This window comes from Oreochromis aureus, linkage group 3 (genome assembly GCF_013358895.1).
Source record: "Oreochromis aureus strain Israel breed Guangdong linkage group 3, ZZ_aureus, whole genome shotgun sequence".
NCBI lineage: Eukaryota > Metazoa > Chordata > Actinopteri > Cichliformes > Cichlidae > Oreochromis > Oreochromis aureus.
The window spans coordinates 15692331-15835953 of record NC_052944.1 but is presented as its reverse complement, the minus strand read 5'-3'; the positions used below and the strand labels follow the sequence as shown (position 1 = coordinate 15835953).

Here is a 143623-nt window from a genome sequence, read left to right as displayed (position 1 = left end):
AGACAGGAAAAGATCAGTAAAAAAACAACTTCCCCAAACCAAAGCACAAATAAAACAATAAGTAAAACAGGCTGATCTAAAGTATGATTAAAGTTCAGCCTGATTAATATAAATGTCACTGACAGTTGCTAATATATTGGAAAACCAAAATACTTACTGATGTCTTTCTGTCCAACAGCAGGAGTGCTGGTCCCGAGCCTCAAAGACAGTAAGAAGCAAGCAGAGGGAGAAAAAACAGAACATTTTTCAGAAACTGATTTGATCCTTAATGGCTGTGCAATCATTGTAACATAGAGTTTGCTTATGTTGTTAAATAAAGGCTAGATTTGACATTAATAGATGCCACAGATGTTCTAAAGCTGCCACAAAGCATGAAAAAAAAAAGACGTCTCCGAAAACGTCGAGACATTTTTGCAAATATGTGATGTCTTGATAAATCGAGCAGATATTTGAAATTTACACAGCTACATTCTCGCCTGAAAATATCTTAAAAGTTTATTTTGTGACCCAGAAAAAGTAATAAGTTTTTCAGCGGCGCTCCTCCGCCATTGCCGCGCTTACAAGTATGCACAGGCTCCGACAACCGTGGCCGACAAATGCGATCCTCCTTTTCCCCAGATTACCCTTTCTGGGTCACAAAATAACCTTTTAAGATATTTTCAGGCGACAATGTAGCTGTGTAATGCTCAAATATCTACTTAATTTATCAAAATATCACATATTTGCAAAAGTGCTTCCACGTTTTCGGAGAGCTCTGTTATCCACCCCCCACATCCCACACCTACCCCACCCCTAACGGCTGCACCTCCCGAAGAATTTTGTCTGGGCTCTTATCTCACTTATTTATTTCAAACAATCAACAGAAAATTTCACCACATAGTTTTATGTAAGGTTTTTAAGGCTGTGGTGTTAATTTTTAAGTAACATGAGCCCAGCGGCAGCAGCAACGCTAGGCTAACGCTAACTAGCTAGCAAGATTTTAAACCTGGTGCTAAACTAAGAGAAGCCACAAATCAGTTTGAATAAGAGTAAACATTTACTCACCAAGTCAGTGTATCAGGTAAAGATCCACAGCAATGACAACAATAATATCTTGAGCTGACGCTTCTCCAGGTTTGCTCAACATATTCCATAAAAAATGCACCGTGAACATGCGGACTGATCCGAGAGGGAGGAGGACGGTAGTCACGTGGCATTTTCAAACCACATCTTTCATCCTTCCGCACTGAGAAGCAAAACTTCCAGCTTACTTAGTTTTTCTAAGTTAAGACAACTGAAATAAATGGAGTTTATCAGCGTTTTTGCATAAAAAGTACTGGTAACTTATTTAAATTGAGTTCTAATAACAAATTGATAAAAATTGAGTTCAGCCTGTTTAATATTTTTAATTAAACACAATATTACATTTTACAGTGCACACCGAGGCAGGTTGGCTCCAATATTAATAATTTTATTTATAGTTAAAATAGATAAAATATTAGAAAACAAAATGTAGCGTCGTTGTTGACAGTGTCCTAAAGTTAAAATAAAACAATCATGGAACTTTGATTTACCAGCAGCCTGGGACCCAAAAGAAAAATCACACAAGAAAATCACTACAGCCCACCCAGTGCTGTACAAAGGAAAGTGAAAACGACCCACCACCTGAGGTCCTAGGGCCACTGGCACGTCCTCTGTTCACTGAAATAAAACAGAGCAATACGTTAAAAGAGTTAAAGGACACTGAGCGTCAGGCTCGCTACATATCATAAAAACTAAAACTTCAATCTTTAATAAAAGAAATCACCCATACACACCAAACTGGAAGGCTTGCACCCAGTAGCGGTTTTAGATACGGGCGACACGGGCGGTTGCCCGGGGCGGCATCGTGATGGGGGGCGACATCACGGGCATCGGCAAAAAAAAAAAAAAATGCTCGTACATGCTGCCCCGACGGCAGCCAGCGCATATTGGGAATGTCACAGGCACCGATCGGTTTTCTATCGCCCATTTGCTGGGAGTAAGGGCGCCCTCCGTTTGTGAGGTGCGCCTGCTGCTTGCGGCACAGGGAGGAGAGGGCGGGGCGGCGGGGGATTCTCTGGCTGGCCAGAGCAGCGTCTAATAACCAACTCGCAAAATAAAACAAAATAAAAACAAAACAACAAACACGAAAACACCGGACATTATGATACAGACTTATAATTTACACCGATGTTTTTTCGAAATTCTATACACGAAAACTGAGCGCGAGAGCCCTCGGTGCGCCTGCTCGCTGCTGAAGTCAAAGTAAACTTTATTGTCATCTCCGCTACATACAGTCCAGTATATAGAGAGACGAGACGACGAGGCTCCAGTTACAGCAGTGCAAATAAACGAACAATAAATATAGTAGAGTAAGAAAATAAATATACACTTTAGGACTCGGGGTAAAGGGATCAATAACAATTTAAAATTTATAATTTACAGTTTGATGATTTAAAGTCTCACACATAACCCGTCGAAAGGGAGGAGGGAGACCTGCTGCTTCAAATAGAGCACATTTCATTCATAATGTTGTAAATCCAAGCCCATTATGTATTCATGATTTGAATCCTGGGTTGTGTGAAATCCCAGAAATGCACCCTAGACAAAGTTAATCTGTGAACTAAGGTGTAGGTCTATTAGGTTATGTTGTGGTGATCCTCTGGTTGAGGGATGGGTGTTCATACTGGAGTGCAAAATTAAAACCAATGGAAGATGGACAAGAAAAGTTCAAAGCCATCAGGTGCTCAGTTTAGAAAAAAAGAAAAGAAGAAGAAAGAAACGAACAAATGATACAGGTAAACAGATGTGTCATTGGATAATGGCAGGTCATCCTGAAACAATCAGAATCAGAATACTTTATTAATCCCTAAGGAAATAACGTGGGTTACAGTTGCTCCAAGAAGAAATGGTAAAAATAGTAACAGTAACAGACTAAACTCCAAACAATACATTATGTTACAGATTTTAATATTAATTAGTCATTGTCAATTGTTGATTTGTCCTGTTCTCATTGTATGACGAATTATGATGGCTGTTTGGTATCCGTTTGCATACTATGCATACTCTCTCTCTCTCTTCATATGTGTGTGTGGACAACAGTTTTATGTTAATGTACAATCCTTAACATGTTTTGTGTGTGTGTGTGTGTGTGTGTGGGGGGGGGCGCCAGAGGGAGTGTTCGCCCAGGGCGCCAAACAGGCTAGGACCGCCACTGCTTGCACCCCACAAATCAAACTACAACTCGTGCTGGTGGCAATTGTCCAGGCCTCTATCACAAGCCAGTCTGGCTCCCCACAGGCTGAGATCGGCAACTGAGGCGGTTTAAAGTTCCCAGCACAACACTCGGGCAGAGGATCGCTCCAGCCCGATCACCGAGGCGTGGGTACAAGCAACAATCCAGAATAAAATATAATAAAACCAGGCGAACCAGGAAAGGTTAGCCCACTTAATAAAAACAATTCCACAAAAAAAAAAACGACTACATACACACCCATCTCGCCCCTGCGGGCGGTTTATCGTTCAAGCTCGGGTCCTCTACCAGAGGCCTGGGAGCTTGAGGGTCCTGCGCAGTATCTTAGCTGTTCCCAGGACTGCGCTCTTCTGGACAGAGATCTCCGATGTTGTCCCGGGATCTGCTATATATATATATATATATATATATATATATATATATATATATATATATATATATATATATATATATATATATATATATATATATATATATATATATATATATATATATATACATATATATATATATATTCAGATGATTCAGTTTGTTTGTTTGTCTTTCAATTCAATGCAAAGGAGAAAGTTTGTTAAATGTTTAAATTGTACAGATACAATATTTTTGCTGCTGTAAAATCAGCATTTTGTCATATTTGAAATGTAAATCTGATATAGCTGTTCTTAATGTATTTTCTTTAAAACCCAGTGTATGTGTGTGTGTGTGTGTGTGTAACAGTTCAAACAGGGAGTGGCCAGGATGTGAGGTGTCTTTTAACAATTCATCGCAGCAAACAAATACAGTATGTTACTGTTAAAAATGCAGCTTTAAGAATAGACTGAAGCCGGCACACCTCTGCTGTCTGTGTTTCTCTGTTGTTTTGATCTGAGTAAATCAGTGGTGTGACACCTTTATGTTTCAGATTGATGTCTTACTTTCCAAACAGCTGGTCTCACATGTGGTAACAAGTTTCAAGTTTTTATTTTGCCATTTGCACACAGGACCAACAGTCACAGAGATCAATACTCCTGTGAGACCTGCTTTAAGCACAGGGCATCTGGAATGTTATGAATCTATTTTAGTGATTGATAATTAGTGATTGTCCATAGCCTCAGTCCTCTCCCATTTAAATGTGATGCTCCAACACAAAGCTGCACAGAGCCCCAGTGTGAGCCTGTACATGTGAACATTCATTAAGACTCTGATCACAACAACCAGGGTTGTTGACAAAAATGCAACCTCGACTGAGATTTCCTTAAACTGTACAAAAAGTCAGGTGAACTTGATTTACTTACTCTTCTTCAGAAAGTGCACAAAGTTAGAGTCAGAGTCTGTACACTGTCTCACACCGAGCTGATACGAGTATAGCTACGACAGATTTAAGGAGGCAAAAGGCTACGAGCAAGGCTGCCGACATGCACTCACACAGATATTCTGTACAGTGATCAATCGCTTTATACAGCTTCTGTAAGGAAAAGCAACTCATCTAGTCTGAAGAGATTCATTACAGCTTTCCAGGAAGTTTACAACAACAGTTCCACTTTTATGCAGCTGCTTGGAAAACCTCTTTAAAGCAAAGCAAAGAAACATGAAACAGCCAACGTCGTCTTCCGAGGCAAACGGAGGAAGCAGTACCATGTTCGTCCAGCTGGAGATGTCCGAAAGTCTCCCTGTTCCCCAAAGTTGAAGCAGGAACAGTAAGAGTTTGTGTCTCTGCTGCTGAGAGGATCAGTTCAGATGAAAGGTGCTCCAAAACATTTAAGGCACCACTGGACGCTGGGAGTAGGCGGGCGATCGATGCAGTGCAGAGACTTGAGCTGCTCCGCACTCAGCTGGTTGTATGCGTTGTGGTACTCTCTGTCGAAGGCCTCTGCATGATGACGACACAGATATGAGTTAGGAACGTTTCACGTCATCGCTTTTCATCACCTTCAAACTCTTACAGTACACTATAGGTCACAGCTGATATCACTAGTTAATCTCACTCACCTAAGTCGATGTTCTCCTGTCCCAAAGCCACCAGTGACAGAAACAGTATTTCTCTATAGACGCTCCTGGGAGACATTCACACACACCAGGAATCAGACACTTTTCTAATGCACTGCAGTAAAAATCACAACTAAGAGCTTAAAGAAAGACTAAATATGAAACAGTGAGTATGGATGGAGGAGCAGAACTGACCTCTGTCGTTTGACCCCTTCTGGACGCCATTTGATCTCTCGGATCAGCAGGTTGATCGGCCCGTAGACGTCGTTGGTCTGGATGTTGCGAACAATGGTGTTGAGGAGAGTGCGGATCTCCTGGTGGTCTGTTGGCCCCAGAGTTCCCCTCTTCTCCACTGGGAGCACAAACACCAAAGCATCAGAGAGTCTGCTGAAATATTCTTTTAGCAAAGAGCCTCCACTCTGATCTGTTCTGCTCAGCAGTGACATTTTAACAAAAAAACACCTCAACCTCCTAATACATGCACCGAAGGTATCAATTTCAAAATCCCTTGTTGTCTCGTTCCCAAGTTGTTGAATTGACAAGCTTTTCAGAAAATTTCACTTCAAGGTCACTGAGGTTCAAACTTGAGATGTTTAGTAGATACACGTATATTCCTACGTCCTTTCATTCTTTACTTTACATTCACAAAACCATATCTGACTGGTTTTGGGGGGGTTTGAAATCAGTACATACCTTCTTTCTTAGTGTGAACTAAAATATGTTTGCTTGAGGTTTAAAGGCTGAACACTTGCGCCCCCCAGTGGTGATTATGCAGTATAGCTCACAATTCAATTTGCAAATACAGGTTCTACACTTGACACTGTACTGATGGTCTATTACAGTCACAGCATTTCATCTTTTATGTGTGGGTCAGTTTCGTGTAAAAATTCCTCACAGCTTCATTTAGACAATTTTGTGTTTTCAACTATGATAAGATAAAGTGTTAACCTCACTGGACAAAACGCAAATGTTTTATATTATGTATGAAGCAGGTGAATAAACAAGAAATCATATTTAGACCCACTGAAGTGCAGAAAGTGCATTTTAGGCACAATACTGTGCCTAAAATGTGGCATAATTTTGCTGAGAGATCTTTTACTTTGTGGTAATCTTAGATGAGTAGTTTTATGGACAAAAACCACCAGGTCATTCAGTGTTTCCTTAGTGCTAATGTATAACAGATGTTGGTGTACTATAACTGAAGTAATGTTGTTAAGTCCTTAAAGTCATATTCTTTTATTGTCATGACTCTATTTGAAGCTTTTTTTTATTTTTGTATGATACCTGATTTATATGGAATATGGCTGAAGTAAACTAAAGTCTAAAATCAGTCATTTGTTTAATAGTAATTTAACATTATATAATTCACATATAAAACTATGAATTGTAATTTTAAATGGTTTAAAAGCATGTAGAATAGCATATGTAGGCAAGTATATTTCTCCTTTTTTTATCAAGAAGCAAAGACAAAAAGGAAAAAAAAAAAGAAACAGGGCAGGGTTCAGTGGTTGAATCATCCGTCCCCACCAATGCCAAAACCAAATCTACGCCCTTGGGGTACAGGACCTTGAAATGCATCGTACAAACAAAGGTAAGTTTACCAGTCTCACAAATCGTTGTCATAAATACACATTCGTTAACCGTTTATTAATATAACCTTTGAGCTCAACGGTAATTAATTAGTAGTGGAAATAATTTCTGGTACGCATTACAGAAATGTAACATACAATAATATTGTATGTTGTAATCGCACTGGACAATTAGTGATACAAAACAACTGTTTTATCCTGTGAATAAAAGTATATGTTTTTGAATGACGTCACATTTTCAATCTCTATCCGGGTGGGCCGGTCTCTAGTCAAAATGCCCGGGCCGATTTTTTGTCCCAGTCCAGCCCTGACAGTGATGTACACTTTCTTGTTGGTAGGGGAGACCGGGGATAGTTGTAACGTGGGTCAGTTGTAACACTTCCAATTTCTCCAATCAGGGCTAAGTTTCAAATGATGTGACTCATCCTGTGCATGCCCAATTCAGTTCTTCTATCGCATGTGAAAAATCAGCACATTTTGTCAAACACAGACAATTTAACACGAAAAAAAGTAATTTGTATGCCAAAAAGTACGTTTTTCTACTTCATTTCAATTTCTAATAGCATTATCTGCTTTGCAGTTAAACTCATCAAACTTAAATTATGTTATTTGTATGTCTATGGGGATATATTCTGTGTAGGTCTTTAGTGCTAATGTTTTAGCTGTTGGCTGTAATGTTAGCTAGTTCATGGCTATAGGAGTCTGGGTCAGTTGTAACAGCAACAGTCTGGGTTAGTTGTAACAATAATGCAGATGTTACAACTTACCACACTATTACTTTAACTTATATTAAACAAGTTGGGGCAGAGAGACATCAGCAGAGAGAGGTTCACTGGTCGCCTTTGTATATGCGGTTAATGCCATTGGCAACACAACCACTGTTTGTGTTCCCACACATACATTATGCAGACCACTGTGTCAGAGATGGACCAGTAGGAAGTATTGGTAGTGGAAATAAATCAGGATGGGTGCAAGAAACAGATTTCCTCATCTTTCTGAAGCACTTTGCAAACCACACCAAGGTAAGCCATGATAGAAAGTAATGGAATTGCGATGCTGGTGCACAACTACATTTTTTCAGCTTCATTGTTATGTTCAAAAGTTGGTGCGAGAGTTGTAGGTTATAATGCCCACTGAGCCAATGAGGCCAAACTCAAGGAAGACCAACCAAAATTAATGAAATATTCAGTTGCAGAAAATTCCATCATTTGTCTTTTTTGGGGGGTTGGAATATGTTCAAAACCTAGATTTCTGCATTCTGTCACACACACATAGCTACATAAAGTGCATTCATGTGTTGAATAAAAAAGATTACATGTAAATGTTTTGTCAGTACCCTTATTTCATTGTGTTACATTTCACCCCAGGATATGTTACAACTAACCCAGACTATGGGGTTAATTGTAACATTTCACTCTTTGTGTTTGAGACCATACCATGCAATGGGTAATTGTGCTGCAGAGAAAATAGCTGCACTATTTAATAGCCGAGACATGTAAATACTTTGCATTACATTTTGAATCCACTACCTTAAAAGAGCTCCAATTTACAGACAGAAATGTCAAAAATGTTACAACTATCCCCGGTCTCCCCTATATATGTATCAGTCTAATAAACTTAAACCTACACCATCCTCCCTATTCTGGTATTCTAAACAGTACCCAAAAGTAGACTGCTTGGTCGAGTTAACCTCCTGAACTATCTACAACACATGGTGAAAACCTGAAATTAAGACAGAGAAGACTAGAGGTGAGACATGATCATTACTGATTACTGATGACAGATTTAGATATATTTTCATAAACGATTCATTTGCCACATCAATAAACAGCATGACAGGGCAAAATATTTTTTCTAACATGGCAACCTTTAAAAAGTGAAAGGAGATAGAAAGACAGGTGAGAAAGAATAAAACTTAATTGACTTTTTGATGGCATTTTACACACAGTACTGGTACAGAATCTAGAAAATGTGGGAAATACTGGCATCATATACAGTACTTAGCTATTACTATGTGCAATAATGGATTTCTATACATTTTACATCAGATGAAAACATTTGTTGTAAGATTCAGATAATTATTTGTTAAAAGCGAGACATTTTAAATGAGAATAAGAAAGAAAAGTATTTCTTTGTGCCCCTGCATCTCTACCAACTTGCATTACAGTTTCTGGGCTCTCGAGCCTCTTCTGTTCCACATTTTCTCTAATGCGGGAGATATTATCTCCAAGAAAAGAAAGTTGACCATCACACAGTGGAACAAATTCTCTTCTTAAATAAAAACCAAACGGATAACCTTAAATGCATCATGTTTTTACTTTACAAGTTCATAAGAATTCTCCCTTTTCAGTTCACAATCATTTCTACCTCCTGGTCAAAAATATGTATAAGAAAATTGGCCCAATGTCATATTATTTACACACAGAGCTGTCTTTCTGTCCAGTGATTAATTGCATAAGTTCATGGAGGCAGGACCTCACAGCAGAAGCGTACTCCATAATGTGTTGTACATTATTATATGTATATTATATGTATTTTTCATGTATTGTATTTACCAACATCAAGAAGTCAAAAGCAAAGAAAGACCACACCATGGCACATAAGCAAAGTTTATTGACCAAATTTATCTATTAAACAAATAGATGTAACAATTTTTTCACCTCCCAACAAGCAAAGCAACGGCGGCCCAATATCAGACAGAATTGTGAAGTCCACTCTGTATAGTGGGCGGTCGTAATGAAGCAGTTCTTTTTGTAGATTCAAGCTGCTCTTCAGGTGTCACCAGAGGACTGTGTTGAAAGTCCCGCAGAGGCTGCGCAAACACAGGTCACTGATAGTCTTGGTCACTCAGGCCTGTGAATCCAGTTCCTGAAGAACTCCATCACCATCCTCTGCAGGAATATCGCAGCAAGCTTCTCTCTGTCACCATAAAGTATCACAGCCAGTCCGTCAGTCTGTAGGTAGATGAGATGGAAACGAAACCAGGAACACACACACAGGACATAGAGCAGAGTGGCATCTTCACCGTGTCCGTCCATTGCAGCTTCAAGTCTGTTAGAGGGAAGAGCAAATCATAAGTCACAGTCAGCGATAGCTGCAGACATGTCAAAGAAAACACTGTAGTACCTTTGAAACAAGTAAACCTGAAGGAAACTTGGAGCAGCTAACAGGCAAAAATCAACCAAAATTAGGAACAATGTTAAACCAGTACATTTAATCCTTAAGTTCATTCCCTTTATTAAAGATCCTTCTATTTCAAGGGTTCACTGCTACTTGAAACTGGCTGCATTATAAATCTCCATCAGAATGTAAAAGAAGAATGAACAGACCACAGACTACCCTCACTCTGAGTACTCATCTTCATATTTTTGTCTTGTTGGCTTGCCTCTCACTGGTTCTTACATATTTTTCACTCAGACAAACTGGCTGGTTAGCCAGGGACTGACATGTGAGCATCAACTACACGCACCTACACAAAAAACAGGTTTTTTTGAATTAAGCAAGTTGCTTTGGACTCATCGGATGTCATTGACTCGCAGACACCAGTCCCTGCATGTTTAAAATATAAATAAATAAATAAATAAATAAATAAATAAATAAATAAAATACTAATAAATAAAAATTAGCACCTGCCCCTTTTGCGCTATTTTCCACTGCCGTAATTAGACACACTGGGTTTGTCCCAGTAGAGGAGCTTTTTCTAGATCCTGGCAGCTCCCAGAGATGGTACAAAGTTTTATTACAAAAACAGGTGAACTGAGATGAATTTTTTATGTTATTTTTTAAGTTTAAATTTTAGTGTTAAATTTAGAAAAATCTGTTAACAGTCATTATGAACATGATTTGAAAACCAATACATTGTGAGGTCTGCATGCTGTGAGTCAACTGCCTTCAAGTGTTTGTATTTTAAATACAAAGTCTGTACATCTTACCTTTATTAACAATGCTGACGATAATTATCCGTTTCTTATTTCTTCTATTTCAGCCTTTATAATCGTCACTGAGGTTTGTCTCAGCCGGTGGAAGAAGTGAAGTGTGCCGCACTTCTGCAGCAGGTGTAGTCACTCAGATGGTGCTAAGTTTTTGACGGAGAGCAGTCTTTATATACCAAGGTAAGCACCGCCCTCCTGCCATTATCTCGCTTAAACGTTCTGAACACTTGACAGATGGCCCAACAGGGGAAATGTCAAAAACCTCAGAAAGAATAAAAAATGCTTTGAACAAAAATAAGAAACCTCCAGTGCCCTGCGTACTCCTACGTCGCTGTTTCACTTGCAACTGCGGTCCGCGGTCACTTGCAGAAGCAAACAACGGCCTAATATTTAAGATGAACTTTAGTACTTTGAGGTTTGTTTCAATCGTCTTGGCAGTGGATGACAGGAAGATTAAGTCTATTTCCATGAAAACTCAAATGAAGAGAAATGAACTACAGCTGTGTTACAAAGGCACATTTTGAAATGTGGCAATAAATATAAACTCTTCTTAACACAAAGATGAAAAAAGGACAAATTTCTTTTTTAATCAGTTCACAAACTCATTTATTGCAGCGCACTTATGTGTAGACATTCATTTCCTTTCCACAGGACGGTAAGAGAACATTTCACCTGCTATCTTTAAAAAACTTTTCTGTACATCCTCCACCAAGAGGAGATTTACTAAGTCAACACCGGCTGGAGTCCCCTAACACGGATTCAAAGGGAAAACGGGGGCAGCTAGTTATAAAAACTCTAAGTTAGCACAGCAGCTGCAATCCAAATGTCAACAATACAAAAATAAATAATTGAGATTTTTTTTCTGGATGAAAAATGGTATAAATTGTTAATATTCTGATGTGGGTTAAGAGCAGGTTCTAATCTATGCAGTGCAAATGGAATATTTTACAACACATTTTCTCATCTGTACAAGTACAGCGCCACACTCACACTCAAGTCAACACACAGGTCCATCTTTACCCAACAACTCATCGCAGCACTTTGCTGTTTTCCCGCCTGTTTCACTGTTTTTAGTGGAATGTCAAATATCACAGGCCTTCTGTCCTGACACAGTTTCAGCACTCATCAAGAGCCCTCTGCACTTTTATGTAAACCATAAAACAGATCCTGTCTGAACCGTCGTGGTTCACTCTGTGCTAGAGTAGAGAATGAGAGTCACAGCTCTGAGTTATGATCAGAATAAGACATGTTAGCTGAGCAAATACAGTATGTTACTGTTAAAAATGCAGCTTTAAAAAAGACTGAAGCCAGCACATCTCTGCTGTCTGTGTTCCTCTGATGTTTTAATCTGTGGGAATCAGTGGTGTGACACACCTTTATGATTCAGACTGACCTCTTACTTTCAAAACAGCTGGTCTTACATGTGGTAACAAGTTTCAAGTTTCAAGTTTTTATTTTGCCATTTGCACACAGGACCAACAGTCACAGATATCAATACTCCTGTGAGACCTGCTTTGAGTACAGGGCATCTGGAATGTTATGAATTGACATGCACTCCCCTCACAGTACATTCAATTATTCCAACAATATATATTAGATTATAGTTATATGAATTTCTTTGGTTTAGTCTAATTACATCCAGGAGGTTTTCCAACAGCTCTAAACTCACGCATGAAATCCATTTTTATGTGCTCATTCTTAGAAGATTAAATACCTTGTTTACACAACAACTTGCACTTGAGATGTTTTGTTACTTCAGGTATTTTTCTAGTATTACTGACCACTGTTGTCAATTATTACTAACCTCATGACATCCACCAGGCATTCACTGTGAAAGAAATAGGTGTAAGGTTGACCGTACCTCTTTTTATGTGTTTTTATGTATGGAATTTTCATGTGTTTGACACTCAGATATACAGTAAACACATCCAAAACATAACCAAACCTTAAATGCATACCTGAAGATCTGGCTGATGTTAAGAAGTTGAAACTTTATTTATTTATTGACACCTGCATCCAGTTTAGAATGTGTAGTTAACTGTGCCTGTATTAGGGCTGTGAGAGAGACTGGTCCTTAGTCTCTACTTTTCTATTCTCTGTGAACACTCAAAGAACTTTGCTCAACTTCATTCACCCACTAATACAAGCACTTTTTTCTATGCGTAAGTGCTTTCTGTTTAAAGATTCACACACATTCATAATCTAATGGTTGCATTAGAGGTCAATCTGGGGTTAGTATCTTGCCCAAGGATTTTTAGAGCAGCCAGGGATTGAACCACCAACCTTCCGGTTGGTAGATGACCTTCTATAGCTGCTGAGCTCCAGGAAGTAGAGATAGAAGAGGCTAAAGTACTTGGAGAAAACTCAGTAAGCACAAGAGGTAGAAAAGTCCCACAAAGCTTTGAATATAAAACCTTCCTGTCAGTCACAATGGGGTGGCTGTAGCTCATTTGGTAGAGCAGGTCAGCTAATATTTACAAGGCTGGCGTTTCAATCCCTGTCTGCTCCAGTCTGCATGACAAATATCCTTGGCAGTTGCTCTCCAAGCCATCCATTGGAGTGTGAAAGCATGTTAATGCTAGAAAGCACTGAAAAGGGGCATAGAAATAACATAATAGCACGTTTAGTGGTCAGATATAGTAGAAAAACTCATATCTGAGCCACCTTGCCGCTGAGATACATAACATTTAACTGGAGACATTAAATAAGAAGGCTGTAGTCACAACCAGAGTGTGCTTAAAAGAAAAATTGACTTTTACTATTCAATCTTGAACACATGTAATGAACTAAATTATAAAAAAACTTAGATCTGTTACATGGAGTACCAGCAGTGTTAGAAAATGTATGAACGTGATGGCATGATGAACGTGTTCTGAATGCAAAACAAAACCAAAAGCACAAACAAATGCACAATTTGACATATGGGCAACGTCTTCCACCATGACGTCACTGGAAAAAATGAACTCATTCAACAGAAATATGTAATAACCTGCAATATAACAATTCTGAATGATTTTGACATACTTCAATAAAAGGACAGGATTTTTAGAATTTGGACACAGATACAAGTAGTACTATTTGAAAAATCTGTTTTAATCTGAAAGGACCTATTTAAACAAAAAAAACAAATAAAACTTTGTTACTTGCTCAACTGCCATCCTTCTGATTGACTTTAGCTCACTGAAAAGAGAATTGTTATCTTTAAGTGTCAGATATTACGATAGTTGGTGCATTAAGGCATCAGTCACAAAGGTCACCTTGTGCCCATCTACAGGATGTCAGCAGATGACTGACAAAGCTGCGGCTTATTTTATGTTTTTTGTTGGTCACGCCATCCTGAGTTAACTTTTGTGACTGCTTTGCGGAAGTTTACAATGATCACCAGTTCCATAACTGGAAAGTGGTTGTGTTAATGCAAAAACAGGAAGGTCTACATTTGTTTCTAATAAGTATTGTGGGTGTGCTGTCAGTACAAGTTGACCAGACAGTGAAGCCTGTATTTTGTACGGAGCTCCACTGGTAAAAGCGTCTTTTTTGTGTCTTTTTTGCTTCTGTGTGCTAGACGGACATATCCAGTCATATTCTTGTTTTAAATCAAGCTTATGCTTTTGGTTACACTTTACTGTCTTACTATCACTAACTCACATCACTGCTCACCACAGCAGCAAGGTGACAAACAGCCAAAAGCACGTATTTCTTAAAAGGCTGCACATTTCAAGCTAATACACCACCACACCAGCTGAAGTTTCCATGCTAACACGCATTTGAATCTACTAAGCCTTGTGGACATTATTCTCATAGCTATCATTGACCAGGTTAGACTTCTGCTGGTTTTCGTGAACATGTCATCAAATTGAATGGCAAGCGCATTCATACCAGTGTTCATTCCATGAAGCTAATAACTTCTATAATTAACATAGGCATCACTGCACAAGTAGCTGTTCTAAATTATGAAGGAAAATGCAGACTCGCAGGCTGTCTGGTGCAAAAGACAAATTGCAACCCGATCAAGCATATATAATATAGTAAGATTATGAGATCAGTATTTTGATTCATTTTTTCATATTTTAGTGATTGATAATTAGTGATTGTCCAAAGCCTCAGTCCTCTCCCATTTAAATGTGTTGCTCCAACACAAAGCTACACAGAGCTCCAGTGTGAGTCTGTACATGTGAACATTCATTAAGACTCTGATCACAACAACCAGGGTTGTTGACAAAAATGCAACCTCGACTGAGATTTCCTTAAACCAGGGGTCTGCAACCTTTAACACCCAAAGAGCCATTTGGACCCAGTTTCCACACAAAAGAAAACACTGGGAGCCGCAAATACTTTTTGACATCTAAAATGAAGATAACACTGTATATATTGTTTTTTACCTTTGTGTGAACAACTAAAGTGTGTTGCTTATAAAATCCATGAAGTGCTACAGAGAAAATTACATTTTATTTATGTAATTAACACATTTTGAACTCTTAAAGAAATATAAAAAAGCAAAGACACCCAGCTGAACTAAAATGATCCATGTAGCAAACAAAAACTGTTGTCAGCCCCACCCTTATATCGCCTTTGGGCTTTTGGAGCCTTGACCTGACTTTTAAAAAATAATTGGAAAAAAAAGCTCTATGCTGCTGAAAAATGAAAAATAGATATTTGCAAAATTCTGCCTAAATATGTATTTTACCTGGTTAATGCGTACGGCGGGGCGTGGTTTGCAGCGCCGCTGCATGGGAGGCGGACGCACCTGAGCGGCACCCGCAATCACGCATCGCCGCCTTAACGTCTGCGCTATCTATGCTGTTGTGTTGGTATGTGTCGGGCTGTGAGCTGAAAAGCTACAGCCGGCTGTATGCGTACAGCAACCGTGTGTGAAAAGTGGTCAATAAAGAGATGCTGAAAAGCATGTTCATGCAAACATCGTTGGGTCTGCCGTGATATGTTTACAATGAGACTTCTGCTCCCGAACCTCTGGGCACAGAGTCCGCAAATTGGGGCTGTACGAAGTCACTTTCATCTTTACGCAGGACTGTAAGCTGTCATCTGTGAGGCGTGAGCGGTGTTTGTTTTTAACATAGTTCACGGTGGAGAACAGCTGCTGACATAATGTGGATCCGAAGATCCGTAATTGGCCTATCTGGGGTTGAAAGTCTCGATAAATGCTTCGTTTCTGCGGGTACACCGGCTTCCGCGAGTGTGACGCTTATTTTGAGGGATGAAAAAAATAATAGAATAGAATTTTATTTTTATATTTGTTTAGGGCCTATCACAATAATCTTCCAATTCAGAAGTACAAGTTAAAAAAAAAAAGAACTAACATAAATAAAATACACTTCAGCTAAATACTTCTAATTTATTTTCTCAAACCACGCGGAGCCGCACTATAAGGACTAAAGAGCCGCATGCGGCTCCGGAGCCGCAGGTTGCCGACCCCTGCCTTAAACTGTACAAAAAGTCAGGTGAACTTGATTTACTTACTCTTCTTCAGAAAGTGCACAAAGTTAGAGTCAGAGTTAGGGGTGCAACGGATCAAAAATCTCACGGTTCGGATCGGATCACGGTTTTAAAGTCACGGATCGGATCAATTTTCGGATCAGCAAAAATAGAAAAAAAAAAGACAAAAATTCTACTCGCCGTTTACTTATTTAAGTATTTTTTGCCTATTAAAAAACATTCAACTGAAGACTGATTCGCACTTATATAAAAACAAATTAAGGTGCAATATGGACATTATGGACCATGCTGGGCAGCCTCTGCATCATCTGCACATGGCCATAAACAACCAGAGGAGTCTGTTCAGTGACAGGTTGCTTCTCCCAAAGTCAAGGACCAGCAGACTTAAAAGTCCTTTGTCCCACATGCCATCAAACTGTTTAACTCCTCGCTGGAGGAAACGGGGACAGAGGAGGGGGAACAAGTAAGCTGTAGTGCCTTTTCACTGTGCAATAGTTTTGTTAATATCCAACGGTGCAATAGACTCACAATACTTGAAATGTGCCGTTCCTTGTATCCTTATTCCTATTTATTCTATTTATCCCTTTTGTATACACTGTATTTATAAATGTGTAAACATTGTATATTTCTGCTCACATTCTGCAACTTCTGTGGGTGCTGTGCTACTGGAAACTGAATTTCCCGGAGGAACCCACCCGGGAAATAAATAAAGTTTCATCTAATCTAATGTAATCTATAGGGCAGTGCAGGGCTTTGTATCTACCTCTCCGCTGTGATATAACGGGCGGTCACGGTCACGTGGCTTTCCGTTGCCCTGGAGCTCCACCCATTTGTAGTTGGAGCAACAGAAGATGCCTGGGACAGTTCAGCCATAACTTTAAACTTCTCCTGCTCATACATGCTTGGAACGATCTTGTCACTGAAGTGGACGCGCAACGGGATATCATAGCGTGGCTCAAGCACGTTCATCACAGTTTAAACCTTGTTTTGCACAACAGACGACGGCCTCCCGTCTGCAGCTAAACACCCCATTAGCTTTTAGCTTTAGCCCGGTCGGACTGGGCAGCAAAGGGCTGCTTAAATGCCGCAAACTCCTCTGCTCCGCTACTTGGACCGCTAGCGCTACCGCTTGACAGACTGACGACGCACACCATACACATACTTTTTTTTCTTTTTCGAATCTTCGGATCACGTGCGTACCGAACCGTGGAGTGGGATCGGTTCGGATTTCGGATAAACCGTGATCCGTTGCACCCCTAGTCAGAGTCTGTACACTGTCTCACACCGAGCTGATACGAGTATAGCTACGACAGATTTAAGGAGGCAAAAGGCTACGAGCAAGGCTGCTGACATGCACACACACAGATATTCTGTACAGTGATCAATCGCTTTATACAGCTTTATACAGCAACTCAACTAGTCTGAAGAGATTCATTACAGCTTTCCAGGAAGTTTACAACAACAGTTCCACTTTTAGGCAGCTGCTTGGAAAACCTCTTTAAAGCAAATCAAAGAAACATGAAGCAGCCAACGTCATCTTCCAAGGCAAACGGAGGAAGCAGTACCATGTTCGTCCAGCTGGAGATGTCCGAAAGTCTCCCTGTTCCCCAAAGTTGAAGCAGGAACAGTAAGAGTTTGTATCTCTGCTGCTGAGAGGATCAGTTCAGATGAAAGGTGCTCCAAAACATTTAAGGCACCACTGGACGCTGGGAGTAGGCGGGCGATCGATGCAGTGCAGAGACTTGAGCTGCTCCGCACTCAGCTGGTTGTATGCGTTGTGGTACTCTCTGTCGAAGGCCTCTGCATGATGACGACACAGATATGAGTTAGGAACGTTTCACGTCATCGCTTTTCATCACCTTCAAACTCTTACAGTACACTATAGGTCACAGCTGATATCACTAGTTAATCTCACTCACCTACATCGATGTTCTCCCGTCCCAAAGCCACCAGTGACAGAAACAGTATTTCTCTATAGACGCTCCTGGGAGACATTCACACACACCAGGCATCAGACACTTTTCTAATGCACTGCAGCAAAAATCATAACTAAGAGCTTAAAGAAAGACTAAATATGAAACAGTGAGTAGAGAAGGAGGAGCAGAACTGACCTCTGTCGTTTGACCCCTTCTGGACGCCGTTTGATCTCTCGGATCAGCAGGTTGATCGGCCTGTAGACGTCGTTGGTCTGGATGTTGCGAACAATGGTGTTGAGGAGAGTGCGGATCTCCTGGTGGTCTGTGGGCCCCAGAGTTCCCCTCTTCTCCACTGGGAGCACAAACACCAAAGCATCAGAGAGTCTGCTGAAATATTCTTTTAGCAAAGAGCCTCCACTCTGATCTGTTCTGCTCAGCAGTGACACTTTAACTAAATACCCCTCAATCTCCTAATACATGCACCGACGGTATCAGTTTCAAAATCCCACATTGTCTCGTTCCCAAGTTATTAGATTGACAAGAGTTTCAGAAAATTTGACCTTTGACCTCAAGGTCAATGTCACTGAGGTTCAGTGTTTTTTAGTAGATACATGTATGGTCTTAAGTCCTTTCGTTATTTACTTTACATTAAAAAAAAACATCTCTGACTTTATTTTGGGGTGGGGGGTACTTTTTAAATCAATACTTCATTCGCAATGTGCACTAAAATGTGTTTGTTTGATGTTTAAAGGCCCAATTCTGGCGCCCCACAGTGGTGATTATGCAGTATACCGCATCCTAATAATCTGAAAGTTCACAATTCAATCTGCAAATACAGGTTCTACACTTGACACTGTACTGATGGACAATGATTAATGTCTGTCTTCACACTCACAAAAGGTCCTCCAGAGCAGGTAAAGTGGTTCTCCGGGTTCTTGGCGCAGGTTGATGTTGTCCCACAGGAGCTGTACGTACACCTGTTTACTGTCCTGTGGCAGTGACGTCAGAGGCAGCTGCAAGAATAAACCATGACATTATAGCACAGCTTACATGGTGCTCGGTAATTAACAAGACATCCTCTGTAAAGGAATGAGTTTGCTGTGTTGGGTCTAGATGACTGAATACGTGGTGTGCACATTTTAATTCAATTCAATTCAATTTTATTTATATAGCACCAAATCACAATGGCAGTCGCCTCAAGGCACTTTATATTGTACAGTAGATACAGAGAAAAACCCAACAATCATATGACCCCCTATGAGCAAGCACTTTGGCGACAGTGGGAAGGAAAAACTCCCTTTTAACAGGAAGAAGACCAGGGGTCGGCAACCCTAGGCACGAAGGGTTAACTGATTAAGAAGTTAAGACCTGCAGTCTATCTGGGTCAGATATAAACCAAGTTTAAATGTAGTTTATTTTCGTTGTGCTGACTTTTTACAGTCAGTTACAATAACTTGTACTGCGTACTAGCTAGCATGATGGAGTTTCTATACAGCTGGGTGGGTGCTTTGATGTTACTGATAGTGAACTTTATTTTATTCATAAGGTTAGAAAAATACGGATAAAAATAAGAAAAATAAATAAATAAATAAATAAGAAAAAATAAGAAAAATACTTTTCCCACTGCATCGAATAGGCTAACCGTTAAAGGAAACTTGGAAAAGCAAAAACGGCACAAGTTCGTCAAAAGTAGGAACGAACTAAAGTCGCTTACCTTTATTAATGTTCCTTTTGTTATTTCTTCTATTTCAAACTTTAAAAGCGAAAAGTGCAAAAGTGCAAAGTTCCCACAATAGTCAGACCCTTCTCTAGGAGATACTCTGAAAGAGTGGCGATATTGCGACCTGTGTCTGAATCCACTGCTCCTTCCCAACTCACTGATGCATGATCAAATTGGAAAGGGGGAGGAAGCTTTTCAAGGCATAGTGGCTTCATTGTAAAGCTTCTACCAACTGGTGTTGGTGAGTCCAGGACATCAGTCTAGGACTCTCATCAGTCTAGGACTCTCTCTCCCACACTGAGAGTAACATTCCTAGAATGTTAGTGGCTTCTAGACTGATGCAGAAGCCACACTGTGAGAGACTGATGAGTCATTTTGTTGGCAAGACTCATCTTGTCCATCTTCCATTGGTTTTAATTTTGCACTCCAGTATGAACACCCATCCCTCAACCAGAGGATCACCACAACATAACCTAATAGACCTACACCTTAGTTCACAGATTAACTTTGTCTAGGGTGCATTTCTGGGATTTCACACAACCCAGGATTCAAATCATGAATACATAATGGGCTTGGATTTACAACATTATGAATGAAATGTGCTCTATTTGGAAGCAGCAGGTCTCCCTCCCCTTTCGACGGGTTGTGTGTGAGACTTTAAATCATCAAACTGTAAATTATAAATTTTAAATTGTTATTGATCCCTTTACCCCGAGTCCTAAAGTGTATATTTATTTTCTTACTCTACTATATTTATTGTTCGTTTATTTGCACTGCTGTAACTGGAGCCTCTCTCTTTCGTCTCTCTATATCAGGGGTGTCAAACTCAAATACACAGTGGGCCAAAATTAGAAATTGGAACAAAGTCGCGGGCTAACATTAATATTTATTGAAAAAAATCTTCAAGATATAACAAGGAACCTTTTCTTATAGACTCAAATAAGTTTTGCTGAAAAACTGAATATGGAATAAGCAAAGCTTAATACTGAACGATATATAACTTATATAAAAATATATATAACTTAATATTGCACACATGCAAAATTGAAATTCCAATTGAATAACATATCACTGGAATTCATTTCTTAAATAAAAATTGTATTTGCAGCCTTCTGAATTAAATTTTAGCAGTAAACTTTTTCCCAAGGCTAATAATAAATGTAAAAATAAAATAACAATAATAAACCACTTAACTAATAAAAATATCATTAAACGTGAAACCATTCAAGCCCATGTCTGGGAGTAGCAAGACAAATTGCACAAAGAAAATGTTAATTATAGCTCAGTTTGCTACACACTGATCTACTCTGATGTGTCCAAGCCAGATACCTGGCATCTCTTCTTGGATGCTAGTTCCTCAATGTCTGGGCTCAGGTTCTGAGCTGAGGAAATCCTCAGGATAGAGTGAAGGTGTTCATCGATCAGATGTCTCCTGTGAGATGTTTTAGCCATCTTCATCGAGGAGAATAGTTGCTCACATAGGTAAGTGCTGCCGAACATGGAGAGCATCTGAGCAGCGTGGGTGCGGAGCCCAGGCATTGTGTCAGGGATGAAATGTGGAAATTGTGAAGCGCCCACAGCATCATACTTTGACTTCAGCGTGTCACTACACTGGAGTTCAATCAGCTCCATTTGGAGGTTTGTTGGTGCTTTTGCCACGTCAACTGCAAAAGGATTACTGAGCAGTTCAAATCGACATTTCTGGGCATCAAAGTCGGCAAACCGCCGGGTAAACTCAGTACTGAGTACACAGAGTTTTTCAGCAAACTGTGCACATGGGAACACAGCAGTAGAGATTTGCATGTTCATCGTTTGGCAGCAGGGAAAATGGCCCAGGTTTCCTTGTAGCATCTGATTCTGCCACAGGCACAATTTCGTTTTAAAAGCCCTCACTGCAGCGTACATATCTGTGATGATACGCCCCCGTCCCTGAAGCTGCAGGTTCAGCGCATTGAGATGGCTCGTGATATCACACATAAAGGCCAGCTCACACAGAAACTCCTGCTCCCTGAGCTCAGCTGTGTCTTGCCCTTTGCTTTCCAGAAACTGAAATATTTCCTCACGTAACTCGAAACATCTGTTCAGTACTTTTCCTCGGCTTAACCACGTCTCCGTATTCCGAACTACACTCCTCAAGAAAAGATTTGAATTGGCGGTGATTCAGACCTTTGGCTCTTATAAAGTTAACTACTCGTGTTACTGCGGTCATAACATGTTCCATCCTTAGGGCTTTGCCACAAAGTGATTCTTGATGTATGATGCAGTGGTAAACAGTCAGCTCACCTGCACAGTTCTCCGCTCGCATCTTCTCCCGTACCCTGCCCACCAGTCCGCTCCTTTGACCACACATCGCTGGTGCACCATCTGTCGTTAACCCCACAAGTTTTTTCCCATGGCAACATTTCAGTTAGACATTTGGAAACCTCTCCAAATATTTCCTTCCCTGTGGTTGTGCCATGCATTGATTTTAATCCTAAAAGTTCTTCCGTAACACAGAGAGTTGAGTCCACACCACGGATGAAGACTGAAAGCTGGGCAGTATCAGAGGCGTCGCTGCTCTCATCCACAGCGAGGGAGAATGCAACGAAACTGTTTCCCTTCTCCATCAGCTGGTTATATAGATTGTTGGCAAGTTCACGTGTGCGATCAGCTACTGTGTTTCTGCTCAGGCTAACATTTGAAAATGCTTGCTTTTTCTCTGGGCACACAACGTCGCAAACTTTCATCATACACCTTTTCACAAACTCACCCTCACTGAAGGGCCGGGCTGATTTTGCGATCTCTGCTGCCACAACAAAACCAGCCTTTACAGCTGTCAGGAGTTTTCCTGTAATGCAACTCAGATTGGAATAAGTGACACTCAGACAGGTTTTACAAATTAACGTGCACGGGAGAGAACTGGACAGGCGCCGTTCCTTCGCTTGACCTCAGTTGCTCTCGTCCGCCCTCCCGTAACACTGCTCTTTTATTGTGGTTACATGAATATGCATAGTTTCATTAACATATGACGTATACCTTGTGTGTGTGTGTGTGTGGAGTGAGATATGATCCCGTGAAGACTCCCCAAAGCTGGTGCCAGGAGTCTAGCGGTCCATCTAAACAAAAGGCTCTTAGACTCAAACAGATATACGTGTGTTTGCTATACCATATATCAGCAAGAGAAGATACGGCCTCTCCTAGGAGACGTGTGATCTATGCCAGAACACTCTGAGGAGGAATGAACGCACTCCCCTCTTCATGCTACACAGAGTTGTTACAGACCTCCTAGGATAAGACATTCTTTCAATCTACAAATGATTATATACTTCTAAGCATATATGAGTAAACATTTCTAAGCATAAATGGCAATAAACAATAAGACAAGGTGTGACCTCTCCCATGCTCCCAGGATGTGGGTGTGAAAGTCAGAGAGCTCTGGAAAGCACACAAAGCTTGCACAACGTAACTTCTCTAGTAAAAAGAGCAAACACATTTAGAAAACCTTAAACATAATGTACTTCTAAACATAAACATAATAAAATCTTTCAACAACAGCAGCCTCACTTTGTGATATGGCTTTTTTGAACATAGTCTGTTGAGAAACAATACTTCTTTTCATCTCTTCTGCTTTCCGGCGCCTTTGAGTCATGTCCAGGTCCTTGTACTTCTCTTGGTGTTTCGTTTTATAGTGTCGTCTAATGTTGTACTCCTTGGTTATAGCCACATGAGCTCCACATACAAGACAAACAGGTCTGTCTTTTACATAGGTAAACAGATATTCTGTCTCCCACCTGTCCAGAAAGCTCCTGTTTTCGTTCTTTCTTTTCGCCATTTTGGGAGAGGTAGCGCAGCAGTATTCGCATGGTTGCTATGACTACGGTCAACAGAGGAGAGGGGTTAGTGACTGACGCACCAAAATACCAACAGAGCATTCTAGGATTTGTAGTATTAGCAGTACATGCGCTGTATAAGACCGGCGGGCCAGCTCTAATAGTAATTTGGTATGGCCTCGCGGGCCAAATGTAATTAGGCTGCGGGCCAAATTTGGCCCGCGGGCCAGAGTTTGACACCTATGCTCTATATACTGGACTGTATGTAGCGGAGATGACAATAAAGTTTACTTTGACTTCAGCAGCGCGCAGGCGCACCGAGGGCTCTCGCGCTCAGTTTTCGTGTATAGAATTTCGAAAAAACATCGGTGCAAATTATAAGTCTGTATCATAATGTCCGGTGTTTTCGTGTTTGTTGTTTTGTTTTTATTTTGTTTTATTTTGCGAGTTGGTTATTAGATGCTGCTCCAGCCAGCCAGAGAATCCCCGCCGCCCGCCCTCTCCTCTCTGCGCCAAGAGCAGCAGGCGCACCTCGCAAACGGAGGGCGCCCTTACTCCCAGCAAATGGGCGATAGAAAACCGATCGGTGCCTATGCCATTCCCAATAGAGATTGACAGACCACGTGACTTTCGCGCATTGCATGCCGGGAGGTGGTGGAAAAACATTCAAAGTACCGCATTAAATGCAAGCATTTGCAGCACCGCAAAAAACGTTTATTCTCCGGTTCCAGTACCTTCTTGCTTTTCTTTCCTCACCAAAAAAAGAACGTACAAAACGAAGGAGAACAATGCCGGTCCGTACAGAGACAGACTTGACGAAAAAGGCAAAGAAAAGGTACAAGGAAAATATTAAAGGAGTGAAAGGGTCAGACCCTTATCAGCACACAGAGTGGACAAAAGACGTCAGCGTGCTGCCCAACTTTCACCACGCTCAGATTTATAATTATACGGTTCTTGGAGTGAGTGCATACACTCATGACGTTTTTAGTAACTTCAGGTCACTGCAACAAGCCCAGCTACAGTTTACCGACGGATGGGTACAGGACCTTGAAATGCACCGTGTAGAACACAAGACCATCGTACGAACAAAGGTAAGTTTACCAGTCTCACAAATCGTCTTCATAAACGTGGCAATTATTATATATAATATATTATATTATATGCCCAATCTGGATCGCATTCCAGCATTTCGTAGGCTGGTTTGCCAACAAAATACAGCAAACATTACACACAGCAGCATAGCGCGATGATTTCTGTTCAGCGCCAATTAAGACGTATTAACTACCACAAAACACTTACCTTTGTGGAAATGCTTGGAGCAGACTAACATGTGAGGTGGAGTGTTTTCGAGCGTTATATTAGGTCTTCTGATAGCGGCAATCCAGGCCATCCGTCGCCTCTTCGTGACTTCGGAGACATGGCTTGGACAATTTCTCTTCACGCCGAATCCGATAAAAACCAATCGCATTTCCGTCGACTTCACGCGCCGGCTGTTGTTCGCCCGGCTTGTGCAGTTAATAATACAACAGCTTCTTGCCATTTTTTTGTTTCTTTTTATCGCTGTGTAACTGATTTCTATTGAAAGCCTGTGCCCGCTAGTACCTCTTGCCACTACTTACCAGAATCCTTTGCGGTTTTACCCCTGAATGACATCACATTTTCAATCTCTATATGCGCTGGCTGCCGTCGGGGCAGCATGAGTACGAGCATTTTTTTTTTTTATTTTTTTTTTTGCCGATGCCCGTGATGCCGCCCCCCATCACGATGCCGCCCCGGGCAACCGCCCGTGTCGCCCGTATCTAAAACCGCTACTGCCCAGCACTGTGGCTGCAGAAGGACAGAGAGCCCAGGGATCCAACCGACGACCCTCCGGTTACAGATGCGCTTCCCAACCCCCTGAGCCACGGTCAGAAGAACAGAACAAAACTGCAAAATGCACAGTAAAATACTTTTATATTAGGATTTTTTCCTACAGTGCAGCCATACCCGCGACCAGTGTTGGTCAAGTTACTTGAAAAAAGTAATCAGTTACTAATTACTGATTACTTCCCCGAAAAAGTAATCCCGTTACTTTACTGATTACTTATTTTCAAAAGTAATTAATTACTTAGTTACTTTTTAAAAAGACGTTTACAACCTGAATAGGTGATAAAGCGATAGATCTTTCAGCCCAATTCTACTTTTTCTGCATAATCCATCATACAAAGTGTAATCAAATGGAAACGTCTCTTTTTAAAACTTTAAACTTTAAATCTTTTAACTTTATGCATCAAGCAAAAACTTAATTATATGCAACATTCTCTGACTGGAAGAAATTTGTTTAACAATTAAACCTATTTTCTGCACATTCCAGCATATAAAATAAAATATTTTTTTGTATTTACACTCACTCTTTCAAATAGATGAAAGTAAAACACAGCAGAAAATAAATAAAATCAAAGACTAGCGGTCCTGTTGCTCTATTTTCACCTGTATAGCAGGACTGGGTTAGGCGGAGGTTTACCCTGGTGCAGGTGTGGCGCGGCGGTCAGTGGAAGAATCCGCGAGTTTCTCTGTGAGTTTCACATTACGTCGTAGCGCACTCGCTGCTTGCTTGGAAGTTTAGGGGGTTTTTTCGCTGTAAAAAGAAGTTTTCTTCCCACGCACAACGGACACTAATGTTTTTGTCACTTTTTATGGAATCAAACTCAAAGTAAGGTCAGTACTTCCACGCTTTGAACGCTGCATGCTCATAGGCTGTGTCCGAATTCAGGGGAAGGATGCTCATAAGGACACTACCTACCTACGTCACAAGGTAGTGTCCTTAGACGGACAGGTAGTCAGGAAGTGAGCGGCTGTGGACAGCCCCTTTTTCTCTCCATAGAAACTTTATTGAACAAACAATGAGTATCCAACATAACAGATGGGCTGTGGACAGCCTCCTAGCCTTCAACTCTGCCCTTACTTGCGTGTTTTTCGGACGCTAGCGCCACAGCGAAAAAATCTTTAAAATGGACCCAGAAATGTCGCTCTGTTGTTTGGACAATTTTATTTCTGGAGGAGCTAGAAAAACCTTATCGTCGCCGCCCGCACGTTTTGTACCTTAGGCTCATCAGAGACAATCATATCCAGGTAAAATAATTTCCTTTAATCTACACGCATTTAGGAATTACTTAGCTAATTACACGGATAATTGAAATATCGCCGGCGTTGTGCCAAAAAAGTGTTCGCCTGCCAAAACTGATTTCCAATGTTTCCGAGTGTAATATGTGTAATATCTTTATGTATGTTGGTAAATAGACTTCGGTGAACATGGTTTACTAAGGGGTTTTATATATACAATAATTACCTGTTGTTCAAGTATCTTTATAACTTTATAATGTAGGTACAACTGATATATTTGTTGCGCTGTCTGCTGTCCTCTTGGCCAGATCACTCTTAAAAAATAAATTTCTAATGTCAATAACATTATTTTTTAACTGGATAAATAAAGGATATATAAAAGTCACTGCCAAAACTGATTGCAGCTTCTACCTTGTTACTGGAATGTTGCTGGTGGCAGGTGACTTGATATCACTTATGAGGGACACATTTGACATGTTTCACGTATTATAGACCAACAAGTTATTCATAGCAGGTTAAATACGAGCAATCAGTTTAGGGCAAAAACCGGAAATCAGGTTTTGGCAGACGATCATTTTTTGCCACAACATCGGTCATTCTCACACATGTACTGTATCATATAAAATATATAAACTAAATATCTTTGAAACGTATAGAATCTAATCTTTTGTTTGTTTGTTTTTTACATAGCACTTTATCAAACTGTTGTCTGCTACAGAGTTACAAGTATTATACTAATAATATAGCATCCACCATCTCCTGCTTGCATATCTCTGTAAACATCTTAGTGGTGTGGCAGCCATGAGTGAGCCAGCCCTGCAAACCCTGTGGATGGACGATGCAGTGGACAGTGGGAGGAAGCATCCTAAAGCTCTCTTTGCAGACCACCCTGTGTGATTCTCCACTCGCCCACCAGAAAAGACAAACCGCAGGTCTCAGTTGCAGCAGCTCCTCCACGTCTGATCTTGCTCGGGCAGATTCAGCAACACTGCCAGAGACTTCCTGTAATCTATTACAGTTGTTCAAGAAACGGTCCAGGAACAGGTCACTCAGGTTAATCCTGTGTGAACAACTGAAAATATTGTTTTCCATCTTTACATACTGTGTATTTGAAATATTCTTGTTTAATTGTTATTGTTATTTACTTTATTGCTATCAAATAAATATCCAAGTAATATTGTTCAAAGTTAGCATTATGTTCATACGTGTTACAAATGCCTGTAAATCAAATTGAGTTCAGTGACAATTACTGTTTGTTTGAATCAATTTATTAATAACATAAAACCTTTAAACTAATGCAACACATATAACAATGTAACAAATTTATTCAAATAAATAAATTTCTCAATACATAACTCATTTGGGAACTAATCTTTCTAGAAGTGAAAACAGTCTGTCCGTCCTCTCCCTGCTCTCCTCTCCTCAGCCTCTCTTTGCTGCCTCATGTCCTCTGTGATGAGGTCTAGCAGCTCATCATCCCTGTCTCTTTTCCTCTTTCTCCCTGTCATAGGTGGCTGAGCCGCCTCGTCATCGCTGTCGTTTTGGTCACCCACTGCTGTGCTTGGCCCTGGAGTGTCCTCAGAGAGAGAGGAAATTAGGACAGGAGGCTTAATGGAAGGCATCTGTCCTATCACCTCATCCATGAGGGCAAACCAGGGCCAAGTAGCAGCAGTGGGCTTCCCACTGACCCCCTCTCCTGAGCCTGGATACTTGCAATTCTAAAGGCAGAGGAAATCAAAAATGACAGCAGGCAAATAAAAACACCACAACAACTCTTAGTAATTGCACATTTATTAACTTGTGTTCTTGAGAATTATCTTCTTGATAACACACATGCGTACTTTGTATTCTTTAAAGTTATCTCATGTCTTCTGGCCTGCAAGGGGGTGACTTTCCCCTGCAGGCTCATCTTCTCCAGAATTGTCCTGATCACACACAACAAATAAGAGAAGAAAGGACACCATGGCAACTATGTTAATCCCTAAACCCAAAAGTGTTCACAGCAGAACACCAGAGGAACACCGTCTGGACATCACAGGTTCTGTACAGCAGCGGTCCGTGAGTCGTTTGGTACCGGGCCACGAGAGTTACGGCTCCGGTGTGAAATTTATGGTTTTCAGGGTTTTTATCGTTAACTCGGTTTCCCTGGGTCTTTTTCTTTGTTGTAGTGGTGTGTCTTATTTTGAAAGAAATATTTACACGTTACCATAGCGACCAGAGAGCATTAAGCGGCAGAGAGGCGGATGTTACTGTCGATATTGGCGCATTTTCAGGAGGACGCTGCTAATAAAGTTACACAATTACACAGTACATTCACGTTTATTATTATATTTACAAAATACCACAGTTTTTGTCTTGGTCGGATCATTTTATGTGGTTGTATTTATCCGCGATACCTTAAAGGCCGCTCCGTGTCTGACATAAACCGGTCTGTGGCGCAAAAAAGGTTGGGGACCGCTGCTGTACAGCATGAGGGTTAATAGGACCGTACCCATATGAATATGATGTGTAAATTGATTTATTCTTGTACCTCCACGCCGTAGCGGCCCAATTCTCCACCCCAGTGAAGAGGTGATCGTTTTCTCCTCGTTTTAATAAATTAAGCCGTTTGGTCTTTGTTCCCCACAACATATCACCAATTCGAAAAAATCAAAATTAGCTGTATGTAAGCGGCAATACATGAAAAATCGCGGGACCCCCGATACAAGCTGGTTTACGGTTATTTTAAAGAAAAGAAACATGTCTATGCAGATGCCCAAAGCTTAACAAAACGACCGCTATGACAATTTAACTTTTGTACAAGCAGATTTTCATATACAGTGGCTTGCAAAAGTATTCGGCCCCCTTGAACTTTTCCACATTTTGTCACATTACAGCCACAAACATGAATCAATTTTATTGGAATTCCACATGAAAGACCAATACAAAGTGGTGTACACGTGAGAAGTGGAACGGAAATCATACATGATTCCAAACATTTTTACAAATAAATAACTGAAAAGTGGGTGTGCGTAATTATTCAGCCCCTGAGTCAATACTTTGTAGAACCACCTTTTGCTGCAATTACAGCTGCCAGTCTTTTAGGGTATGTCTCTACCAGCTTTGCACATCTACAGACTGAAATCCTTGCCCATTCTTCTTTGCAAAACAGCTCCACAATTGCCCTGTGACAGCCTCAGAGGTTGTCTAAGAGAATGTTGGGAGCAACAACACCATGAAGTCCAAAGAACACACCAGACAGGTCAGGGATAAAGTTATTGAGAAATTTAAAGCAGGCTTAGGCTACAAAAGATTTCCCAAGCCTTGAACATCCCACGGAGCACTGTTCAAGCCATCATTCAGAAATGGAAGGAGTATGGCACAACTGTAAACCTACCAAGACAAGGCCGTCCACCTAAACTCACAGGCCGAACAAGGAGAGCGCTGATCAGAAATGCAGCCAAGAGGCCCATGGTGACTCTGGACGAGCTGCAGAGATCTACAGCTCAGGTGGGGAATCTGTCCATAGGACAACTATTAGTCGTGCACTGCACAAAGTTGGCCTTTATGGAAGAGTGGCAAGAAGAAAGCCATTGTTAACAGAAAACCATGAGAAGTCCCGCTTGCAGTTTGCCACAAGCCATGTGGGGGACACAGCAAACATGTGGAAGAAGGTGCTCTGGTCAGATGAGACCAAAATGGAACTTTTGGCCAAAATGCAAAACGCTATGTGTGGCGGAAAACTACCACTGCACATCACTCTGAACACACCATCCCCACTGTCAAATATGGTGGTGGCAGCATCATGCTCTGGGGGTGCTTCTCTTCAGCAGGGACAGGGAAGCTGGTCAGACTTGATGGGAAGATGGATGGAGCCAAATACAGGGCAATCTTGGAAGAAAACCTCTTGGAGTCTGCAAAAGACTTGAGACTGGGGCGGAGGTTCACCTTCCAGCAGGACAACGACCCTAAACATAAAGCCAGGGCAACAATGGAATGGTTTAAAACAAAACATATCCATGTGTTAGAATGGCCCAGTCAAAGTCCAGATCTAAATCCAATCGAGAATCTGTGGCAAGATCTGAAAACTGCTGTTCACAACCGCTGTCCATCTAATCTGACTGAGCTGGAGCTGTTTTGCAAAGAAGAATGGGCAAGAATTTCAGTCGCTAGATGTGCAAAGCTGGTAGAGACAGACCCTAAAAGACTGGCAGCTGTAATTGCAGCAAAAGGTGGTTCTACAAAGTATTGACTCAGGGGGCTGAATAATTACGCACACCCCACTTTTCAGTTATTTATTTGTAAAAAATGTTTGGAATCATGTATGATTTTTGCTCCACTTCTCACATGTACACCACTTTGTATTGGTCTTTCATGTGGAATTCCAATAAAATTGATTCATGTTTGTGGCTGTAATGTGACAAAATGTGGAAAAGTTCAAGGGGGCCGAATACTTTTGCAAGCCACTGTACTTACATTTGAAAGTGTTTTCCTCTCCTGCTTCGACCACCATCGTTATCAGAAACAAATCTCCTCTATGACCCGCAATGAATCCTGGGATATAGTAGGACATGAAGGATACATCGGACCATCCTTAGAATTCAGGGCAAAGTAGGACGCATTTGTCACCACATTTTGAGTGCTCTTTGAATTCGGACAGCCTTCGCCGGTCGCCGTGGCGTCATTGCCTCAAATATGGCATTGGCGCATCCTTCCCCTGAATTCGGACACGACTAACCCTCAAATTCATGGAAAAGTAGGACACATTTGTCGCCACATTTTGAGTGCTCTTTGAATTCGGACAGTCCTCGTCGCGTCGCTGTGACGTCATTGCCTCCAAATATGGCATTTTAAGCATCCTTCCCCTGAATTCGGACACAGCCATACTCTCTCCCGCACTTGATATATTATGAGCTGCACACAGCTGTTGTCACTAACGTGGCACTCGCTTACGTCACTGTCATGAGACATTCTCGCAAAAAATCACAAGAGCACCTGGCTGCAGCCACTAGCTGTGTCCCAAAACGTCGGCTGCATCCTTCAGAGGACCCGGCCTTCGCGGTCTACATGGGCCGGGTCCTTCAAAGACCGAGAAGGCCGGAAGTGCGAGGCTGTGAAATGGGACAGTCTAGCCTTCAGATTTGCATCACCGCTGTGTCGGTGGAGTTTAATAAACTCGGCCGTCTGCTCCTTGCTATCTAAAATATAACAGGACACTGGCGTAAATTCTCGACCGTCTCACACTTCTGTTTAATCAGTTTTCTGTTTAACGTTTATTCAGCTGTGTGAAAATCCCGGAGGAACCCACCCGATGGATTAATAAAGTTTTATTTAATCTAATAATCTAATAATTTTGATCTCAGCCAAACCGATTTACTCGGAACAAATAAAACACCGAAAAGGCAAACAATTACATTTTTAAGTTATCCGAGTGACTTATATATCATGTTTAACCTGAGTAGCGAAAGAGCGGGGTCTGAAAACGATGAAGCCGGGAGTCCGCTGCTCTCGCCGGCTGGAGTGACCATTGGCTTGCTATCGAGCGGGTGGGTAACAGACGTCTCCGAAAACGTCGGCACACTTTTGCAAATATACGATGTCTTGATAAACCAAGCAGATATTTGTAATTTGCACAGCTACTTTCTCGCCTGAAAATATGTTAAAAGTTTATTTTGTGACCCAGAAAGATTAATAAGACTAATTTTAAAACTTAGTAGCGGCCGCCATTGTTGGCAGCTGAAATTTGGCTGGGCAGCTATGAATTCTGGGATATGGTGGGCCACGAAGGACACCCGACCCATCCTTCAAATTCGGGAAAATGAAGGACGCATTTGTCGGCCGCATTTGAAGGAGTCGACGAATTGGGACAGCCTTCGTCGCCGGGCTGTGACGTAATCGGCCTTCAAATGCGGCCTCCGGAGGATGCAGCCGACGTTTTGGGACACAGCTACTGTGGAGCTCCACAGTAACCGGATACACGTGACCTCCACACTAACCGGAAACACGTGACCTCCACAGCAACCGGAAACACGTAACTTCAGTTAAATCGACTTTAACAGCGAAAACTAAATTGTGTTCTTGTTACTATTGATGCTGCTGAGAAATAAAAATGGTTTTAAGTGGGGGGTTTTTAACACTCTGGGTTTGTTCAAAAAAATTCAACATCCCCTAAATTGTTCGTGGCCAAAAGTGTACAGTGGTCCCTCGCTATAACGCGGCGCACCTTCCGCGACACTCGCTGTTTCGCTGATTTTTTTTTTTTTTTTTACAGCACATCGTGTTGTGCGTTCTGTTTGCTGTAGACCATTGTCAATCAATCTAGTCCAGTGTGTCCTGTACAGGAGCGGTCCCTAATAGGTCCACGGACCGGTACCGGTCCGTGAGTCCTTTGGTACCATTCCGCGAGAGTTGAGGCTCCGGTGTGAAATGTATGGTTGTAGTTGTGTGTCTTATTTTGAAAGAACTATTTACGCGTTACCGTAGCGACCAGAGAGCATTAAGAAGCAGAGAGGAGGATGTCACTGTGTTGTTGGCGCACAGCTCAAGTCACCTTTATTATTATATTTACAAAATACCACAGTTTCTTTTTTATTCTTTTGCTGTATTTATCCGCGACACCTTAAAGGTCGTTCCCTGAAAATATTGTCTCACATTAAAGTGGTCCGTGGTGCAAAAAAGGTTGGGGACTGCTGCTGTACAGTACAGAATGCGTTTAGCTTGTCGAATTTACATAAATCTTCGATCGCTAGCAGTGTAACTCTGAAGTGCTGTACTGTATGTTTGTAAGTTTTCTCCCAAACAAACACAACAATGCCGACGAAACGTTTTGCACCCTCAAATGCATCTTTTGGTTTCATTCCATAATACTGGACTATGTTTCTACGAAGGTTTGAACTCTAAGAGTGTTTGAACAAAAGAGAAAAGTGTGACAATGTTCATGCCTGTCTGAGAAAAGTGTATAAAGCATGTAGTGAGGGGGTTTTACAGTCTTAACATCTATAATAATTGTAAAAAAATAAAGTTGGCTACTTCATGAATTTCACCTACCGCGGGTTATTTTTAGAACCTAACTCCTGCGATAAACGAGGGACCGCTGTATTATTAATAGTAGAGTCTGGGACATCTAATTGATTAACATCAACATTGATTATGCACTGTTATTTTTGTTCAAGGAGAGCAAAAAATATAAAACTCTCTCAGCTTGTTTGTTGCCAAAAATGGCCACTTTTTGTGTATGTTCACAAAATGCTATAAAATGTATATTTCTTAAAACATTTATCTACTTTTACCGACGTGACTCTTTAAAATAGCACCAGTCCTTTTCATCAAAATCAAAATTGTATCTAAATTTTTTACTCTTTATAGCCAGTTAGGTTATATATTACCATAAACTTTTCAGATAAAACGGTGGTAAAGTCCTAATGTTTTCATGAAACTTCCTTTTTTTCCCCATCTGAGCATCGGGGAAAAGGCTGTCTTGCAATTGGTGAGGTCACTAGTGTGTGCCCCATTTCTTCCAGGATCACTCTCTTTATAGGTTTTAGTGGACTCCTAGTACTGTGAAGTGGTTTCATGGTACAAAGGCTTGTATTCCAAGATCTGGGAGATTGTAGAAATGAGCAGTGATGCCCTTCCTACCATCTTTCCAGAAAAATAAGTGATCTGGAAGCTGTTAGGCTTACTTACAGCAACAGCACTTTCTGCACCTGCATAAACTCCCGGACACATTTACTAACAGTGTTTGTTGCTGTATGTGCTGCAGCTTTGAATTTTTTATTAATATATATTTTGTTAATATTTTGGCTATGGTGTCTTTTTATGAAATGTACAAGAGTAAAAGTGTTTTTAGCATGTGCTTCAAAGCTAAGTTTGACTGGGAAACTCAAATCTCAATAGCCAGTATCAACAAAAATTCACTGCAGCCTGTGTAATATTTGATGAGTCATTATTTATTTCAGTCTATCTTGCAAATACATATTTGCGTTGCAATGTCATGCACAAACACACACAAGTATTAGATCCTTAAGATCAAACCTATGTCATTCTTTTGGTCCACTGCAGTGTAGTAGTCAAAAAAAGAAAAAGAAAAAAGAGAGGTCAAGCCACAAATGGCCAGGATAGAGCCCAGAGGGGTAATGCGTAAAATGTATAAAAATATTATTGATTACAGGGTAATATATTAATGTTAATATCAACAAACAATGCTGTTGCATTTACACTTAATTTTTTTACTATAACATGGAAACAAGTGAATATTTAATAATAAGTTTAACTGGAATTCTGTACACTGAAAAACAAACAACAACACATAAAAAACACAAACAAACAGCCAGTGCCTTCATCTGTCCATTAAATGTCAAACATCGCATTGACCCGTAGTCCCTGCTCATCAGCACAAGCTTTTAAAAAGAGCTCCATGTCCTCTGCAAACTGAAAAACAAAGAGGAAGAAGTCCTCTACACAAAAAACACTGCAGATGACAAGCCAGGCAAACATCTATTTGAATGCCTCCTCATCATGTGAGCCTTGAAGTTTTTTTTAAGAAGACTAAGACCACAGTGAGGGCGTTTCATTTTCAAGGACTTTCCACAAGCCACAGTTTCATTTAGCACAGAGGGTAGAACACATGAATGTTCTACTGAAGATTCAGAAAATGGTTTAGATACTGGAGACAAGACATCGAGAGGGAGATGGGGCTCCTCGGAGAGTTCAGTGGGGAGCAGTCCTGAATGCTGACATGAGAAAAATTGCCTTGCCATATCCCAACGCTGTATGACTGTCATGTTACAGATAGGGCAGTGAAAGTGCACTGGTATATCATTTTGTCTGTAAGAGAGAGAAAAAAAGAAAACAAACAACAACATATAATTTAAATGTAGTTGTATAGAATGCAATCAGTTTATCTAACAATCGGATTGTACATATTAACAAAAATATCCAAGCCATCCTCAATAATGAAAGCAAAATGGTATGGATCACAAGAGCTGTCAGGAAATGTGGTGAACAGGAAAAAAAAAATATTTAATGAAAACACGCTTTTTTCTCTCGCTGATGAATGCACTGAACTGTACAATGTGAAAAGCAACTTTTAAGTCAACAAAGAGACTGCAGAAGTGCTGAAAAGAAGAGCATATTTATAACTTTAACTATGAGGTATATTTAATATCAACATACCTTTGAAAGGCAAAGCATTTTTAATGTGTCCATTTATATGCTCCTCAATCTTTGCCTTGACAGTAGGGCTGAAAGTGGGGCACAGAGGGCAGTGAAAGAGTCTTCTGCAACATGTTGTGCATTCCTGCAATTCTGGATTGGAGGCAGAATTCCAATTTGATATGAGCATCTAAAACAGAGAGAAAAACAGATAAACACCATATACACATTTAAGTTCAGGTTTTAGCAGAAATAACACATTACAGTTAGCATGTAAGAGATTTGGTGAGAAAATTCTTTACAAAAGCATAATTTACAAAACACTTTTATTTGTGGCATACGTATCTATTGACATATAACAGACAATTTAACAAAGGCTAATTAAAGTCTGGGCGATAAAAAAGCAGAACAGAATGGAATAGAGAATATTAGTATTTATGATGACCTTGTTACAATGTTTTTGCAGGTGGAATGAAAGACATGAATAAAGTGCAAAGGCAGTAAATGGAACAATGTGCATTGATGTTAGTGAAAAGTAGTTCAATAACAAGCAAAAAATAAATACGTTTGAAACTGACCACTAAATGCTAATCAGAGGTGTCAAAAGTACACATACTCCTTACTAAAGTTTAGATACTTCGGAGGTATGACCGTTGTTGTAACGCTAACGAAGTGCCAAAGTAATCAGTGTAAGCAAACTAGATGATTCCTAAAATTATATAATTATTAACGGCAAAAAAAAAAAATTATACATGAAAGACTCTGTCCCAACCTTTAGGATCCACTTGCAAGATTTCCACAGTCGATGATCCACGCAGGAACGTATTTCTGCCTACTGTGGAGGTCACGTGTTTCCGGCTACTGTGGAGGTCACGTGTTTCCGGTTACTGTGGAGCTCCACAGTGGCTGCAGCCAGACCCTTCTCAAAAATCACGGTTTTAGTAACGCAGTAACGCAGCGTTCCTACGTGAAAGTAACGGTAATCTAATTACCGTTTTTGCAATAGTAATCCCTTACATTACTCGTTACTTGAAAAAAGTAATCAGATTACAGTAACGCGTTACAAGTAACACGTTACTGCCCATCTCTGCCCGCGACCTTGTGCACTCTTAGAAAGGATGTGTTAAAAAATGACACAAAAAATGTGTTGTTACACTATTAACACATTTTGTGTGAAGTTTAACATAACATGTGCAAGAAAATGTGTAAACATTGAAAAAATGTGTAAAAAGCTTAACACGCTTGATGTGTTGCGCACTTTAACACATTTTGTGTGTTATTTTTGTAATCTAACAACAGGACCTAAAATTAGCAGCTCAGTAATTTGATGTTAGCCCTGTGTTTAGTGAAATAAATTGTAGATTAACAATGTATTATAATTATATTAACTGAATAAATAAAATGTTTAGTTATTGTTTGTTTTCCATAATCCTTTCCTCATTACTTAAACAAATAAAACATTTTATAATGTAATGTGGACCAAGGTGTGTATGGTGTACTAAAATTCTGAAAGAGGATTAATTTTTTATTTCTCAATATGTATGGCATACCAATTAATGGCCATGGCTATACTATAACCATAAGTATCCACACAGAACAGAACAGGCTTAATTTTGACTGTAACATGTGAACTAGGGCAATACAATTGAAGTAAAAGTAGAAAACTAAATGAGTAAGAATTGTAAGGAAGAGGACTCCCTTACTACATTTATTTGTATTATATTATCTGTATAGCACTTTAGAGCACACCTTTCACTTTATTAAAAGCACCTTATCAAGCACTTTATTTAGCATTGCACTTTAAGCATGGATTTGCACAGTAAAACATTTGCACACAAGAAGTTTAAATATTTATTGATTATTTATTGGGAATTTTAAAATCAGTTGGTAGCCTTGATTCAGATCCTGCACAGCTGCTCCTCATCAAGGAATGTGGTGGTTGTCTGTCAGGAGAGAAGAATGGTGATTGAGATTGTGATTAAGGTTTACCAGTAAGGAAAACTAATGCAAATGTGTGTGTGAAATCTAGGAATAGAAGTGGTGCAAATAAGTGTTTGTAAGATAATGATTACTCACCTTTCTTGCCTGTGTCCTCTTCAGGGTGTTTGGGCAAATGTTTCCCCGGGGGTCCAGACACCATTTAAAGGTTCCGGGAGAGACCATTGGTAAAGAGAGTGTGGTGAATCTTTTTGTGCTTGGGTTTCTGGGTTTTTATAATATTGGGTTTGGTGTAGAATTAAAGTGTGAAATATTTATTAATATGAAAATGTGAAATGTATTTATGTATTTATTTATTCTAATTGATATATTGTATACTGTGGTGGAAGGTTGGGATTTAAGAATTTACCTAAGAGTGGAATAATGGTTTGGTCTGTGACAGCTGAACATATTTAAGGCTGCCGGTTGTCATTAGAGAGGATATATTGTGCTGTGAAGAAGCTCGAAGTGAATTGTTGTAAGGAGAGCTGTATGGGAAATAAATACTTTTGTTCCACTGCACTTGCCTTCGTCCCTCTCACTGTGTTTCCAGCCGCTAAGGGCTGCCCTGTTACAAGAATACACATGCTGAAAATTGAAACAAATTCTGCCCAGCAACATGACATACCAGCGGCGGGAAGGGGGCGCTATCTTTTCGCGCCACTGAGACAAAGGAGACAAAGATGGAGGTTACGTTGCCTAGTATGTTGTCAGACCTTACAGTAAGTGTAATTTACCAGTATCATCTTAATGTACTGAAAATATGTCGGGTTTCTGGAAGAATGTGAAACTTTGAATTTATATAAAATATAGGCGTTATATAGGAGTTTTAAGCGCTGTTAATTACTGCTTAACCATACCTAGCTAATCTTAATGTAACAGTCTTGCTAACATATCCTACTCTTAATTTTAGTATTAGTTCTTGGCTTTAGTGCCATACTTCATTAGAGTTAATGTGTTTTTGGTAGTATTTTTATGTATTACTTGATTCATGTATTTATCTATTTACTTTATTTATGTATTAGAGTATTCAGAAATTGTTCTTAGGACCAGTGTGGTAGTTGGCTAGTGGCTCCGACAGACATTATGTTGTCTATGAGCAACGCCAGAGTCAGCACCTAACCTTAGCAGTGTTGTGTAAAATGACAATATTGTTGTTAGCTCTGAATATAGAAAATGTAGTTATCACCGCGACCATTCGTTTACTAGCACAGAATAGGAATAAAGACTAAGTAACTTTAGTTTGATGTCACCCCTCTGTCTTCTGTTATCACACTTAATAGACTACATTTAGTAGTTTTGTGATAAATATTTGTTATAATTACTTATCACTGGTTAACATGAAATATACCTCATATTGACAGAGATAATTATCTTTTTAAGCAGTTAAAGCAGTTTTTACATCTAGTATGATTAACTAAAGTATATGTGCATTCTTTTTTAAGGCTTATTGCTGGAAACATGCTCTGATATAGTTTCTTTTTTATGCAAACCTTCTGAGGAAGTAATAGTCAGTGTTATTTAAGAAAAACAACAGCAACTTGACCATGCATATTATCTTACTTATTTAGCCATGTGTTTCTTTTTTTCAGCACACATATGGCAACTTAGAATCTGTCAAAGTCCTTGTAACCACCTTTATAGATGAGAAAGAGATTTGTAGAAAAAATTCTTCATGTCAGCAGTGCCAAAGACATCATAGGTCAAAGCCAAGCTCAGAACATGGGCTGTGTGCTTGATAGGTTGCTAAAGTATAACACTGATTTCATGGAATATATTGATGTTGACAGTGAGGTAGACGTTAAGGACTTTGATAGATTCCATATCTTCCTGTCAGCCACAGGGCCACCGATGGAAACCTCTCTTGGGGAGATTAGACAAAATCAGGTACACTTTGCAATTCTCCAGTTTCCTAAGTCATAAAATGTGTTTTAACAGTTATTAACTAATAGTCAGGTTCAGATTTATTCACCAAGTAGCAACTAGAAGATAAAAGCTGTAAATGATAGATGATAAAAACTGTAGCAAAAAGCATCATCACCACTTTTCCATCCCTGAGTGTCCGAGTGGCAGGACAGGGGGAAGGATTTGTAAGTAAACTTAGCATTTTAATAATGTAAATTCCACTACATACTGTAAATTGCACTTGTTCCCACTTACTGTGTATCTTTTAACCTTTATCTCATTATTTATTAGAGCTTTTTTTTCTCAGTTAAAATTGCTCAGCTGTTACCCATATACCTGTGTCCTTTCTTCCTCAGGAGCATTATTATGATCCAGTCTCTCATTGTGGATTCCTAAACTGCGCAACCGTAGACAGAATCTCGACCAGGGGCAGAGACGTTATAAGAAGCGAAAAGCGACAGATGACTGTGGTAAGGACAAGAAGCTCAGGTGAGAGGATGGGAATACCAGCAGAACAGATGAGTGGGTCACCCTGATCAAAAGATTGCGGCCCTCAGCTGAGAACGTTCCAACTATCATGTCAGGCATGGAGGAAACATACACCAGTCGCAGAGCCTGGATTAGCAAGGACTCCCATACTGCTGCTGAAATATTCAGAGAGTACTCACGGTTTTTGGACATGCCAAGTCTGGTAAGTTGCTTGGTTCCCTGGTAATGGTTTATGTACTTCTTCTCCACTCAGTTGTGTTTTGCATACAAAGTATGCAACAGGAGTCGATAAATTTGGAGGTATGTTTAAGAGCTCCTAGTGAAGATTTTGAAAGTTTTATAATTTCAGAGTTGGATCATTATTCACTGGGCTTTTATTACAGTGAGTATCACTTTTCACATGATCCAAAATCTTAGTCATACCACCAAATGACTATCTAATAGTAGGGACATCAAATGACAATGATGAAAGTGCTGCTCGTGGAAGTGAAAAACCTACAAAAAAATCACCTAAATCTGTATGAAACTGCTTTCAGCAGCAGTATTTTCAGCAAAAAAGCTCTACAGGACAAACTGCAGACAGACAAAATAAGAAATTGTCTGCTAGAAGGTTGAACATCAGCTAAAAAGTCCTAATTTTTTCTCAGGGTCTGATGGGACCCAAATCATAGCTAAAATTAAGGAATAATGGACTTGTATTCAAATACCATTCCAAGTAAATTGTTCTGTTTCACTGTGCAGGTAAGCTTGATGTGGAAGTGGGTAACCAAAATGTGATACTATAAGGTTTGATTTTAGCCATACAGCTACCAAATGTGCAAAATGTACTTTTGATTTCATGTATGTAATGCTTTATTTTAAACTTAAACACTTTTTTTCTCTCCATAAGCTGGACTTGGAGTTTGGCAAGCTCACAGGAGGAAAGATGGATCTCTTTTTACGAAAATGGGAAGCCGGTATCATTCGGAAACTCAAATCAGTAGCTGCCCTGGAAACAAGAATGTCCTCTCTGTTGAAGGATTTTGAAGAGAAGACTGAAGGTATCCCCCCCCCCTTTTTATATTAGAAAGTAAGAAAAAAAGGATGATCAAATTAATAGTTCTGTTTACTGTCTTTAGATGAAAAGTAAGTGGATGTTAAAAGCTGAATAGAAAAACTATACAAAAAAAGGTTATATTTTTAAATGTTGTTGTTTTATTTTTCAAAAAATTGTTAGATGTCACTCTTTGGTAAATGGGTTGAAGTATGTCTATGTTTACTGATGGTGGAGAATGAGGTCTATGGAGATGGTTGTAAAGACAATTTAAATTATGTGGCCTTGGGCAAGAGAAAGTAATTTTTGTTGTACATCTCATAATTTATTAAATAACACATTTCTGTATTTTGAATAATTTTACATCTTGCTTTTCTTTGTTAGATGAGGCTTGTTACACTGCCCTTGTGGTGTTAACACACCTGCTCCCACTAGTTGGTGCCAGTCGTTGCAGCCTTAAATCAGCTATAGCGTACTTGGTTGATTTTGCACTGGTATGTATTCAGTAAAGTTCACACAGTATTTACCTGAGGAACGCATTTGTCTACACCTCACTGAATACTGAATCTTTATCTTCCCCATCTCCAAGCCTGGAACATGTATTGCATCGCTTTGCAGTGATCCTGAAGCATCACCCACAACACACCAACCCCAGCTGATATGCATCGGGGATCTAAAGAGTGCAACCAGGCAGTACGTCATTGTTGCTAAGAATGACAAAGTAACCATTCCTCTGAATGATGGCCTGACGTGTGCTGTGGATAAGCTTTTCAAACTGTACTGGGTATGTAACTTGTGCTATCCAGCACCACTTGGCTCCGTCTTCACCTTCTTTGAGTTTGTCTATGACCTGCCGCTGTCCACCCAAAGGAAAACCAAAGTACTGGAGCTGATTGCACATATTAAAGCAAGCAAGTAAAATGTTCACCTGTCCAAAATGTAGAGAGTCTCTGTTCACAGAGGTGAGAAACATCATTTGGCATTTTCGTTAAATACACTGCTTATTAGGACTCTGACCATTTTTATGCCTATGCAGTGGAAAGGTCAGACAATATAAACTGATTACATTGGCTGAAATTTTTCATTTTCAGCCTTTATATATGGTGACAAGCTTTGATGCTAATAAGCTGTATTTAAACCCAAGGTACAAAATTGTATAACCTGGATGCTATATTCGCCAAAATGTATGTTTTTCTGTTTGCATGCAACTGCACATTTGTTGAATGTTGACAATTTGTTGAAGATGACAACTGTTACCTTTAAAAAATTTTAATTCATGTATTGTCTGGACATGATTATATCAGAACATATATATATATATATATATCTAAACATTGCAATTCACACCACATTATGCCAGTCACTGAACATTTTAAACAACCCAAAAAGACACCAAACTTGTCAACATTTGTTTTGTCTCTGAAAATCCCAAAAGCAATTAAAAAGAAGATGCTGGTTACAACCATTAAACTTTTTTTGAGCTAAATTCCCCCAGTCCTTTTATCTATCTATAGTAGTATAGATTAAAGGTTACATCACTCACAACAGAACAGCAGACAAAAATAGACAACTTCCATTTTTCAAAAAAAAGAAAGGACAAAAAAAAAAAGGAAAACAAAAAAGGTCACAGTTTGAACAAAAGAGATAAAAAGGCCAAAATCAACTTTTGTGCTGGGGTCTTGTTTGCCTAAGCAAACATCTTCAATTTCATTTGCTGCATCTTTGTACTGAGCCTTTGTCCATCCAGATTCATTAAAATCTGACAAAACTCGAAAGTGTACTTGAGGTCATTTGGATAGCTCAGATCAAGTGCATAAATCAGTCCAAAGAGGATGATGAATGCCATGATGACACTACCGAGGTTGTTCATAACTGTAGTGCCTTCAATGACAACTCCAACATCCTCTGGCTCCTGAACGCCTTCTCTTCTGATGGTGTAAATACCCATGACAGTTGCTGCAGTGGATCTCAACCGTTCATCCTCAGTGGAGGAGGTCTGAAAAACAGGATGTTTCAGGTTTAAGGGCTCTGTCACTTGGAAGGGGACATATTATGCAAAACTCAGCTTTGTATCCTTTTGTGCTGAAACATGGGTCTCTACTGCCTCTATAAACACTCCAAACATGAATAAAACCCATCAATCTGTTTTCTATCAATAGTTTGGGTTTAGGTATTATGTACCTCCCCTTGGGAGAGGCTTGAAATAGAGCAGCAGCTCCTCAAGTGTCTATAGGTGTGTGTGTGTGTGTGTGTGTGTGTGTGTGTGTGTGTGTGTGTGTGTGTGTGTGTGTGTGTGTGTGGGCTGGGTCAATTTCCCTTATTTCATGACAATAGTTGGGTTGCGGTCACGTGGTTCTGATGACGTGCGGAGGCAGCGCGATTTTTGAGTGGAGGGCGGAAGTAAACATGGAGGACACTGTGGAGAGTCAGGAGAGCAGCTATTGTGCAACTTTAGACCCCGTTTCTCGGGAGAGATATAAACAGATAGTTAAAAAATATATCGGACGTGATCCGTATTCTTTGAAAATGTCCGAATACACCACAGAAGTAAAGGATTTGCCTACTATCGAGGCTGTGGATATCACCAACTACTTGGTCCTCCAGACTTCTTACTACACTAGGCAGCAAATGAAAGCTTTCAAGAGTCTGGGCGTACAATTTTTTTTTGTCAGCGGGTGGGTCCACAACCTTGGAACAAAACGTCTCCGTGATGGATACAGTTTGGTGTTTGCAAGGGTGAGTGTTTGTTCTTATATTGCTTTATCTTAAACACGCTAACAGTTAGCGGTAGCGGCTTTAACGTCAACAAACATGCCACATCCTTAGGACTTCGTTAGAGTGACAGTTGTTTGTTTCAAGGTAAACCATTCCCAGAGGTCTAACGAGACACCTCTGAAGACTTGGGTAATTGCAAAGGAGGATGGAGAAGTGATTGCAGCTCATTGCAATTGTATGGCAGGGTTAGTAGCCTAATTAAGTAGGATGTTATTGCAATGAGAACACACACATACACACACACACACACACACACACACACACATATAGGGCACTGCTAGCATTTTGCAGGTGTACTTCAGTAGTAGTGGGGAGAGAGTGTTTTCTTTTAGCTAAGAATTCATCAGCTAAGAATTTGTGTGATTGCCTTAGATCCCTCATGACACTCAGATGCATTTTTCAGATAGAGGGTAGAACTATTCAGTCATGTCATCACCTAGATAATGATTTCTCTATAGGCTGTTGAGAAAGAGTTAATGAATAAACATGTTACTTCAAATAAAGTGCCATTGCACATTAGTATTAGTAAGCTATGCATCATCAAAATGTACTGTAAATATTGCATTTCATGTTAAAAAGATTATGTGCTCTATTTCCAGACTATCAGAATCATGCTCGCACGTTGGAGCTGTTCTTTTTGCAGTTGAAGCTGGGGTGAAAATGAGAGCGACATGCACATCAGAGCAGTGCAAGTGGCTGATGCCATCTCATGTTAAAAGGTAAGCCAAAAAGCAAAATGAAGGATAAAGAATGTTATATTGGGACTTCATGTGACAGTAGGATAAAATATCTTCCCCTATACTGCTACCTTGTCGTGGTGGGGAAGCTTGAGTGCCTCAATGACCCTGTAGGCTATACCGGCGGGGGCTTCAAGCTCCTGGTAGATCTAATCAAGCCGGGCAGGTTGCAGGTGAGGGGTCAGACAAAAGGCAGTACTTTAATAAATGAAGAGTTCTATTCCAAAACGCTATAACAGCATTTAAAAGCCATTTCCTTTTTCATGACTAACATAACCATGACTGCAGAACCGTATACTGTATATCACACCCTTCTCATGCATGCCTCAACACCCTAGCACTTGTTTTCTGCACACACACACCTGACTGCAGCACTTTATATATTCACATTTCTCATGCATTCCTCAATACTCACAACTCCTCACACCACATTTTCATCAACATGGAACTGCTTACTTTCCACTCCTTTTATACCCAGCACATGGCACCTCCATCCCCACCCAACATACACACACACACTTCACTGCCAACCAACCACTATACCCAGCCTAAAACACACATACTCACTCCACTGCCATCACTGTTCAATTTCGAATATTTTTGGAAACGAATATATAGCGTTTTGGAAAAGAGCTTTTTAAATTTTAATGATCTTCTTTGGCTTAATTTTTCCAGATTCCTGCTTGCCCAGTAACTCTGATTGACTTCTCTTCAGCAAAGTCAAAAAAACGAAAGCTTGAGTGTTCCATTGATGGCTGCACAAGTACACAAAAGGTTGGGAAATCACTTCCATGCCCAAGAGTGCAGAGAGATTCAGAGACATACTGTAGGTTTTTTGAGAGTTTAAGTAAAAACTGTCCAAGGAGTGCAGCACTGATGTCTAGGGAACCTTACCACAAAGAATTTGTCCCCCAGTCTAGCATGCTTCCTAAAACTGTGCCTGAGTACAGAACACCAGAGACACTGCAGCTCCCCCCCAAAGACCTTGAAGAGCTATGCCTGGACTTCCAGCTTGAAGAGCTCACCCTGTCCCAAGTCCAGGCTGTAGAGAGGGCGACTCGAAGTCAGAGTGCAAGCAGTATTTGGTTTAGGCAAAGAGCTGGACGCGTAACTGCCTCTAAGCTGAAACAAGTTCTTAAGACCAACCCCCAGCAACCATCAAAGAGCTTGATCAAGGCCATATGCTATCCAGAGGCATATAGGTTCACCACAGCTGCTACAAGGTATTTAGGGTTTGATGTAGGGTAAGGCAGAGTTAAGATTTGGGGTATGAAACTGTCCATAACTGTAACTAAAAAAGTGTTATGAAGATGGAGGTTAGTTATAGGCTTATACGGCTAGGGTTATACAGGGTAAGAACTAAGTATAGTTTAGGGTAATGGCATATTGTATAATACATCACTTTACTGTTTTACACATCCAATACTAAGTAATAATTTCCTTTTCATGTTTGGCATGTGTACTGTTTATAGTTAAGGATGCAAACATGAAGCACAAGCCAGAGGAGCATATGAGAAGCTTATGAGCCAGGAGCATGCAGGCTTCTCATGTATGGACAGCGGTCTCTGGCTGAACCCCAAGTGGCCATACATGGGGTCCTCCCTGATGGGATAGTCACTTGTGACTGTCATGGAACTGGCATCTGCGAGATTAAGGTATTGACTCTGTTGTAGTCAAGGCCATAGGTGTGACATCTTTCCATAAGAATCAGTGAACTGAGTAAAAATGCAGGAAATACCTTTTCTAATTTCTAATCTATTGTTCAATTAAGATAAGATGAGGCTTTATTGTCTGTCTCAAATAGACATTTGTTTTGGGCAATGAGAGATTATGATAACACAGACCACACCCATCATCTTTGCTTCTTCACTGTTTCATCAGATAAATCTTGATTGTTGTTCTCATCACTGTGATTTTAGTGCCCACACTCTCAGAAAGATGCGGTCAACCTGCGCATGCGTGCTGGGGAGAAGGGCTTCTGCCTCATCAGTGACGGGATAATGTCACACTGGACCCAACTCATGACTACTATTACCAAATTCAGGCACAGCTTCACATTGCAAATGCAGAGTACTGTGACTTTGTTGTGTGGAACCGCAATGACATATTTGTTGAAAGGATTTTGCCTGACCTTGAGTTTTGGGATGATGCGATTCCTAAAGTTGAGTGTTTTTTAGAAACAGTATACTCCCAGAAATACTGGGACAGCAAGTTACAAACATACATGTGTAATGTGATAAAAGGACGACAACATAATGACATTTTGAATATTGTTATGACCTGATGGTAGTCATTATGAGTTCTGGCTATTGTATTTGCTCTGACGTAGCATTAGAGCACAAATTGTCATTTAATTTTATTGTACATTTAATTGTGTCATTTAAGTGTTGTGTAACACTACACAATGATTAAATGCTATTGAGGCAGCATAATAATACATTGGTGGTTTATTTACAAGATTAGACTTTTAAACAAATAAACAAAATAGATTGCAATCCATCTCACAGTATAATACTGTACAAACTGCCAGCACAATATGACAGTTGGAGAAAAATATTTCATTTGAAAACATTTACAGACTAATCAGGAGTCAGGACTTAGGTACTACTATTACTCTACCCTGTTCTACTTATCACCAGAGCCAAGCAGCAGATACTGGACACTACTCTTCCTCTCCACCCCTTCTGTGAGCCGTGACAGTGACAAGACATTTAATTTTTTTTAACTGATTGATTACCACCCACCCCCCTTACTCCAGTGGGACAACAGACTCGGAGAGATTTGATAAGGCACAACAAATTACCCCAATCTTGTCGATCAATGCATGTGTCTCACCTGGCTTTGTGGACATGTTCTCTATTGGCATAGCCCTGCTCTGCAGAATGTGATATTTCCTCCTGACTAAACCTATGACTCGCTCAACATGGATACGCAAATTGGCTATTTTCCTTGTCTCTGCCACTTCATAGGCTGACAGCTGTTTTCTCCCTTTAGTGAATGCCGGTGTCTGTAGTGAAGCACAGTAAAACCCCACATTATCGCCAATATTGAACCCACGATCTGCAAGGACAATATCTCCAGGTAACAAGTTCTTTAGGAGGCCACTCTCTATTGTGATCTGCTTATCGCTAACTCTTGAAGCGAGATCGATCAACTGTAGACCAGACAACAAACGACGGAGGCACCAGACGAATGCAATCAAACGATGAGTTTATTAACACAGGAGAGGCAACATCTGCATATGTCGTTCTCTGACAAAAATTCATCAAAAACTGGTTTTATACCAAAGAACATTAACGCCCACACATACACGTCAATACAAGTCAAAAATACATAGTTGACAGACATGAGCGCATCTTATACATTTTAATAACTATAAACAGTCATATAACTTCTCTTTTCTATAACACCTGCCTTTTAAGGTAATAAACTTCAAGCTTCGGGATCGTTAAAAGCTAATAATTGACCCTCGTCACCAATCACTAAGTAAACTGAATTGGCGCAGGTCTCAAAAAGAGAGCAGAAGACACTTGGGCCTTCGCTCAGGCCTGCCACTAAATTAATAAGTGTATTGTAAGCATGCATGCAATTAACCTGCTATGGTCTGATCTTCCCCCAACATGTATCACCTGGACACTCTCACCAGTGAAGCTTAAAACCCTCTTGGATGGAACATCAACTCTCAACAAGCACAGTTATGCATTGTGTATAAAATAAACTCAACCTGTGAATAAAAAGGTCACTGTAATGACAAACATATTCAATGCATTATGAACCCCATAAGAAATATTACTGATAAAATAATACTGTAGAACATGTTATTAATGCATTTATCATAAGGCAGATTATATGGTTACAGTAAAAGAATCTCTGAATCCTAACATTCCCTCTTTTGACATTCCAACAAGGAATGTCACCACACTTCGTGTTGTATCACTCCCTGCCCCACTCTATGGGTTCTAAGTTCATCTGGTAGATGCCCTCAACCCAGCCAGGGTTAGCAACCCTCGCCATTACTTTTACCAACAATCCTCTGACACAAGGAATGATACAACACCCCACAATGACCAGTATTCCCAAAAATACACCCAAGGAGCATATCACTGACATTGCCACACCTTTCCATCGTCCGAACACGGATGTCATCCAGGATTCCAGCGGGTTTCGATACCTGAGTGCTCATGCATAGTTTTAGACAAAGTTTTCAGGCCCTCCAGAGCTCGGGTTACTGAGCCATCTGGGGCAGTATTATTGGGAATAAAGGTGCAGCACATGTCTCCGAACATGGCACAGACACCTCCCTTCTCTGCCAGCAACATGTCAAGGGCCATTCGATTCTGCACGCCCATCAGCGAACTTGGACCCAATTGTTCTGCGAACCCCACCATGGCGTCTCTGGTTAGGTTCGAGAGTCTCAGCAGATTGTAATGAACATAGTTAATGCGATCAACATTCTTATTAGGCGTTATCCAAATTAATATACTCTCAAATCCTGCCGCTACCTGATTTACCAGCTTATACTCATTAGGAACTCCCTGGGCACTCCTATGGAGTCTATCCAGGTCGGCGAGTCCAAACGAGGATCATAAGGATGTGTACCCTGGGTCCCTCTTTTAGCCAAAATATGTCTCTTACGTCTTGCAGCTAAAGTACGTGTGTTGTGTTGTGGAATAGCCTTTACCTGATTCCCAATAAGCATAAGCGGAGCTCCCAATCGCACCATTGCACATGTCCCTCACGCTTCCCAAAGGAACACGAGCCAACAGAGTGCTCTCCCACAGTAATAATAGAGCCCACTTCTTGCCCATGTTCCAATTATCGTGTTTGGGTCGCTTACATTATTGGTGGTTCGTCCCTGGAGGGTGACAGCACACCAAGTTGGGTCGATCTCTCCCACTTTGTACTTTTCATTATCTGTAGAGAACTTAAAACATGTATAGTTATCTTGTTTTGGCATAAATGGTCCCACTGTCGTCTGCTTTGAAACGGGAGGAAAAGCCTGGACAACAAAGTACAGTTGCCAGTGGTCACGGCACTTCTGGTTAACTGTAACATACACTCATAGCCCCACTTATCTTCTAAATGCAATGGGGCGGGCTCTGTAAACAAACGTGGCCGAGCTGCCGCACAGGCAACACAGTCAGATACATGTTGTTCTCTAGCATTTTGAGCCACCCAATCAAGCCAGAGGTTACTGTCCTTGAAACCGTGGGCCCGCTCAATCAAATCCTGCGGCTTCAATCTAGTGTAATCTGATGTCACAAGTAATTTCTCTTTTAGTTCCTGTTCCTTTTGGGCGACTGCCCTGAGGTTATTGTTTGGTCAGCTAAAGTGATAATTGGTTCAACTAAGTTGACCCTAATTACCCCTGATGGATCTGTCCCTATGACATCCACCCCAATTACCAAATAGAACATACCTCCCGGGATCCCAGATTTTGGGAGCGTATCCCACGGTCCTAGGGAAAGAGTGACAGGGTTCTGGGAAACAGAATAATCCCTTTGAATGGCTATCCCTTTCAATCCCTGCGGCACATCTGGCTGCCATCCTACTCCTGTCCAACCTACCACGTCTTGCCAAGCACACCACTGATCTGTTATATAGGTGTAAACGTGTTTCCCCACGAGGGCCCCCAACAGCCTTACGGAAGCATATCATGGGATGATTGCAAACCCATATATCATATGCTCTCCAGCTACTACTAGCTCCTGTACACTTAATAACGTCACACAAATCAAACGTGAACGAGCTGGTAGACCCTTTAACATAATTCAACTCTATGCCATTATTCATGCTGAGACACTCATCACCTTTACCTGACACCTCGCTTTTGTCTTTTTTACCGATCCCGTTTTAGGAACTGCAGTCTCAGGAAGTGCTGTGCTGGACTGGCCTCCGTGTTCAGACGAGTGGTTCGGAGTGCCCTGCAAAATATAAACAATAAACAACACAGCCATAGTTAATATCACAGTATACAATAGACATGTGGTTGTAAGAAACATTTTAATCAGTTTTTTCTCATTACGTGTCTCTGACTCGTGTGTCTGCATCATGTTAGGTAAACTTTGTGTTCTGGACTGAAACTCCCCTGCTTTTGGAGTTCTCAACTGGTCACTGCTTCTTTCTTCTGACGTGGCGACCTTCTCAGCTGCTGCTCTTCTTTCTTCGGCCTCCCAGGTAGACTACTGGTTGGCCCGTTGCACAGGTGAGAGGATTTATTTTGCCTCTGCTCGTTATCGTTGACACCTGTGTTTGGTGTAGAGGAGTTTTCCTCTAGCAAGCTCTCGTGTGCTGGGGCACACTGCGACCAATGGTACCAGGTATCGCCTTTCCCTTTCAATTGAACTGCTGTAGTTGTCCTGGCAACGACCTCATAAGGACCCGTCCAGCGTGGCTCCTTCCACTTGCGTTTGATAACCTTCAGCCAAACCGCCTTCGCCTCTGGGGTCACCTGGTCCGCCACATGCAGTCCAGAAGTAACCTGTTTGGTGAAACTGGAGACAAGACACTTCAATTCATCCCAATATTCTGCATGAGACCTGTTACCTCTCGTGGTGTGTTCCGCTGGAACCTCTGTCCAAGGTGCTGGAAATGGCCTTCCCGTCTGCAACTCATGCGGGGTGAATCCTGTTGACTTATTAACAGAACATCTTATAGTCATTAGAGCAATTGGTAAAGCTGAAACCCAGTTTAACCCGTCACTGCAGATTTTTAGATAACTTATTTTTCAAATTCAAGTTCATTCTTTCTACCTTCCCTTGAGACTGAGGATGGTAGACAGTCCCAAACCTGTGTTTTACTCCCAACATCTTCTCTACTTCCTCCAGGTCTCGATTTTTAAAGTGGGTTCCATTATCTGATCTAATGCGCCTTGGAAACCCATGCCTGGGGATATAATGATTGATTAAGCACTTAATCACGCTTTTGGCGTCCTCCTTTCGGGTGGGCCACGCTTCTGGCCACCCTGTCAAAGCATCTACACACACTAACAGATATCTGACTCCCCTGGGCCCACATCAATCATATCAGTGTAATCAATCACAATTTCTTCTCCTGGCCTTTCTGGCAGGAGAAACTTACCTGGTTCTGGTTTTACCACTGGTTTTGGATTGTGAGCTCCACAAATTAAACATGTTTGGGCTTTTTCCTTTATCATAGCTGTTAGTCCTGGGTGCCACCAGTGACACAAATTTCTCTCCATCTGTGCCACTCCCACATGGCCAAGCCCATGTGCCTCAGTTATCTTCTGTCTGGCCAGTTTGTCAGTTAGGACTGGTCGTCCATCAACTCCTCTCCAAAGACCACCCTCTTTTCGGGCTCCTTTGCTCTGCCACACCTCTTTCTCCTCCAGAGAAGCCTCCTCTTGGGCCTGTCTGGCCTCCTCCAACATATTGATGCCTGCCTCCTCTTCAGCAATTACCTGCACCATTTGCTGTCGTCCTTTATAGCCTGCTGCTTCCTTTGCGGCTTCATCCGCTTTCTGATTCCTCTTGCAACCATGGTATTTGCCTGAGAGTGTCCTTTACATTTGATAATGCTCACCTCACTTGGGTCGTGCAGGGCCCTCTCCAGTTCCTCCATTTCCTTCCTGTGGCAAATAGGAGCATTTGTTGCTGTTCGAAGCCTGCTCTCTTCCACTGCTGGAGTTCCACGTGGGCTGCTCCAAAAGCATAGGCTGAATCAGTATAAATATTCACTCTTTTATCTTTGGCCAGTCTCAAGGCCCTACTCAGTGCAATGACTTCTGCTCTCTGAGCAGACTGTTGTCCCTCAATTCTCCCTACTTCTTTTACCTCAAATTCAGTTCCTTGTTTGCAGACTATAGCATAGCCTGCTTTCAGTCCCTCTTCATCCCGATGGCAGCAGCCATCTGTGAACCAATCCTCAGCTCCAGGAATAGGTTCTGCTTTTAAGTCTTCCCTGACTTTCCTTCCAGTTCTGCTTTCTTAGTACAATCATGAGGTTCCCCTGCTCCCATTAAATCTGCCATATTAATTCCTTCATGTGTAAATGTCAGATTTGGAGCATCTAGAACTTTACTCAACCTCTGTTGTGCTAATGAGGTCATGGTGAACGCCTGCGAGTTCACATATGCCACCACACTATGTGTAGTCAGAACTTTTAGTGGGTGTTGTCTCACCACATGTGCTGTTTTCTGTATTATTTTGGCAACCCCTGCTGCATGCTGTGTGCATGTAGGATGCCTTGCTTCTGTTGGGCTCAATCTTATGCTGACATACATAAGTACCTGTCTTCCTCCCTCTTTTTCTGAAACAACACACCATTTATTATTCCAAGTGTTTCAGAAATATCCAAGTAAATGGCTCATCATAGTTAGGTGTGGCCAAATCTGAGGCCCTTGACAAGTCTTGTTTCAAAAGAAATGAACGCGGCTTCAGTGTCGAGCGTCCATGGCAATTCAGCCTTAAGGTTTCGGACGCCCACCTGTTTAATCAGATCCCGTAAGGGAGCCGTCCTTCCTGCATAGTTTGGAATAAACTGTCTGCTGTAGCCCGTCAGGCCAAGAAAAGAAAGAAGTTCTTTTACCGTTCTTGGTTTTGGGTGTGTCAAAATTTGGTCTCTGTGTGCATTCATTAGTCCCAATGATTTATGGGCTATTACACGCCCAGAAATGTGACTTCTGGTCGAACCAACTGTAGTTTCTCTTTACTTACTTTGAAGCCGCATTCAGACAGTCTTTTAAGCACTGTGAGTGATGCTGCCGTACAAGCCGCTGCTGAAGTAGCTGCGATAAGTAGGTCATCTACATACTGTATTAATGTGCACCCTTCAGGCAACTGACAGGGTGACAGGGCTTCTTTAAGCACCTGATTGAAAATGCCTGGGGACAGGGCAAAGCCTTGTGGCAAGCGTGTGTATCTAAACTGACGACCTCTGTATGTGAAAGAAAAATGTCTCTGAGTGAATGATGTAATGGGAGACAAAAGAACGCGTTGCTAGATCAATGCATGTAAACCACTTTTGGTCGCAGGTTATTTCAGTTAGGGCTGTGTATGGATTAGGTACAGGCACCGTATCGGTACGTAGTATGGCATTAATAAGTCTTAAATCATGTGCCATACGGTACTTCCCTGTCCCATGTTTCTCCACCGGCAAAATTGGTGTGTTCCAAAGGGATTGCGAGGGCTCAAGCACTCCTGCTTTCAACAACCCTTCAATCGTCTCAGCGATCCCTTCTTCTGCTTCAGGCTTGTGTCTATATTGTGGTCGTGAAATTGGCGTGTCCGATTTCAGCTGGAACAAAACCGGCGCACAATGGGCTAAGCCAACATCAGTGGGTCCTTTAGACCACAGAGTGTCAGGCAATTTTGAAAGTTCTACCACTGCATCTGGATGATCTGTTCTCTCACTACCATGTATTCTTGATACTTGCTGATGCTCTAATATCACTGCGTCACTGGACACACATGTGATACGATATATTTTACATTTTGGTGCATAACAAACGTCTGGAATTTGGGTGGGTTGCCACCAAGCGTTATCCAGCGCTCGCCTCACCATCGTCCCCAACTCTTTGGCCTGGTGTCCCTCATGGACTGCCAATGTAATGTGTGGGGCCGAATCTGATCCCATGTTATACCAAGACAACTGTTCATCTGTTAATTTAACAACCGCTGCTACACCTTCTGGCCCCACATAAATACTTTGTGTTTGGACGTTCCAGGTCTGACCCTCAAGTTCAGACTGGAAGGCTTCTCGGTAAACATCATCATCATCCCTATCATAAAAGAGAGTGACATGGAATGGATCTCTAGGCGAGGAGTACACCGCAAGACTCATGATCCAGGGTCTCCACTGTTGATATTGTTCCAAAATGCCTTCTTCTACCAAGCGCCCCCAGTAAATGTCAGCAGGGGGTGGTTCACAGTTCTGCAGCAAGTATTGATTCTTTGAATTGATTTCCAGGCACGGTAGCGACATTCCACCGGGCAGAGAGACCGTCAGTCCATCCGCGGAACACATAATGGTGGCTCCCAGTTTGATGAGTAAATCTCGGCCCATCAAGTTCACAGGCACTTGTGGAGATACCACATATCGGTGCCTCAAAGTCTGTTTGCCCAGCTTGGTCAGAGCTGGGTCTGTGAGTGGCAGAGTCATTGGTATCCCAGAGAAACCCATAACACTGACAGTGTGGTTAGAGATGGTTGCACTATTCGGTGTCGTCCTCAAAGTTGAGTACGTTGCCCCAGTGTCCACCAGGAAGGGCAATTCTGCACCTTCCACTGTCATTGACAGCATAGGATCTGCCATTCCCCTGCTGCCCGCATTCTCCACCAAAATGAAGCGAGATCGATCAACTGTAGACCAGACAACAAACGACGGAGGCACCAGACGAATGCAATCAAACGATGAGTTTATTAACACAGGAGAGGCAACATCTGCATATGTCGTTCTGACAAAAATTCATCAAAAACTGGTTTTATACCAAAGAACATTAACGCCCACACATACACGTCAATACAAGTCAAAAATACATAGTTGACAGACATGAGCGCATCTTATACATTTTAATAACTATAAACAGTCATATAACTTCTCTTTCTATAACACCTGCCTTTTAAGGTAATAAACTTCAAGCTTCGGGATCGTTAAAGCTAATAATTGACCCTCGTCACCAATCACTAAGTAAACTGAATTGGCGCAGGTCTCAAAAGAGAGCAGAAGACACTTGGGCCTTCGCTCAGGCCTGCCACTAAATTAATAAGTGTATTGTAAGCATGCATGCAATTAACCTGCTATGTTCTCATCTTCCCCCAACATGTATCACCTGGACACTCTCACCAGTGAAGCTTAAAACCCTCTTGGATGGAACATCAACTCTCAACAAGCACAGTTATGCATTGTGTATAAAATAAACTCAACCTGTGAATAAAAAGGTCACTGTAATGACAAACATATTCAATGCATTATGAACCCCATAAGAAATATTACTGATAAAATAATACTGTAGAACATGTTATTAATGCATTTATCATAAGGCAGATTATATGGTTACAGTAAAAGAATCTCTGAATCCTAACACTCTCCCTCCCCAGGCAGAAGATATGTAAGTGACGTAGCCTTGGGGGGCAACACCAATCAAAAATTTTACAGTGTGATGGTGCTTGTAGTTGGACCAAGTTTGAGCTTGTGCAAGAAGATTAGATGGTCTCTCAATAAAGACTTCAAAGCAATCAACAATCACAGCCACTTTACATCCAAATGCCTGTCTGAAACTCAGTGGCATCGTAGCTTGAAGAACATGTCGCTCTGGCCACTCAATTAGGAACTCTAACCTTTTATGAAGTATGTCAATTACTTTATGCCAAACTCTAGAAGCAGTGGACAGAGAAATATTGAACCTGAAAGCTAAATCTTTCAGGGGCAGATTTAGTCTCAGCCTCAGCAAAACTAGTATGAATTGTTCAAATTTGGACAACAAAGACATAGGTCCCGAGGTGATATAGGGCTCGCACAGTTCAAAATCTGAATTAAAACTAAGAAGTTGGGGAGCCCTGTGTAGAACTTTGTCTTGTCTTCATTTTTTCAAAAGCCTCCTGGCTGAACTGTGTGTCCAGAGCCTTGCTCGAAGATCAACCAGCTCTGCTGTGTTCTGTCTCAAAACATCCTCCATCTTCTCGATGTCATCCATCGTCAGCTCTGTCTGGCATCCAGCAGCCGCACAGCCTGCAATATAACAGTGGGGAGCATAATCAGCATAATAGAGGCAACCTCAATTTTTACTCATTTTCACTGTAGGAGTTTTTTAGTGGGCTATTAGAATCTGGTGTAATGTGTTTAATTCACTATGTTAATTTAATGTAATTATTTTTTTTAATCAACAAAAAAACATGTTGCGTCTAAACAAAAAATATATTTATACGTTTCTCACCACAGAAACCTTACATTACGGATATCTTTACTTATCTGTGAAAGGAGACTGTCTGGAATCTGGCAATATAAGAACCATAGCAGTGTACAAAAACCTGTGGTGTGTGCCTGACGGTAATAAGTGCCACTTTTTCTTTTTTTCTGAATAAAATGGTATGGATTTACTCTGTGATTAAAAAATCACAAACATGTAATATGTAACTTGGACCATAATCATTACAGATAATGGCATCTTTTTCTCTTTGACATGATTCTTGTTTGTTTTACATCTCAGCACAATATCTTACCTGGATAAGTGAATGTCTCATTCACACTGAAGTCTTCTGGTTGTGGATTCTCAGCTGGAAGCTGCAGTTCGGGTTCTCCACTGTCACTAGGCTCAAATCCGGGCTCTCAGCCGTCTGTTGCATATCCAAAATCGCCTCTGCACATCGATGCTGTTCTGCCTTAAGCTTCATTCTTTTCTCTCGCTTTGAGAACTGATTCCGATCTGGGTTTTCGTCAGAGTCGCGAGATTGACCGTCGGAGCCCAGTCCTCCGACTCTTCGTCATCCAAAGCACTTGGGCAGCCTATAGTCCCAATCAAGTCAATATTAGACTACTAACTTAAAAGCACTAAGTAAACGAGAATTTAACGACAACCTAATGCTAATAAGTTCGTTTGCAAACATAACATTACCTCTGACGAAGTGGTCGCTGCAGACACGGGCATTGGCAGACTCTGCTCCTCCCGACTGTAAACGTAAATTTAAAATCCATTTTTCCTCGTTTTTCGGTTAGAATTTTCCATTTTTCTCCTCTTCGTTGGGCTATTTTTGGTACCCTAAAATACCGTTTATCGGTTTCTCTGGTCGACCTACTGGAGCATCCGTAAACACAACAGGACATAGGCATTTTGCGTACTGTCTGTCTGTGATTTTGCGCTTATCTTTTTCACTTCCGACCGCCAGTCAAATTTCGCGCTTTACGTCGAAGTCACGTCTATGTCAAATGAAACCTAGCTATTGGGAACCTTTTGAAACAGCTTGTTTTAGGCCAGGGGTGGGCAATCTCAGTCCACGAGGGCCGGTGTCCCTGCAGGTTTTAGATGTGTCCTCGAACCAACACAGGTGATTTAAATGGCTAAATTAGCTCCTCAACATGTCCTGAAGTTCTCCAGAGGCCTGGTAACGAACTAATCATGTGATTCAAATGTGTTGACCCAAGGTGAGATCTAAAACCTGCAGGGACACTGGCCCTCGTGGACTGAGATTGCCCACCCCTGTTTTAGGCACATTATTCCGGAAACCAGAAGATTGCTGTAACGCCAGTGACACTAGGTAGTATCTCGATGCAATCTGCTGGGTTCTTTATATAGAAGACTTTTTACTAATTGGCATAATTACCTGAACTTCATTGGAGTGTTTACTTTATTAAGTGCCTTGAGATGACTGTTGTTGTGATGTACCGCTATATAAATAAACTGAATTTAAACACTGACAGAAAATGGATGAATGTTTTCTTCACATTTACCGTGTTTATAGAGGCAGTAGACATGGCAGCACCAAAAAAATTAACAATTGAATTTTTGCTGAATCTGTCCCCTTAAAAGGTGCTCTCCAGTACAAGTTTCAACAATGACTATTAAGAATAATACATATTTCACAATTATATTGTCTTATTTGAATATATGAGCATTTTGCGTGCAATGAACCTAACTCAAATTGAAGCTAGAAAATAAAGTGTGATAAGCGTACCAGATACTCCTTGAACAGTAGATCTGGATCTTCACTAAAGTAGATCACCAGGCTTTTAAGAGTATGCTCCCTCTTTATGTCGATGTCATCACACTAATGCAAGGGTGAAAAAAAAAGGGTGAAAAAAATGTAATTGATTGATTGCATTTAATTGATGGGTTTATCATTAGTACTGACCAAACTACTGATCGCCATGATATCCTTGATCTTTTGGCCCTTTGCTCCTTTGCTCCCCTCAAAAATTTTCATCAGCTTGTCTGTTAAATTGTCCAGCTGAGCCAAGAACTTTGCCTGCAGGGGTTTTGTAGTGATCCGCAGGAACTCTGCATTCACCTGGAAATAAAACATACATAAACTTCTAGTTTACTATATTTAAATACAGACTGCTGAATCAACACACTGAAAGTTGCTTAACATTTGAACCATCAGTGAAGTTTGTCAAGACCTAAACTGATTGTAGCTGAGTTTTAAGTTTGACATGTGTCCTTTTCCATGACAACAGCATTCAAAGTTAATTTAGCTTTTTCTTACAATACTGTTATAGGGGTTTCCCAACAGCACTACTCAGCATGACTCAGATGGTTGTGGTTTGGTTAGACAGCCTTTTCCAACAGCACGATTCGCTATTTTCCCCAAAATTTTTAGTACCTGCTTCATTGTGGTTCATGTTGAACATCACCCCCATTATTGTGCTGTAGTGTTCCTGAATTATACTTCACACTGTTTACTGTTTACCTAGTGTTATTTCTGTCTCCAATACAGATGACTGCAACTAATGTCACTTAACTAGTGTTTTGTTTTTTCTTCACAGATTTGTCAGGGAAAACAAACTATACTGATGTGAGCTGTGTTAACCCACACTGTACTGAGCTGTTTTGGCTGAGTAGTGCTGCTGGAAAAAGGGCTTCAAGTCACCACCCTTACCACTAGGACCACTACGTTTTTCACTAAAGTTTAGTTTAAATTTATTATAATTTGGCTAAAATACAGACAAAAGGTTTTTTTGCTCAAATCTTCTGTCCATCTACAGAAAAATATTCAGTAATATAGTTAAAAGCGCTGACAAAACAAACAATACTTAAATTTGTTGATACACAAGCATTTTACTTACTTCACTTTCCTTGAAAAGGGCAGGCCATCTGTTCATGAAATCTCTGATCATCGGCCTCTGTTCCACAATCTCTAGTCGTCTATGGGAGAAGGTTCTTTCCATTTTTGCTTTTATCAATGCTTCATTGTCTCGCTTTTTGATTTCTGAGAGTAGAGCCACTCTTTCAGTTTCCAAGCTTTCAGTGCTTTCACCTTTTGGGGGTAAAGGGACATAATAGACCTCGGCCTTTCTTGGTTTTTTGATGTTGGCAGTGTGAGATTATTCTGTTATCATATGTTACCTTATATATGTAATCAAAGTAGTTGAATTATGATACTGCTGTAGATCATATTATACCCCTTAATATAGAGTGTGTGATCAGTATGTAGTTTTAGTTTGCATTACACTTCTGACTTAAAAGAGTGTGAAAATCATTAGATCTATTGGATTGACCTGTGTTATTCGACACTGTTGAATGTGTTACACTGTTTCTTGACATTTCATACTGCTGAATCATGAAGAGAATGTTGTGTGCAGAAGACCTTGTTCTGATAGCAGAAGAGACGACCACATTCCATACCCCCACCTTTACAGAGAGCAGAAAGACAGGGAGCCGAGGTCATAACTTAGGCGCCGTAAGAGAGAAAACATGTGAATGTTTAGGCTTTTACGACTAGGTGGGGGCTACTAGAGGCTATAAAAGGCTGAGTAACCCGTCACCATTTTGAGACTTGCTGTGACCCTCTGCAGGCAGGTCTCCCCATCATGATGGTTCTTATGCTCTTAAGTGTTGAATTATATGGAAATAAAATATTGTTGATTGAGCATTTATACACCGAGTATTGTCCTTCCTTCAGCCCAAAGATTAAAAGAACTGGGAGATTTTAACAGCAGCAGTTTTTCCTTGGCCTTCCCGTTTGTGCTTTAAGGAATTCACACGGATTTCAGGATCACCAAGCCGCCCAAGCTTTGTTCGATAGTTTTGCATTTTGTACTTCAGAGATTGCTTCCATCCCCAAAATCCTGTCTTAGATCCTAGCTGCCCTAAACAAGGATGGGTCCTTGTCAGTGCTGCTGCCACCTCTTCACATTGATAGTCTTTAGGATATTTTGTGTATTTCAGCATTTCTTGAGCTAATCCATCAAGGATGACTCCCTTCAGTTTTATGCCAGGCTTGAAGAGTGTGCCATTTGCTTCATATTCTGCATTTTTCTGCTGGAGTTCCAATTCCACGTCATATGTGAATTTAGGGACCACAAACACATTGGGCCAGGAAAACTGTCTTGTCGGTTGAACATCTGGTGATGAATGAGGGGTTGATGTGTATAGGGTATCATCACTGCAGGATGAAACTAAAGAAGGCCCAGGGCTGGAAGTTCCTTGGCAAGTGTAAACACTGCTGTTTGTGGACATCTCAACTGGGTACAAAGTGATGAATTGTTCCTCAAGTGTGGGTTTAGGATTGTATATCACTTTCAGTGTGCCTTTATCTTTTACATCAGACATTGAAGTTAAGTTCATAAATGCATTAAAGTCTTCATCCATGTACTGCAAACGGAAGTCTTCTTTCAAATCGAAGAATGTCTTTACCAACATATGGAGTTCTGATAATGTTGCTGGAATTCCAGAGTCCAGATGCATTTTCCTGGAGTCTGACACATCCCCAAAGATGATTCTGAGAACAGGGCTTGCCATTATGGGACAACCTTTACTCTGGAACAGAAAAAGCACAGCCAAATGATGGCATATTTATTCAACATAAATACAGCTCTAGAGGGATTTTTATTCCAGTTAGGTTTATCAACATCATGCCCAGAAACCACATACATTGCTAAAACCTTTGTATGATTCTTCTGGTATGCTAACCCAGCAGTGTTATTTTTATTAACTTTTCAGTGTCACCTAAGAAAGTGTGCTGCTGGGTCTCCCAGAGCTGAAAGGAGCTTCCAGGACGACAATGGAGAGTCTGGCTGTTCCATGCCGGACACAACTATAAGCAAAACCTTCAAAGAGTTTGCTTTCCAGAGCTTATTGTCAGGCATCCTCCAGCAGAGGGGTTGTTCTTTTTAAGAATCTTTACAATCTAAATTTAAGAAATCTTAAAAGCTATGTTATTGAAGAAAACTTACCCTTCACAATGATGAATCTCTTTAACATCACTAAGCGTAGTCCCTCCACAACGTAGTCCGCAAGGGGATATGGGTCCTCCAAGTCACCAAGCTCAATTATGGCCAGCTCTCTAGTGGATGGGGTAGACAGCTCAAATCCACCATAATGCTCCCTGTACCAAGAACATAGTTCCCTAACTATGAAACACAGTTTCTTCTCAACTATGCACAGCTGAATGATCTCATTAAATTTTGGCAGCCCATTTACAGTTCCGTGAACAATAAGCATGCCTTGACTGTAATGCATACCATTGCAGGATACCTTCTTCAACAGAGCAACTTCAGAAATAGATGGGTATCTTTCCATCAAAGCAGACACTACTCTGTCATTAAGAACCTCAACGGGCATAACAGAGGCATTTCTAACTTCCAAGGATGACTTCTTGTAATTAGAGGAATGTGTCTGATGGGCAATCATGAACTGATGTTTAACAGCTAATGAGAAAGGTATGTTTTTGAAGCAGTTTGTATGTCGTGCAACCTGCTTGAAAAACTATGCTTTGCCTCGAATCGCATGGTCCATAGAGAAATGAGAGGTCCAAAGCATTTAATCATTTGTGGATAGTGCTCCAAATAATGATGCTTTGGCAACAGATTTACATGTGGAAAGAGATCAAGATAGAGCTGCCTATGATCATAGATCTTGGCCTCAAGATAAGCTATGGTTTCATCTGTGTGGACATGGGCAACAACCAACTCAACTATATCTTTATGATGTAGAATTACCTGCCATGCTGGCTCATCAACTGGCAAAAGTGGCCCTATGATTAAAGGAAGCAATCTCAGCAAGGACCAATTTTCATGAGCATTGCCCCCTATTGTGTTTTTTGAAGAATAAGTATGTGGTATGCAGTGTTGGGTAAGTTACTTTAAATTAGTAACTTAGTTACATTACTAGTTACTTCTCTAAAAAAGTAACTCAGTTACTTCAAGTTACTCGTTACTTTCAAAGTAACTAGTTACTAGGGAAAGTAACTTTGGTTTTACTCAGAATTCTCTTGTTAATGTGTTGCTTCTGTAACTGGATACCCAGCCAGATTGCCAGTCTTCTAGCTTGCTTACTTGTGACAACTGCACTGTGCCACCTACCAATAGAAAGGAAAAAATAATGTGCACATTTCCACGAGAGAAATCCCACGCCTGGACCGTCGTTGACCGCCGCCATGATTCTAGCCTGCTTTTTACATCCAACACAAAAACTGCAGTCGTGGTGCTTTTGATTGTACTCAGAACTCAGAAATTCTGCCTTCTGAATAGGAAGATGTAGGTAACACCAGACTGCAGATGAACTGCATACAGAGCTGGACTGGGACAAAAAAATCGTCCCGGGCATTTTGACTAGAGACCGGCCCACCATTATAGGAAAAATCATAAAGCCTTTGAATGAAAATAAACACTGTTGTGACAGTGATGTATACTGTTCTGATGGTATATATGTATCGATCTATCAATTGTTTGTTGTAAGACTCAGATAATTATTTTTTTTAAAAAGCTAGACATTTTAAATGAGAATAAGAAAGAAAAGTATTTCCTTGTCCCCCCCTTTCCCTGTTAATGCCATACCTGCCCCCCTGGCAACACTTTGCTAGACCCGCCCCTGCACAGTTACCAGCTGTCAGCTACGTAGAAAAGGATCCTGGTGTTATTTGTCTCTCAGAAACAGTTCATAACTTCCCTTCAACTCATTCATGTCACCTAAAAGGTAAACCTGTTTCTCCATCACCTGTTCAGCTCTGATGATTCAGTAAGGACATCTCCTGGTTTCATCTGCATGTTTCCCTCTCACCAGATAACCAAACCGACATCATGACCAGCAGCTTTACAGCTGTGGCTCCAGCAAACATCAGCTGATACTAGAAATTAATATTAAATAAATTCTAACAACAGCTGATCAAGCTTAAACATGCTGCTGTTGTTTAACGCGACATTCGCTGGTTTCCTCTTTCTGGCGCAAAGTGGGCGATAAATAAACAAGAGAGAAAAGCCGATCAGCTGATCATTGATCAGTTTCGTGATTGAAGTAGAAACAGGAGAGAATGAGAGAAGAAGAGGCAGCTGTGCAGCTTCAGCTTTGTGTCTTTTTCATTGTAGCTGAAGTCCGGGACAAACTGTGTTCCTTTTCACCTCAGTACGAAACGCGTAATATTTTCTCTGAATACCAGACGATTCTGTTTTTTACGGGACGGTTGGCAACTCTAATAATTAACCGTATGAACACAATAAAGTTCAACATCAGTAACATAGCACCCACCCAGCTGTATAGAAACTCCGTCATGCTAGCTAGCACGCAGTACGAAAGAGTCAGCATACCGAAAATAAACTGCACCTAAACTTGGTTTATATCTGACTCAGACTGCAGGTCATAACTTCTTACCTGAAGTTCAGTTCACCTGACACGCGGACCGGGCGGCCGCTTGGGTCTCTCCTCTTGCCTCCCTTTTCCTTCATCCACCTGCTGGCCTCCACCACTTGCTAATGTTATTGAATCTGTGGAAGCTCCGCGATATCCACCACACGAAGTAATGAGTAACGAGCCTATCTAAATCCCAGTAACGAGTAACGCGTTCCTGGTTTTGGCATAATAACTAGTTACCGTGCTCGTTACCACAATAATAACGTAGTTACTGTAACGCGTTACTTAATAACGCGTTAGTCCCAACACTGGTGGTATGGCATGAGGTCGATTTGTTTTGTCACCAAATTTGTATGGAAATTTCTGGATCAAGGTGTTAAGTTTGTCAAGTGTGAAGTATTTTTTGGCGATTAATAAGCTAATACAACGTGCCAGTTCCGTGGGAACAATACCTTCAAAGATATCGTGGACAATATCTGGGGGATATCCAGTGTTGACATGAAAATGTGAGAGATTCTCTGTCAACACACACTGTTTTTTTACACCACAAACAGCAGTTGCCTTTTCTTGAGCACAGCGGACATGAATTTCATGGACCTCTCTGGTTCGAAGTTGGAAAATCCCTGACATTACATCCTGATTCTGAAATTCTGATTTGTCTCCAGTACAAAACCTACAAATGGATCCACCAGCAAAACTCTCAACAAACCCACCAATACCATGAGCTGAAAGATTGTCCGCTATTACACACTGGACAGAGCCTTTTAGAAATTTACCAAGCTGAGACACAAAGACACCATGCTTTTCTAAAATGGTCAAGTCTTGAATGAGAGGCTCCAATACTTTCACGAAACCAAAAGCTTTTGTGTCATCTGACTTGCAAAGTACAGCTAAATAAATTGAAGTTAGTGCTGAATGGGAACCTGGTGGTAAATTACCCAAAACCCAATAAACACCACAGAGTTTATGCTTTTTACGAGATGTCCCAAGCGGGTTACATATCTCAAAATCATCAATATAAAGATTTACAGCAATTCTTAACTCTTCACCACAGAAAAAACTGTTTTGCTTGTAGTACTCACCATCTCTAACTGTTCTGTATTCTTTAGAAGTCAATTGCGTGTTTTGACCCTTCTGGGCTACAAGAAGTTCAAGAACATCTTTCTGAGAAAGCAACTGCTGCAGAGATCGTAATAAAGGAATGTACTGATAGGTCCGATTCCTTTGAGCATCTAGTATGTACTCTATTGGCTCTATAATACCAAAATGTGAACAGTAATACTGTTTTCTTTTATATGCAGTAGCAAGAGGGCTGTCACTTGCAATGGCTACGCAAACAGGACTAGATCTGCAAACAATAGAGGAAATCTCATCAATTAAAGACTCTTCAATTTGTAGCTGATTATTTTGAAATACACCAGAAATAACGGTTTTTGTGGCATGTAAAGATGCCGTACTCAATAAGTAATCGAGTTCAGACAGCAGTTCATCAACAACTGTTGTTGGGACATGAATGACATTTTCTAACTTCAGTAAAAGGCAAGCAATTCTTTCTTCAAAGTAATCTTAAGTAACTAATTCTACCGGTTCATGACAATCTACTTTTTCTTGAAGAGTATCTGTTGTCCCAGCTTTAAACAAATCATCTTCAGAACTCCCTGACTGAATCAACTGATTACGTATACAAATATTATCTCTAAAATCATGAAGGGAGTATTTGTTGTGTTTTCTGTATTTGTGTGTCTGAAATGTACTGTATATATTAGTTTCAAATTCACAATTTTAAACAAACATTGGACAGTTTGGTGACGCCTGAGATGTGTATTTATGTGTTGGAAAAATTTCTCTCTGAAATATATTCTCTGCGTGAGCAAATAGGACACTGAAAAATAGATTGTTCTGATTTGTTTTGTGTTGTTTGTTCTGAATGATTTTTATACGTGTGATTTAACAATTTAGTCCATGTAGTAAAGCTACATGGGCAATCTGAGTACGGACAGGGAAAGCGACTAACACCTCTTATATGCCCATGAGCCTGTCTAAAATGTTTCAACAACAAATACCTGCTAGATAATTCTAAACTGCAGCTTTTACATGTCCACATCCAAGTACCTGAAAGAAAAAAAGACAATATCAGTGAAAAATAAGTTTATACAATTCCAAAACTGTTTTACACAAGGGAAATGTGTTACTTACCAACACTTAAAAGTTGCCAGATAACTTGGTGACTTAGTGATGTAAAAATGATGATCACGCTTCAAAATAGATCACGCTGTAAAATAAATCATAAAACATTTTAATTGATACAACAATAATTTCATGATTATTTTTTTTACTTGTCCCTTACAGTGTTCCCATAATAACATTATGAATATTTCCCTAATATAGGCAACAATAAAAGCTCTGGACACAGATAGAAGTGGCAGAGGTTCAATACAGTCAGACAGAACAGTTATTAGTAGGCATGTTTAGATTTTCTAGTTAAAAGAGAACATGAGAAGAATGTCAACAAGTGACGATTTGTGAAAGGTTTCACTAATGATAATGTGTAAATGGGAAACATATGTATTTGAAAACAAATATATCCGCCTATGTTACTTTTTTCATAAAAGGTTACGTTTGGAATGCAACAATTTCAACAAAAAGGTGGGTAAAAAAGGCAGTAATTATCCATGAAGAGGTATTAGTTAGATTTATTTTGAAGCGGTTTGGGCCGGTTTCACCTTATGAGAGCGCATGCCGTGACATATACGCGTTCACGAGGCCGTGTTTTTCTTCAATTAGCTATAAGTTAAGTTAGGGGCTGGAAACGTTTCTGACCCAAAACGCTCCTCTCTGCATTTGTTAGGCAGCATGTCATCGTAGTTCTACACAGAGTCGTTCAATAATACCGGTGTTCTGGGAATTTCTCCTACCCCGCAAACCGTCCTACCCGTTGTTCCTGAGCATGTGCGCGCATGCGCACAACACATAAAGTGAAGCAAAGCGCATCCGGCTGTGATTTAATGCTACTCCGTTGTCATATTTGCAGGAAAATAGGTAAGTAGTAAGTATTAGTACTTTTTATTGACGTTGATACTTGAGTTTTTTTAAGCCTTTGTGATTGTTTGTCAATATTAAAGTAAAGTCGCTATCTGCTTTCTGCACAAAACTGTCGAATTTGCAGCTTCGTGAAGTCTGCTGTCAAGTTACTGGACACGTGGTATTTGCACAACACTTCTGAATCCGCAGCTTCGGTGTTTTTAAGGCTGTTTCGTAATGTCGTTATTTAATAAGTTACATTATTTGCATTGTTAACTGCACATATTGAAGCTCAGAAGAAAATGTTTACTTACATTCGTAGATATGGAGAAGAAGTGGGAAGAGATTTACGCGTTTATTTCTGCGGGCTCCTACCCTTCAGGATATGACAAGGCTCAGAGGCAAAACCTCAGAAGATATGCCTCAAAATTCCAACAAAAGGGTCAGTAATTTATTGTTAATACTAGCAACTCATATATGTGGTTAAATTAATTTATAAATATATATTGTTCTACTGCAGATGGAGAACTCTTTGTTGGAACCAGAAAAGTAGTAAAAACCATGGATGATGCCAGGAAGATATTTCATGAGTTTCATTCATCTCCAATTGGAGGACACACTGGCACACACAAAACGCTAAATGCAGTGTGTTCCAGATTTTACTGGTTTGGTATGACAGTTGACATTAAAACATGGGTATGTATTAACTGTTTGCATTGTTGTTAAATGCCGCTTAAAATAAGAAATTTTTTTGATATCAGTTAAAAGAGAAACTGTACACTTGCAAAATATAAATAAATATGATTAATTAGTGATATTACAGTAATAACCTGTAGGCCTGGCAGAGATTTGAAGACACACACAAAGTTTTGCTGCTAAATTGTTTGTTCGTTAGAGAATATATCATTAATGATGTTTTTTTGTTTTTTTTTTATAAATGAGAATGTTGAACATTTACGTGAACTCCATAAATATTTTTACCTTAAAGATTCTGGAATGTGACCAGTGTCAAAAAGTTGGGAAACCACTGACTGCTGTGCAACCGTTGCAGTGTATTCAGGTAAATATTATGCCCCTTTTACCCATCAAACTATGCTTCTAGCTCATATTCATGAAGGCAGGAGTGTTTGCCAACTAATTTTAACCATCGATGTTAATGTGTACATTATACAAATTGTTATTCAAATTATTAATTTGTCCTTGATAGGTGTCTGAAGTGTGGGAACTTATTGGTATAGATCTTACTGGACCTCTTCCTAAAACGTCAAGCGGCTTCCAGTATATACTGACTGCAACTGACTACTTTTCAAAATGGGTTGAAGCTTTCCCATTAAAAACGAAATCTGCATCTGAGGTAGCCCAGCACTTGTGCTCCATTATATATAGACATGGCTGCCCCAAAAGGATTTTGTCAGACCAAGGCAGAGAGTTTGTGAATGAAGTAAGTGTTAAATAATTTTCAGTTACATTTTTAACTTTACTTCACTGGGGTCAAAGATTTTTCTTGTGTGCTTGTATAAGAAGTATAAGAACCTTGTCCTTATCTGTTGAAGCTCAACTCTGATCTTTGCAAGTTATTGCAAATTGAAAGAAGTGTCACAGCAGCATACCATCCACAGACCAATGGTCTAGATGAAAAGACCAATGACAATATAAAAGGTATGCCTAATTTTTATCTATCAGTTTTAATAACATTACTTATGTTATTCAAACTTAATTGTTACTTAATAATTTATTAATTTCTTTACTTCTAATTAAACTTTCATTACTGTCTTTACATATTTCGATGCCTGCATTTAGAGCCAGGGCTTGCAAAATTTCAAAATCCCTGCTAGCCCTTCGGGCAGGCACTCTTCAGTTTTTGGTAGCCCAAAATAAATTTAAGTAGCCCGAATAAAAAAGAGAGCAATTTTTTAATGTTTTGTTTCCTTTACAATATTATACATTAAAGTATAATATTGTAACGGAAACAAAAATTAATCAGAAAATTGTTAAAATACAAATCACAACAACTGTATAAAAATTACAATCATCAACTCAAATATTTGGTTCTAATTGAACAGAAATTTCTATGAACTTGTAAGAACTGTGTAGAACATGAATCAGTCTGTGTCAGATCCTGAATCTGAAATTTCCACTGAAGTCAAGGGTAAGGGTTAAGTGGAACCAAGATCGAGGCCATTTGCTTTTTGAAGTTTGCAAAGACTGCTAAATTTTGACAATGGTAGTTCACTCTTTGCAACATAGTACGCTTTTGAAAGATTTTTCAGGACTTCTTCTTGTGCTTGGTTTACTTTTAGTATGTTTTTTGCAATTGGTGTTTGTTCTGGGAAAGATATTGCAGACTGAGCAATAATGCATTTCTTGCATTTGTCATGGGTTCTGATGGGGTCTTTCTTAAAATTACTGGTCCCAGTTACAAAGGCGCTTGTCGACTCAAATGAAATGAAACTCACAACACACCCGGCAGAACATCATGTTATTTAGCTCGTCGTATTCCAGCCACAGAAATTCTTTTGTCCATGAAACCATAAAGCTGCATTTTCTTTTTGCCTCATAGCCTGATTTGTCATAACTTTTCCGTTTTGTGGTAGGCTTTTCTTTGGCTGTCACTTCTTCACCCTGACCTGTCTTATTTGGCTCAGCAGAACTAAAATATATATCCTGCTGCTTTTGCACACGCACTCACATAACGGTCAGCGATTTTCTGCGCAATCAGCCTCTCACATGTTTAAGCTTGCTGTGGGAGATTTCACTTGTCACGTTTGAATAGTAAGCTAATGAGTGATAAGACGATGTCAGAGGAATTGGTGCGCAATTAATCTGTGACTCACCAATACTGCCGCTCTCTATACACAGTTCGCGCGATCGCAAAGTGAAAGCAAAAAACAAGCACAAATTCAAACGCGATTTCAATATGTCACATATTGACAGTGGCTCACCGATGCCAATGACATAATTACCCAGCTACATTTTCGAAAGAATGCAAAAGCATTGACATATATTTTTCCTTCCTATGATAGCCCGACGGGCAGGGCTGAGATAGATTTTGGTAGCCCGACTGGAAACTTCGCTAGCCCCGGGACGTCGGGCTAGCGATTTTGCGAGCCCTGAGGACGTTTTGTCAGAACACCGGCCTGCATAGCCATCTTTTTGAGAACCAGTATAAGGAGCGGGGAAACCTCCGAGGGCAATCCGATATGGGCTCACTGTCCTGGGGAATAACTTTCCGCGATGGCCCGCCAAACTTCACTGGTTCTTCAGTGCTCTCCCCTACAAACTGTCATCCGCCTCTCCTTCCAACGCTTCCCCCTGACACAGCATTTTCTGATAATCTAGGCGGTATCAAGTAATAAATAATGAAGGCTACGTCCACACGTACCCGGGTATTTTTGAAAACAGAGATTTTTAAAAACGCCTGCCAGGGTGGATATTTTCGAAAACTCAGTTTTTGCATTTACAGTTAAGCCCATAATTATTCATACCCCTGGCAAATTTTGACTTAAAGTTACTTTTATTCAACTAGCAAGTTATTTTTTGACTGGAAATGACACAGGCGTCTCACAAAAGATAATAAGATGATGTACAAGATGCATCATTGTGGAAAAAAATATTTCTCAGCTTTTATTTACATTTGAGCAAAAAGTATCATGTCCAGAATTATTCATACCCTTCACAAACTGTCACAGTCTCTGGGAAAATCCAAAGTTCCATACCATTCCAAATAGTCAAAGCTGTTCTAAAGCATCCTAATTACCCTGATTAATTGGAAATAGCTGCTTTAATCAACTCAACAGTTGAAAAACACCAGCTCTCTGCAGGTGGTCTGTGGACATTCATGGCTAAGACAAAGGAACTCAGTGAGGACCTGCAGCTGCGCATTGTGGCTGCTCGTAAGTGAGGAATGGGCTACAAGGCCATATCCAAATGTTTTCAAGTTCCAGTGGCTACAGTGCAAAGTATTATTAAAAAATACAAGATGTTCCGCACTGTGGAAAATCTCAGAGGACGTTGTCGGAAGCCAAAAGTGACACCTGTGCTGGCCAGGAGAATAGTGAGAGAGGTGAAAAAGAATCCAAAAATCACCACCAAGGCCATTCTGGTGAATCTGGGCTCTGCTGGTGGCAATGTCTCAAGGCAGACAGTCCAACGGACACTGTTGGGTTCCATGGATGCAGACCAAGGAAAACGCCACTTCTCCAGGCACTTCTAAGGCATGCAAAAGCTCATTTGGCCTTTGCAAATGCACATCTGGACAAAGAAGAAGATTTCTGGTCTTCAGTGTTATGGTCAGATGAAACAAAAATTGAATTATTTGGTCACAATGATGTTGCCTTCATTTGGCATAAAAATGGAGAAGCCTTCAACCCAAAGAACACCATCCCCTCTGTCAAACATGGTGGTGGGAACTAGGGATGCACCGATACCGATACTGGTATCGGGTATCGGGCCGATACTGTAAAATGCGCGCGTACTCGTACTCGTAAAAGTTAACCGATACCATGAACCGATACTAATGTAGCCCGGATGGGAATTTGGGAGTAGATACTCATAATTCCCATGGACTTGAACGCCACGGTAACATAAGGTGTTCACAGTTATGTGATGTAACTGTACCCTGAATTTAATTTGCCCTGTAATATGTCACAAGGTAAATACAGGTAATTAATTAGAGCAATCAAACTGTTATGTTAATCATAAAGTATTATTGTATGGTATGTAACTCTGAAGGAGTTAAAATATTGTTCAGAGTTCTAATTTTCTGGAGGCCCGTGAAGGTAGCATATAACGGGACTTGTGTATCTGTTGCAATGGAGGAGGAGAAGAGAACGGCATGGAGAGATGCACGAGGTTAGCTGAGCCAAAGTGAGAGACTCGGCTAGTTTTACTGAGGTTAACTAGCACAAAAGAGTGTGTGACTAGAAAGCTAACCGTGTGGGAGCTTCGCAACAGAGTGTGGGTGAAGTGACTTTTTGTTTCAACGGTAGCACCACCGTGGAAATCTGTGTTTCCAGCTAAGACCGTCGAGGCTAAAGGCTAGCCTGGACTGCTTGGCTGCGCCACGGCGGCAGCCGCTATGGACTGTCGGAGAGCTGGACAGTGACGGGCTAACGCGCTGTAGCAGAGACAGCATCGGGTCCGCAGGGAGTGGATTTAGTGTGGGACTGGTGAACGGCGACCTACCGAGCAACGGAACTGTAAGTCAGACTTTTGTGCTCTTACTGGGGAGAAGAGGATTTTTCTCCATCGTCCGGCGTGAGCAGCAAACAGGCCTGCAACAAGTGTGAATGTGAGTGTGTGTGGGGCCCATGTGTGAATATTGTATGTTTAGTGGAGTTATATAACGTGTTTTGGAGTGTATATTAGTGAGTCACTTACCAAAAGGTGATAACATAAGTTGGGTTGTTTAATATAATTTGAAAGGGAATTATTTCATTTATACAGTGTATTTCATTTGGTTAAGGAATTGGAATATCATTTGAGTTTAAAAAAGGGATGTGTTGTACAGTATTTGTCTCTGCCCTTACGTTCAGTAAACGTTTCGTTTGTGTTAAAGAGTTGTCTGGGGTCGTTTCTTTACTACTGGTTAAGTTTAACTTGTGTGTGGTAGAAGTATCGGATTTTGTACTCGGTATCGGCAAGTACTCAGATCTAAGTATCGGTATCGGATCGGTTTGAAAAAATAGGTATCGTTGCATCCCTAGTGGGAACCTAATGCTTTGGGGGTGTTTTTTAGCCAATGGACCAGGGAACCTAATCATAGTAAACAGCACCATGAAAAAAGAGCAATACATGAAGATTCTCAACAACAACATCAGGCAGTCTGCAGAAAAACTTGGCCTTGGGAACCAGTGGACATTTTAGCATGACAATGACCCAAAACATACAGCAAAAGTGGTGAAGAAATGGTTAGCAGACACCAACATTAATGTTTTGCAGTGGCCTAGCCAGAGTCCTGACTTGAATCCAATTGAGAATCTGTGGAGGGAGCTAAAGATCAGGGTGATGGCAAGAAGACCCTCCAACCTGAAAGATTTGGAGCTCATTGCTAAAGATGAATGGGCAAAAATGCCTGTGGAGACATGCAAAAAGCTGGTCTGCAATTATAGGAAGCGTTTGATTGCTGTAATAGCCAATAAAGGCTTTTTTCTATTGATTATTGAGAAGGGTATGAATAATTCTGGACATGATACTTTTTGCTAAAATATAAATAAAACCTGAGAAATATTTTTTTCCACAATGATGCCTCTTGTACATCGTCTTATTATCTTTGGGGAGACACCTGTGTCATTTCTGCTCAAAAACGAACTTACTTGTTGAACAAAAGTAACTTTAAGTCAAAATTCGGCAGGGGTATGAATAATTATGGGCTTAACTGTACGTATGGACGAGGAAAACGGAGAAAACGCAGCGTCAAAGGTGTGCGCGTTTATTGATATCACACTGTGCGCCACGTTATTGTTTCGGTTAAATGAATTTCTACAATGGGGCACAAAATACTGTTACTCTGTGTACTCTATGCAGTGTTTAAAAGCTTACATATACACATACAGTTACTGTCCCTCCACACATACGACTCGGTTCTGCTGCTATTCGCCATCTTTGTTTACTATTTCTCGCCGAGTCTTCTAGACTTCTGATTGGCCAACATTTCTACACGGTTAGGAATATATCGCCACCTGTTGCTTTGGGATTATTTTTTAAAACGAAAACGGAAAATCTCCGTTTTCAAAAATACCCATGTACGTGTGGACGTAGCCGTAATCTTATATAATAATAAATAGGTTTGAACGTCACAGGAGTGCGCATTGTGCTGACTGCAGTTACTCTTCCGGCCACATGGTTCGCTTTTGGTAGCACCCTCAGTAAACTATGCAGTGCTTTTAAAGACACCTCAAAACAATACTTTCTACTAGAAAATGGCATTACATAATAATAAACACAGAATACCACATTACTAGATTATAAAAAGAAAACAGTAAGAAAGAAGTTAGCTATAGGACATCATCTTTCATAGAGCACATGGCTGCTGGCTAGCTGCTAATAAGCTAGCACACCCTCCTAAATAAAGTTGGCAGCTACACAATTTCTCCTCTAAAACAAGGCACTTTTGAAAAGACCTGTCTATATTGTCAAAAAATTAGTATTCAAGCAGAGAAGAGAATGGTAGCACCACCAAAAGTTCAAAAAACAACTGTTACAAGCTTCTATGATACATAGCATTGCCATACATTCAGCTCATAAACAAGTACACAATTGGATATATGAAAAAAATAATATGTTACCTTACCTGAAAGTGTAGTTTTATCCAAAAAGTACAGAGAGGCCAAGAGCAGCTGCAATCATTTAGGTGATCCTGACAGAGCGCAAAATTTTCGAAGAGGGCGGACCGTTGTGTAACTCAATAACTTTGTGTTCTTGTAACAAAGACTGCTTTGAGAGAAAATAATTTAGGTTCACCACACGAATAATAATTGCAGTAACGCTGGAGTGCTACATTTGCGTTGAGTGAGATTTAAAAAATGTTTAAGCTTAAAGAGGGGCTTGAATTTTTTTCTTTGAGTTTACAAATGCCCAAGTGCAAAAATGTACTCCCTCTACTGCCAGTGCCCCAACAAACTCATTTATTTTGTGTTCAGAATCAGCCTCTGCTGGTTTAGAATAAATTTTAGGTTTACACAAAGAAAATCACATTAATTTGGTATTTTTTAATTACATTTATGAACAACTAACAAAATTTGTATGTGTTCTTTGAAAGAAGGACCTGAATCTGTTTTTTGAGTGTGACATGAAGAATGTTCTTTCTGATGTTTTTTTTTTTTTTAACAATAACAATTAAAGTGATTTAGATCTCTAGCTTTTAATATATTTACATGGGCTCAAAAACACAATTAAAGGGGCATTTTTAATTTTATTCTGCTCCCCAACTTACCGATAGCTGAGTGAAGTCGATGTCCGAAGCACTGCAGCCGGGTCCAGTTGTTCAGGGATGTGGCCTTCACTCAGTAGCGGTTTTTGATACGGGCGACACGGGCGGTTGCCCGGGGCGGCATCGTGGTGGGGGGCGGCATCACGGGCATCGGCAAAAAAAAAAATAAAAAAAAATGCTGGTACTCATGCTGCCCCGACGTCAGCCAGCGCATATTGGGAATGGCATAGGCACCGATCGGTTTTCTATCGCCCATTTGCTGGGAGTATAGGGCGCCCTCCGTTTGCGAGGTGCGCCTGCTGCTTGCGGCGCATGGAGGAGAGGGCGGGGCGGCGGGGGATTCTCTGGCTGGCTGGAGCAGCATCTAATAACCAACTCGCAAAATAAAACAAAAATAAAAACAAACCAACAAACACGTAAACACCAGACATTATAATACAGACTTAGAATTTACACCGATGTTTTTTCGAAATTCTATACACGAAAAGTGAGCGTGAGAGCCCTCGGTGCGCCTGCTGCTGAAGTCAAAGTAAACTTTATTGTCATCTCCACTACATACAGTCCAGTATATAGAGAGACGAGACGACGAGGCTCCAGTTACAGCAGTGCAAGTAAACAAACAATAAATATCAGAAGAGAAAGAAAATAAATATACACTTTAGTACTTGGGGTAAAGGGATCAATAAAAATTTAAAATTTACAGTTTGATGATTTAAAGTCTCACACACAACCCGTCAAAAGGGGAGGGGGACGGCTGCTTCCAAATAGAGCGCATTTCATTCATAACGTTATAAATCCAAGCCCATCATGTATTCATGGTTTGAATCCTGGGTTGTGTGAAATCTCAGAAATAAACCTTAGACAAAGTGAATCTGTGAACTAAGGTGTAGGTCTAGGTTATGTTGTGGTGATCCTTGGGTTGAGGGATGGCTGTTCATACTGGAGTGCAAAATTAAAACCAATGGAAGATGGACAAGAAACGTTCAAAGCCATCAGGTCCTCAGTTTAGAAAAAAGAAAAGAAGAGGAGAAACGAGCAAAGGATACAGGTAAGCAGATGTGTCATTGGATAATGGCAGGTCATCCTGAAACAATCAGAATCAGAATACTTTATTAATCCCTAAGAAAATTATGTGGGTTACAGTTGCTCCAAGAAGAAATGGTAAAAATAGCAACAGTAACAGTAACTCCAAACAATACATTATATTACAGATTTTAATATTAATTAGTTATTGTCAGTTGTTGATTTGTCCTGTTCTCATTGTATGATGAATTATGATGGCTGTTTGGTAGCCGTTTGCATACTATGCATACTCTCTCTCTTCATATGTGTGTGTGTACAACAGTTTTATGTTAATGTACAAACCTTAATATGTTTTCTCTCTCCCCTCTTACATGATCCGTCACAAACTGACGGATGGCGGAGTGACTACAGAGAGAAACATCCATGCTCTGTGTCCCAATTCATAGGCCGCATTTGAAGGCCGACTACGATTAATGTTGGCGAGCTGCATGAGGGACTCTGAGAGGCAGAAGTGCTGCACACAATTCTCACAATTTCAACACGTTTTGGTTTTCAAAACATGTTCATAACGATTGTGTTAACAGATTTGTCCAAATTTAAAACTAAAATTTAAACTTAAGCTCTGTGTCCCAATTCATAGGCCGCATTTGAAGGCCGACTACGGTTAATGTTGGCGACTGCATGAGGCACTCTGAAAGAGCCAAACGATAGAAGAGCGGCACACTTCACTTCTTACACCGGCTGAGACAAACGTCGGTGACGGTTATAAAGGCTGAAACGGAAGAAATAGGAAAAGGATCATTATCTTCAACATTGTTAATAAAGGTAAGATGTACAGACTTTGTATTTAAAATACAAACACTTGAAGGCAGTTGACTCACAGCATATAGATCTCACAATTTTAACACGTTTTGGTTTTCAAAACATGATCATAACGATTGTGTTAACAGATTTGTCCAAATTTAAAACTAATATTTAAACTTTAAAAAGGTTAAAAATTTAGCCAAGGCCGCCTTTTCTCGAAGTAAAACTTTGTACAGTCTCCGGGAGCTGCCAGGATGATCTTCCTGTGTTAGAAGAAGGCCCCGTACTGAGACACACCCAGTGTGTGTGAGTACTACGGCAGTGGAAAATACCGCAAAGGGGTCAGGGGCTAATACTGATTGATCGATTTTTTTAATGGATTGGGAAAGCTATAAAAGCTGCATTTTAGTTATAAACTTTATATAAAGTTTGAAACTAAAATCTTACTAGTTCCTCGTGCTAGATGTAGTCACCGAGGATAATAGTCTGGGATAATTGGCTGCTTATCAACTTTCACTGAATCCTACAGTTTCTGATTATTTTATCTGTTTACAGGCGTAATCAACGACTTTCTCGGGGTGAGTGAGGGTTGGATTTATAAGATAACGGACTGATGCGATTATTCTCCTTTTTATTATTTCGGCACCGACGTGGAGGATTGAAGAGGAAGTGTGGCTGTCTTGGTATTTTAAACGGACTTTCTTTGACTTTTAGTGTCGTTACCATTTGTGCGCACTCTGTCTACTCGCAGCTGGATTGTTACAATTTTACTTTTATATTGTTATATTTTGAGTCTCGTTGCCCCTGACCAGCGCGGTTTTTTCCTTGTTTTTGTTAAATATAATTTATTTACAATAAACTTTAGAAAGTTATCCACTACCTTGACTGCCCACTGTTCTGTCCTGTTTAGCAGGGTTACTCTTAAACGGACCCACCAAATTAACATATAAAAAAGATGGAATAAATATTTGAAGCAAATTAAAGTTCCCCGGCCTGTTTAAAATATCAAAGGCTTTTTGTCCTGTTTCAACGATCCTCAAGAGCCCCCTCCCATTTAAATGTGTTCTGATCGCAATAACCAGGGTGTCACCTGACAAAAAGGCAGCCTCGACTGAGATTTCCCAAAACTGTACAAAAAGTCGAGTGAAATTGATTTACTTACTCTTCTTCAGAAAGTGTACAAAGGTAGAGTCGGAGTCTGTCTCACACCGAGCTGAGGAAGCGGTCGAGTGATGCAGTGCAAAGGCCTCCCTGTAGAAACCCTCTGCATGTCAGCAACACAGAGATGCCATTTAATTTCACTCACCTTCGTCAATGCTCTCTTCTCCCAAAGTAACGGTATTTCTCTACAGACGCTCCTGAGAGAAATTCACAGCCTCAGACATCTTTCTAATTCACTGCAGCAAAAATCATAAATATCACCAACAATTGACAGAGAGAAAGGCCAGCAAGTACCACTATCAGCAAGCAAGTATATCCTCTCTGTTTTTCACTTTTGAACGAGGGAAGTCCTCAGACCTGTGACTTGTGCAGTGTTGGTAACGGAATACATGTACCGGCGTTACGTATTTAGAATACAAAATATTAGTAACTGTATTCCGTTACAGTTACCGTTTTAAAAGGTGGTATCCAGAATACAGTTACTTTGTTGAAAGAAATGGATCACACGGCGGTCGACAATATTTTTCCCCATTTCATGTCCCGTTTCAGCCAGGGTTGGAATGTGCCCGTTACGTCCAGATGAACAGAATCAACGTTTGCGGCCAGATTCCTGTCTGGGCCGTGAGTGTGCAGGGAACCCCGGGCACTCTGCGACAATTCTGTTAAAGTGATTTAACCCCAGTTATACTGCATAATATGACTTTAAACACGACGCTCAGATTTGTAATAAAATATTGCATATTCGATAAATGTTTGTTTTTAATGTTTGTTGTTCATTGTTTATTTTAAGGTATCAAAGGTTCAATAAGCATGCAAAATGTTTAAAACTGGTAACATCAAAGAGAAATGATTAAGTATTAGGACATGACATCTATATTTCATGGATCGTTATCGGGATTTGGAATTTTTCGGGGTCCAGATCTTGTCTGTTTAAGGGGAGATCTCAAAATTGTATCCATCAAAGATCCGGTGCGGATTGTTCTGGATACTGTGCATCATCATCAATACGCATCTGTGATGAACAATAAGATATCTCTCAGGCGGTAGGCCAAATTCCGCGCTAATTTCTGCTCGTCTTCTCACTCACAAAAAGAAAGAGGAGTAAAAGAAGGAAAATAACTTATCGTTGACTGCAAATACACTTGTGACGTTTACATTAAACGAAAAAGAACAAAAGGAAATTCCTGGTCTTACAGTTTTGATAAGATTTAGCTGAAGTACTGCTATCTTTTGCAAATTCATTCCTGTCACCTTTAGCGCTCACTGTTATTGACAGCTATTGATAGCTATTAGTGAAAAAATGCGTGAGAGCATCTCTTAACTCACAACACATCAAACGTTAAAGCATATGGGCTACAGCAGCAGAAGCCCACAGCTGGTGCTACTGCTGTCACATAATAACAGGAAACCGAGGCTACAATTCCCACAGGCTCACTATAATTGGACAATAGAAGGTTAAACAAAATGTGTGTGGTCTGATGAGTCTCAATTTCTGCTGCAACATGTTGTGTTGTTCTGGCTACTGGTGGTGTGATGCTGTGGGGATAATTTCTTGGCACACTTTTTAGTGCTGAGTATTGTTTAAGCACCAAAGCCTACCTCAGTATTGTTGCTGACCATGTCCTTTATGACCACACTCTATGTGTGTACCACAGGCCTTCAAGCTGGCAGTAGTTAAACCATTACTTAAAAAAACATCTCTTGACCCAGCAGTCTTAGCTAATTATAGGACAATCCCCACCCTTCTTTTATTTCCTGTCCTATGACAGGATAGACTCCAGGCACCCGCAGACTCCAGACTCTAAGATTAGATAGATACATCTTTTGGGAGAAACAGAATTTTCTGGCAGTGGATGACAAACTGAATAAGTTAACCCAGATAAATTGACATGAGTATAACTCCCCCACCCCCCCACAAGATCACATCTACTTCCATAAAAACAGAAATGAGGTTCAGCTATGTTACAAAAGCAGATTTTTAAATCTGGCAATAAATACAAATTCTTCTCAACACAAAGATGAAAAAAGGACAAATTTCATTGTCAATCAGTTCACAAACTCATTTATTGCAGCGCACTTATGTGTAGACATTCATTTCCTTTCCACAGGACGGTAAGAGAACATTTCACCTGCTATCTTTAAAAAACTTTTCTGTACATCCTCCACCAAGAGGAGATTTACTAAGTCAACACCGGCTGGAGTCCCCTAACACGGATTCAAAGGGAAAATGGGGGCAGCTAGTTATAAAAACTCTAAGTTAGCACAGCAGCTGCAATCCAAATGTCAACAATACAAAAATAAATAATTGAGATTTTTTTTCTGGATGAAAAATGGTGTAAATTGTTAATATTCTGATGTGGGTTAAGAGCAGGTTCTAATCTATGCAGTGCAAATGGAATATTTTACAACACATTTTCTCATCTGTACAAGTACAGCGCCACACTCAAGTCAACACACAGGTCCATCTTTACCCAACAATTCATCGCAGCACTTTGCTGTTTTCCCGCCTGTTTCACTGTTTTTAGTGGAATGTCAAATATCACAGGCCTTCTGTCCTGACACAGTTTCAGCACTCATCAAGAGCCCTCTGCACTTTTATGTAAACCATAAAAGAGATCCTGTCTGAACCGTCGTGGTTCACTCTGTGCTAGAGTAGAGAATGAGAGTTACAGCTCTGAGTTATGATCAGAATAAGACATGTTAGCTGAACAAATACAGTATGTTACTGTTAAAAATGCAGCTTTAAAAAAGACTGAAGCCAGCACATCTCTGCTGTCTGTGTTCCTCTGATGTTTTTAATCAGTGGTGTGGCACCTTTATGCTTCAGATTGATGTCTCTGTTTTTCATGATCTCTACTTTCCAAACAGCTGCTGTCACATGTGTTATCACAGAGATCAATACTCCTGTGAGACCTGCTTTGAGCACAGGGCATCTGGAATGTTATGAATCTATTTTAGTGATTGATAATTAGCGATTGTCCATAGCCTCAGTCCTCTCCCATTTAAATGTGATGCTCCAACACAAAGCTACACAGAGCCCCAGTGTGAGCCTGTACATGTGAACATTCATTAAGACTCTGATCACAACAACCAGGGCTGTTGACAAAAATGCAACCTCGACTGAGATTTCCTTAAACTGTACAAAAAGTCAGGTGAACTTGATTTACTTACTCTTCTTCAGAAAGTGCACAAAGTTAGAGTCAGAGTCTGTACACTGTTTCACACCGAGCTGATACGAGTATAGCTACGACAGATTTAAGCCAAGGAGGCAAAAGGCTACAAGCAAGGCTGCCGACATGCACACACACAGATATTCTGTACAGTGATCAATCGCTTTATACAGCTTCTGTAAGGAAAAGCAACTCAACTAGTCTGAAGAGATTCATTACAGCTTTCCAGGAAGTTTACAACAACAGTTCCACTTTTAGGCAGCTGCTTGGAAAACCTCTTTAAAGCAAAGCAAAGAAACATGAAACGGCCAACGTCATCTTCCAAGGCAAACGGAGGAAGCAGTACCATGTTCGTCCAGCTGGAGATGTCCGAAAGTCTCCCTGTTCCCCAAAGTTGAAGCAGGAACAGTAAGAGTTTGTGTCTCTGCTGCTGAGAGGATCAGTTCAGATGAAAGGTGCTCCAAAACATTTAAGGCACCACTGGACGCTGGGAGTAGGCGGGCGATCGATGCAGTGCAGAGACTTGAGCTGCTCCGCACTCAGCTGGTTGTATGCGTTGTGGTACTCTCTGTCGAAGGCCTCTGCGTGATGACGACACAGATATGAGTTAGGAACGTTTCACGTCATCGCTTTTCATCACCTTCAAACTCTTACAGTTCACTATAGGTCACAGCTGATGTCACTAGTTAATCTCACTCACCTACGTCGATGTTCTCCCGTCCCAAAGCCACCAGTGACAGAAACAGTATTTCTCTATACGCTCCTGGGAGACATTCACACACACCAGGCATCAGACACTTTTCTAATGCACTGCAGCAAAAATCACAACTAAGAGCTTAAAGAAAGACTAAATATGAAACAGTGAGTATAGATGGAGGAGCAGAACTGACCTCTGTCGTTTGACCCCTTCTGGACGCCGTTTGATCTCTCGGATCAGCAGGTTGATCGGCCCGTAGACGTCGTTGGTCTGGATGTTGCGAACAATGGTGTTGAGGAGAGTGCGGATCTCCTGGTGGTCTGTTGGCCCCAGAGTTCCCCTCTTCTCCACTGGGAGCACAAACACCAAAGCATCAGAGAGTCTGCTGAAATATTCTTTTAGCAAAGACCCTCCACTCTGATCTGTTCTGCTCAGCAGTGACAGTTTAACAAAAATACCCCTCAATCTCCTAATACATGCACCAATGGTATCAATTTCAAAATCGCACATTGTCTCATTCCCAAGTTATTGCATTGACAAGATTTTCAGAAAATTTGACGTCAAGGTCACTGAGGTTAAACTTGAGATGTTTAGTAAATAGTTAGTAGAGGTTTAAAGGCTGAACTCTTGCACCCCCCAGTGGTGATTATGCAGTATAGCTCACCCCAATACTCTAATAGCTCACAATTCAATTTGCAAATACAGGTTCTACACTTGACACTGTACTGATGGACAATGATTAATGTCTGTCTTCACACTTACAAAAGGTCCTCCAGAGCAGGTAAAGTGGTTCTCCAGGTTCTTGGTGCAGGTTGATGTTGTCCCACAGGAGCTGTACGTACACCTGCTTACTGTCCTGTGGCAGTGACGTCAGAGGCAGCTGCAAGAATAAACCATGACATAATAGCACAGCTTACATGGTGCTCGCTAATTAACAGGACATCCTCTGTAAAGGAATGAGTTTGCTGTGTTGGGTCTAGATGACTGAAGCCTTCTTATATGTGGTGTGCACATCACTGCTGGCTTCAGTCTATCACAGTCACAGCATTTCATCTTTTATGTGTGGGTCAGTTTCATATAAACATTCCTCACAGCTTCATTTAGACATAGTCCTCTACTGTATGCCCACATGATGGATGATGTCACAGTTTTCTTACAACAACAAAGAATATGAAGATGAGAGCGATCCCGGAGATTTTTCTTTGTCTTTACAAACAGTAAATAAGCAGCACACCACAGAGTAAGAAAACTTTTACCAGCTATTGTGAAATAGCTGAAATATTCCATTCCCCAATGTTCTGAAACTAATCTACACTCTGGTCTAAAAGGTCCTAGTTCCTGGTACAGGTTCCTGTGGACAGTAATGCATACCTTGAGGTTGGAAAGCATAGAAGAAGAAGAGAAAACTGCATTTAACCAGACATTATGTCTAACCTGCACTCCGTTGTTGCAGTGTTCAGAAGTGAGGATGAGACCGGGCAGGTGAGAGGGCAGGTCCAGGCGGCGGAAATACCACACCAGGTTCCAGAAAATGATTGGGTGCTGGCTGAGGAACTTGTGGGTGTAGATCACCTGGACAGATAAACCACAAAGTGTAACTTAAAGGATCTTGAATCTGCTGGCTGACACTTGCTATATACATCAAAACATGAGAGAATCTCTTTATATTTATACCTGATCTCCCTCATTCTCCAGCAACGTTTCCAGCTCCTTGCGCAGTACCAAGGGGCTGAGGTACGGCACAGACACTGGTTTGGGATTTGGCCGTTTTGTCCCCATGCCGTCCTGTAAACACACAGAATTCCACTCATTGACTCCATGTGGGTAAAAGCACTACTGTCAGTGATAGCTTGGAACAGAAAGGAGGCACTGACTTGCACTTCCTGCAAACTGCAGGGAAGGCTGGTGGTGGAGACGCCATGCCCAGGTCTCTGAGAGTAGTCCAGGCTTTGCAGAGGTCCTCCAACACTGTTGCTACGTGTCAAAGATGTCCCGGTGCCTTTCTGCTGCTTACATGCTGCCTGGTGTTCCAGGAGACCCAGGGGGTCCGACTGTACCGGCTCTGGAATCACACTGGAAACAATAATTCAGTTATTTATATCCCACCAAAACATCTGCCTCAAATCACTTTATATTGTAAGGTAAAGACCTTACAATAATACGATGATACACAACAACAATTATTATTTTTGTTATTAAAGTTTATTCCAATAACTTATTGTTCTCAGTCACTAAAAGGCACCAAGAGCATATTTAGAAAGTCTATGCTGCCATCTAGTGGTAGAAACTACCACTAGATGGCATTTACAGGCTGTGGATAGTGATTATAAAAACACTAGTAAGGTGGTGGTGAAGATTTAAACAAACGTGCAAACGCATCTCCTCGTGCATGCAACCTGAGGTGCATTCAGGGTATTCAGATGAAATTATACCTCTTCTGTGCTCCTGGAGTATTTTCAGCGGTTTCCCTCGGTTCATCTTCAGCGAAAGTGATAAGGTCTGGTGTCTTAATGTCAGCCGCGCTGCTAGCTGTGGGGTGAGTGCTGGTGCTGTGGATGCTGTCCCCTGAGGCACTGGGATTTACATAAAACCTTAAAGAGAAAATAAAAGAACAGGGATATTTAAAATTGAGTTGCCACAAAGAATATGTTCATGTGTTACAACACGGAAAAAAAATCTTATCTGACAGTTTCCTACCCGGTCATTGTGCGCAGGTCATGAAACTCGATGTGCAATAAGGGAAGAAAGACCGTCTGACAGAAAGGACAGTTGGTATTGAGGTTGGAATCATCAGCCGTCCAGCCCGCCATGATCTCCTCGTCGTACACCAGCGCTTCACACGAGCGGCACTGGGAGCAACTGGACATCAGCACCTGTAAGTGGGATAACACGTCAAACCCTGCAGTATTTTAAACATCAGCAGTGAGAGCGCAGCACAAACAGAGACTCTGTTCATGCATGTCCTACCTCCAGTGCACAGTTCTGGAAAATACTTGAGGAGGAGGCGTGATGCGAGGAGCTTTGCTCAGAGTCAGGACCTCTGCTCGGGCGCCCTGGAATCAGATCTGCAGGCCGACATGAAAACAATATTGAAAGCTGGCATCACTGGCCTAAGAAGTACTTCACTGCCCCTCCCTTGCTTCTTCATTTACATCAGAGAGTCAGTGCTTACGTGTCTGTGTGGTCCCTCGGCCCGTGTCACTGCTGCCGCTGCTGCTGCCGCCCAGGCTGGTGCAGCTCTGGGTCAGACCATTAGCCACCAAACCTGGGATGCCTTTTCTCTCAGGACTGTCATCCAAGTCATGTGCAGCCAGCATATTTTCATCCAGACGAGCTGGGAAGCCGCCGCCACCAGCCTGAGCTTCATCCTGTAGAGAAAAGTTACCTTAAATCTTCCCTTTTATGCAGAACAGGCTGACACACCTGATCCATCAGATCAGATGTTAAACTGCCTGAAACGTCTGAAATGACCCTTTAATGACCCTCACCTCATCGTCTGAGTCGGCATAAGCGGATGCCACTGCCCCCCACACTTTGCTGGCCACGTTTGCCGCCTGCTTCATGCCTGACTTGAGCACATCGATTTTAGGTCCTGTTAAGAACGTGTCCATCTTGATACCTGAAATGGTGTTAAAGACCGAGCCCAGCGACCCCCCCTGAGAGGACTTGACCAGTGCGGTCAGTGAGGACGATCGCTGGCCCGGGCTCGCTGTAGAGCTCGCGGGCGTCTTTGTCTTTACTGCAAAAGTCTTCGAGCGGGTTACAGTGCTGGGGCTGCGTTTGGGGGTGTTGCTCGGTGAGCCAGTTGGGGTTTTCACAGGAGGCACCGGGAGGCTGGACCTGCGCTCCAGAGTCTGTTTGGGCTGAGGTGCATCCGTGGAGTCTACCTGTGGCTGCTGGAGCTCCATGCTGGAGGATTTGGTACCCAGCGGGGTTTTCAAGCTCATGTACAGCTCGATCTCCTCAGCCAGGTTACGGGACACCACAGCAGGCACGGAGCGTGGCGGTTCCTGACTGTTGACAGAGGCCGACTCTTCGCTCTCTGACACCAGACGTGACAGTGGGTCAGCTCCCACTTCCACGTCGGCCCTCTCCAAAATGGGTCCTCGGACTCCAGAATCATCCTCATTAGTTTCAGTGTTTTTTCTTACTTGTTTCTCCCTATTTACTTCGGTAGCCTTCACCTCTTTGTCGTCTGTCTTTCTTTCTTCAGCGGTTTCTGGGTCCTCTTCTTCTGGAAGCTTTTTAAGCCTCAACCCCTGATTTTCCTCAGGCTCTTCCTCCAAGTCTTTAAAAAGTGGTTTGGGCACAATAAAAGGGGGTGGGCTTTGACCTCCTGAGAGGACTCCAGCTAGGATACGAGCATCAGCGCCCATTCGGCTGGCCATGTGGTCCATGCCTGCCTCAGAGAGCATTCCAGCACGAGTTTCAGCGCTGAAGCTGCAGCTGCGTTCAGAGAAGGATTTCTGCCGCTGATGCTGAGACTGGTGAGCTACGGCCGGAGACGGCAGCGAGGGATCGTCATCGGTAAGTGACACATTATCGTTCTTGCTGTGTCTCCTGAACAGCTTCCCTTTACCTGCACACAGATACAGTTATTGTAGTGCAACAATTACATTAATTGAAACAGGAACAAATAATCTTTACAAATTCAAAGGTGATGCCAATTTCACAGAATTTTCACCAAAACCTTTTAAAGAATTTGAGCTCAATCTACTTTCTTACCCGTTTCTCCATCAAAGCTTCCCGTGGACAGCCTAACAATACTGTGGACATGCGGCGACCCATCGACAGGACTGTGGGGCTCTCCCACTGCTACTGCACTGTCCACTGAGCCAGCTATGTCCCCTCCTGGTTAAAAAGAAACAAAAATAAAAGTAGTGGTTTGTAGTGCATACAACACAATACTGGAGGTGAATGCCTGAGGCTGGGCCTTTCTTACCATTATGCTGTGCTTTGGTATCGTTTCTCTCATCAGCCGGCGGAAGAGCAGCGTGCGACGGTTCAGCCAACTCCTGGTGCAGCTCATCCTTAGAGCCATATCCTTGATCACACTGTCTCTCTGGAGAGCACAGAATTAACAAACACAAACACAGCTGTAATCACAAACGTACGCTTTAAAAAAAGCTTTTGTTTTTGTTCCTCAGAGACTCAGCTGACCCTTGGGTTACAGAGAACTGATACTTTGGGGAATCAGTACCTGCGCTGCAGTGGTTGTCTGCTACGTCTTCCATGTCGTGGCTGGGGGCAAATACACTGTTCTCCTCACCGTTGACCTCGCTCGAGCTGTCTGCACTTCCATGACTCAAACAGTCGGCATCAGTGACTGCTGAGGCAGCTACTGGAGCAGCTAAAGAAGGACGCAGGAAGAAACATGAGTAGACTGTATGTGGTATAGAAGTAGCCTTCTGATATTTTCTAGTTAACATCAAGTTATGTCATCGTTTTTGTTTTTTTTTTAAATTCCAATTTATATGTAATCATGAAGCTATGATAAGAAGTGTCCTATAACTTCTAAGTAGAGTCAACCTCTTATCTGATAAAGTTTCAGGTTTTAACTAGTGCTGTCAGCGTTAATCTCGTTAAAATGACATTAACGCCATAACCGCATTAACGCCGATCGCCCTGTGCGTGGGGCTGGAGGGCGCTGACGCGTTAACGAGCTAACCGCGCTAACGCCATGCAGCCCCACACATGGGACGATCCGCATTAACTCGCTAACCGAGATTTGCCGCGGTAATGCGGTTATGGCGTTAACGTCATTTTAACAAGATTAACGCTGACAGCACTAGTTTAAGTAACCCTGCTAACAGATAAACAAACAAACCAATCATATAATCTGCTTAGCACAGGTAAAAAAGCAAGAAAAGGGAACAAGAGGAACACAGCCCTGTACATTTGATTCACACCTGTGGTAGTCAGTGTTGATCCCTTCTCAGAAGATGTGCGGTTTAAACCGTATTTAAACTGCGTGACTCCACGAAGGACGTTGCGCAACTTGGTCCACATGATCAGGCCGCTCTGGTTCCGGCTGGGCCACGGGCTCTCTAAGACAGCCTGCGCAGAACAGATGAAGGATGAGATGGGATTGCTTAATAAATCCCATAAACCAGCATATCAGCAAGACCACACACACACACACACACACACACACACACACACACACACACACTTCAGATCTTAACGTGATAAGCCATATATGTAAACCTTATTGTAGTATCCATATGTGATGGCGTTGGGATGGACACCAGCTTTCTTCATCTCAACCAGGACTCGCACAGCCATCACAGGCAGACCCCACACGCCGCAGAGCTGCATCATCACTCTGTAACACACCTGACAGCAGACAAACACATGATCATTACTTTATATGTTTTACATTGTCTATGAAATTCCAGAAATCTAAAGAGAAGTGATAATCTAAATATATTCCTACAGAATGTGAACGTACCTCATCCAGTATCTCCACCTCAGTGGTCCTCATCTTTAACAGGATGTTGTACGCCTGCTGCATTGCCCGGGTCTTTGACTTGGCCATGCGTACAGCTGCTGGCAGGCAGATGAACCACAGACTGTAGCAGTGACTGAACAGACAGCGAGCCCACAGAGGCGGGTTGGAGTAGAAACGCTTTGCCATCTTGTAAGCGAGCTTGACCTCCTATAGGAGCAGTATGGGCACACGTCAGATGAACACGTTGATAAAGACAAAGGGTGAAGAGCATGGTCAAAGCAGGTATCGTTACTACTGATGCTGAGGATGATAGTGTGAGTACGTACTTGCTTTGTCCTCTTTGCTAGTAGTGCAGGGCTGCTGGACAGACTGGCCCCTGCTGCTCTGGTGCTGAGTGCTGGACGTAACTCTCTTGGACGGTCAAATAGATTTAACTGCAGTTTGGGGAACCCTTTATACCTGCAGAATGTAAAGCAAGCAACACTTTTAAACCAGAGTGTAGCATCAAGTCAGTTTAACTTGTTGGATATTGATCAATGAGGCAATGCATAGACACTATAGAGGTTGCACAGGTAGTTTGACACATTAATACCATTACCACTGGCAGAAAGAGACAGGCAGTTAACACTAGGAAAGCTGGATAGGGCCACAGAAGGTCCTTAACCCATCAGCAGCAGCGGTATCTGCACCTTGGAGCCCGATTGCGTTTGCCATAAAATACCAGAATTAGCAGGTCCACCAGTGGGACCCTGCGCTTTTCACAAATGAGAGCAGATTCACCCTGAGCACACGTGATAGATGTAAAAGGGTCTGAAGAAGCTGTGGGGAACATTTTGCTGCCTGTAACATCATTCAGCATGACCAGTTTGGTGGTGGGTCAGCGATGATCTGGGGAGGTATATCAGTGGAGGGACACACAGACCTCTGCAGGCTAGGCAACAACATCCTGAGTGTCATTAGGTATTGAGATGAAATCCTTGGATCCATTGTATGAACCTGCACTGGTGCAGGTGGTCCTGGGTTCCTCCTGGTGCACAGCCTCATGTGGGGAGAGTATGCAGGCAGCTCCTGGAGGATGAAGAAATGACTGGCCCCCATACTCGCCTGACCTAAATCCACCTCTGGGACATTATGTTTCAGTCCATCCAACACCACCAGGTTGCACCTCAGACTGTCCAGGAGCTCATCAATGCACCATCCGTTTTCTTATTATGAGCATTCCCCTGACATTCTCAGGCACACATGTAAGCACAAATAGACTCTCCTGCTGCATCATTTTATCACTGTGATTTTTGGGGGTGTCTTGGAATTCAGCCCTTTGTAGACTGATCACATGCCCATATCGGTGTTGACATTCAGCATGATTTTTTCTCTATTGAGCTCTGATGTGTTTTTAAAGTGTTACTATAATTTTGTGGAGTGTAAGCTTAAAGCACTACAAGTCTTACGTGTACTGAGGAGCAGGATCCGGTCCATCATCTACTGGAGGCTCAGGAGGCATTACAAAGACTGTGTGCTCACTCTTTTGAGACTCATCCAGCTCCAGCAGTCTTGTGTCCTCACATGACTCTCCTTCAACCTGCAGAGGGGATCACATCCAGAGATTTAGAAAACAGCACAGACTGTAGACCATTTCCTGTCTGATGCCAGTAAATAAACATCTAGGTTACAAGGACACTCAACTCTATAAAGCTTTTGTAATTAAGCAGTAAAGCATGCTTGTTTAATTGTGATTAAGTTAGAGGAAAAGCAGGAAAAATCCATGCCTCTTGACTGAATGCATTCATCAGATGGGGGGGAAATTAAAATATATGAAGAGGAGAAAAAAAAAAAAAGGTGCAAGGAAATCTGATTACATTATTAGCAATTACCTTGGTGCCCTTGTCGGTGATTTTATCAGAGGGAAAAAGCTGCATGTAGAGGGAAGAGAGCGAAGGGAACAGAATGAATCAAAGGAAATTATGGCTTCCTTAGCCTCCCAGCGTACAAATGTTATTTTGCCAATAAACCACTGTAACACAAAGGCCTGTTCCTGGAAGGAACGCTCCAACGGAAGAGAAAAACAAAACAACAAAGACCAGCATGCGTTTTTTACACGCCCGGAGGCGGCATGATGCCGGGATGGTAATCACCTTTTCGACGCAATCGTCAAAAAAGGCCAGGCCTGTGTCCTTGTCGCTGACGAAGGTGCACTCCTCGATGAAGCGGATGAATATCTGGGTCTTGGTGAGCTGGGAGTAGAACTTCTGGTGGGCACGGTCTCTGCTTTTGAGGAACCCTGCAGGGAGGGAAGGAGAGAGTGCAGCGTCAGCTTCACGGTCATCTCAGTTTACTGAATTTATGAATTCAGTGTCACTCGTTAATTTCGTAACTTAGCAATAAACAAAATTAGAGTCTTTACTGCATCTTAAAAGGACAAACATAAGAAGTTTTGTCCTTTTGGCCTCATTATATTAATTATTCCTGAGTCACCCTCATCAAATCAATGTGCAGCTATTTATAAAAGTGTTAAAATATGCGGCATGAAGAAGATTATCTTTCACATCATCTAAAATTGATCTATGAGAGGGGAATTAAATGGAGCCGGGAGCCTATTTCCCAGCAACAAACACTCTTATGGCTGATGAGAAAGGTGATTAATTTCTAAAAACACCTTTAATGGTCTATTTTAAACCATTAATGTACATGGAAGGGAGGGCAGGGAATTGGACTAGAGGGCATATAAATGTGCCCAGCCTCTCAGCCACTCGGTCAACCTGACTCCTTGAAACAGAGATGCCAATAAAAGTATGCATGAGTTGAGCCCATCTGAATTAAAGCTGTAAATTATGCAAAGGTTACAGATCCAGGAAGCTATCAACAAATCCATAGTGTTTGGTGAATCACGTGTTTACCTTGTAGGTCATAGAGGGAGTCTGCAGCCGTGGTTTTTTCAGAGGGCGCCTGGGTGATGGGTTTGAGGTAGGAGCGGTAGCCCTTCAGGATGGAGGCCATGAAACGAAGGAAGGCCTCTTGGATTTCCATCTCCAGCGCCGTCCTTTTCTTGTGCCAGGTGAAGTCCGCGTCCATGGGAGTCATGTCGACAGCCGAGCCATCCGGCATCACTGGGCGTAGTGAAACTAAAACAAGCCAATGTGGTCAGTTTAAATAATTTATATAAGCTCAGCTCTCTCCTTTTATAAAGTGTCATTAAATGTACTCTTAATTAATAATAGGTTTATTAATTAGGTCTCCCCACATTTACTTTTCTGTAATAATGCTTGATGATGGAGATAATATAATGATGCAGAGAGAAAATTAGGAGAGTCACATAACAGTGAGGTTACTAACGCTGTTAGCATTAGCTTTCTGACCAAACCGCCTCAGGTGCTGTCAAAAAGTTCATGCAGGTCTAAGTAAGTACAGCGTATGAATGATTAGAATCAAATGCATTAACTGTTGCTGTTTTATAATGGAGACTGAGCATGCTCAGTGTGGATTTTGACAAAAGTGTTTACAGTTAAGCTAGCTAGCTTGTACTTTTTATTGCATCAAAAATTTGACGTAGTAAAATAATTCTAAGATTTTATCAACCAAGCAACCAGAAAAGAAAATATGAAAGCATATTTGTTTTTGAAAAGGAAATAGCATATAGTTCAGATGCTTTTTTGCCATTATGTAAAATTTTGTAACGTATTGTTAGCTTTTTTTTTTTTAAAGGTATACAGTTTTATTTTCAGCTTTGGACTACCATAATTACTAAAAGAATACCATGATGCATATTGTAATTTAAGCTTACAGTGTTCAGGTAAAGATTAAGAGCCCTGTCCACGTTAATTGTGGTAACTTTGTGTAACAGGTAAGTGATCCAGGTTTTGCTATACAAATGAGATGCTGTTTGTACCAGTGGCCAGCTGGTGGTGCAAGTTGCTTAGTGAGTTAATGAGACTCTTGCAGGGCTTCTTTGGGAGGTTCTTCCAGTTGCTGTGTTTCTTCTCATCTGACCTGTAACATACAAAACCACAAAGTTAGTTGACTGGAGAAAAACAAAAGACAGCTGCACAAAAATCTGGGCTCACAAATCTGCTGCTGAAACAGTTGTTCAACATTATGGGACCTGTTAATGTAGAAGACAAAGTGTGTTTTTCTCTAGCAAAGCACAACATACAGGTAGATAGTGTTCGTGTCCAGATCCACACAAACAACATCTGGTGGGGGGTCATAAAGGTCAAAGTAGCGGGAGTCCACGCCCACTATAAATGGACACGGCGCGTTGAGGACGCCTGCGAGAGAGAGCGGGCACAGGGGGATGTAGGGACACTGCCACTGGAAGGGGAAAATCATCTGGAAGGAGACAAAAGCCAGAATCAGGATTATTACTCCCAAACAGATGTTTTTAAAGGGGTTCCCATGTGTAAAAAACCAAAAACAACAGCAGCATATTTCTTTCCTTATTCACAAGCCCGTTTTTTCATATTGCTCCACCCCTCAAGAACATCTATAAGTTGAACACTGAACGTAAATAAGACAAATTTAGGGGGTTACACTTGCATAACTGATCTACTGTAACAGCTGAAACCTATTTGGGTTGATTTTGAGAATTGTGAAATCCTTACTTTTCTGGAACTGGAGAATAAGCAACTAAATTCAGTGAAAAAAAACTCAAAGTTCAAAAAGCCTGAGTAGTGTCAGAGTTATTTGGATACTACGCTGCCTGCAGGCACGGGACATGTGAGACACAAAGTAATGATCAGCTATAAAAGCAATTTAAAGTTGTCAGAAGTTTAAAAAGGAAGTCATTAACTTGCGGTTCTAGTCATTCATGACTGGCAAGTTTAGCTAAAAGAAAGATACACATGCTTTAACATTCTCTGGACTTCATGGTACTGTGTTGCAACATTATTAGGCAATAAATGGATAAATGGAAACCACCTTTACCAATACTCAATAGGACTACATTATTGAGAGTTGAATATGTTTACAGTATTGGTTACAGTGTAGGCTTCACTCGGGCCCCATCACTGATTTTGTGTCTACATGAATAAAAAAAGACGTGCAGTGCTGCTCACATCACTGCTCAGAAACTTGTTCCTCTTCTTGCTGCTGCTTTTCTGGATTAAACTGCTCTACCTGACTCATCTTAATGCTCTTTCATTACAGTCATAAAACATAAGTGAAAGGAAATGAAACTAATACTTACAGTTCCTCCATGTCAACCATTTGAGCAGTCTTTGACTAATTACTGATACTGTTACATACACTGCATATCATTTACTAAATGTAGTTTATGTAACTGTGCTGTCTCTCTCTCTCCATCTCCTTGTACATGTATGGCTTGTCTGGGCATCGAGTTCCTAAATAACAAGCTGTGTATTCTGTAAACTCTTAATTAGTGTTTTTAAGCAGACGGTTTTCTTCTCTGCAGTTCTGATGAATGTTGACTCGACAATAGTGACTACTACTTATGTCACTTTAAAGGAAAGTGTTGGGTTATCCAAACACAGAGGAGTTAAACTGTGCATCTACAGCGTGTTATTCATTTAATCCTTTTGCAAATATATTTTTGTTGCTGTGTTCCTTAATGAGATGTTATTGTGCAACGCTTTATAGTGCTAGCCATATGTTTCTTATCTAAAAAGTTCAGATAAGTCAAGGAAATGCAAGTGTCAATGTTTTGCATGTGCAGATTGCAAAAGTTAAACAACTGCACAACTGAGACACCACAGCCTGCAGTCATAATGTTGTTTTCTTGACTTTTAATGTGTATGTTTTTCATTTTAATCACATGGTTAATATTAGACCTGATTTTCAAAGCAGCCTAAGCACTTACAGGACACATTCTGTATTTATGAGCAGAAACAGTGACTGTGTGGTCGCTTTGCATGTCAGCACTAGGTCAAGCTGATGATTCATTTCTTTCCATACTGACAGCAAAGGCAATGAAACATTGCAGGCAAATATGAGCTAAATGGACTCAAAAACACAGCAAATGCACTGAGGGGAGCTGCTGCAGAGGAGAACACACAAATTCAAGTTTCCAGCTTTGCCTAAAAACAGGCAGCTCTTCATTGGAGCCTGATATAGGATTTTTAAGACCGATACCGATACTTGGCGATTTAAAAATCCAACATTTTGATGTATCGGCAGATATTCGTTTCTTTCAGACACAATGAACATAAACAGATTTCACTGACATTTTTTTGTAGATGTTTATTTACTCATTTTCGCTCTGCCTGACTATGCTCGGATCAGCTGGTTCTTTAGTTTTGTGACGTTTTTAAAAAACCTGCTGCGAACAGGGACGTTGCAGAGTGCCCCCTGGTGGACAAACTAGGCAATGTCAACACTCATAACAGTTGAAGGGTGTTTCTCTCGTCTCTTCCTTGCTTCTGTTTTCTCTCCCTCATTTTTCAGCCATTATAATTGTTGATACTGAGAAATGAGCAAATAGCTAATATTGGCCATAAATGTGTCAGGCTCCACTTTTTGTGTTCAATGTGCTTTTTAAATAAAATACTGTAATCAGACTAAGGAGGAAAAGCTTTGCTAAAACCCAATCCTGCAAATAAATTATATCTATTTGAGTATATTTGAATACATTTGAGTATGACAATATGAGAGTGCATGTTGGAGCCTACTCACAGCCACCACAGCCTCGGCCACTCCGGTGAGTACGGCGGGTCGGAGCGAGTGCAGCAGGATCTTGCTCTCCAGCAGGACAAAGTGCAGCAGTGTGGCGCAGTTCTCCGAGCCCAGATTCATCAGCAGAGTGCCATAGTCTGCCCCGCTGGCACGGAGGGAGAGAAGAGAGGAGAGGAATGAAGTGATGAGTTCAGACAGGGAACGGAAAGCACAGCGGAAAGAAAAGGAGAGGGAAAAATAAAGGGAAAAGAATTGGGAAACAGAAGGGTTCATTGCTGGGTCTGTAACCAAATGCATGCTGAATTAATCAAATGGGAAACAAGGAAAAGGCAGAAATACAGGCACAGAATCAAAATAACACCGTCAACATAAAATGTATTGTTTATCTCGCGCCGTCTGCTTTACTGCTTCAGTTTGCTAAAGCGCTCCGTTTTCAGATGCTTTTTTTTTCATAATCTAACAAACTGATCATTTTAAAAGCCTTCATAACCACAACTTAAAACTGACTGCCTTTTGTGCAGTAATTCTGTCTCCTTTAAATCTCTATTGTAGAGACTGCAGCAAACATTACTTTGAATATCAATAGCAGCCGGTGCTAGCTTTAACAAAAGCCCGTCAATCACCATTTTTATGAGGTTTCAAGGTTGCATAAGGCAGCGTCCAGAACTACAAAAAGGAAAATAAAGTAGCTGAATTACTCATATCAGTCGGAAAATGGCAGAAGTAGCAGCAGAAAAAGGTTTTAAAAAAGATGATGATGCAGGAATTAAATGAACATGTTTTTTTTTTTGTAGAGAAATGATTTTGTTATGCATTTATTGAGCAGGCCAAGGTACCTGAGCGGTAAGGGTGTGCACACGGGCTGGGAGAGGATCAAAGTGTCGTTTACCGAGAGCTGCAGAGGACATTAAATAACATCAGTGACAGAAAAATACAAAAATATCACAACAAACGTTCCCCGAGTACTGCACATGCGGAAACTCAGATTTATTTTGACCGACAGCAAGAGAGAAAAACTCTGACCTGGACCAAGATTCTGGGTCTTTGAGGGGAAGGAAATGAGACATTGTGCATGAAGTGCGAGATGTGCCTGTTGAAGGAAATAATAAACTCATGTTAGATGTTTCCTTTTAAAAGGTTGGCATTAAAGTGGCCAGTGAATGATTTTGAAAGTTTCCACAGCGGCCAAGTAGTTTCCTACTTTTCAATAGGCAGTGGGTGCGGGCCTGAGACGGAGAACTTGTAGATGAACATCAGGAACTTGCGGAAGGACTCAAAGAAGGGCCAGCGGGAGAGCAGACAGATGCATTTATTGGTGTTCACAGGCCGGTTGGGGATCATCTTCTTCTCCACCGTGGTGAGAAGGCCCAGCTGGATCTTCTGCTTCTCGCTCAACAGATCTGCTGGATATGGCTCGTAAAACTGGATGGCTGATCCGTACACCTGGCAACAAGAGGTGGACGTTAAAGAAACATTTTGGCTAGGCAGAGAGTTTTAAACACTTAAATTTAAATCTTCCTTTGGTAGCTATGTCTTACCTTTTCACCAGAGGAGATGGTTAAGACAAATGTAGAAAAGACAGGCAGAGGGTCACGAGTGTTCGGTGCCCAGCACTCGATGTTGGCACCCATGGGCAAACAGAACAGAGGTACAGACTCTGACAGAGGGAAAGACTCATAGTCCTCTTCTGGGTAACGAAAGATTAGACCTGGAGCACACAATAACACACAAACAAATAAATAAAAATCACATGATGAAACAATGTGGTTGTTCAGAGCAAGACACATGGTAACATTTAAGCTTATTGAATAGTTCGAATAGGTCCTAAACTTCCAGGCAGGCCTTTAATCCCAGCCTCCCTGCAAGGATTAAACTACTACCTTTAAGAAAAGGGAGATCAGTATTTTGAAACTCTGATGCTCTTACAGTCAGCAGCCTGTATAATTCATTTTGAGGAAATAAGATGCTCAACTTGATGTCTGTCGCTATGAAAAAACACACATTCTTCTGAGCATGCATGAACACACACACATGCACAGCAGAAGCACAAAAGGGTGTGGCAGGAAGTGCAGTTGTCCGAGATGAATAAATAGCCACTTCACAGGAAAAAGGTCGGCCAGAAGATAAAGCCAGCATGCATGTTTCCACAGGGCGTGTATGTTTGTGTGTGTGTGTGCACATGTGAACGCTGATGACGTTACGCAACGCAGCGCTCAGAAGGCCAAACTGCTGCGGAAGCTTTCAGTCAGTGAAAATGTCACACAAAGATCAGCGATACACGCTGAAGGTGACCTAAACACGTAAGCAGGGGCCATTGTGAGGACACACAATGCGCCAACACGTCTCGCTGCTGCAGTTTTGTTATCAGTGTTTAACATAGATGCACATTTTGGAAAGACTCATGACTGCAAAACATCTTCCCCTTTTCCTCCTGCCTGGACACCGTTTGTCCAGTATATCTACTGTCCCTGCTGTCCCTTCTCTGCACAGGTCCAAACCATCTCAGCCTCGCTCTCCAAGTTTGTCTCCAGACTGCTCAACCTGAACTGTCCCTCCGATACACTCATTTATAATCTTGTCCATCCAGCTCAATGAAAGTCTTAGCGTCTTCAGCTTTGCCACCTCCAGCTCGGCCTCCTATCCTTGTGTCAGTGCCGCTGTCCTTAAACTATACACGAAAGCAGGTCTCACTACTGTCCTGTAAACAATGCCTTTCACTCTTGTTGCAATCCTTCTGTCACACTTCACCTCTGACACTCATCACCACCCATCTCCACCCTGCCTGCACTCTCACACACCTCACCTGTGCACTGTTTGTTGCTTTGGATGGCTGACCCAGGTATTTAAACTAGTCCACGTGTAACCAACGGTTACATGTGCCTCTCTCATTCACACACACTCTGTCTTGCTTCTACTGTTTAAAACACTATTATCTAACTGGTCAGTAAAACAACAATCAAAGTGAATTACTGATATATTGTATTTACTATTACTGTCAACCTTTTAAGTTTTGCATAATATTACAGTACGCATTATGATAACATTACATTTAATTTCGTTGACTTCAAACACTTGTCTGTTTTAAATAAGACAAAACATTGTTTCAGTTATATATATATTAACTACCTGCTCTTGCAAACAGCTTTAACACCACATGGGCAAATCATTCAAAAAAAAAAAATTAGATAGTGAGGTGAAATCAGATGAATCAAACACTGACGGAAACAAAAACGTGACAGCAGTAACCACTGTTCAGCAGCTGCAGGAAACAGATACCAGCTGAAGATTTTGAAACTGATCACTTTTACTCACCAGCTTTGTAACCGATGGAATTTGACGCAGATACCGACTTCTTGTAACACAGGAACACGCTGGAGCCCCACTGAAAGATCGATCACACTCTTATTACGTGTTTGAACTTTCACCGATGATACCGAAAGAGAGATAAAAAAACTAAATTCAGACGCACCATGCCGCAGTTGAGGTTCTTGTCCACTTTGCAGAAGGTGTGCGGCGGCGTCTCGCCTTTGCTGGTGACGATGACGCAAATGTCCGTCACGGCCAGCGAATTCTGCGGCTGGACGGGTGGTGCTCGGCGGAAGGTGATGAAGATGCGCTGCGAGGTTGCAGAGCTGTTGTTGACATTCGCGCAGCGTCCGTATGGTGTTGCCTGGATGACCTCACACCCCTGGATGAGACGCTCCTTACCTTCATAGAGCACCCTGTAAGACAAACAGTAAGTAAAAATGTTACTTTGGGAAAAAAATTGGTGAAGACTAGAAGAATTTTAATACCTCTGAATATTTATATATTTAATTTTATTTTTAATTTTATTTTTTTTACATTTTTTTTCATCAAATCCAATATTGCCAAAATCAAACTGCAACTTTAATCTGTTAAAGTTCACTTTACACATATTGTAGCCACGTTTGGTCTTCATGCATATTCACTTTTTGTCCTCACTGAGGACCAATACATAGTTTTACATTCACAGTTAGAGGCTCACCACCAACTTCATCTCATAAGTAGCAGAGCACCACCACACTGGTATGTGAGGTACAGACATGGAACTTGATGAAAAGAATCAGGGAACTGTTCCCAATCATTGTGATAAATAAACAGAACTCACACTGCCATAGAAGGATAAAAAGATCATAAATAAGTGAATGTAGTGACACTATGGGTGCTAATACAGCTTTGCCCCCCTGCAAAACCAAAGGAAAAAAAATAGCATATCTCTTTGGTTGGTTATATTTTTCCAAGCAGTAAATTTTCTGAGTAATGAGCTTAACAGTCTGAAGTGAAGGTTTCCAAGGAATCCTCCAAAGTAATTATTGACAGGATAAATTCCCGGCTGTCTTACGTCTATGCCTACCAGAGATGGGCAGTAACGCGTTACTTGTAACGCGTTACTGTAATCTGATTACTTTTTTCAAGTAACGAGTAATGTAAGGGATTACTATTGCAAAAACGGTAATTAGATTACCGTTACTTTCACGTAGGAACGCTGCGTTACTGCGTTACTAAAACCGTGATTTTTGCGAGAATGTCTCATGACAGTGACGTGGCGAGTGCGACGTTCGTGACAACAGCTGTGTGCAGATCATAATATATCGAGTGTGGGACAGAGTGTAGCATGCAGCGTTTAAAGCGTGGAAGTACTGACCTTATTTTGAGTTTGATTCCATAAAAGTGACAAAAACATTAGTGTCCGTTGTGCGTGGGAAGAAAACTTCTTTTACAGCGAAAAAACCCCTAAACTTCCAAGCAAGCACCGAGTGTACTACGACGTAATGTGAAATTCACAGAGAAACTCATGGATTCTTCCACTGACCGCTGCAGCACACCTGCACCAGGGTAAACCTCCGCCTACCCTAGTCCTGCTTTACAGGTGAAAATAGAGCAACAGGACCGCTAGTCTTTGATTTTATTTATTTTCTGCTGTGTTTTACTTGCATCTATTTGAAAGAGTGAGTGTAAACACAAAAAAATATTTTATTTTATGTGCTGGAATGTGCAGAAAATAGGTTTAAATGTTAAACAAATTTCTTCCAGTCAGAGAATGTTGCATATAATTTAATTTTTGCTTGATGCATAAAGTTAAAAGATTAAAACTAATAAAACAAGTTTTAAAAAGAGACTTTTCCATTTGATTACATTTTGTATGATGAATTATGCAGAAAAAGTAGAATTGGGCTGAAAGATCTATCGCTTTATCACCTATTCAGGTTGTAAATCGTGTTTTTAAAAAGTAACTAAGTAACTAAGTAACTAAGTAATTGATTACTTTTGAAAATAAGTAATCAGTAAAGTAACGGGATTACTTTTTGGGGGAAGTAATCAGTAATTAGTAACTGATTACTTTTTTCAAGTAACTTGACCAACACTGATGCCTACTAGCTATTTCCATCTTCCGTGCACCAACTTTTATTTCCTGATTGGACGCAGACAATAGAAAACAGTGACAAACAGAGCAGCGCCAAAACTGATAAGAGGACATATTTGATATAAAAGAGATAAGCAACTAAATTAGTTCACAGATAAGAAATAACAAACAGCAGCTAAACCAAAAGAAAGAAAAGACTGAAGATGACAGAAAACTTCGATCTAACAGAAAAGTTACCCACGTCTTAAAAAAAAAAACAAACCCTGTTTACTATTACTTGAATCCTGTGCTGCTCATAAGAAGACGTAGACCAACATGCCTGGTATACAATCACCATCTGCATGATATAAAGTCACCTTACAACATCACATTATTCTCTAAACTGCATAGACGGTTAATCTGGACTCTGAGTTACCACCACAAACTGCACACTAAATATTAACACATCACATGCTCACAGTGTTGGGAAACATATTTCCGCAATGGAAAAACAAACATTAGCAATCAAAGAGTCATTTTCCTTCATGTCCTCTTTAGGGCTACACCGATATCTGCCTCTTTAATTGCTAAATGCTCTGCTGTGTGGAGCAGCTACTGCTTAATCTGATCAACCTAAACAGTAACCGTGCAAGTTGTAAACCCCAAATAATAATCAGAAAGGTGCTAAAATGAGCAGGAACTGCAGGCGGAGTTATCCGATCTAAGGGTTTTATACTAGTAACTGTAGCTTTGAGTCTCGTAAGTGGTCAGAAACATTATGCTTATAGAAAAACACAAAAGGACTGATTTCTGTAAACTCCACGCAGCTTTGCTTCAGTCCAATTACGTAGTTAAAATGCAAGAAACTACAATTTCTTCAGGCGCACAAATCTGACAAAGCATAAGCAACGCGCTGCTACTATATGAAAGCATCCTTCCCATGGGAAACAAAGTGTATGCCTGCGAGACACTAAATGAAGGGGTTAAACTGTGGCTCTGTGGTAAGAATAATCTCTGGTTCTCCTGTTTTACAGAGAGGATCAGTGTGTGGTCAGCACTGCTTACTTGGTTCTGAAAGCTCTGGTTTCTCTTTAAAGCCTCGGTAAGAAGTCTGTCTTCAGTGAGTGATGTGATTCAGACTTAGTAGCTGACTCATTCACATCCCAGACAGTAAAGTGGTTCTCGTATCCAGCTCACAACAGATTAAACCCTTTAAATGTTACAGCTAAAAACGTTCTGTGCACTACCTGTCTCTGCAACCTGCTCGCTCCCACATTGAATTTCACACAGCCAAGAGCTGCAGTCTGGAAAGCAATCAGTGCCCCACTGTGTTGGATTTTTTATTTTTTTTTATTTTTTGCATGACTGCAGGGCTTCTGTAGCAGCATGCTCCATGTCCTCCCTTTCCATCTGGACAATGCCATGTGGGAGGCCAAAAGCTTTGACTCCTACCCTCTTCAAACTAGGACTAAAAACACACTTTCTGATCCATGGGCAGGGCCAGCCGTTGCAGATATAATAGTCCTGAAACACTCCATTTATTCTGAAAAGAGTGCAGGACAAATCTAAAGAGGCGGGGAGGACAGTTGCCAGCAAAATTCTCATTTAGGCAACAAAAACAGGGTCCTAATGGGCACGGTAAGCAGTCATGCTCTGGAGCCCCGGGCTGGGAATGTTGGACAACAGAAGGAGCGATAAATGATTTACGCTTCACTAGATTTACATTTATTCTTTCACTGGACAAGCGGAAGGTGGAGTGAAAAGAAGCATCTTCTCAAACAGCTTTAGTATTAAATTCACAAATTTTACATTAAGAGTCTAAATATTTGTTAACAGTAACCTGTGAGAAGGCCACGCTGTTACTCAGCCTAATCAGAGGCATCGATGACTAAGTGTCTCAACTGATGATGACAAAGTACAAAGCAGCTTTGCAAGTTTACTTCTATTTTTTTTCCTATTTGCATGCTGAGGGGGATTGCACAATCTCATGGAGGAAATATGACTTTGCATACAATCTTCTGTGTGTGCAGGGAGTCACGGCTATAAAGCGATACCTAGGAGGAGGAAATCACATTAGTAGCATGTGAAATAAACCAGATTCATTACAGAATGAGAATAAAGTCTGAGGCAGCAGATCGACGTTTTTTTTTATTTAATCCAGTCTTGATTTTGCAGACAGGAGGGGAATCTTGCAGAGAGGGAGCAGGAAAATGCTGGCAGTTGTAACTGCAAATTCCAGTTTGTTAGCAGGAGGGAAAAAAAAAGAAAAAAAAGAAAAAAAGAAAAAAAAGAAAACAGGCTTTAGACAAAGCTCAGGTGTGTGAAGAACGTGAATGCCTCGGGCTGTTGCGTCACTGTTCTGAAAGATGCATTACTGCATGAGATACTGCTCCTTCACTCAGGTAACAGGATAAAGTGCTGCTGCTGATGAGATGTAGATTAAAAGTTCGGCTTCCTGTGAGGCTAGTGAGGCTTAGGGCATACCTCGCTGCGTGAAGTGAAATATATTGGAGTTCCCTTTTAAAACATAATAGTAGGAAGCAGGGAAATTTCTATCGTCAGATACGAGCCAAGAGGCGTGGCGGAGAGGGGGAACTCTGTCACAAAATAGGGGAGAGTGAATAAACAGCTAACTCGCCTACTTCCTGAATGTCTGCAGTAATGTTTTGTCAGGTACAAAAAACAAAATGACAAACCTAACAGGGCCAGGTTTTGATTGGCAGGGGGGAAAAAAAAAAAACAAAAACCAAAAAAGGGGTTTTCGACCGTGACAATCATCAAATGATGCTGGTGAAAAGGTTTTTCATGTGAAATTCTGAATGAGGACGTGACAGCACCGGCACACTAACGATCCACTTAGCTGATTGATCAGATTTTTCACCACTGGGCTGCTTTCTGCATATGATCAACTGCCAGCATGCCAGCTAGCAATCTGCACAGCAATTACAGCAATTTGTTGCAGGTGTAATTGATCAGCTTGTTTCTCTTCCACACAAGCTCACTTCTTTCTCTAACCTGCCTTAATCATAATAACACAGCGAGAAATCAGAGCAGTAGGATGAGCCTAAAGATTCACGACAAAGTGGATGATATAAAATCTCGTTCCTCATTTTTATATACTTGGCTGGACGAATCATACATATTTCACCTGTCTGAATTTACAGCTTACAGGAGAACTTGTGTACTGATTACATCATTTTAAACACATGAAGCAGTTTTATTTTCCTCACGATATTCATCAGTCAAACCCAGTTTCTAAAACTGGTAAATAACCCCACTTATAATGGTCTCCTCCTGCTGCAGGCAAATGAGCGTTTGTGATTACAAACACCAGCATACTGTAAATAAATGGCTGACTCACCCGATGTCAATCAGTGGAGGTTTACCCCGTCCTCTCTTGTAGCAGAGGAAGAGCTCAGGGCTCTTGAGACTGCCATGATTAAGGTTGGCTGGCTGGCCGCTGTAGGTGCTCTCGATACAAGTGAAGCCTTCAGGCACCGTTTCCCCTGCTGACTTGTTAATGACGGCCAAGTCAGTGATGGGCGCTTTGGGCCCAGTGGATTTAGTCTCCGACAGGTCCTGCTCCAGGGGCGTGGACTTGTCGGTCAGCCCGGCCACCACAAAGTAGTCGGTCACGCGGTGACCCTTGTCCTCAATCATGGCTGGATGTACCTGAGAAGAAAGAACATAAAAAAAATTAACATTTTTGATTTCAACCTCATATACAGCGAAACTTCTTGTAGCCTTCTATTCTATACTGTATTTAAATGTTCTTGCAAAGCACAAATGACAGGGGTGTCAAACAAAATTAGCCTGCAAAAGACTCTAATCCAATCCAACTGGGTGGATCTGGAAAATGTGAAGGAGGGCATAAATTTTGGAGTTTTAACTACTGGTACAGACCTCCATTTATGTAATGAAGCAACAGATAAACAAGTAAATGACAGAAAATTTCCTGTTTTTTCACCATCTACTGTAGAAATGTATGATTTATGATTTTAGGTTCAAAGTAAAAAGGGACATATCCTGTCAGCTTGCAAAAAAATTCTGTTTCACAATTACAGGACAGTCTGTGCAATGAGCTAACAGAGCATTTTCTGCTATTTCAGTTTTATACATACATTTATTACAATTTATCCCAAAGAGGCATGCTAACATATTTATTTATTTTCCTAGAAAAAGTGAGATGTGTTGTTGAAACTGCACTTCGTTATCTTACATTAAAGACATGTCAGAGATCAAATCTGTAGTTAAACTTCTTTTCACTGACAGAAAGGCCAGATTGAAGATCAAAGTGGGCTGCATGTGGCACACAAGGTAAAATGACATCCTTCATGTAGGTCACGTACATCAAAGATCTGCAGGTCTGTAACTATAACTGCAGCAGAAAGTACATCTTAGCCAGAAGAACATTTGACTTTGAGACAGTAGGATGGGTTTCACATGCATTCCCCAGAATCTAAATACTGTGGTCAATGCAATGAAAGGATCCTTTAAGACTGTCGCACCCCACCGGAGCGCACACACACTAGGGAAACACAAGATTTAACGGGAGGACTGAATCTGCTGGCATTCCCAAACACCCTTGTCACTGTACATCACCGCACTGCTCCAAACAAGTCGGGAGAGTTAAAGCTCTGGTGGCTGCAACGAGCCAAGGCAGAGCGGCCGAGGCTGGAGGAATGCTCAGAAATGCCACTGAGAGTGTAAATCAAGCAGACATCCAAGTCTATAAAACAGCTGAAATATGGTCTCAAACTGGGCTGGCACTGGCATAATGCGCCTTTAGGCATCATGTATTGCATGTTTTCGAGGAGAACTTCTAATAGAGGTTTATGTTTTCCCAGTAAACCTTTGAGTCACAATGCCAAGTATAAAGTTCACTGTCAGGGACTTAGTAATCAGTTACAGACCAAGACGCAACACAGTCACACACTGCTGTATGGTAAAAAACGCAGAGAACACACAGGATGGTTCTGCGAATAAAACTAAAAGAGTTTCCTTGAAGCTCAATATCACCACAACTGCCAAGTTTATAACAGGTGGTCCCTCAGTAGATAGTGAGGTAAATATACATCTCAAATCTGCCACTTAAACAGTTAAGAAACAGAGCGAACAAGGAGAAAGTGACTTAGTTACTTTTTATAATTTCTCCCACAACGGTTTTCACAATCAAAACACTTATTGAAGATGCAGCTTGAAGCCATAATGAAGTAGCATGGGATTATGGGATGTCTTCACCACTGCCAGTGATGATCCATGTGAAGTAACTCAGTCATTTATTGCTATTTCATTCTAATAAGCGAGGCACAAGTGACGTTAGTGTGAGTAATTCCTGAAGCTCATATAAGCCAACGACCACCCATAAAACCACCACAGACAACATTATGAGTTAAAATCAATAGTGGGGCAGCCCGCCACTTTTCTCTTTGTTATACTATACATGCTGGCTTGTTAGCTGGTTCGAGTAAACGGGATGACATGCAATCGGCAGGAAACTACAAATAAAACAGAGCGGTACATTAAATATAATTATGGATTTCTCCTGGTCTTTACATTTTTGGAAGCATAATGTAAGTAGGCAAGTGAAGAAATATATAAAACCGGTCATTTTGGGGTGTTTAAAAAGGGAAAAGGCTCCACATTATAGTCTTAAGGCAAGCACGTCTATGCCCTCTTCAAAGAGCTTTTAGGACCAACTCAGGAAGTTCAGTTTTTCCACTGGTGAGTCAGCATCTGCAGCAGGACAGAAAAAAAAGCCACTTTGTACAGCCACAGACAGCCCTGAACTTTATGACAGTCTTAATGCAGTTCTTTGTAGTCTTCTTGTTTCTATTTTTACCGGTCGACATGATAACGCACTGCAATAATTCCACGGTATTATCATGAAGCAACAATGCAGGCATTCTGAAAGTTGGGAGAGGTGAAAATCTAAAAGAATACACGTGAGGCTGCGTTTGTGTGCAGGAGGCTGCAGTTCAAGGTGTGGTAGATTGGCCTACCTGGGAGGAATTATTCAGCTACAGTGAGGCAAACACACCAAACACACTTTCCACACAGTTTCAAATCCTTCCTAGATTCTCAACCACTGACAGCATACATTCTGGGACAACCACGGTATAATCTGTGTCACAGACATTTCAAGTTATGTTTCATTATTGTCATACAGGACATGACTCATTAAAATGAAGAATTCATGCAGTGACACTATCTGGGCTCAAACTTGGCTTGCTGCCTATGAGAATGTGCCAAAATTGATTTGTTTCGAGAAGACTGCCAGCTCTACGGTCCAGGTAACTTTCAACAGTTAAAACTGGACATTTGCCCAGGATACGGCCTCCTTTTCATTACAATGCTGGGAAAACGCTCCAGTAAAAAGAGCCGAGCGCAATGCGTCAACACAGCCATTTAAGCAGCGAAACCAGTAAAGGTTAATGTCGTGTGTACGAGGCAGCGGAATGATTTCTACTTTTTCCGCCAACAGAAAACGCAATAAAAAAGTGCATTAATGAAGACAGGAGGTAAGAGGCAGAAGGGATCCGCGATCTATCGAGATCTACCTGACCGGGTTTACTCGCTTCAGTCAATAACATCTATTTATCTCTGTACTCATGGCTGTGTGTTTATTTGCTCTACGTTTAGTCATGTCCCTGATACTTGTTTATTTTTGTGTCTAGATATCACTACTATTATGTGACAACATCATTGCAGAGACAGAGTTAAGACTTATTGCTCTGAAAAGATTTACTGCACAGTATCCATGGCTACATCTCACTTGTCAAAACCCTGTTTAAAAGCAAAATGCTGTTTTCTCCATATTTGCACAGCAACAAACCACACTGTTAAATGTGCTCTCACCAAAGTGGCCAATAAATGTTCTCTGGTGGTTTAAACATTGACTGGATGGGTTTTCTGTGTTTGTGGGTAAATAAGTGCCTCTTTACAGCCAAAACACTTGACGTGGAAAATGGTCCAGGGAGTCTGTTACAAATGAGCAGCTACCTGTACTATACCTGTTCATAACACCTGCATTTTTTTGTGGACTTCATACTCCGATTCAAATGTTTAGTCCACAAACATGAACTGACCATTAGCTTCTAAGCCAGTAACTGAAATTTGACATTTATTTTAATTTACATTTACAATATGCTAAACCCATAAACTGTATGTAAAAGATGGATATAGCCACAGTTGCACATATTAGTTTATAAAATAGGTCTTAGGACTTTGGAGTCTGATATTGTGGAGCCAGAAAGCAAATGAGTTTCAATTTATCAGCTAACGCTAACTTACTTCCATATAGAACCTAAATAAATAGTGAAAACATTTTGAAAACAATATTAATACTATTAATAACTAGTAACCATCCAGTTAATTTCAATTCAATTTTATTTATATAGGGTCAAATCACAACAAAAGCTGCCTCAAGGCAACTTATATTGTAAAGACCCTACAATAATACAAAGAAAAAAGAGAAACCCCCAACTAGAGCAAGCGCTTTGGCGACAGTGGGAAAGAAAAACTCCCTTTTAACAGGAAGAAACCTCCAGCAGAATTAAGCTCAGGAGGAAGAGCCATCTGCCACGAGCAGTTGGGGGTGAGGGGAGGAAAACAGGACAAAGACTCAAAAAAAGATAGGTTCTTTGGTGGTCTGCTAGAATATTTTGACCAAACTGAAAGAAATATTTGTGTAAATAATTAATTAAAAAAATATTTGTAAAGGCACTCATACCAAAAACGAAGTCAAGATAGTAGTGGTGGTAGTGATAATGGTGGTAGTGATGGTGGTGGAAGTGGTGGAGGGGGCAAAGGCAGTAATTGTGAGGTGCAGGCAGTACAGTGCCAATGTTTCCTACTATCATTAAGCAAAAAGGCGTAAAAATACATAAAAAGGAAAAAAATAAAAGTATAAAAATTATTCACCTAATTTAAGCTCACCCTACTTTCTCCCAAAATTTCTCTCTGTCACCACACGTTATGGTGGCTTTATAGTACCACATTTGTGTCCGTTTCCATGGGTATATGCTACACAAACCACAACAGACCACAGCTTAATGTGGAAGATATTCATGTGCAGGTCAAACGCTGATTGGCTGAAACAATAAAGGAAGTGACTGTGGAGTTTACAAACTGCAGAAGCGTGAAAAAACATCAAAGACAGCATGAAAAGCACAGACATGAAGAACAGTCAGTGTCATTTCAGCTCTTTGTATCTTGTAACTTGGCTCTTTTCCCCGGCTGATTGATAGACCAACAACAGCTCCCTGGTGACAGCAGACAAATATGAAACCTTGAAAAACCATAAAACCATGAAAAAGCCATTATACTTAATTTATGGCGCTGCAAGTGCGTATTTGCCCACGAAGAGAGGGTTTCAACCAATGGCAACGTGCTGCCTCCAAATCCCAACTGCACATTGCTCGAGTGTGTCGGTCGTATGCTGATTGGTTGACAAGTTGACCGGAAAAACTGAGTTCACCGCACGAAAAGTACAGACAGCAGCTCCACGGACACTTTTTGTTGTTTTCAATACTCAGTTTCACTTCAGCTCTTTTTATGTTAGAACTTGGCTCAAATAAGAGTACACGTCAATGCTCCCAGAGGAGTCAAGCTAGGCTAAACACTTAGTTGAGCTGTGGTGGCGTAGGAGCAAGAGGGACACACGCATACACATTTAATTCCCATTAAAGGGACTATACCAGCAAGAGAGCAACAAAGAGTGGGAGTGACCAAAAGAGTGAGCGGTGAAACTGAAATAAAAGCAAAGTTCAAAGCTCCCAGTTTAGACACAGTGTAAGACCTCGTGTACTCATGCTAAAGGGAACTGCAGTTACTTTGAGCAACACCTTTTATGTTATAGTCATTTGAGCCATAAGATAAAAATATTGATTACAGCTGGACAATACGAGGAGGGAGTTGGGTAGGTTTGACTACCTGAATATATCCCTAATGAGATACAGTGAGGCAAATGAAATGTAATATTCATTGACTGCCTTCATTGTTACAGTAGTTCCGGCTGTGGATCAATCAGGTAACAGCAACTACTCAACAGTGCCTCATTTTCTTGTATTTGTAAGAAAGTGACCAGCAGGAAAGGACTTTAGGTTCCTTTTCTTGACTTGTAAGAGTCGGCTTTGCTGGATAGCATGCACAGTTTAACCTCTGCATGCCATCTCCTGTAAAACAGTCATGCTGGCATGAAAAATATCAAGGCTGTGAGTCATACAGCTTCCTAAGATAATTGGCATAGATTACCACTTAGGGATTTTGCTTCCCTGTGAATGTTCACTAAACCAGTGAAGCACATACTTCACAAAAAATGCTAAAATACAACATCGAGGCTGGCGTGCCATTCATAAGACTTGGTATGACATTTTGCTTTCATGCAATTAGCTCCCTTTTTTCAAAGAACAATACATTCAGTACTGAATTAAACAAATGCTGCAGCGAGAGCACTGACAGGGTCTAGAAAGGGAGAGCATGTTTCGACCAAACTGGCTTCTCTTCATTGGCTCCCTGGTAAATCCAACATCCTTAATCAGGAATAATCAGGCCTCATCTTATCTTAAAGAACTCATAGTAACATATCACCCCAGGTTGCACCCCTCTACTCTAGAACCAGCACCCAGTTTGGATCCAGGAGGCAGACACCCTCAATACTTTCGAAGGAAAGGCTTAAAACTTTCCTTTTTGATAAAGCATGAAGTTGGGACTGGATCAGGTGACCCTGAACCCTCCCTTAGTTACGCTCCAATAAGCCTAGGCTGTGTGAGGCTTCCCATGATGCACTTAGTGTTTCTTCTTCACTCGCTATGTGTTTACACACCACTCTGCATTTAATCATTAGTTATCATTAATCTCTGGCTCTCTTCCACTGTGTGTTTTTTGTCCGCCCTTCCCTAAACCTGGTTCTGCTAGAGAGTTCTTCCTTTTAAAAGGAGGTTATCCTTCCTACTGTCACCAAGTGGATGTTCAGGTCATATTTGTATTATTGTAGGCTCTTTACCTTACAATATAAAGCACCTTGAGGCACCTGCTGCCGTGATTTGGCACTATGTAAATAAAACTGAACTGCGGTTATCATATTACCTAGGTTTCGCTGTTGTGCTGCATTAATATTATTTCTAATGGGTTAATGGAAGTTAATTAAAAACTAAATTAGTTTTTAAATGTATAAATAGGATGGCCCCAGAGTGTCTCAATAGATACATTCAGAGACAAGACAGTAATCGTGTTACTAGGAGTAAGGTGAACGGCACTGCAAGATATTATATCGCAGATCTACATTCGGTCAGTCAGCTTTTTCTATAAAGGCCTGCCATCTGTGGAACACACTTCCAACCGATATCAAACCGATTACAGACATTAGATCCTTTACATTGAAGGTTAAAGTGTGGTTAAAGGGAAACCAAAGTTGTAGTCATTTTATCTGATGATTTTAATTTTATTTTAAATTATTGTTTATTAATTGTAATTGTATTTATGATGTAATTTGGTTTTATGAAAATGTATGTTTTATTGTAATATGTATTTATTTAGACTGTAAGCCCAACAAGGGACAATTGTTGAAAATTAGCAGTAGCTATAAACCTATGTGCGGTACATCAGTCTCATGTCTTGCACTTGAACTATGTTAAACTGCACTGTCCCTTTTAAATAAATAAATAAATTCAAATTCAATGCAGGTTAACGTAAATACTTGTTGTCATTTTGGGCTATGATCAATGACATCCACCACAGAGACGCCACCGCATATCATTTCCTGTTTTCAGAAAATGGGTCATTGAAGGAACACATTATTTGCTGTTACCAGGTTGCTATTAGAACTAGGATTAATCTGTGATAGTTTATACTACATTGATTGTGTACAATAGAGAGGGTAGGTTAGCAACTGAATAGCTCATACAGCTACTGGTATCTGTCACTGTGGAGTACAATCAGGTCACATCCACCAACGGCACTGACATTGCTTATCTTCTTTTCTCGCAGGGCCAAACATCCCCTGATGTCATCAGGTGTGCCCACAGTGGCGGGCACACTACTTTAAAGCAAGAAGCACTAGAGTCCCACGTGCATTCACCACACACCCCACAACCATACAAACAGCTTATAATACATGCCGCTGCCATAGCAACCGAGGCCTAACAATACCAGGCTGCACGACCCTGCGACTAGTGTTACTCTGGCTGAGGAAATTGATCTTTCAAGGGTACATTCAGCTTAGCTGCCATGCTCTCTGTAAAGGCAGACTCAGAGACTTCTGAAAAAAGCCTAGTTTTAGTTTTAGACATACATGAAGAAAAATAGCAGCAAAAGACAATTTTATTGCTACTTTTTATCATCTGGCGAGCAAATAAAACTTGGTAGTGGTCACAAACGCCGGTGTTGACAAGAAATTAGCGCTAAAAGCTTTAAAGCATTCGTAAACAGAGGTGTAAGCTGCATCAGGGATTGTCTGCCCTTTTAATGGCAAGCAACATGAGAGAGATGGAAGGGAGAAAAAAATACCAGTTAATCTGAAGAAAATCTTACAGTGCTTATGGTTCAAGGGTCAAACTGGCAGACAAACTGGTCCATTAGATTTCCACTACACTGAAGTCTTGTGTTGTAATTTGAGACCATGCCTCTAAAAGGTAGTGCCCTGCCCCTCCCTTTCCATTTGAAAACCTGTTCCTCTGTTACTCGCAAGGCCTGATGATCGTGTGACACGCTCTTTGTCTGGTTTTCACACAGAGAACCATGACAAAGACAAAAAACCTCCACCCAAAAATGATCGATTTATAGTAGAACAATACTCTGACTGAGAGTTAAAGAGCTAGATGTGCTGATTATCCCATCATATCCACCCAATATTAAAAAAAAAAAAAAAAGGAGGATGGAAATTATTTTGATGAAAAGACAATTTGCTCCTTTTCAGCATTCATAACCACCATTTTTTTTTTTTAAATCAATAACCCCTGAAAAAGCCAAATCAACAACATGACCGTACTCCTGGAGCACAGCTTCCTGTCTTAGTTGGATTTGCAGTGACAACAACTGCATTGTCATCCCTCAGTAGTGCTTGTTTGTAATATAATCAGAACTTTCAAGCAACCGTGATCAATAGAGAGGGGACAGGGAGGGCACCTATACAGATATTATGGGACCAGACAAGGTGCAGTGAATACCTTTTAAGCCATTCATTAAAATACTGGATTTTCCTGCACTGCAAAGGAGTGTGTGGGGGACACTGGTCTTAACTCACTTGCAAACGTGCCAAAGGGACATCAACAACCCCTGAGGGCAGAGGGAAACTCAAGTTGGTTAGAGAAATGCAGAGAAAGGGACAGAAAAAAAACAGAGATTTCTCTATTTAGGTGGAACCCCTTACTCTATCCCCTCATGGTCTGCCCCACGATGATCTCATCCCTTTTACACAAAAGAGCTTGGAGGCTCGTTCCCCAGGGGGGGGGAACCAAAGAGCCTGTCTGCGATTACGCGCATGCACAAGATTGTGTGTGTTTGTGCGCGATGCTGGACAACAGCGAGTGCTGTGTCTGTCTCGGTTACTTCAGCAGGAACCCTGCCATGCACATCCACTCACAGCTTGCCTGAAACAGCTGCTGAGCCACGCTGTGTCACACTCTGCAGCACCAGAGCCTGCTTCAAGTGGCACTCTGTAGTTCTGGGCTTTGGATGATCTGAAGAGCAAAGTGGCCCTCTCTGCCACCTGTCATCACAGTGTGCTGTCAGTGGCTGAGGCCAGACTGAGTACAAGGTGCCAGTGAGGTGATGAAGCCACCACTTTACAAGGAGACAACCACAGGAGGGGGGGGAAAAAAAAGTGGAATGCTGCTTTTAGGGCAGATAAAGGAAAGCCGGTAGAGCTGATGTATGATTGCATTCATACAGCGTGAGCTGGAGTATGCACGCACATACATAGTTGGCTGTTAAAGTGCGGTCTAGAAATACCTCACTCTGCTCATTAATCTCAACAGCACGCTGTGATGAGCCTAAAGGCCAGACTTAACAGAAGTGATCCACATCAGCCTTCAAGTAATTACGACAGTAAGGAAAGTCTTTCAGAAATGTTCCGACAAAGGTATCTTCATGTGCACTTGCAAGAAATGCCTCTTACCATTCAATATTTGCTGTTCAACGTGTGTGTGACAGAGGTGGAGTCTGTGTGATAGCTCGGCATTATCAAATCCATATGCTAACAACACCTCCCTCTCTCTCTAGTGCCTGAATAAAGCTGAAGACCTGCTGTGAACTCTTGTTTCTGGGCCGTGTTTGTTTAACCCTGGCAGCTGCTTTTTTACACATAAATGTCTACATAAAGTTCAATTTCATTTAAGCATAGACGCCAGTTGTTAACAAGCTTCTCAGAATAGGCATCTGGTTGGCAAATCACACTGATGACAGACAGAACGGATGACGCTGCTTCAGGCTATTTGAATTTGAGCTTTTGGGCATCAGCTGTAATTTAAGTTACTATAAAAACCCCCCACCAAATTTCACAATTTGAAAGGTTTAAGCAAGGTGTGTCTCCCACTTGTAACAGATACATATACACATATATATATATATATATATATATATTTTTTTTTTTTTTTTTTTTTTTAAATGAACTGAATCCCTGCTGTTTCAGCACTATGACAAACACCCATATTGTCTGTTCCATCCTAGTATGTTAACTCTAAATCTTGAACTCTAAACAGTCCAACACTTTCAGAGATAGCATCAGAGCTAACGCTAAAGGCAGTCAGGAGTGACGTGGAATGAATTCTAATGAGCGGAGCAGAAAATTTTCCACTTTTCTTCCTGGATCACCGTGGGTCTCTAATTACACCGTGTGAAGCAGGTGGGGTTGTTTTTTTCTCTTTTAAGAAAGCGAGGCACTTTACTGAAACCTGTCAAAAGCAGCATTTAGACCACACATTCCCTCAAAAATATGACTTTTTACAGTTAAAATCCGCTTGGGTAGATGCAAGGAGCGAAGGCAGGCTTAGCAGAAACGTCACAAGACTGCCTCCCTCCTGAAGCGTGACAAGCCGGTGGACACAGAGCATTCTTTCCACTGTAAGGAGACGGGAGAGAGAAGGCAAACTCACTGCTCTTACTAACTAGCTGGGCCTACACCGACTCAGAGGCAGAGCTACTGAAAGAAAACAACTGAAATGCTGGCACACCACAGCAGAGTACAAGGGTCAGAGGAGGGAAGTAGGTTACCTGAGAGGGAAGAGGAGCGGATTACATGTGCCTTCCTGCTGCTCTTTGGCTACAAACAACTATGTTGAGTTTGGTTTATCTTAAGAGGTGCAAACAGGCGGCTTAACAAAACGCACAGTGCTTCTTCAGGTACACATGGGCTCCAACGAAACAAGAAACCATGATCTGTCCGCTAATTGTGTAGAAACACCATGAGAAAAGAAAAAAAAAAAGTGTGACTGTAAATGAAATGGTAAGCCTGCAAAAGCATCCTTGATTCAGATATTACAGCATTGCTGACACTGACCTCTGAGCTCTTCATGGAGGAAAACTTTCTTTACACAAGCACAAATATTACACAGTGAATGGTTTATACAAACACTGAAACTTGACTTTGAAAGATTTTAAATAGTTGAAAGGCTGAACACATGTGCTTAACGCTGAATACTGAAAGAAAACAGAAAAAAAATGCCATTAAAGACACGTACAAGAGTTTCTCTGCAACCTCCGAATGAGCTGAAGATACAGACAACTAAAGCTCGACTGATATTAGGTATTTGGCGATATATCAGTATCAGTATTTGTAATGGCCGATACATGAAAATTTAAAGAGTACAGAAGATATGAGAGAAACACCCTTTAATCAGGTTATGAGTGTTGATGTTACGTAGTTTGTCCACCAGGGACTCACCAACACAACAACTAGCTAATCCAATCTGAGTTGGACAGATAGTTAACTGATAATCCGTGAGTTGTTTCGACAGTAAAACAAGACAGTTCATAATCAGCACTGTCACATTATCTTAGTAAGGACTCAATAATGACACGCAACAACTGTTAATGAAATCTGTTTATGTTCTGTGCGTCTGGCAGAAAATGAAATATCGGCCGATGTATCCGATTTTTAAATTTTTAAGCATTGGCATTGTTCTTAAAAATTCTGTATTGATCAGGATCTAGAGACACCTGGTGAAAGAGGCAGAGAAGCAGGGCTGAGAAAGACAGCAGACACAGGTGAGACAGAGTAATCCATGTCTCGGAAAATTTCAGTTTCAGCCAGCCAAAACCCACAAAACCGTACACGCCAACGGCAAACAGCGAAAGAAGCTAGATGGTCGGGCTCGCAAGAACAATGTTAGCTGAACCAAAGGATGATCCGGGTTTATTCTTTCTTGCCTCTTTATTTGCATGGATCGTTTCGTCTCACAGAAGGGGTGGGAAAGAAAACATTGATACAGCACGGTATCGCAATATTTTGCATTGCAATATTGTATCAATACAGGGACACCAAAAATAGGCATTTTATTGATACTTGAAAATAAATATATAAATAATAATCATACGAAAAAACTCTAGTAAGAAAACAGCTCATCTCTTGCACCGCCCTCGTGAGATAATGTTAGCCATGTGCACTTACAATAAGCTGGCTAAACCGAAAACTGGACACACTTAACATAGTATATAACTGCCAGCTTGATCCCATTTGATTGCAGACTGATTCTGTCTTATGACAACATTTAGGGTAGGTTTTAGTGATAGTGTTGGTGTGCTTGACAATCTCGTTTTGCAACAAAAAAGAACAACTGAAGTGAGATAACTTTATCTGCTTAGATAAAACAGATTGGAAAAACAACAACAACTTGGAGGACATAACTTACAGTTGAAAAAAAAGAAAAGGTGATAAATTGTATTATATGTTTTTAGCTTATCACAAAATGTTAAAAATCAAACTATCATCAGATCATGAGTGAAATATTGTGATAATGTATTGTGGTCACTAGGTAACAGGAAATATTAGTGTATTCTGCCTACTTGTGTTTCATATTTCTGTACTGATATAACAGGAATACTAAAAAGAAAATGTTAGCTAACTGAGCCAACAAATAATGAATTTATTTAAAAAAAACTAGGGTTGTAATTCATTAGTCTTTTCTCAAAAACTGACACTGTCATGCTGGGTAGTATAGTTTGATGGAAGGAGTTAAAGCTAGCAGGGGTGGTTAACACTGTCAAAACATAATGTGACTCAAACAAGTTGAACTTTACTTTACAGAACGAGTCATTCATTGACATCAAAGTGTCAGTTGATGTGGGACTCCTGGAAAATTATTAATAGCAAAAAATGAGCATGATGCTAGTTGTAGTGTTGAAGTACAAGCACTCAAGGTGTCAGAACTAAAGGTTTATGCAAAATGGAGATCGGCTTGTGTCCTACGATCTGACAGAGATTTAGGCGTCATCAGTAATGAAAGAATGAAAGACGTGGAAGAACTTCCAGTAGACAAACTCTTCAAACTCTGAGAAAACTGACAGTGAAAGTGTGAGTGACAAGTCAACCTGAAAGTGTCAACTCAAGTGGAGGCTGAAGGGGGGAAAAAAAGGTAGCTCCCTCGTGCTATTTGCCGGGTGAGATAAAATGAACACAACTGAATGAAAGAATGAAGCAGATCACACCGGTACGATCTAACGTATGCCAACGTATCACTCTCACTCTCCCACTTAATAAATACTGCCTGTTGCTGCTGCTCCTTTGAGCCAATCCACCTCCTTCCCCCCAGTCACCTGACACAGCCTTTGAAAGGCCACAAAGTCCAAGTTCAATGTACACAAAGCCACAGCGCAGCCATGACCCACTTTATACCTGCAGCACTGTAGAGGTTATAGTAGGAGGAAACGTTTGCTCCACTCCTCTTTCCCAGCGCCTGTCAGGGCAAGCCAAGGTCAAGGAAGAGATTTTTCTGCTTTGTTTCCACGTGGCAACGGCTCAGTGGATTCTGCCAGAGCAATTTCCATGTTTTTCACACTCCGCGCGCCTTGATTATCCTGTCATTACACAGCATTCCTGCAGCCAGCTCAGTTGCTAAAACACCTAATTGAAATTATGAATACTTTGAGCACAATAGAAGAGGAAGTGCCAAGCTTAGCTCTGCTGGAACTTGTGCCATCAGAGCAGAAATATCACATGCCAGTCATGATTCACCACAGCTGTGATGGGAGCACGGAGCAGAGGGAGCACTCTTCTAAGCTCAGGGGTTAGACTGCTGCTGACTGGCAAGCAGTCAAGTGCTGAGGCATAGATATGTGAGCACCTTGGCGCTGCATTCAATGGCTTTAGTGCCACATCATACACGGCTAGGAAATGGATGAAAAGCAAACTCACAAAGAAGTCAGGCCAGTTGATCCTCTACACGAACAGGGCGCTGACTGCATGACAAAAAGGTCCTGCTAAAATGGAGCTTTAAACCCCAACACACATTTGATCCCACGCAGGAAGTTGGGTATGTTGCTGGGAGCAGACACCTGCAAGGGTAGACAGACTCCAGGAGAGCTGAGTCTGATTATCTGGCGACAGGGAGGGCCCGGGGAGGAGAGGCGAGCAGGAGCAGCAAGAGGAGGCGGCGGAGGAGAGGGGTGCTATGTTCCCAACTGTTGCATCCCAACCTTAAGTAGGTCAACTTTGATGCAGGAAATACACCTCGTTGTGGGTATAACAAAAGAAATTTCCTCCCATGATCACCCCGAGCGCTCATACGTGGCTCTCTCTCTCTCTTTCCGTGGTTGGATAACACGCTGAAAGTGCAGCAGCGCAACACCAGGAAAATGCATTTACAGCGGCTGAGCGCACTCACGCACAGCGAAAGTTCGCACTTCATCCACTCCCTCTCATCACCACAATACGCTGCGATCCCTAACGGTTATCTCCACGGAACAAAACACGAGTACTTACCAGCTGTTTACACCGCAGCAAGAGACAATGTTGACATGAAGGCAACTTGCTTGTTTTACCTCCTCGAAGTACCCCGCAGACTTATTTGTGCAAAACAAAAACAAAAAAACTGGTCAAACCAGGACGGCAAGTTCAAAAGAAAAAGAAGAGTGAAAACGGCACTCGGAAATACTCCTTTGTACTTTGCTAGTTACTTCTTCGCCACACTTTCATCTGAAGTTGTCGGCGGAGGCAGGCGCCATGTTTGTGTCTGTGCTGATAGTTGAGTTGGAGAGCTTTCCTCTGAACCTCTCTCTCTCTCTCTCTCTTTCAGACTGGAACCGCCCAGAGAAAAGGAAATGCAACAAACCACCCCTGCAACCCCTGCGACAGCGCGAGCAAGCGCGCTCGCGAACAAGGAGCCGCTTCTGGTGAATCCTTTCAAAGTAAAAGACACTTTAATGGCAAACCCGTGACAGCGTAAAAGTTATAATGGATGAATCAGTGAATTAAAAAAAACTGTATGAAGATTCAATTTTATGCAGCCTAAATCTGGTATATGTATTGCATATGTAACATTTTTATTTTTTTAACTTTCAACTTTTTGATGCAACTCACGCTGCATGTGTGTATTTTACATAAATTAATATTCTGTAAATTGGGGGGGAACATAAGGTGGAGGGCAAAGACTCCAACCGGCCCCCTGGAAGACTTTGGAAAATGTGATAGATTTTGAACTGCTAGCTGATTGTCGTGGGTTTTGCAGCTTTTCTTATCGATAAAGACTCCACCTTATTTGCCATTGATATCATATTAACGTAGTTATGTAATAGATCAACAATTGAATAACAGAAAAGCTCCTGTTTTTCTACTAGCTACTACAGAAATTTCAGTTTTTTATTATGATGGGTCCACATTAAAAACAATCTGTTAAATATGTGAATTAACAAAAACATTGTTTTTATAAATACAGGACTGTCTGTATTTATCATGTAAAGAAACTGAGATGTACTGTTACTGGACTTCTTTTATTACATTATGACATCTCAGGGATAAAATGTTTAGGTAAATGTCTTTACACTGACTGAAACGGCAATTTAAGATCAAAGTAGGCCCACAATATAAAGTGAGTCTGAAATCCCAGCTACAGTTCAACCAGCTTCATTTCTATAAAATTCCAGATGCAGCCAAAATATATTGTCATGCAACACATGTCATGTGAATTAATATATACAAATGGGAGGAACTAGGTGTTTGTATGGTTTCACCTCACTTGTCCCTTCAGTGCAAAACAAGTCATTGAGTAATGACCCACCTATATCGTTTTAAAGAAATTTTAAATCCCAGATTATAGTTTGTCTCTAAATGGTTTTCATTTCATTAAATTAAACAAATCCATCTGGGGGAAAAGGAAAAGTCTCATTCCTCTAGAAATTTCGATCCAGTTACCAAAGTCTTAACCTTCACACTGCAAACAGCACACCTGGATGAGGGGACTGAATGCCCATATTTCTATATAGACTTCCCCACTTTATAGAAGGGGAGAAAATACTTAGTGGGAAATGAAGGCAAATTATTTTCATTCAGGATTTCATGTGTTTTACACAGCACCACTCAAGTCAAATGTTTGTGCCCAAACACTGAACTTTTTATTGTGAAGGAGTAACACCTCTGACTTCCCTTTTCTTGGTTTTACCAGTGCTTTGCTTCACATTTAATTTGGGGCCATGTTTGACTCCCCCTATCTTAAATTGCTGCAAGTCACACCTATTTAAAAAAAAAAAAAAAAAAAGACAAAACAAAAACGAAGAAAAACAAAACACTAGTAGCTTCATATCAATTCATTTTATACCTTCCATGCACCACAATTAACAGGAAAAACTTAAACATCACTAAAACAAGGAATTCTTCGAGTGATTATTGGAGAAGTAACACTTCGAGAGAATTCTTTATTTCCATCATGTTAAAAACTGAGCCAGTGGTGCAGTGTAAATGCTGGGAGGCATAATACGCTCCAGTCAAAAATCTCAATGATTTACAGACAGACACAACAAACAAAACAAACAAAAAAATATATACATGCTCATATTTGTTACTTACAAAAAAAAAAACAAAAAAAAACTAAGCACAATTAGGAGGCTGAAGACTGGCCACTCGGACTGTAGCTAACACTTCATGTCATCTATTGGGGAGAATGTGATCAGCTCGGGAAGCCTGTACTCCTGCTTCTTTAGAGGTGAAGGGGTCTTCAGCGCATCTAGATCGAGTGAAAAAATCTTATCTGTGGCTTCCTTTGATGATGCTGGCTCCTCCGGCCAGTCTCTGTCCAAACCAGAAACCGTGTAATCTGACAGAAGGCACTCGGGTGTCCTCATGCCCTCCATCAAGAAGCCGTCATTTCTTGCTTCATGCTGATGCCAGTTTAACGGTGGCTGCTTCACTTCGAGCTTCGGTAAGGGAATCAGTTGCTCGTCGTCGTCTTCGCTCTTCATCTCTTCGTCATCGAGGCTGAGCAGACTGTCACAGCCCGGAATTTCTGGCAGAGTTTCTTGGTCGAGGCTGAAGTGGACCACACTGCTGCCTAGGCCGCCCGGGCTGTCGTGGGCCTCTGTGATGAAGGTGTCCCATGCAAGAATGGACTTGTGCAAGGCCCCCTGCTGGCAGACCGGAGGGCTGCTGTGGCTCCTGACAGCCGATGGGACAGTCTGGGCGGGCGTGTCGGAACTTGGGGACTCTGAGCTTGGCGACTCATCGTGGTGCTCACTGACTGGGGTGAGTTGCTCTATTATGCTGTCATTAAACTCAGCAGGAGGCTGATTTTTTTTCACTTTGTCTTCCTCGACTGCCTTACGCCAGGAGCTTTTGACATCCATAACTTTGGGGAGAAATGGCGAGGACGAGAAAAGCCATTTTATTAGGTAAAGGAACACATTAAGGGAAGCTTTTTGAATGTCAGGTCCTATTATTTTATCACTTACTCAAGCTCTCAGGGGTACGTGGCAGCTGCTTACGAGCAGAGAAGGGATCTCTTTGAAGACTGCTGAGAAGAGCCTCCAGCTCCAAACCTTTAACCCTGCCCTCTGAAGGAGTGGCTGTAGTTACAGCATCTGCAAACTAACAACACGTGCACACAAATGTCAACAATGAATCAGAAAATCTTGTTTTCAACAATCGCTATGCCCCTTTTTAGATGTATGAACCCTCATGAAGTTCTCAATTATACAGAGAATCTTTAAACTACCTGATCAGCAAGGTTGTCATATTCCATGTTTAATATCTGAGTCTTTGTCCTCAAGGGAGTCACCTTCCAATCAGTATGGGTCATCTTCCTCACACTCACCTGATGCACAAACATTGATTTTATTTATTCATTTATTTAAACATTAGTGGAACAAGTGTACAATTGTTTGAAGAACAGAATTCAGTAAATATGAAACTAACTTTTAAAACAGAGAAAATGTGAAATATGACACTTGCCTGAGGTGATGACCGTGGTGCAGCTCTTTGAGGAGGAGATGGGGGCGTGTCAAAAAGCCAGTCGAGAGAGGTATTCGCTCGTGTCGTTTCAGTCTTGACAACAGGGCTTTCTGGCCTCTCGACCGTCACCGGGAAAGTGCTGTTTAGATAAGAAAGTGCTTAATTATTCCAAACACATTTGCGCATCACAGCTTTTGATATAAAAGTAATCAATTTGTGGTATAGGTAGGTACTTCACAACATGGTCCAGGTTAACAAGGTTAAGCTCATTCACGTCTATCATCATATTTATACAGAAATAAAGTGTCTGCTCCGTATCTGTCCGTGGCGATTTCTCTCAATTCGCCGCGGTCATCAGAAAGCAGGGATGCTCTAGGGAGGACTAGTGACAGGCAGAGCACTGCTCAGGACTGCCCAGGTATCTGCCTCCCAGCAGAAAGCAAAAGGAATAATGCTGTCATGAAGTTCAAATATGCCTGATAATATTACCTTTTAAGATTGGAAAAATGAATCTTGACGTCATCCTGTGTTCCTCTCTCCAAGTGCTTCTCCTCTGAGGGGGAAAAACAAATAAATGCTAATTAAAAACAAAATGTAACTTTACACCTTCATAAAAACTTTATTATAATCCGATTCCGCTCACCAAGAAGTTTAGCAGGGTACTGGGAAAACACACTGCTTTTATAACTCATTTCAGCCGCCGGCTCAAAAGACAGTGGAGCCATTGGTGAGAGGAAGCCAAGAGCCTGAGGAGGAAGTGGGGGCGCACATAAGCTCCAAGCAACATTAACAATAGAATGTCTTCGTGTCATTTTCCACAGTACAATAACTCAATTAAAAAGTGCCTGTGTGGTGTGATGCAAGTATATATAAAAATAAAAAGCAAAAAAACCAAAAACTAAAGCGACCACTCACAGGATCTTCATTCAGAAAAGAAACTAGGGGTGTTTCTTTCAGAGTGTCCATCCACTTCTTGTCCCACTCTGCCTCCAAATCCTGAATGGCACTCCTGACTTCAGGGATTTCTTCCTTAGAAATCTTCTGCCTGGGAGTTGACATTAAAGGACACATTTGTAGTTATTAAAAGAAAAAAAAATGTTGACAGTTATTACCACAAATCTATTAGCACAGTATTTTCCAAACCACAAGCATCCAGAAATTTGGATTTACAGATAATGCGGGTGCAACAGGAGGAATAGTGGAAATATCAGGTAAATGATGTTGAATATGGAGCTGCCAGGAAGGATAACAATGGGAAGATTGGTGTAGTGAAGGAGGACATGCAGCGGGTTGGTGTGACAGAAGAAGATGCTAGGGATAGGGTGACATGGAGGTAGATGACCCCCTATGACGACCCCTAAAGGGAACAGCAGGAGGAAGAAGAACAAAGGGTAAATCGGCTCATGTTAGAAGTGTGCACTATCAAGCCAGTGCAGCTTAATGTGTACCTGATGAGGTGGAGGTCCTGCAGCGTACGGGCCATCTGGCGAGACATCTCCTGCAGGTGCTGAGGGTTGAGCTGGGGCACAGGGGCATGAGAGACCCGACAACGTTCCTCCTTTAAGAGCTGCGCCGCGTGGGTCATCAGCTCCATCACACAGAGGAGGTTCAGCTGGTTGGCTTCATACACATTCCCTGAACTTAACTGGAATTAAAATTAAAAAAATATAACAATTATATAAATAAAAGTATACATGAAACACATAAAGGTGAAAGTTGTGAACATTACAATTTATAGACAAATGTCACTATATACCAATATTAGCCCAGAAAGATGTTCCACATCTTCTGTAGCTGCTCTCTCGAGTGTTTCGAGACAGTAGCTTTGTGTGCGCTCATGAAATGCCTAATCATGCTGACCTTTCGTGAGAAAGTTCAAAACGCAGTCATGAGGGACAAATACGATGTCTAGTTAAAGTTAAGGGAAAAAGAAAAAGCACAGACAAGATTTCAAAGAAGTTTCCCTGTTGTATTTAAGCATTAACCATCCATCCATCTCTTCTCACTCACCTGATGTGGGAGCTGTTCAATTCTCTCCAGCAGACAGCGGGGAATTTTAAGAACTCGATCCGTCCCATCAAGGGTGTATTGATCTACGTCTCCTTTCAGGACACTCTCCACAGCACTTTGCTCCTCTTTGATGGCCGACAACATTCCATCAATGGCCGACCACAGGGAGCGCACCTTAGGATAACAGAGAACATCTGTGAGCACTTAGAAAAACAGACACCTCGGCACACGAGTCTCTACTCATCTGAAAATAACATGAATGCATTTAGAAAACAGTCAGACTGTCACATCACAGTTGCTCCTTAATAAAATAGCACAAAGACTCTCCAGCGTTTTGAAAAGTTTACATTACATACTTTTTTGAGCTTCTCAGCTGTTGTAGTTCCTTCCTCCTGAGTGCAATCATTGCTGTAGCGCCTGAAAGGACACAGCTCCATTACTTCAATGTGTCTTAGATTAAATCTGGCGTATTGAGAAAGAAATTATACATACTTAAGCAGCTCATCATACTTGACACCTTCTGCTTTGATGTCCCTCATAGACTTCACCAAAAGCCTTCACAAGAGAGAAACAAAAAGAGACTTAAAACAAGTTTAAAGTAGCAGAAGCTAACTTCCATTCCTACATTCAAACATTCAGCATAACAAAGCTGTAGTCACAGAAGATACATTGCTATGTCAGAGCTCAGAAAGCAGAGCTGTAACACATCATTTGAAGTGCTGCTACTGTGCATGCATTCACAGGTTACTGAGACACTGAGGAAGTGAGTCTGTCTTTTACAAAATATGTTTCACCTGCACGACAAATGAAAACATCAGCTAGAAAAAGAGGCTGCTGACTGCAAACAGGAACAACAAATTAGCCTCATTAACCTTTGTTTCACCAAACAGTTCACATGATAATTATTGTGTGTTTAATCCACACCTAAGTCTACTTGCACAGAAGGGAAGGGAAGCACATACAAATACATAGCATCAGCCATAAATTTATAACCACATAAGAATAGAGGAAGCAAGTAAAATAGTTGACATAACACAATGAACAAAGACTAAAAGTAAAACGCTGTGTCTTACAGGTTTGTCTGTGAAGGTTCTCCGTCTTACAGGTCATGGTAATCTAAGGAGCTTGGAAAGAAACGCGTCTGGACTTCGTTAAGTTTCTTGAAGACATTTTACTTCATCCCAGAAGCTTCTTCAGTTCTAAGAGCAAATGGTGGAGAGACCCAGATTTTTAAACCCTATGGGGAGTGTCCCTAAGAGGGTCGTTGATGCCAGTATTGATCATCTGCCTAATCATATGAGCCAAGGTGTGAAAACGAGTGTGGGTCACAATCAGCCAAGGTTTCGGGTGAACCCATTGTGAGACCTTCCCCCACCCTATCATGTGATTTACTGAGATCAAATGACCCAGGATGTGAGTGGGCGTTAAGGCATCCGGGAAGAGATCTCAAAAGTGGATTATAGATGGCACACAATTGGTGTCGTAAGCCACCACCTCTGTTCAAAGATGGTCGTTTACATTGGGGATAGATTGCTTCTTTCACTCCTCTTTCAATCCACTCACTTTGTTTATTTTTTGCTTTGTTACTCTCCAACATTTGTTCTTAGAGCTGAAGAAGCTTCTTGGGTGAAAGGTGAAACATCTTCAAGAAACTTTAAGAAACTTTGCTTTTCTTTCCAAGCTCGTTAGGTCTTAGAGGTTTGGAAATTAGTGTGGGAAAAATGTCAGCTGTATTTTAGAACTGCAGTGAGTAGATTAAGTAAATGACAAAACATCCTTGAATAGAGCAGTGAAACGGAGTACTAAGATTTATTTGATTTTGACTTTACTAGTTTAGTACAATTTGCAATTTAATACTAATTTAAATAATTTAAAGTGATAGGAAGTGTATTTTCTGTATCATCGTATCATTATACTAAGTAAACATTTATTACATTTTTCCTAATACCTTGTATTTCTCTAACATCTTCTGTTCTGCTTTGACGAAGCCTGATACAGCAAACCTCATACCACAATACCTGAATTTATTTGTTAGGCATTTACTTAGTAAGCGCTTTATTGTATTACACAGCAAGTTTTAGTAATTGAACTCTTTAACTTGTTACTATTTTAACTGTACTCTGTTCTGAGCGATTATTACCTCATTTAGTCATTTTGTTCTGTCATATTGTGTTTATTTTACTGCTCCACCATTATGTTAAAGGTTATATTTTAGGCCTTCCACGACATAACTTTTTGGACAAAAATATTTTATGTCCCATCTGAAAACCTACTCAGAGAAAGTTCATTTAATTTCAGCAAAACATTATTTCTGTAAGACTTACTGTAGTAACAAAGTAAACACTTCGATCTACTTTAGTGAATACAAATGAAGTTGCAGATGAAAGCTGCACCTATCATCTGAAATCCCTTTCATTTCAATACCCACTGGGGCATAAAAATGGCAGCATGTATATTTTTTGGCATTTGAAAAACAAACACACAGACTTGAGTAAATTAAGCCACACATTATTTTTTTCCTTTCTTAAATATATACAAGTCCTGATTATACTCTTTTGGTAAAAAGCTAAAACTTCTTTGTTTGGTGACATTTCAAAAAAATTATTTTACAACTCTGTAAAGCTGCTTAAACCAAAAGGGCACTTACTGGGCCCGTCTCTGGTATTCATGAAGAAAACGATCCTGTTCCACTGCAGTTTTCAAAAATCTGGCATGGACCAGATTGAACCTCTTAACTGCCATGTTCGACGTCGAAGCCGGCATTGCCGCCGCCTCAGGTACCCAGCTACCATCTGACAACAATAATGTTCAAGATCACGTCATCATTTGGTTGGCATCTTTGCAAACCAGGTCCATGGCAGATGAGATTAACAGGAGAACAGAAGTCATGTTTAACGCTGTCACTTGAAACTTTAGGGATTGTAGATTGGAGAGGCTACACAAGACCTACCTATAGCAAAGGTCTTCATTTCCTGCAGCATGACATGCTTGGCCAAATGAAGCATCAAGCTGACAAACTTGGGGCCTCCAGGCGAGAGAAACAATGATGCCACCACTCTGGATCCAGTATTTGCAGTTTCTTCCTGCACATAGTCAAAAACAGATGGCTGTCACTGACCTAAATACAAACTGTTTTTGCTAATAAAAAGGTTTCATTATAGATTACTATACGACCCACAAAATTAATCAAATTGTAATCTTGAACAAAACTTTGACTTTTCAAGAAATTCCTATTAGGAATTTTGAAAATGCATGTTCTGTCAATAGAACGCAAAGCAAATCAAGCACTTCCGGAATTAGCATCCGGTGATGTGTCTGGAAGTGCCAATTGCAACTGTTCTCGCACAGCACAGTGTGAAGTTTGTGGACTTGACAATGCTAATGTGAATCTTCAACATCAACAAAAGCGACCCTATCCCGCACATCTGCGTATCCATACAGCACACACAGAGTCTGTAAACACCAAGGCAACTCCATTTGGCCAAAAATAGGTGTCCAGCAAACAGTGAGTAATGAAAGCTTCAGGAAAATGGTCAACATACTAGTCAAACAATATATTATTCACACACACAGTAATTTTTCTAAAGTGAAAATACCTGTGCTTATACCCCACTGATTTTTGAGTGTAAGAGAGGGATCTCATAGCTCTTTGCTTTGAGTTTTATTCCCATCCATCATGCAGGAACAATGAATGAAATAAAACACTGTACTTTGCTCCAAGGAGATGCACTTAAATAAACGCCTTATTTGTCTGCAACGATTAACATAAATGTAGCACAAGGCAAATCTTAAAGAAGTGCCCTGTCTGTTTAATTCAGTCTTAAACTTTCGTACAATTTCTTTTATTCTTTTGATTCTCACCATGATTTCTCGCAGCCAAGCGCAGGTAACTTTGCGGAACTCGGCGTCTGCTTTTGGGTTTAAAACAGGCCAGCAGTGCCTGAAAACCCAAGGATAAATGAGAAGACATTAAAACAAATACTGGCGAAGACAATGAATCATATATCTGAGCATACAAGACTGGTTATAATTGGCTTTACCTATATGCCTCATGAAACCGTGTCCGGTTGAGTTTCTCCAGCAGGAAATGGGTCACTATGTAAAAACCATCTTTGTTGGGTTTGTCAAACATGTTCCTGTGGGACATAAAACTAAACTTAGCAGGATACTCTTACGCTCCAGGGAGAATGAATGGCAATGTACATTCAAGGCAAAGTTAAAGTAGAGACATTTCGCACAGTAAAGAGTAGCTAGTATTATTCATAAAGACATTAAAAAGAAAACTCACGGCCCCATGATGATATGTTTAGCATTAATATTGGTTTTGCCAGCGATTGACGACACTGCAACGTCCGGTTGAAATCCCAGCCCAAGAAGAGAGAACCACAAATACTGTCCATTCTTCTTCTGCAATAGTGCCGGATTGGCCATTATTCAGAGGAGTAAGAAGCACCGTGATTGTGTCCGGAGGCGAATTCAAAGCTCCAGACTGGCAAACAGAAAACCGCTAGTCCGCTAGCCTCCCTGCTAGCAACCAAGTTTACTCTTCGCTAACTTACGCCAACAAGGCCCATTCACAATAACAAACACTGCCAGGAAACAGTTACATTATAAGAGAGGCTGCCGCTGACGTTAAATCCACGTTGACGTTTGTTAATATACATTTCACACATTTCATAGTCCACTGAGAACTGGAAAACAAGAAAAGGTAACGCAAGGACGCAAACCGCCAATTTTTCTAAAGATTACCCGGATGTTTTAAATTACTTCCGGTTAGCGAAGGTAGCGACGCACGGGATTCCCATTGGAAAGTTAAAAAACAAAAAAACTTCTTGTGTATACACTCACTATTGTAACGTGCTTCTTCTCATTGTATTTTTCACTATAAGTAACTATATTGGTTGCAGTTTTTGTCGAAGGTAAATTTGACATATAAAGGCGTAGCCCTGGCAGATACAAAGTTTTATTGGACTTTGGCCAGAGCAGCTGTACTATGCTCCAAAATTTTCCTAAGCTATTACTGGTTTAGATTTCACTGGGAAGACGGTGTTTCTAGAAAACCACGTGTGATATTACCAGCTAAGTCTTCCACCTAGAAAGAAGCTTATAGCTTAAGTATACTAGAAATCCCGTATTTTACCCATAGTTGCTTGGGGTTATTAGGATTGCACACAGGTCAAAGTCCAGCAATCATAACATCCACAAGTGCTTCACCTAACTCTGCCCTTAGTTTTGTTTGTCTTGTTCAAACAGGATGAGGTCTTGCAGCAAACTCAGCACATTTGAAGTTATCCTGGAAAAAGCTGAAGGATCTGGTTGCAGGGCTGGGAGGTCTTTTGTCTGTTTTGTGTGTTGCAAGGCACCCACTGGATGTGGTTGGGTCATCAGTGTTTCCTGATATAAAAAACTTTTGTTGTTGTTTTTTAAATGAGATATTTAAGTGCTCCTGAGTGCAAACGTGACAACACTACTGACATCTCATGGCTTTTTGTTGCGTAACTTTATTCAGTTCTGTTAGCTTCAAATAAATGCTTTTGCTCTTTTATTGGACACAGTGATGTCACCTCACATTATCTGTCACAGCTTTTGAGTCAGTTAAACCGCGGACAGGGAGGCCTGGATATCTCTGCACAGACTGCTTGGACTGAGATAAGAAGCAGAAAATGGATCAATGGAGAAGTAACTTTACACAGTAAACTGTTTTCTACACGTGTAAATCAATCATACACTGTTAAGCACATACTTTAAAAAATAAATCAGTCAAAAGGCTTTGGAGAGGTGCTGCAGCAATAAAAACAGAGTCAGCGTGTGGCAAATTTTCACTTGTCCTTCTTTTATTGTGGAACATACAATTATTTAGATCTCCACCACAACTGGTTAAGTAGAACAGAGTAATAGAAACAAGTGCTCTTTTTTGTCTAAATCATTCATATCATTGTAGTTCTTTTAAAAGCAGCTGGCAACACTCTCCCACCTTCGATGGATCAGACACTGATGAGTACTTGGAAATCTGAGAGCTGACTCCCAACGAGCGAGCCAGATCCTGGGCTGTTTGATCTGAGGCCACTGTGGTTCCCAAGGCTACCAGCAGCCTAAATACAGCCTCCTTGTCTCGTACTGTCTCCAGGGCTCTACTGGCCACAGATAGGCACTGGGCCTTGGCCTCAAGGTCAGGCTGGTGATGGAGACAGCCAGCGTAGTTAAGCACCAGAGTGGCCAGGGCAATATGGATGTTCTTATTGCAGACGGTGGCCAGGTCAGCAGCACGTGATAGCACCGTTTCGCGCTGGGCCATGAGCAGGGCTCGGCCATGCCTGCCACTGAAGCAATTACACAGAGTCCGCAGTGCCAGCATCTGGTTGGCAGGACGCCCCTCGGGCCTCATTAGGTTCAGGAGGTGGTTGCACAGTTGTACACCCTCTGCCTCTCCACAAAGGCTCTCATTAACCTGCGGGTGGCGCACTGCCAGCCTCATAATGTCCAGGACAGGAAACACAATATCTACAAAACATGAAGAAAGATTGGGGTGGGGTCTTATTAGTGAAGAGAAATGAGCTAAAGAGCATTAAAACACACATGAATTGGGATGGGACTTTTTTTTTTTTTTTATTACCTTCAGGCCAGTGAGAAGCCTTCCAAAGCAGGTTGATCTGTTGGATGGTCGGAGCAGGCTCAGAGGAGTTGAGTCCACACACAGACAACAAAAGCCTCTCAAGGCTTTCCAGAACTTCTTCAGAGAGCTTGTGCTCCTGAGGAGCACCTCCATTTAGCTCCTTCAACTTAGCTGTTAAGGACAGGTGGAAAACACATTTTCTTACACTACGTTACGGACAAGAATAAAATAAAAATTCTTAAAATATATGAAGGCTCCAAATATCACCCACTTTAAAGCACAAGTTATTCAGCGAGAGTTAACAAACCACACTGAAATGCTTACCAATGATCTGAGAGCTGTTGGCTTGCTCAAAGGTCACACCATCAGTCTTGGGAAAGTAGATGTTGGTTGTTTGTCTCAAGGCTGATGAGGAGTATGCACCGCCTCCTGCAAAGCAGGGAGACAGAAAGGAAATATAATATTAAAGAAGAAAAGCGAGCATGTCAGCATTCTCAGAGGTCTGCTCTGTGCTTTCACGCAATGTTTCCTACTGCAGAAAATAAATGCTATGATGGTGTAAATGTTAATAATTAATGCTAATATTAATTCAATGGCCAACCTTTTTATATGAATCTAAATGTACAAAGTAATGTTACTAAAGCCTTGAAATAATGGTACACTCCAGTATCCACTTTAGATTCGCCCCTGCTAGCTGCTGTGACAGAAAGCAGGACGGCTGATGACAGCCTTCAGTAAGCTGCTTGATTTAAACATCACATCAGATTAAGTTAACAGCTAATCTGCTTAAACACTCTTTTATTTTAACTTCTGTAGCTTTTCACTGTGTAAGACAAACAGTGGTGGATGGGAGCAGCTGCAAAGTTCCCTTTTCTTCATGCTAGAGCTTGTTGAAAAGCTGGTTTCATTCAGGACTTCCACCATCTTTTTCCTAGTAAAGATTTTTACTGTGAATACAACAACAAACACTGCTGTTTTGGAGACTTAAAAGCCTTTTTCTTTCACACCACTTGAGCTCAGTCTCGGTAACAGCTCCACCTCTTTAAGGTGTGTGTGTAGACAGACCTTGAGCTGCACGTTAAACTATTTATGTGGTGATGACTGAGCTCCACAGTTGTGGATTATATTAGGTACCGAAGCAAGAACTGTGTTCCTCAAATGACTCGATAATTCACTGCAGTCCTGGAGCCATTTAGTTAAAGGCAAAAAAAAAAAAAAAAGAAGAAAAAAGTATGAGACACAGGCCTCATAACTCCATCGAAAGGAACAATTGGGACTTGTATCTCACAAGTCCCAATTGCTCCTTTTGATACCAAGTTACCTGTGAAGGGATCCGCTACACCAACAGGAGCACCTGGGTTTGGGCCTGACCCTGGGATGTAGCGACCAGCGCCTGTGAAGAAAAAAAAAAAAAAACACAGCTGTGAAACTGCACTTACAGATAAAAGTTCAGACTATGAACACCTCTGAGTAAACAAACTATACCTGTAAAAGGATCAGCTCCAAGGCCTGCAGTATCACTGGAAGAACCAGGGATATACCGAGCTCCTCCTGTCAAATAAAGAGGTGAAACACATCATACATCCTATCTAAGATTCCTTAATTGTTCCAGTGAAATTGTTCTAAATGTACAGCAAAGAAGCCAGCAGCAGTATCCATCTTTAGGACCTCACCAGTGAAGGGGTCACCACCAGCGGGCTGGGCTGGTCCCACCACGTGCCCTTTGGTGTTCTCAATGATAAAATTGGCAACCTGGTCAAGGAACATCGGGCTGAGGTCATTCTTCTGCAGAAAGTTGTGCGCTGTCAGCCAGGGGTCGTCTGTCACATTGTAAGGCAGCTTCATGGATGGCCCTCCCTCATTCACATCAATGCTGAATACATAATCATACTCCTGCACGCAGATGGGGGGGCACATTAATGACAGCTCATATGCGACGTCCCGCTTACTGACTCTGAGCTTGTAGCCTCACCTTTCCTTCGTACATGACACTCTTGGAGGTCTGTTGGTTTGAGCCTCCGACCACGTCTCCGATTTTCATCCAGCGGCCATCACTGACGCTCCACTGATATGCCTCCACCTTCTGTCCATCTTTGATCAACCGTGTCTGTCCATCGCGATTCCCTGTTGTAAACAAATCCACCCTGATGCACAGAGAACAGCTTCACCGTTTTATATGACAAAATAAATAGCAGCCTGCTGCATTACCAGGCTCGTTCAGGTGTTCTCTTCCAGGAAGATCCTCCAGTTTGATGTCACCAAGATCCCCGGTCTTGGGGTCGATGGTGGCTTTGGAAAGTTCATCTTCAAAGGCCTGCAGGTCCTCTGCACTAGCCATGCGGTCCTCAGCTTCCGTAAACACGCGGATAATGCCATCGCTGTGGGCAGAGGAGCAGCTTCTGGTTTAGCCACAGAACTACTTACTGCTTCATTCAACATTTGTTTGAATGCAGGAGAGATGCAATGAATGAGGACAGTGAACACTGTCATTAATGGGCTTTTAAATATTTACGGTGTAACATGATCAAGGAAATCACTATGACCTGACTGCATATTAGCATGCCAAAAGCAGCTCTGTTACCTGGCTCCGACTACTATGTCACCATTAGGTAAAATACAGCAGCACCACACAGACTGAGCAGGCAGGCGGATGGTCTGAGAGCACTCTCCTTGCCTCCATATCCTCAGACTCCGGTCCTCCCCTGTGCTTATAAAATCTAAGAGGAAAAAAAAAATAAGGGTGAGGGCAGGGTGTAGGAAGTAGCTACCATCTCAGAGTGTGAAAAGAACTGGAAGCCGGCTGAATAAACCACAGAGCACCACTGACTGCTGGTTTCAAGTCTCTCAGTTCTATCCCTTGTTTTTAAATATTGATACAATCAACAAACCTTGGCTATTGGGGAAGACAGCTAAGCTGTAGATGTAGTTGGTGTGGCTGTAGTAGACCTGTACGCATTCGCCTGTCACCAGCCACTTTCTGATACTTGCGTCATTGCTACACGAGAAGAACTCAGTGTTGCTGATCACTGCCAGGCCTCTCACACAGTCCTCATGACCTATGATGGAAGGGAAATATTTTTTAACCATAACTTAACCCTAAAAATATGCAGTTATCATTTTAAAATTTTACTTTGACAAAGTTATGGTTTTGTCCAATATCCTACAATACTGTTGGTTTATATTATTAACCACATAATCAAAGACAGACAACCAATCATATTAATCATCAGCCAGTGTACTTTTTGTATACATACAGATCTGTTTAAAATGCAAGGCCCCCCCCCCCCCACAAAAAAAACCCAAGTCCAATATACACCTGCATATCCTCACCTGTAAACGTCTTCTCACATCGTCCTGCTTTCCAAAGCTTTATGGTTTTATCTGCTGATCCCGACAGCATAAGGCCTTGTTCAGGTAAAATAGCCACTGCCCACACTGCTGCAGTGTGGCCCTGTAACAAAATTAACAAGCACAAAACATGTTCTGTCAATTTTTTTCAAACTCATTTTTTTCTAATCAATTGAGACACTAATCACCATCCAAGCAAGCTGAAAAGTGTAGAGGACCGCATACCTGCAAGGTCATCATGCACTTCTCATTGAGCCAGACCTTGGCTGTAGTGTCCCAGGAACCACTCAAAAGTGTCCCAAACTTCCCAGACGACAGAGTGCAAACTGTGGAGGTTTAAAGTTAGAAAGCCAGGAACCAGAAACACTGTGACGAGTAACAGGTCAAGCAGTTAATCCTCACTACTAAAAACAGCGAGGAGAGCACAACTCACCTGTATTTTTGTGACCCTTGAGAGTGAAGATGGGCTGCGGTCGGTCCAGTGAGAAAACACAAATATTATTATCGTTCCCGCCTGTAGCAACAAGTCCCCGAGGGTATGTTTCACTGGGTGCGATGATGCATACACAGGATACAAAATTTGAGTGTCCAGACATACAGTGCATTTCTGTGAAGCCTTTGTCTGAGCTGTCAGAAGGAGAAAAGGACGAAAGTTAACAATTATTACTGAGGGAAGAAGTTAGGTTCTTTTGGCTCTTATTTGTAAGATGGCTAGGCAAATTAACTGACAAAAATAAACACTCCGAATCTGTTTCAGTTTCGTGTTTCGTAAAAGAACAGTTGCAGCTGAATGAATGACAAAGCTAATTTGAGCAAACGTTAGCACTGTGCTTTTTGGCTAACTTAGCTACTAGCCATTTTTACAAATATGAAATCAGAAATAGTAAAATATTCAGTAAGGCGTGATTTGCCTTGACACTTTTCTTGTCCGGACAAGTCACTCTCTTTGCGCAGAGTGACTTGTACCCTGAAATTAATCGTAGCCAGGCAGCAGTTTCTGAGCAGCAAGCTAGCGCTAGCTACCTGGAGTTTGGTACCCAGACTCTTCCGGTTCGGTCTCTGGACACCGACACGAATGCTCCCTCTGGAAAAACAGTAGCGGCGAGTCCCCTGACGTCCATCTCGTGGCCCGGGATTGAACACCTGAGTTTGTACGAATTGGATGATGCCATTTTTGCTTCAACAGCACAATGAAACTACTGTGGCACTGTTACGCTATGCGGCGTCGCTGTCAACAAACACCAGCCGCTATTGCTAGCGGAAGTTGAATTACGTCATTATTAGGATTGACGCACCTTTCAAACTAATGTTTAATTAATTATGTTGAATATTAATTGTCTTACGTTTATAACATTAACATTAGAGTAGTGTTTTTCCAACTGTATTTTAGGTTTGTATTTTTGAATATATTTTATCAAAATGTATTGACCACAGTTGACCACAGGGCGGCAGCAGAGCGAGGCCGCCACCAACCTGCTACAACAGCAATATCAAGCTGCCGACTTTGCGGACTGAGCAGGAAACTAGAAATGTCGACGTAAAAATAACAGCTCAAACGTAAAAAGTGCCGTTGTTTTAAAAAATCATATTAACGTTATCTGTCACGTCAAACGAGAGTTTAATGCTAATACCAAGCTTTTATGTAGACTTAGGACATCTTAATAAACACGTAAGTCTCGCCAGCAAATGACGTGATTTTTTTAATCAAATCATTGCTTTTATGAATAATTTAACATTTTCGGTATCTTGGTTTGTTTTTAGTTTTCCATGATTTCGTTTTACGTAATATGAAACAGAATACCTTTATTAAAAATTTTAATGCTTCCCATTAAATCCCCGTTTATACTTAAAGGACAAAATGCAAATAATGCTTGTTCCGGTTTTATTTTTTAGACTGGAAATGTGACCGGAAGTGTGACTTTTTTTTCCATTGCAGGTAGCAAAACAGGTCCCACAGAGGCGATGAGGAAGTAGTCTCACTGATTCGTTCGCCGAATAGGACGAAAAAGTAAGTGTCTTTTCATTTTGGCTCACGAGAAGTATATTTGACAATAAACGCGTTGGTTCATATCTACGCGAGTGAAGCACAGCAGCGTTGGCCCGTAGATGTTAGCTAACACAGTCAGGCTTATAGAACCCAGCCCATCACGATTGTGAGTGTTTTCAGCACTATGAATGATGGAGCAGGCGAGGCTTTACAAATAACGAGGCTCTGGTAGTGGTTACGTGGTTATGAGGGCTGTTCGTACTGTGTTCTAGCAGTGTTACTGTATTCGATAATGCTGATAATAAGATTCAGTGTAAGGTTGGGGGGGTAGATTGCTCAGGCTATCAGGTGCCTGGTTGATAAACATCTGCTTTGTATTACACAGAGGTTAGGCCTTTGTTTAAGACACATTCCACACAGTATCTGATATGTCCTTGTACGTACAAATCTTATAAAGGTATCCTTAATCCTGCTGTTGTTTAGTTATAGATCTATTATAATGTGCAGGGCAAAATGCAGGTCTCAGTGATGGGTATTTTGCCTGAAACACATCATTTCAAGTAGCTGTAAACTAAAGAACTACACACCATGTTTGTCAGTGTCTTAAATTTGTGTGTGCCTGCGTGCTTGGTACACTGTAGGGTTTCCCAGAATTCCCAGCAACCATGAAGCTTCGACTGCACTTCGTGGTGGATCCTATGGGCTGGCTGTGCATCAGTATGGTATTTGGGATCTGGCTCTACAACACTTTTTTTGTTCCCAAACTGGTTCTGTTTCCACACTACAATGAGGGACACATTCCTTGGGCCATTGTTGTTTGTGAGTTTCCTTACCTTTTGTGTTGACACGTGAAAAACTGAAAATGAGTTTCTTTGGAAACTGGAAATGAAGGTGCCCGATCACACCCCATCAGTGGAATTAAAACACACTGTATTTCTTTAGGTTACTACATAGCTTCAGGACTCTGCCTAGCAGCACTGTTCAGAGCTTCCACGGCAGATCCAGGCCGTCTTCCTGTGGACCCACACATACCTCATGCTGGTAAATGCTTTTCTCACTGCTCACCACTTGTTTGTATATGTCCAGTTTGTCTGTTACTCCGGTACCGACTAGCAGTATCAACTCTCTTCGGATTGATGATTGTTACATAGTGTTTGTTGTCTTTGTGTTTCAGAGAGAGAGCACTGGGAGTTGTGCAATAAGTGCAACTTAATGAGACCTAAAAGGTCGCACCACTGCAGTCGCTGTGGCCACTGTGTGCGCAGGATGGACCACCACTGTCCCTGGTAATCATACACGAACACCTACCCTCATGCTTCCATCCATTCTTGTTTATTCAATTACTGAGATTTGAAAGCTTATTTAATGACTGAACATATCATAGCATGCCATGTGTGTCCACTGCTGTGATAAACAAATATGTGATCACTTGCTAAATGCACTTTATTTCCTTTGCAGGATTAATAACTGTGTGGGAGAGGACAACCACTGGCTCTTCCTGCAGCTGTGTTTCTATGCTCAGGTCCTCAGCTTATTCACGCTGGTGCTGGACTTCTGTCAGTACTATTACTTCCAGCCCCTGACAGGACTAGACCAGGTAGGTCCATGGGATTGTTTTTAAAAGCTGGCCTCTACTCATTTCCAGCTTCATAATTTTATTCTCTGCTGTGTAACTTTAAACATATCATTATTTACCTTTTACTGGGCCTCAGTGAAGCCTCTCAGTTCATCCACAGTTTGAATAAAGACTTTTCTTATGATTGGCTGCCCCTTCATATCCAGCATGTTTAAACAGTAGGTGGGTGGGGCTGCTCCATTCACATAGCTGTGCACCTGAGATGACCATATTAGGGATATCTGCCCACACCTACATCACAGAGAGCCAAGAGTATAAAAAATGCCTTTTTCCTACAGCGATTGATGTTCATACTCTGACCTCATTATTTGAAACTTTGGCCATGTTTATTATGAGATTCAGCTACACTAATGGAAAACTATAAACATTCATATTTGACAGTGGGAAAATCAGCAAATGGAACTTTAAGATGATAAGATAAGAGGTTTTCACAACAAAGGGCACTGTTCTCTTTCACTCAGGAAAAGTTCACTACACGTCACGAACTGGCTCTGCTGCGAATCTCTGCGCTAATGGGCGTGGTCATGTTTGGAGGCATGACTTCCTTGTTTTACACACAGATGACTGGCATCCTCTCGGTGAGTACTGAGTAAAGACTTATTTTCTCGTTTCAGCTGACAGTTTAAGCTCTCCACCCATTTCCTGCTGCCATCGTCTTGATGCGATTATGTCTTTACTTAATTAAATGCAGCTAATATTTCCAAGCTAAGTGTTGAATATCAGTTTGTAGGATCAGTAAATGCGTCATTCACAGCGTTATTCAGCTTGTATGTCCTCTTGAAAGCAAGTTGAAGGCAAACAAGAAGAAAAATGATGTAGCAGCTTCAGACAAAACAACATGACATGGTGTACAGAAATAAAACGATCAATGCCAATAATGCAGTGATCGATAAGAAAGAAACGGGGGAGAAAGTGTGCACACGAATGCGTTCATATTACTATAAACCACAACAGCAGCATGGTCATCTGCCATGCCTCTGCTGACATGAATAAATCATTTCATTTATTAAATAGTTTGGCAGGTCTGTGGAAAGATGTTATCTGAAATGTTTCAAAATGAGTTACTCATGTTGCATTTTTCTTGTCTTTTCTCTCTTACAGGATATGACCACCATCGAGAAAATGGCTCACTTTTCAAATGAAATGTGAGTTCTCTCTTTTTATAGCAGGAATAGCTGCGTCAGAGGAATAGGCTGATCTTTTGGGAGATAAATGTATCTTATGTATAGAGAGCACGTACATAGCACACCAAAGGCGAAGCAGAAGGGAACTTGTGGTTTCAACACGGGAGTGACAGATCAGTTTTTGCAGTGTTACTCTCTGTCTTTTATATGCAATCTATGATCCTTATTCACTTTTTGGCAGGCAGCTTGCTACAAAAAGGATACTTGAATAATTACCTGTTCTTTCTTATCAGATATGGCGCAAAGAAATCCTGGCAGTGGGCGCTAGCTGAAGTTTGTGGCACTCGCTGGAAACTCCTTTGGCTCATCCCACTCCGAAGCAGACAGCCACTCAACGCCAGCCACCAGTTCCGCTCACACGTGTAGGCCAGTAGCGCTCCCACCTGCACAGATGGTAGGAGCTGCCCTGATGAAACACTGTATACACACTTAAGAATCCATCTGCTCGCCTTCACCATCCTCTTTTGTGCTACGAGAGCTGGGCAGCAGTCTTGGTTTTTCAGTGGATATGCCAAGTTTTTTTTTTTTTTCTTTTGCCTTTCTCTACAAGGCCCAGACTGGCAGAAAACAGGGTCAAGAAACACCTTTGGGAGTAATGGGAAAATGTTGTGTTTTTAACTCACTGTGACTGCTACTTTAAGCATTTGGAAACCACTTTTTCTGGCTAATTGCAAAAGAAGGATGGAGGTTTTCATCTGAAAGCAGCTGGCAAAGGAACCCCCCCCTCTCAGGTTACTTTAATAAAGAGCCTTGACTACTGACCTTTAATCATCTACAGACAGAACAACGGTTATTTTAGTATGTCTATTAGACTGGCTGTTTTAATGTAAGAAGTTTGTGCCTTGTTTCTTTTAGCGGTCCTTTTAATTTGTGTGTGTTTGTTTGATGTTTTCCAGCTACTTCTAGTTTGGAAGCTTTTTTTATTTTTTTGTATTGTGTTTGTTTATTTATAATTTTTTGTAAAGGGATCTGTCTATTATCAGCGATGTTCTTTTGCCGTTTATAATTTGAGGATTTGTAAATCATTTGGGGTTTGTTGTTGTTGTTGTTTTTTTTAAATTTGGCATTGTTCTATGAAGAAGTACTCTGTGAACCATTAATTTACGAAGAATGGAGCAGAACAAAGTTGATAACTTGAATGATAATTTGTAGTCCTTTTATAACAAATAGGCAGCCTGGTATGAACGTGTGTTATGGAGAGCAGTTAATTCCCACTTTGCTATGGCAAAAATCCACATTAGAAACAAGCTTATACAATCAATGTTAGAGTTGTATGTTGTGGTCAGATTGCTGCATAATCAAGATTATAACATTCCTTGGCCAATTAATGTAATGACTTGATGACAACATGGTATTACTTTGTTTTAGAAGGCATTTAGGTGTCATGTTCTGCCTTCAAAGATAACTTAAATCAAGCTGCCTATCTTAAATGCCTAGTTTAACCTCATGCCCCACTTATGTTTGCAAATGTGAAACTATAGCTAGCAGCTAGTTAGCTTAGCTTAGTTTAGCACGATGTAAACTGTGTAAAGATAAAGACTAACATTTTTAAAAAAAAATACTTTTAAGAAATATTTTAAGTCAGTAATATAAATCCTAGCAGTTGGTGAGCTTTTCTTACCTTTGGATAACACCAAGCTAACAAGCTAATTCTACTTTGTGGTCTTAAAGCTAGGTAGCTTTAAGACTACAGCTACTGGCTAGTTTAGCTTAATGCTAAGCTAAACTAGGTAGCTACTGGCTAGTTTAGCGTAATGCTAAGCTAAACTAGCCAGTAGCTACCTAGTTTAGCTTAATGCTAAGCTAAGATGGCTTGCTTATAGCCTCATAGTACCTGAAGGATGTACAAGTGATATCAGTTTTGTTTTGGTTTTTTTACACCATGATTTTCCCAAAATGGTAGCCTATTCCTTTAAGTCACTCTGTTTAGCTAAAATGTATGTACAGTACAATGCGTTAGCAAAAACAACTTGACCAATTTTTTTTAATTTAGACTGTTGACAATATAATTTCTAATTGATATTTATCATATTTTTGCTGCTACTGCTGCTGCTGTAGGTAGGTCTTAAATGCATCTGAACACGGGAACTTTGTTAATGCTGTCAGCAAAACTGGCAGATTAGCCTACTTGTGGTGACATACAGCTAGTTAACCCTTGACAAGACACTGGCAATTATGGTGGTTTTATTGTAAGTGCGTGGAACTGTTTAGAGATTTTGTTGACTTCTATAATGAGATACTTAAGGTAATGATAATACTAGCATTGCGTGGTTGTCTTCAATACTTGGCAATCTCTTAGCTAAACCTGTATGTAAACAAAGCTTGTCATGTGTTGGGAAATAGTACAATATCCAAGTAGTTGTAAGTGCCTGTCTACTTTATTTCATTGTTATTTACTGTCACAGTCCATAATCATCGTTGTATGGCTGTCTACAAGCCAAAGACCTGGGGAAATGTTGCAATAGTCAGCAAGCATACAATAAGTGCATGTTTCACCAAATTTCTGAAGGTAGCGGTTCAATATTATGCACTGAATTTCACATTCGCACACAGTCTCGTTTTATTGCAATCGTGGTACTTATGAAAGGAAGTCTTTTTTTCATATTTATGATGTGTTCAGGTTGTTTGCATTTGCATGAATGTGTATTGTTGATGACTCTGTGATTTTTTTTTATAATGCATATTCAGGTTCCTGGGTGTCTGTGTGTGTTTTTTTTATTATTTTGGGGTCGGTTTAATGAGGAGATAAATTTGCATGAATGGCACTTTTTTTGTTTTGTGTTATCATTTTTGAAGCAATAAGCATTGTGTATCAGTAAAGCCATCCTTTAGTGAAATTCCGACATGTAGTGTGAAATTTATGAACTGGTGGATGGGTTTCAGTCATCACTCCTGAACCAGTAAATTACACGACTTGAACATCTGTCCTTATTTCAGTAAACCTCTGCAGCACACACTGGTGTGTGTTTATTGTCAGCTAATAGTTAGTAAAGTAATCAACTAACAATATGTTGGCCTCTACAGCTCATGTTGATAATACTGGAATAGCTGAAAGGCTCTCATGAATTATTTTGAGTCGTAACCTGCAGCAAGCTGAAGGTTTAAATATTTCTAATGTGTTTACTTTTTTCCCCTCTCAGCTGCCATCTGGCACCCCCCAGATCTCTAAATCCATGCATCTTGTTCATTTTCAGTTTTTTGAAATGAGTTTTCAGGCCTTATTTTGTTTAATTCTGACCTCAAACAGTGGAACTGTTATGTTTTGTAAGTTAATTTGTTACTCCATAAATATGTTTCTTTATGTTTAGGAAGCCTATGACAAGTTGCCAATTTATTATGTTACAAAACTACTATTGTGATTATAAAAGGTATATAGGTATTCATATTCAAATAAATTTGATTCTGAATAACTTTGTTTCATTATTTTTTTTTGTACTTTTTCACCTACAACTTTGCTTCATCTGAAGCCTCTTTTTTTTTTTTTTTAGAATTAAAGTTAGTTGAGAAGTTAGTGTAGCACATGACCGCTAAATGGCATTTATCAAAGGAAAACATTACTTGTAAGAGATGGAAAGGAGATTTTTTTATTTTTTTATTTACCAGAGATCAAAGTGGCCAGATTACTCCAAGCTGATAGGAAGGCAGCAGTAACTGAAATAACCACTTGTTCCAACCATGGTATGCAGAAGAGCGTCTCTGAACCTTTTAGCAGATGGGCTAGAACAGCAGAAGACCACCACGGGTGCCACTCCAATCAGCTAAGAACAGGAATTGAGCCCACAATTCACAACACAATTGGACAACAGAAGATTGGAAAAACATTGCCTGGTCTGACGAGTCTCAACTTACAATGCAAATTTGGCATCAACAGCCTAACAGCATGGATCCATCAACCATTCAGGCTCTTATTGTTGGTATAATAGTGTAGGGGCTATTTACTTGCCTTACTTTGGGCCCATTTATACCAAATGGGAATTGAAGATTGAGTACCATAGTCAACCTGGATATTGGTTAGTACTACCAGTACTGTAGTCAGATGGCCTCCCCGGCCACCATATCTCAATCCAATGGAGCACCTGTGAGATGTGGTCAAATAGGAGATTCACATCATGGATATGATTCAGCATTCATTACAATAACTTCCCAGTGCAAGTGAAAGAGCAATAACTACACATAGAAAGTGTTAGAATAAGCAGTCAGATTGATTACACTACACCATACTGTAAAAATGCTCCATTACAAATAAAATACATTTTCTCAGGATTCTATTTGTAACTTTTATTATGAAAATGTCCTTTGAGTATTATTATATGTAACTGCTAAGCGGCTAATATCAACAGCGTTAATGGGTAAGCAGCACTCTGACGTTGTCACTGATTGAGATGGAGCTGATGCTAATAACGTTAAACTCTGATCGTTTTTGTTATGCTGATTTTTGAACCCCGAAGCCAGCTTTCAGGTTTATATTTGTAGAGTCATGAGGTGATTAGTGGATATATAATTCCTTCTGTTTTTTCCATTTTTTTTCTCTTTGACCCAAAAACAAAACAAAAACCATTTTACAGTAACGGTGAACCTAGTTAAGCAGACTCATAGACATCTGAGATATGATGAGATGGTGAATCCAGTGAATATGCAACCGTTATTATATTGTATGTATTGAGTTCATTGTAAATTTTGGATAAAATAAAAAAATCTGCTTTAGATCACAGTGAATATAAATAAAAGTAGGCGAAGCCAATGAAAAGTATCTTTTCCTTTACGTAAATATAATAATCCATTTATATATTAGATTGTATAATATTAAAACTTGTAGAGCAGCAGCAAAACATCACAAAACTAAACCCACTAAGTTGCTGAGCATGTAATTTTACTTGAATTTAATGGATCTGAATGTCTGAATGAACAGTAGAGCAGCACGGTCGCTGCCGCGCGCACACTGACATCCACTTTAAGCAGGAGCATAAATGTTTTTATTGACATTTTTTCACAGTTTTTCAGTGAGTGTCCCACAACTGCAACACTAAAGTCAGGCTGCCTGGCTGCTTTAATTGCTGTTCGCGTCTCTGTGTACAACTACCATACGAGCGATTGTTTCCAGCCAAACGGTCATTGTTCTGAAAAGTTCTTAAGTCTCAGTGAAGCGTGCCTAATGTGTGCACGATCCGTGAACATAATCTGTGTGTGCCGTCCAAAATGGTTAC

General features: G+C 41.0%; 6 protein-coding genes, 2 long non-coding RNA genes and 1 other non-coding gene across 13 annotated transcripts; 4 read left to right on the top strand and 5 right to left on the bottom strand.

Moving 5' to 3' along the window:
• Window positions 1-17333: 17333 nt before the first annotated feature.
• LOC116333914 (DENN domain-containing protein 4C-like) lies at window positions 17334-22370 on the bottom strand. 2 transcript variants are annotated; one of them, XM_039609453.1, is made up of 5 exons: window positions 22110-22370; window positions 19002-19119; window positions 18302-18458; window positions 18110-18174; window positions 17334-17990 (listed from the first exon to the last, which is right to left on the bottom strand). In XM_039609453.1, exons 1-5 carry the CDS (start codon window positions 22188-22190, stop codon window positions 17854-17856), a joined length of 558 nt encoding a protein of 185 aa, XP_039465387.1. In that variant the 5' UTR covers window positions 22191-22370; the 3' UTR covers window positions 17334-17853. The 2 variants fall into 2 exon arrangements, with proteins under 2 accessions (XP_039465387.1, XP_039465386.1); XM_039609452.1 differs by lacking the exon at window positions 22110-22370 and adding an exon at window positions 21156-22094.
• A 15932-nt stretch (window positions 22371-38302) lies between these two features.
• On the top strand, window positions 38303-43245 carry LOC120438889. 3 transcript variants are annotated; one of them, XM_039609456.1, is made up of 7 exons: window positions 38303-38568; window positions 39439-39733; window positions 40108-40221; window positions 40336-40442; window positions 41130-41280; window positions 41658-41767; window positions 41863-43245. In XM_039609456.1, exons 4-7 carry the CDS (start codon window positions 40338-40340, stop codon window positions 42190-42192), a joined length of 696 nt encoding a protein of 231 aa, XP_039465390.1. In that variant the 5' UTR covers window positions 38303-38568; window positions 39439-39733; window positions 40108-40221; window positions 40336-40337; the 3' UTR covers window positions 42193-43245. The 3 variants fall into 3 exon arrangements, with proteins under 3 accessions (XP_039465390.1, XP_039465388.1, XP_039465389.1); XM_039609454.1 differs by having other exon boundaries at window positions 40108-40442; XM_039609455.1 differs by lacking the exons at window positions 38303-38568; window positions 39439-39733 and adding an exon at window positions 39872-39936 and having other exon boundaries at window positions 40108-40442.
• Window positions 43246-45141: 1896 nt separating this feature from the next.
• LOC120438890 lies at window positions 45142-47461 on the top strand. Its single transcript, XR_005612233.1, has 3 exons — window positions 45142-46008; window positions 46258-46440; window positions 46705-47461. It is a non-coding gene; the product is annotated as an uncharacterized LOC120438890 (long non-coding RNA).
• A 32542-nt stretch (window positions 47462-80003) lies between these two features.
• LOC116317854 (DENN/MADD domain containing 4C) lies at window positions 80004-118504 on the bottom strand. Its single transcript, XM_039609457.1, has 35 exons — window positions 118186-118504; window positions 103630-103940; window positions 98373-98625; window positions 98216-98285; window positions 96442-96611; window positions 96105-96346; window positions 95927-95993; window positions 95740-95798; window positions 94904-95048; window positions 92430-92605; window positions 92166-92266; window positions 91177-91401; window positions 90415-90560; window positions 90154-90192; window positions 89731-89861; window positions 88609-88741; window positions 88283-88489; window positions 88039-88167; window positions 87741-87888; window positions 87032-87181; window positions 86774-86893; window positions 86557-86682; window positions 85320-86410; window positions 85004-85199; window positions 84799-84896; window positions 84529-84704; window positions 84264-84422; window positions 83706-83904; window positions 83506-83616; window positions 83266-83403; window positions 82594-82711; window positions 82021-82181; window position 81931; window positions 81835-81894; window positions 80004-81715 (listed from the first exon to the last, which is right to left on the bottom strand). The coding sequence occupies exons 2-35, from the start codon at window positions 103926-103928 to the stop codon at window positions 81579-81581; spliced, it is 5781 nt and encodes a 1926-aa protein (XP_039465391.1). The 5' UTR covers window positions 103929-103940; window positions 118186-118504; the 3' UTR covers window positions 80004-81578.
• LOC120438891 lies at window positions 117461-119956 on the top strand. Its single transcript, XR_005612234.1, has 2 exons — window positions 117461-117904; window positions 118499-119956. It is a non-coding gene; the product is annotated as an uncharacterized LOC120438891 (long non-coding RNA).
• A 38-nt stretch (window positions 119957-119994) lies between these two features.
• On the bottom strand, window positions 119995-128404 carry haus6 (HAUS augmin-like complex, subunit 6). The gene is made up of 16 exons (XM_031736820.2): window positions 127940-128404; window positions 127692-127787; window positions 127513-127591; window positions 126602-126734; window positions 126299-126443; window positions 124144-124206; window positions 124008-124068; window positions 123652-123825; window positions 123090-123286; window positions 122557-122686; window positions 122285-122387; window positions 122131-122194; window positions 121642-121780; window positions 121406-121504; window positions 121143-121278; window positions 119995-121039 (listed from the first exon to the last, which is right to left on the bottom strand). The coding sequence occupies exons 1-16, from the start codon at window positions 128080-128082 to the stop codon at window positions 120330-120332; spliced, it is 2472 nt and encodes an 823-aa protein (XP_031592680.1). The 5' UTR covers window positions 128083-128404; the 3' UTR covers window positions 119995-120329.
• On the bottom strand, window positions 121943-122073 carry LOC116317909. The gene has a single exon (XR_004199282.1).
• Window positions 128405-129460: 1056 nt separating the features above from the next.
• On the bottom strand, window positions 129461-134880 carry plaa (phospholipase A2-activating protein). Of its 2 annotated transcripts, none has more exons than XM_031736788.2 (14): window positions 134636-134880; window positions 134046-134239; window positions 133838-133938; window positions 133595-133715; window positions 133153-133320; window positions 132846-132981; window positions 132473-132642; window positions 132237-132388; window positions 131938-132157; window positions 131750-131815; window positions 131586-131657; window positions 130589-130693; window positions 130265-130435; window positions 129461-130152 (listed from the first exon to the last, which is right to left on the bottom strand). In XM_031736788.2, the coding sequence occupies exons 1-14, from the start codon at window positions 134782-134784 to the stop codon at window positions 129584-129586; spliced, it is 2394 nt and encodes a 797-aa protein (XP_031592648.1). In that variant the 5' UTR covers window positions 134785-134880; the 3' UTR covers window positions 129461-129583. The 2 variants fall into 2 exon arrangements, with proteins under 2 accessions (XP_031592648.1, XP_039466024.1); XM_039610090.1 differs by lacking the exon at window positions 134636-134880 and adding an exon at window positions 134524-134595.
• Window positions 134881-135549: 669 nt separating this feature from the next.
• Window positions 135550-141256, top strand: zdhhc21 (zinc finger DHHC-type palmitoyltransferase 21). Its single transcript, XM_039609995.1, has 8 exons — window positions 135550-135620; window positions 136242-136418; window positions 136542-136640; window positions 136774-136885; window positions 137058-137196; window positions 137697-137813; window positions 138337-138380; window positions 138653-141256. Exons 2-8 carry the CDS (start codon window positions 136265-136267, stop codon window positions 138783-138785), a joined length of 798 nt encoding a protein of 265 aa, XP_039465929.1. The 5' UTR covers window positions 135550-135620; window positions 136242-136264; the 3' UTR covers window positions 138786-141256.
• Window positions 141257-143623: the final 2367 nt, after the last annotated feature.

Excerpts from the sequence above, each read along its gene's own strand:
- LOC116333914 (XM_039609452.1), bottom strand. The coding sequence starts at position 21,803 with ATGTGTGATATCACGAGCCATCTCAATGCGCTGAACCTGCAGCTTCAG. Across the intron at positions 18,459-19,001 it reads CCTGCTCTGGAGGACCTTTT|TGGAGAAGAGGGGAACTCTG; the intron begins GTGAGTGTGAAG and ends TTGTGCTCCCAG. Across the intron at positions 17,991-18,109 it reads ACGGGAGAACATCGATGTAG|AGGCCTTCGACAGAGAGTAC; the intron begins GTGAGTGAGATT and ends GTCATCATGCAG.
- haus6 (XM_031736820.2), bottom strand. The coding sequence starts at position 128,082 with ATGGCCAATCCGGCACTATTGCAGAAGAAGAATGGACAGTATTTGTGG. Across the intron at positions 124,069-124,143 it reads AAGTATGATGAGCTGCTTAA|GCGCTACAGCAATGATTGCA; the intron begins GTATGTATAATT and ends GTGTCCTTTCAG. Across the intron at positions 123,287-123,651 it reads TTGAACAGCTCCCACATCAG|TTAAGTTCAGGGAATGTGTA; the intron begins GTGAGTGAGAAG and ends TTTTAATTCCAG.
- plaa (XM_031736788.2), bottom strand. The coding sequence starts at position 134,784 with ATGGCATCATCCAATTCGTACAAACTCAGGTGTTCAATCCCGGGCCAC. Across the intron at positions 133,716-133,837 it reads AGTGCATGATGACCTTGCAG|GGCCACACTGCAGCAGTGTG; the intron begins GTATGCGGTCCT and ends ATTTTGTTACAG. Across the intron at positions 130,153-130,264 it reads GGCTTCTCACTGGCCTGAAG|ATATTGTGTTTCCTGTCCTG; the intron begins GTAATAAAAAAA and ends CATGTTTTGTAG.
- LOC120438889 (XM_039609454.1), top strand. The coding sequence starts at position 40,329 with ATGTCAGGCATGGAGGAAACATACACCAGTCGCAGAGCCTGGATTAGC. Across the intron at positions 40,443-41,129 it reads TTTTGGACATGCCAAGTCTG|CTGGACTTGGAGTTTGGCAA; the intron begins GTAAGTTGCTTG and ends TCTCTCCATAAG. Across the intron at positions 41,281-41,657 it reads TTTTGAAGAGAAGACTGAAG|ATGAGGCTTGTTACACTGCC; the intron begins GTATCCCCCCCC and ends TTTCTTTGTTAG.
- zdhhc21 (XM_039609995.1), top strand. The coding sequence starts at position 136,265 with ATGAAGCTTCGACTGCACTTCGTGGTGGATCCTATGGGCTGGCTGTGC. Across the intron at positions 136,886-137,057 it reads ATGGACCACCACTGTCCCTG|GATTAATAACTGTGTGGGAG; the intron begins GTAATCATACAC and ends TTTCCTTTGCAG. Across the intron at positions 137,814-138,336 it reads AGATGACTGGCATCCTCTCG|GATATGACCACCATCGAGAA; the intron begins GTGAGTACTGAG and ends TCTCTCTTACAG.
- LOC116317854 (XM_039609457.1), bottom strand. The coding sequence starts at position 103,928 with ATGATTGAGGACAAGGGTCACCGCGTGACCGACTACTTTGTGGTGGCC. Across the intron at positions 98,626-103,629 it reads CCTCCACTGATTGACATCGG|GGTGCTCTATGAAGGTAAGG; the intron begins GTGAGTCAGCCA and ends TTTGTCTTACAG. Across the intron at positions 86,894-87,031 it reads AGACAACCACTGCAGCGCAG|AGAGACAGTGTGATCAAGGA; the intron begins GTACTGATTCCC and ends TGTGCTCTCCAG.